This window comes from Manacus candei, unplaced genomic scaffold (genome assembly GCF_025592945.1).
Source record: "Manacus candei isolate 608988 ecotype Guabito, Panama unplaced genomic scaffold, ASM2559294v1 h1tg000113l, whole genome shotgun sequence".
NCBI classification, from domain to species: domain Eukaryota; kingdom Metazoa; phylum Chordata; class Aves; order Passeriformes; family Pipridae; genus Manacus; species Manacus candei.
The window spans coordinates 2,997,170-3,135,171 of NW_026138161.1; the positions used below are offsets into that span (position 1 = coordinate 2,997,170).

The 138,002-nt window shown below is 41.7% G+C and overlaps 1 protein-coding gene across 1 annotated transcript; it reads left to right on the top strand.

Moving 5' to 3' along the window:
• The first annotated feature begins 60,370 nt into the window (after nucleotides 1–60,370).
• NUDT14 (nudix hydrolase 14) lies at nucleotides 60,371–119,242 on the top strand. Its single transcript, XM_051769950.1, has 5 exons — nucleotides 60,371–60,537; nucleotides 87,347–87,390; nucleotides 101,581–101,645; nucleotides 106,488–106,725; nucleotides 118,863–119,242. The coding sequence occupies exons 1-5, from the start codon at nucleotides 60,457–60,459 to the stop codon at nucleotides 119,101–119,103; spliced, it is 669 nt and encodes a 222-aa protein (XP_051625910.1). The 5' UTR covers nucleotides 60,371–60,456; the 3' UTR covers nucleotides 119,104–119,242.
• Nucleotides 119,243–138,002: the final 18,760 nt, after the last annotated feature.

Consider the following 138,002-nt stretch of genomic DNA (forward strand, 5'->3'; position numbering starts at 1 on the left):
GGCAATGGGACCTGTAGGTGTGGAAGGACCCTCTCTAGGGATTCAAGCCCAAAGTATTGGTGCCTAATGTTGTGCACCCAACGCTGCAAACTGTAGCCAAAGTATTTTATATGGGCTGGGTAGGGGCTTGCTTCTCGTATTGCTTCCTGTGCTTTTGTGCATTGTTGCTTCTAAAGTTACTCAAAACATCTAAAGGAGGCTGAAGCAATTACATTGCAACTAAAATAAAGTCCTAATTTTTTAATCCATTTCCCCCTTCACCCACACAGAAAAAATCCACAATGAAATATAGTGCATGAGAAAATACGGAATATTCCACCCACCCTTCAGCAGAGCATGTATGAGCACAGCCCTATCACAGCCAGCACCAGGCTAGAGAGCTTTTCATTAATTTGGAATATATATGGGCAGAAACTTGATAAGCAAAGAGCGGTGTTCCCAGCACACCAGCCAAGCCCCATGAAAACTAAAAAAACAATAAATTTATTGAAAGCTTTTTTAAAATAGGAGGAAATTATTACTCATTTGAATTCTGTTCATGTTAAGGTCAATGGTCTTTTTTTTTCAGATTCTGATTGTTAATATTAGATGAAAGGACATTTCCTTTACATTGTATTTATGAACTCTAGTGGCACAAGGAGGATAACAGCCACATACATTGCACACCAGAAACATTTCTGAATTTTGCATTGTTTAAGAATTAGCTCATTACTCATTTTCCTTTGACCTCTAAGTTAAAGCCAGGGTTATTTAAACACATTGGGTCTGATTCTGGTTCTAGAAGTTTAGTGTGTGGGGGGATATATGGTTTGCATTCAGTCACTGCAACTTAGACTATGGTTTGAAAAACGCTGGTCTGAGGGGATTCAGTTCTCTCACATTCTGTGTGATGTAGACAAAATTACCAAAGGTGTTAGGATGGGACCAGAGCTTCAGTTGAGTACGTTGAGTATGACAGAACAAGCCCTGTTTATGCCCCTAGGGTTGAGCGCCACAACATTCAGCTGAATGTGCCCAGTTTTGCATGCTAAAAGATACCTGCACTGCATAATATTGTGGGTGTTCAGAAGGAAATTTTTGATTGCTCAGGTAAGAGCTTTCACAGCACTGTACAAGCACAAAATTATGGTCTTAGATTTGCTGTGGCTTTCTGCTAACAGCAAACATAATTTGACAACTGAAGGTAGCCCAAGAGCCTTTTGTGTGGTCTGTATTATGGAACAATTATCCACAAAACAACACATTCCTGGTGACACTTCCATTGCCCAAAACATTGTCACCTTTCACTCTGCTGGCGTTAGTGTCATTTCATAAAATGACAGTAACACTAGTCAAAAGCTTTCTATTCATGTGGAAAAAAAATAAAAAGAAGCAAAACTCTCAGATTTGCCTGTGTCTAGGTACTGGGCATTGCTTGAAGTACAAAGTTGCACCAGGTGATTGCTAACAGGGACCAAATGGTTATAAACTGTGTCAAACCTTCACTCACCGGCAGAACCACTTCATATTTACCCTCGTGTCTGTGAGAACAGGGTTTGGCTGTGGCTATTCCCAAATGCTCCCTCCCTTTACATCAGCTGTCAATGCTGTGTATTTGTCAGGGAGAAGACTGAACTGCGTGCTCAGCTCCAACACTGCCTTCTCCACAACTTCCATCAAGCACCTGTGAGTGGCAGCTTCCTATGCGAGCTCGTGCCCATCTTTCCTTGGGAGTGCAACACACCCTGTCCTGCCTGGAGAAGGGAAGAGGGGTGACCAAGGCCTTGAGGGTAGTAGCCCCTTGCTGGTGCTTATCACTGCCCTCCACTCCACCCTCACGGCTGGTGCCGGATGCAGTCGCGCTATTTTCTCCAGAGATGGTTGTACCTCCTCCTCTGGCTGCTGAGACACTGCTCTCATTTTCCTGGTGAAAGTGGCACCAGAGTATGTCTTCATTCTCCTGAAGGTATGACAACCTGTGAGCAGCATGGCTGAAACTCCATAAAATTTTTAGTCCAAATCCTTTCCCCCCATCTTTTCCAGTTATTTTAATGGCAGGATAAATGTGGCCTTCTCTTGCCATGGAGGGCAGACTACAGCCTGGCAGCACGTCCTTGTGCACACACCTCCACTGCAACTTTTGCAGTTTTGAAGAAAATTGAGAGTGTTTTGACATTTGTGAGTGGTTTTAGAAGGTTCAGAACCATTCTCCATCATAACTGATATAAACACAGCAGCAGTTCAGTCTATATCCTCCTGCAGTACTTGCTAAAAGCTTCTAGAAAATGCATGAAATTAGCAAAGGCATTTTCTGGTTTGATTCAAAAAACTTTTGTGTTCTCATATTCAGAATTCAGCAATAAACTAACTCTGTGTTTAGGTATCATTGAGAAAAACTAAAATATGGAAAAAAAATTATCAGCATCCTAACAGAAAGAGACAGCCTTCTCCTTCCACCTTCTAATCCCCTCTGCTCACACATGATGTACAACAGCAAAGCTACAGAGAAGATTTTCAACAATTCTAGTTTGTGAAGAACTCCACTCAAATTTTAGTCTCAAGTAAAGTTTTAGAATCTTGTTCAGATTTCAGAGTTTTGGCCTTAAGAAAACACATGCTCCTAAATTATTAATAATGATCTGGATAGTCATGGTTCATTTCAAGTTATCAATAATATTGCCTTTTTGATGAACAGTCATAGATTTTATGTTAAAATTTGCAGAAAAGGCATTTGGGGGATGCTTTGCAGCCTTTTGAGACTGGGCAAAGAACACTATTTTTCCCATTAGCCTTCCAAACTCACATGTCTAAGGGCAGATTAAAGTGAAAGACATAGTGAGGGTGTCCCAAGGATGCCCCCCGCTCCAAAATAACAATAATACACAAATAGTTCAGCTATTGAATAGGTTTGGGTAATCCTTTGTACTTTTAGTATTTCACCATCTGCCATGTCTAAAAAGGAGTACATGTAGCCAGGAGCACTGTGAAAGACAGGCAGGCGAGGGATCATGACCCCTGCTTTTGACCTTGATGCTGAGAACTCACATCTCAAAAGAGATCTAGGACTGCAAACCTGTCACTAGGCCTGCCCTTTGGAGGCAGACAATTGGCAGGGCAGATTCGTCTCTGTAAAAATGAGAAACTGTTGTGGGGGGCTTAAGGGGAGGAGGGAACGAACACCAGAGAACAACAACTGCATTTCAAATAACCTCACTTATTCCTCTCGGCCCCCCTATCAGCATTTCCCTTCTCTCATTTCCATACCGAAGGCAGATATAAAGCTGTGAAAGATGTTCAAGATGTGGCATCCATTTGGAAACCTCCCAGGCAGTTGTACTAACATGTTTTTAAAGACTGCCTGTAGGTCTTTCATCTGGATTAGCTGCACATTCTTCCCTTGGCTCCTTTTTTTGTAGGGAAGAGCTGCCTCACTTTTATCCGCTGCAGGACAAAGTTCCCCTTAAATCCCCACCTTAGAACTAGCTAATTTACACAATAGAAGAGACTTGCTTACCACCACTTTGCATCTGTATTTACACACGAAGGGCACCTGGAATCAAGTGAAGCTCCTTTTGGGGATTGACTTCCCTTTGCAAATCAGGAGTACATTCCAGAGCTTCACTCACTTTAAGTTCACACCAAATATGCGAGTTCAGCTGGCTTGTTCATGAGAGTAAGGCAAGCAAGAACTGGCCTTCTATATGACTTCACATATGAGCAAGGTCTGATTTTTCATATTTTTTTTTTTAAGTGCTAGAAGTAAGCAGAGGTAAGCAAAGGATGGACTGGTGGATACGCCGCACTGATCTTGTTGTCCTGGGCTTGTCTCACCTCTCTTTCATTAGGTTGGTTTTTTTATTATTGAAGAGGAAAATAACGTAGATGGAAAAAAATTCAGGAAGATATATGCCAGACACATAAAGCTGAGGTGTTCATGTTTTGCAAATTGTTTCTTCTGTCTGCTCGTTGATAATGGAGTTTTTGACACTGAGCCACAGAAAAACAGAAAAAATTGTTGCCTGCCTTGGCCAACCTAGTGAAAGAACTCATCTCCTCTTTCCAGTTTGTTTCCATTCCCCTCATTAATCCTTCTTTCCTGCCCAGCTTAACTCTCCCATCCTGTTATCTTCGCTTCGTGATGTTTCACCCAAGACAAGGCTGATGCCTACCATAACAAATTCCTCTGAGAGACCTGGCAAAAAGAGAACACGACAAGAATCTGCAGGCAGACAGAAACCTGAATGGCTTGCCTTAAGCTATATTGATATTTCTGCAGTGATATATAAAGAGACTGCAGTAAAAAGGTAGACCTTTGGCTCACTAGGGACAGTTATTTGTTTTTAGATGTGGCTACTAATTAGTCTTTCAAAGGAAGATGAAAAGTCCCTGTATTATACCAAGCTCCGGTGTGATGCTACACAGAGGAAATTTTTTATTGACCTAACAAATCAGCAAGACATATCATGCTTATTCTGATATTGTCTTAATCCAGATATCTACAAATACTATCAATCAACATCAAATAACTGAATCCTACTCAAAATCCAGGTCAACCAGTATGTGTATGAGACTATGTAATTGGGTCATTGGTCACGATATGTTGTCCTTTAAAAATTTTGGTTTCCCTTCATTTTGGAGAGGTTGAAATAAATGATCCACTTGTCTTTGACCCAGCAAAGGGAAATGAAATAAGAACAGCTGGATAGGTCAAGAAGGAGATGAGTCATGTTACAGTCAACTCATCAGGAAGGGCCAGACTGCAGGAATTAGGACAGCTGAGTGGGAGTAAAGCAACTGCAAGTGTATTAGACTCTTATCCAAATCTCTTAAAATGGCCTTTGGTTCTCACAAAGTCAGCAGAAAACTGGCAATATATTGTTGGAAATACTTGACAAAAGTGGAAAAGAAATTGCTTTTAAGAGAACGTTCAGTGGAAAACGTCAATCCTTTATTTGAAAATATGGGCTGCTGTCTTAAAACCTGGAGGGTTTTAGTAGATAAATTGTTGCAGCAAAATAGAAATTAATTTAGGTGAAATCAACAATCTGTCAGAAATGTCAAAAGATTTCTTACCCTGACTGGATGTAGATTTTTTGGATTTCTTCTTCCTAAAGTGTATTGTACAGTCCTAAATCAACACACTTAAATACTGGCAAGCATTACCAACACTACATATGCTTTCATTTTACTATTAATGGCATTAATGCTAGAAAGAGCAAACTGTGCTCTTTTACATGTATCTGATTGCTTCCACTTACAAATATGGATTTACTTTAATAGTATTCTTCTAGAACAGGACACACCCTTGAATGCTTCACACTTCCCCCCCCCCATAAATCATGGCTAAACTCTTTTCTCTGGCCAAAACCATCTCTGTGCAATGCTGTTCCTGATCACTTCCACTATTTCTGCTTTTTATCCACTCACTTGATACTATGGTGTCTGCAGATTATGAACATCCCTAGTGGTGTCAAACCAAAACAAAGCAATTGTGGATGAGTGAAAAAAAAGCTCTGAGTCCACAGGGCCACAGATAATACTCTAAATACAACTGTGCAGCAGGCCAGTGGAATAGCTGAAAACTCTTTTTAGGTCAGTGAAGTTTGGGTAAAATTGGAGGCAAGCAAAGGCAGGCAAACAGTCTTTGGATTAAGCACATGGGTTTTTTCTCTATGATTTTGCCTCAGGTTCATTTTGAAGTTTACATGATTTTTTTAATTATAGCTCCAGTGTTTGAGGTTTCATTGGGATTTGGGGGGTTTCTCTTATTTTTTTTTTCTTTTTTTTTTTTTTCCTTGGGTAAAAAGAATATTGGAATAGGATAAACGCTCAGGGAAACTGGGAGAAAATATTTCCTGAAACCAATAGAAACAAAGATGAAGATAAAAGTGCTGAGGGTAACTGTTTTTTCATGAGGAACAGGAAGGAATGCAACATCTCTGAGGGACCAAGGACTAGCAATTGTACTGCCCAGTACATGAACTCCCATTAGCTCACTGCTAAATAGATGCATGGTGGGATGTATTTGAGTATCACGCAACATCAAGAGAGCAATGAGTGCTTCAGAGATTGACTGTTGTGGAGTCTCCATCCTTGCAGAAACTCCAGACTCAGCTACATATGACCCTGAGCAACCTGATCTGACTTTGAAGTTGCATCTGACTTTGAAGTTGACTGTGCTGTGAGTGGGAGTTGGACCAGGTGACATTGAGAGGTCCCATCCACTCCAAGATATTCTCTGATTCTCTCTAAAGCTTCTTAAATTAGTTACCTGTGCAACTAGAGTGACATAAAGAAAGACAGAGAGAATGCTTTAGCACTGAAGTTAAAGGCATCAAAATGGGTAATATCTCTCTTTCCAAAGGTGAAGATGAGATGTGAGAGTTGCTAAAGTAATGATGATCCAACGATATAAACAAGACAGTTGTTTGGAAGGTAAGATAGTATCTTTTTATTAAGCCAACTGATAAGAGTGGAAAAACAGTGATAAGGTTTGGGGCATGTAAGCCTTTTTCAGGTCTGCTTTTTTCATGTCAGGTCATCTTCAGTTGATCTTGTAAATAATCATAATTACTGCAGTGCTCAACTATTGAGAGATAGTGACTCTATGCATATAATTACTCAAGAAAATGAAGAATGTGAGATTACGTTTTAAAATGTGTGTTAAGAAGACATACAGCCTGTGGCAAAAGGAGCATTGAGTTTGTTTTGAAATAAAATATAGTGTAAAGGGAAATTCTAGAAGTTGGATTTCAAAAGTAATTTTAATTTTCAGGGGTTTGTTTCATTTCCTTGGGATACTTCAGACTGCAAAACTACTGTTCAATTCACTGGAAATGGTGGTGTCTAATGAAGAGAAGCCCTCACCTGGGACAGCAGAGGACGTTTTAGGTCAGAACTAAAAAAGTCCTTTGCTAGCAGTGATGGCCTTCACAGAGCTTCCAAGAGCTGTGCTTACCTCATGTCAGCCCTATGAGTCACTCTTTTACACAAGCAATAAATGTATCCAGATTATATACTCTTAATGCAAGAAACCTTGTTTTGTTAGAGATGTCTTATTTCCTCACCTGTTCAACATGAAGACATCACAAGCCTGTGTGGCAGCTGTGTGTATCCCGCATTCAGAGAGCTGCCTGACTCGGTCAGGGCAGGTCTGTAGTTTAGGCAGATCCAAACCTCCCATATTTTTGCCCTTAGATTACCCTCTAGATTATTTGTTAAAAAGTCCCTGCTGTTCCCCTGGTTCATGACTGTCTCCAGCTCCCTGCAGCTCAGTGCCCCTCTTCTGCTCCCTCTCACTCTGTGTGGATTAATGAAGGATGATATTATCTTGGCAGGGGGCTGGGGACTCTCCTGGGACTTGTTTCCAAGTGTTGGTATTTTTAAAGAATACAAGGTTATATGAGGAGTGGGCTATACATGTCCAAAATAAGGTAGCAATTCTGAGAAAAGTCAAGATGTGCTGTTTGGAAAAGGCACAAAGGACCCACATCCAAAGACCACCAGCTCAATGGAAGGATGTGCAACAAGCTAATCTGATGAAGCACAGGGCCATGAGACTCTCAGAACCTGAAGCCTTTGATACATGAGCCCTGTAGCAAAGATTCCCTGGATGCCATGAAGGTGAATTGAGGTTAGCAGGGAGCAGATAAATACGGGAGGGCGCAGACTTCCATCCACCTGATGAGGGAGCGCAGTTTTCTTTCATCTGAGCGGGGCCCTGTGTTTGCTAAACATTTCAGATGCTGTGTTCTTGTTTTGGTTTGGTTTTCATTATTAAAAACGCAGCAAATGAAGCCCCCAGAAAAGAAGCGGGAGGGAGAGCTGCTCCCACATTCTCACCTCTGGGTGGATTGCTTGACCCTGCCCACAGTCCCACCTCGAGTGACTACCAACAACATAAATCCCTGTGGGACACGGGAAGGTTCTGGTTTTACGTACCAGCAGAGTGTGCCTCAGGAAAAGGTATGAAATCATTGCCAAGGAATTTCAGCATTTATATCCAGCTCCAAAGTAATCATCTTCTGTTTATTGCCTGGGTAAAACCCTTTATTTCTTGGGTGCTGCATATTTGAGTTTTTACCTATCACAGACAAAACAGACATTTTGTTCTTCTTGCAGCTGCATCCTGTATACTCAGAGGTGCCCCGTGCTTTCTCACATTTTCCCTCATTTTCTTTTTATTGGCATAATTTTCCTCATTGAAGAACCACAGTTACATTTTTTATGCACAGGAAACAATGACATATACCAGGGCTACCATGAACATCCTGTTATCTGTAAGAAATGCTCCCTATGCTTATTTTTGACAAAGACTATTTCAAAGTTTCCAGATCAAAATGGCTTGAAAACTCATTAGTTTAGATGAAGCTGTCCAGTCTTATCAGGCCTGATATTTCTCTGAGTATAAGCCTCTCAAATCCATCCTCAGTGAATTATGTCTGCACGGCATCAAGGGCCCTGTAGGGAGGGATGAAAGTTCCCCATAACTGGCAGCTCATGATTTAGGCAGGGACACCTGTACCAGGTGCCCTGTCTGGAAAGCAGAGGCCAGTCAGGCAGCATAAACCACTCCATTCCTGTGGACATTTATCACAAGTTTCATTGATGCACCAGGTTCAGCATGTTTTCTGCAAAACAACAGCTGATGGAGAACATCTTTTTGACACCTACACAGATTCCAAATCTTTACAAACATGGTATTTTCAGTATGAGATGACAAGCAGCATCTCAACTGACATGACTTGTGCCTAACTTGTGACTATCAGTCCTTGGATGCCAAGGCAAGAAGCACTCAGTCTAGGAAGATTGTCCATGTCCAAACCTATAAACACCCTCAGTCATGGCAATGGCAAATTAACTGAGTTGAGAACATTGCAGACAGGGACTCTATTCCTGGGAGCCACAGCAGACCTGAGCAGAGGTCAGGACTAAGCACAGTCGACTTGGAGAGGCTTACTTGACCAACAAACCCTGGTATTTTTTTATCACAAGAAAGTTTTGCCCCAGGTAGTGCTTTAAAAAATTCAGATCCATCTGTGTGGATGATCTGAACAGCCACGGTGTAGTCCATCCACACATGGGTTTGTGCACCCCACTGTCACGACTCAAGCTGTCCAAGAAGTTTGTTGATTAATTTCTGCATGTCAGCAACTGGCTGGGTGAAGGTGGGGATGCAATTTGCACAGACCACAGCACTCAGAGTGATCTGGGTCACCCTTTCAGCAGCGTGCTATGATGGGAGTACTGTCAGACACTTTGTCAATCACAAGTGTGCACCGTGTGAATGTTACAACCACCAAATGTGTTCTGGGTCCCTGTGACTAACCAGAGCTCTAAGATTTAAATAGGTATTGAATTTTGTAGTATGTCCCAGGGGTATGTGGGAAAGGCATCCTTGGTATGATTCCTTAGACCTTAGGTATGATTCCTTAGACCTTAGGGGGAACGGAGATCTGTGTAAGTATTAATCCCAGGTAATTATTTTATAGGATTTTTCTAGAAGAAGGTACAGAGGTTTCATAGTTGAGCACTCTAAGACTAAGCAGAGCTGAGTTAAATGACCAGTCTTCCACAGACCCAGACTCATGGGTCCTATACAGGGGCTGGGAACTGCCATCTCTTCCCTATTTATACCCCAGGAGACTGGCAGGAAGGACATGTCTGCCTGACCTCTGATTCTTCTGCTCCATCATCCACCTTCCCAGTCCACTGCTCACTGCCTGCAGCTGGAAATCCCAGGAGCTGTGGAAAAGCCTGCATACTTCATGGCTGTGCTCCTGGACATACTCCTGGTTTTAGAGGGCACAGCTGCAAAACACTGCTCTACCAAATTCATGAGGGTTGCAGTCTCACCCTCTGGCTGTGCCGTTTCCAAGGCACAAGGATAGGTTTGTTAACACTGCTCTAGCTACTATGATTTTAAAAAATCACACCTTTTGCCTTGTGCTGGGAAATCTGTGGGCGTTGGAGCAATATATATATATATATATATTTATATGCACACATATGTTTGTGTGTATGTGTGTGATAGAGATACTACATATCTATTATATATGTATCTGTATGGACTTACATATATGTGAACATGAATAGGTTAAGCCTTATCTGTAGAACAGGCTAATATGCCCCCTTTTTTCGAAAAACAAACATTTATTGCTGACTTGTCAGGCATATTCCTTTTTGTTGTTTTTTTAACTTGGCCAGTTCTTAGAGTACAATAGTACATTGGCCATCTGTGCAGAGGAGAAGAGGGGTTTAATGAATAGACAAAGCAGGGAATGATTGACTGATTGGGACTGTTTCCCAGTCTCATTCATACCAGCCATACAATGGAATCACTCCCCATTTACACCGCCAGAAGTGAAAGGAGAATCATGTCTGTTTTGAGTTCATTCCTCAGAAGCTCAGATCATCCTCCTGGGCGAAAGACATTAAAGCACGTGCTGCTGAAGCCAGGTTATCTAGTTTATTCAGAACATGCCCAAGCCTTTTATATGTGCTAGTAAAACTAGCTTCTCCTCTGCCCCTCTGATGGTGTCACGCAGCAGACGTGGCCTTTGTATAGGGCTAGGACAGTTTGTGTCCGGACAAACTTGTTTATGCAACCCAGAATGCCCCTTCCTTTTTTTGTCCCCATGTATAATGACAAAGTTCTAGGCATGTGGGCAGATCACTTACTTTCCCCTTTTGTCACAGTACAAATTTACAACAGCCTGTTTGCATACCGTGCGCTGGATTTTAATCAAGTTCACTGTAAGGAGAGATAATAAAAATGAGAACCATGATTACTTCACAGTTGATTTCATTTGAATAAAGAGCTGCTCAATGACAGATGGTTTCTAGAGCTGCTCTATATGTGAGCTGCCATGATGTTGAATAGTAAGGAGAACAAGAAAGTATGCTGCTGTGGTCTTTGGGTCCTTACTTTGTCTTATCTATATTCATGTTTTATTCAGAGAGGAAATTAGACTCCACACCATTTTTTATTCAGAAGAGAAGGTTGGAAAGGGATAATACACAGTATGCAAACCTGCCAGCTTCTCTCAGATCAGGTCCACATCCCTCTGCTCTGCCAATACAGCTTTAACAGTATTCTCCACCAGCAAAATGCCTTATTGTGAGTGTAGCTTATATCAGGGAAACTGCGCTTTTGGCAGTGTGACTTGTTTCACCTCCACCCTCAGCCCAGAGGCAAATGTGTTATCCCAGAAGAGCAGAGCAGGGGGGGGGGTTGCTTGTAAGACCTGTGTGAGGAAGGGATGTCCCTGTGCACTGCCGATGTGGCTACATCAGCAACTCTGCAGTGCAGACACGAGCTGTGAGTCTGCTTCCACTGGCTTTGCATTTGGTCACTTCTATAGGTTACTTTTGCCATGTCTAGTACAGTACTACACAAATGTTGAGGACTTTCTTCTCAGAGTTTTAGTCTGCGGCAGAAATGCCCCTCTGGCATATAATGAGGGAGAATATAACCTGTACAAAACAAAGATGCTTGGTGACGTATCCTTCTATGAATGAGTGGTCTTTCATCAGCAACTCATAGTAATTTTAATGTTTTTAAAGAGAATATTGCTTGTCCTCCCCCACCTTTTCAGATCTCTCCCTGATTGCTTACCTGATCCCATCTGCATTATCCTGATTGACTCTTCTGAGCTGCAACGGAAAATCATTGACTTGATGAATTAAAATGCTGGGCTTGTTTTGCATTTGGAACAAGTTTTCCAGAAAAGGTAAAAATCCACAATTTCTGAGCATCCAATAAATAGTTAGAAATGTCAAAATTTCTCAGGAGAAGGAATAGCTTTTATTAGACTACCTGTTGTTCTTGCAAGGGTTAGACAAGTTTTTAAGCACACCACCAAACTTCAGTTCAGAAAATACCAATCTTCAAAAATAGGTACAGTTTGAAAACAGTTGCTTTGAAATCAGTTAATACATCAGGAAAAGATATGGCTTGAGATGAAAGGTAGTTGGTGCCTGTGGCTTGTTGGTGTCAGAAGGGACTGCTACTAAAAGCGGAGTCCCGAAGGGCATTAGCCCATGTGATTCAGAGGGAGACAGGTAGTTTATCACCTCAGGAACACAGAGGTATTTGCTGAGAATAGTTACTGAGGGATTCGAACATGCCATAAAACCACTGTCTTTATTGCATCCACAGATTTTGCATCCAATAGTGATTAAAGCCAAGAGGTAAATATTTCAGCTCCTCGGGCCTCATTAACGGGAGTCTTTCCAGTGGCTTTAAAATGCTTTGAATTGTGCTCACATAGAGCACATTCATCTTGTAAGCTTTTGGACTAAACTTTTTTGGCTGTTGAATCATGGGTTCAGCTAGTGGCCACCTGTGACTCTTGAGATCACTGTGATTATTAGCTTAGGCAAATGCACTTGCCTTCCATTCCTCCTTCCTGTCTCCATTTATCCTACCAGGGTATTCACCTGTTGTGTACTGTCTAAATCCTTGATTAGGAGGTCTCCGGGTCAGGGCTTGTCTTTGTGTCCTTTGTTAGATCTCTTCAGTATTAATCCCTTTCACATTGGCAGTATATGAAAGGTGGATTCCTCACAAATTCTTATTAAGTACCCAATTATTAAGAGCAAGAGCGTGTTAAGAGCACAGAACAGAGACAATGCTCCATTCAGATGCTGCATGAAATCTTGATGCTGATACTCTTATTCATGTGAAGTCTGCCCAGGGCTGGGGAAGAATCTCATGATAGCACTAGGAAAGGATTATTAACAGAACTGATCATTATTTATTTATTTATTTGTAATTCAGTGTGTATATAATGAAATAAAAATTACAACTGTTTCGCTTGTTTTTCACTATGCACCATTTATATGGATTTTATTTTAGAAATTCAGACACAATTTTATCCTGAGAAAACAAGAAATATTGGCTTAAACATTAGCCCCTTGTCCTGAGCATAATCTGAGGCTTCATTCTGCTTTACACCTTCTCTCAAAGTATACCACAACGCAGAGACTTTTATGGTTACTCAGAGGAACAGGCATCCTCTCCTGGGATATCTCTGTGTTTCTAAGGGACTCATCAGTTCCTATGTGCTGAAGGATTAGCAAAGTCCAGACATCAGACCCAAAATTTGAGTAGGGCAGAATACCTAAGAGCATCTAGGTATGCTTGTACCTAAGTGATCTAGTGAGTTGCATCAACCTAGTAAATGGCATCCCTGCCCACGGCAGGGGGATTGGAACTAGATGATCTTTAGGGTGCCTTCCAATTCAAACCATTCCATGATTCCGTGATCAGGAGGAACCTTGTGGCAGACAGACACTGAATAAAAGTGGGTTGTATTAGTCTGAGAGACGAGCTGGGAGCAAGATGACTCTTTGGGGTCAGTGATGACAGGGAATTGGCAAGGGCCAGCTGACCACGAGGGCAAGTAAGATGAAGGAAAAGATTCTGGCACTACTGGTTGAAAGAAACTCCCGGATTTTACCTGAAATGCCAAATTGAATAAGATGCCAAGCTACAATATTTGCTTTCAGAATAGATGGCTACAAATTTCTGGAGGAAGCGTCACATCTGAGGTGGTTCCATACCAAGAGGTGCCAAGCTGTGAAACCTGGCTCTGCTTCCAGGCTCCTTCCCCTTGAAGGGCTCCGAGCTTCCTTCTTCCCTGGCTCCACGTCTCCACACACACAGACATCAGAAAGCACATGCAGTGCCTTGAGTTTCTGACTCTACCATAGCAGTGCCTTCAAAAAATATTCCCACGGTGCACCTCCGGCTGTGGATGTGAGGTGATGAAGGCAGGCCTCTGTGTGCTCCCAAAAGAGTTCCCAAAGATACTGGGTGCTCGTTTTGCCATTCATTGCCCTATAGAGCAGCCTTTAGGCTGCTCTGAATGGTAACAGGTGCTTTCTGGCCCCATTGTGCCGTCCCAGCTGTCAGGGATTTCTGGGGACCACTGAGTGAGATTGTGTAGGAGTTGCTTTAGTGGCTCTTTGCCATTCAGGAATTCTTTTGCGCCAAGGGAATCCTCCAACAGCTGTTTGGGCTGGCTTGGTGACAGCTTTGTGCTGCCGGAGCTGGGCAAAGCAGCCCCAGCTGGGCCAAGTATCTGGCTCCTTGCGTGTAACTTGCTTATTTAGGCCTGTCGCCCTGTTTTGTAGGTAATCTCTGCTACTGTTGGTGAATGCAGCAAGCTGCTGAAGTCGGTGGCCTTTGCCAAAGAGCAAAATACCAACTGATGTAATTGGAATGTGAGATCTGCAACGCTTGAAAATTCTGCCAGAAACTGGCTAAATGGAGATGGCATCTCATTAAAGGGAAGAATGGGGTCTCTGTGCATGTGTTCTGTCCTTAGACAGGGCAATGGATCTCCAGCAAGTTTCCTCTGCAAAAGACAAGCATTTGAAAGAAAAGGATGAGGAAGAGCTGGATCTGTAGGTGCAGTGCACAGATTCAGACCTACTGTATCCCAGGATGTGACATCCAGGTGCAGCAAATGAAGACCTGGCTGAAGACTCCACATCCCTTATAAACAAAGATATGCTTTGGCCATGCCACACTTTTGGTTGTGCATGTGACCTGAATGTCTGTCCTCATCCCTTTGTGCTATTGCCTATTCAGTGGCCACGAGGAACAAATCATAAGGCCAGTTAGAGACAGTGTCTCCATATCTACTGAGTCACGATTGGCAGTGCACGCCTCGAGCATCAGCTGTTTGATTATCCAGAGAGCATGTGGCTTCACTCAGCTGCTCCAAGCAAAAAAAGCCAAGAAGGACAACTGACTGATTGTCAAGAAGTGTGGACAATGAGGCAGGAGCGGGAATCCATGTGACTGGTTTCTGAGTATGGCCCTTCAGTACCCAGTCAAAACAGAATGGGCCTGAGCTAGCTGATGACCTGCATATGTAAAAATATTTGTCCCTATTCAAAAGAGAGTGGGACAACATACACTGTGAATGGAACAATGCATGCAAGCATTTGGAAATCTAAGATGTGCCTTGTAGCTAAATCATATGAAATGACATTATCTCCCCCAGTGCGTTGTTGGTGGGTAATCAGGTCCCAACAAAGCTGTGAGGAAAATGAAAATAGCACAAAACAAACTCCTTGCTAATGAGCAAGCCCATTATTTGTCTGCTGATAAATATGTAAATACTGAAGCAGATAAAGTAAGAAGTTTAAAAATAGATATTTTTCTGTTCATTTATCCATATTTTGTAGCCTAATGGATTAAAGTGCAAAGCTGACAGGCTGCTTTAAAGAGATGTTCCTTGTGGGACATTAAAAAGTCTTCATGCATGGCACGAGACAAAACAACCATATCACTGTCTTTGCTCCAAGTGAAAAATTAACTTTTTTGTCTGCTTTTTATATTCAGCACTATTAAAGGATATGCTTTATTTTGCTAAGTAGACAAAGGAAGGATACGCAATAGAGTTAGATATCACCTAGAAATTACAGTATTTGCCATTAATTGAAATACATCTCCCTCAGGACCATTCACTTCCTTCACCTATGTTACAAACACAGTTACAGAATTATTTGGCCTAGATTCATCCACAAAAATAATGCCTTGAAGGGACCTTCCCAAGGGAGGAACAGTGATGCCAGGCTGCCCAACTATTTCCTTCTGGACCTTAGGGAAGACACTGCCTGCAGACGGTGCACCTGCCAGGCTGGAGGGGCCAAGGCAGGGCCACCAAGCAGGTTTGTCCCAGGACAGCCTTCCAAAGCTTATCAAGAAAAGACTGGAGCCCCACCACATCTCCAGGCTGGGGAGTAGAGTGGGGCATGTGGTGCCCAGCCCTTGTGGATGGGTCTGAATTTCCGTGGATCCCCTAGGATTTGTAATTTCCCTGGAAAGCCCTTGGTTGTGAATGGCCCACGTGTCTTCTTTCTCCAGTCCCAGTTGAGAGACTTCACCACATCAGTTCCATGATGGATGGGAGGGCCCTGGGCTTGGATGATGGGCACGCTCCAGATGCTCCCTCGCCCGGGGCCTTTGGCATCCCCTTTTCCCGCTGCGGGGGAAGCCAGTGCCCACATCCGGGGAGCCAAGCTGGGGGGCAGTTTCCCACAGGAGGGGAGAGAGGCTGGGTTTGCAGCCAGGGCTTGCAGCCCAGAGCCAGCATGTGGAGGGGTTGGAGGGAGGGATGGACTCTCCCTGAGGTGATACCCTCCCTGCAAGGGACTCTCCAGGGTTTTTAAACGTAGGTTGCAGAAATCTTTTTGATTAGTAGATACATGTTGCTCTTCTTTGAAAGAAAACAATTGCCTTTTTTTTTTCCCTCTCCCTCCCTGGGCTTCTTTAAAATCTTCTTCTCCCATGAAGATTTCATCCGAAGATAAAAGATTCCTCATTTTATTAAAAAGAGCCCTTCTGGGTATGATCCAATGCACCAAATTCAAAATAAACCTGGAAAATATTGACAAAAATAATAATAATAAAAAAGAGCCTGTATGGTGTGAGCAAATTAAAATAGATCAATCCCACTGCCCCCACATGAGGAAATATGACAGCCCTGTGTGTGAAGGTTGGTGTGGATTTACCCTGCTCCAAAGTTAGAGCACAGCACAGATTAGAAAGAACAGCTCCACACTCCTCTGAGAGTCTGTGTCATCACAACCTGCTACCCCAGGAAGAGGGACAGCTATTTATTATCTTTTTGTGCGGTGCTTTTTGTCAGCTTGAGCGTGAGTAATGTCAGCTCACTGATATTTTTCATGCTTTAATAAAATACAACCAACACTTCAGGAACAGCATGCATTTACCTTTTTTTCCCTCAGTCTCAAGCACCTTAAAAATCAGCAGTACCAAATGTTAGGCAGTTACCACAACTGACTTACAGTCACCGGTGATGATGGACCAGATAGGAGAGAGAGAGAATACTGTTTTCTCAACACCACTTTTATCTCATGCTTGAAACCCCCATCAAAGAATTTCATACATATTTCTCTACATATTGCAACTTGTTGTAGGGGCTGGACTTGGATTGTCTTTTTAGTTAATTGCTACTTCATATTTTATTTAAAATACAGCAGTTCTAAGAAGTTCTACTAGGAGGTCATTCTCTCAGGTACTGCATAAATGTCAGCTATGTTTGCATTTACTCCTTTATTTCCTTTTTTTTTTTGTTGTTAGGATTTTCCTCCAGGCCATTCCTCCTTTAGGTTCAGAGTTCTTGAACCTGTGTTTCAGCTTCTCTACTTTCCAGCTCGGCATCCTACTATCATTAATGATGTAGTTCCAAAATCCACACATTCCTTGCAGCTAAGAATCATTCGGGTTTTCTATGAGTAGTTGCTCTACCTTTATCTTCATATGAAAACGTTGCCCTTCATGGGCAATAAATTTGCACCACTTTGATTCACAAATTCATCTCCCCTGTCCTTGTGGACTTAATTCTGTAACTGAATCCAGACACAGAAGCTACATGTACCCTGGTAAATTAAACATGGCCAGCAGTGTTCCCGGGCACTGCGGCCAGTTGGCATGGAAAAGGCAGTGTCTGTGCTAGGAAACTGCCTAGTTAAAACTGCTCACATGGTAACCACTTACTGGAAATAGTCCCTGGACTGGCCTAAGTTCTGTGCCTGAGAAGAGAGTTAGAATGGGCAAATGCCCAGAGAAGTTGTAGATGCCCCATCCCTGGAAGTGTTCGAGGCGAGGCTGGATGGGGCTTTGAGCAACCTGGTCTAGTGAAAGATGTCCCTCCCACAGCAAAGGGGTGGAAACAAGATGATCTTTATGGGCCCTTCCAACCCAAACCATTCTATGATTCTATAAGATTCGTGTCAGGGGTGGTCTAACAGTGTGCCAGTACAGGCACAGTTCAGCATCTGGGGATGCTGACACTCCTGAATTTCCTGGCATAGCCATCGCTGCCTGAGCCCCTTGCTACAGAGCCAGTGCTGTGGGAGCTGGATGCAGGGACCAGCCCACTACTTTATCTGGGTGAGCTGTAGTACCATGGTGCAAACCCCATCTGCTGTGCATGACAGCATGCCACTGGTGGCTCAATTGCATGTGAAAGTGGATTTGTCTTTTATTACTGTAAGATACACCGTGAAGCTTAAGCCATTGCAAAATGACACATATTATCTGGATGCATAGGTGGGTAAGATAGGTAGGTATGTAGATAAATAGATAGATAGATCAGGATTCTTCATCCTTGGCTCTCCTCCAATGTCTAATTAGAGGAAATGAGGTGGAAGGGACCTCAAAGGGATGTCAGTCCTCACTGCAGAGCATAGACATAAAAATCCTTACACAAGGCCACCCATGAGTCCAGGTGCCCCAGGACCCTCTCTCTGGCAGTGACCTGCAGCAGGTTTGTAGAGAGTCCAAAGCAGGGCATGATGCAATAATCCTCCTGTAGGCATAGCCTCCTCACAGCTTTTGGCAATCAACAACTTCCTCAACTTAGTAGACTCTAAAGGAATTTTTCATCATGAATGTTTCTGTTCCTTTCCTGAAACCAGTTATATTCTTGGCTTTCATAATACCCTGGCAAGGAGTTCCACCAACCCATTAGATGTGGTATGAAGCAGTATTTCTTCTTGTTTGACTTTGCTGCTTGATCATTTCTTTGCATGTGTCTCAGTTCTTCTATTGTAAGAACAGCTGTCTTTATTTACCTTTTCTGTGCCATTTGGGATGTAAAACATTTTTTTCTCAGATGTTGCCTTTCATCAACACTTTTTCCCTCATAAGGTAGATTCCATTCTACTTGTTCAGTCTTTCCATAGAAGTTATTCCTCCATAAATATCACACCGTATTCTGTCACAGTTACAGGTCTACTCTAGTTCTGCTATGTGCTTTTGAGATGGGGTGACCAGACCATTTGAATGTACTTGGATTGAAGTAATGGCTTAATAATGTTATCTTTTTTTTTTTTTTCCTGTACTGTCTTTCCAATAATTACTAACATCCCATTTGCCTTTTTGATCGCTACTGAGCACTCACTGGTGGTGTGATAGTTTCATAGTACTGTCCCCAGTGACCCCAGTTTTCCTTTCCTGGTTGGTAATTGGTATATTAGAAGCCCTCATTACCTATGTAATATTCAGACTGTTTTTCTCCAAAGTGCATTACTTTGCACTTTTCAACACTGAATTCCATTTTCTGCTTTATCATCTGGTCACTCAGTAATGCCAACCTCTTCTGCAACTCTTTGCTGCCAGCTGTAGTTTTGACAGGCAGGAAAACATCCAAAGCTGACTCTTTATGGCACCTTTGATTCCTCTTTTTTAAAAAAAAAAAGTCAATTCCCAGAGGAGCCCACCCATCTCTTTGCAGATTTTCTTCAACCTACACGCTATTGCTGCTGTCCAAACAGCAAAGTCTTGTCATGGACCTGCCATTCTGCTCCAATTGAGGTTGAACTAACGAGTTAAATCTCTTATGCAAGTTGTCGGGGATAGGCCTGGGCTTCTCCTACTCTACAAGCAACACACTGTGCTCCATTGGCCCCCTGCAGCAGTTTTCATCTCCACACATCAAAGTACTTGCAAAGATGGGGGAGTATCAATGTCTCCAGGTGACAGCCAGGGAAACTGATACCCCTTTTAGCAGTAACAGTATGCACTGTTCTAGAGTGGCCTGAATGCTATTTGTTGAATAAATTAGTTAATGAGTAACAGCAATAGTTGCTAATTAACATACCCAATGAATATTTATGCTGGCATCTTGCCAGTTGTACATCTTATACAATGTGTCTTTCACTCTCACTTTCCCCTTATTTATTTCATACCATGAGCTCCCATCGGAAACGACCTATCCTGGCTCTGCCTCCCCAGCATCTGTCACAAGGAAAGCTGACTTCTTCTTCCCACCCTGCAATGGCCAATCATAATCGAATGTAAACCTCAAAAACCATCCCCAGTCTCACTGTGTCCCTACTTCACAATGTAGCAGTCAATCAGTAGCTCCTCCACAGCACCCTTACGATTTACAGAGTCAAACTGTATGGGGGAAATAAGTATGGGGGAAATAAGACCCCAGCTTATGGGATGAGGCAGAATTGACAAGTAACCTGTGGGATTCAAGGTCACACCTGCACGTTTTTTGCCACTGCAAAAGACCAGCTTCAGAAGAGTTATGTCCTCAAAATGTAACTGTCCTGGGATATTTAAAGCTTCATAAAGAAAATCAATAGCTTAATTTCAACCTGGAATCCAATCTGCAGCCTGCCTAGCTCCAGGCTCATCGCTGTACCCCACAGCCTGAACTAACTCCAGTGCCTGGAATAGCCCCGAAGCGTGTGCATTACACTCAGCTCACTAATCAGGCATCTCAACTCTGTGGTACGATGAGGCAAGAACTGGTGTTTGTAATTCAAGAAATGAGGGAGTCTGTTGGTGTCATCTCTCCTTTTGAGATGTCCAACACGCCTTTGTTCCAGCAAAGAGCATCGTACAGGCACAAAACCTAAAGCCTGATGGCTTGTATCCAATACTACTCTCAGGGATGAGACTCTAAGCATTAGCCCTGTTTTGATCTTGCCCAGTTACTAAAAAGTTAAGGCTGACTTAAAACAGTAGAACAACTAGTGCTGATTGTGAAGAGTCACAGGAAATCCCACTTTACCAGTGACTGCAATCTCACATTAGCAAATGAAATAGGAAATAAAAATTTCATGATAACAAATGCAAACTCATGCTTACAGAGAAAAATGCTCACCCTAACAATGTCTACACAGTAATGGACATTACATTAGTTATTTCCACTCAGGAAAGACATCCTGCAATCAGTGTGGATAGTGCTGGTAAGTACATAACTCAGGGTCCAGCAGCACTCAGAAAGAAAAATGAACATCAGCATTAGGAAAGAAACAGAGAAAAGAAAAAGACACCTGTTCTCATCCCTGTGTTGCTGTGTACACTGATGGTGTGTGCTCCTGCAGGCAGGACTGCTAGCTATGCCTCAGAAAAACAGAGCAGGACCAGAAAGGTTCACAGAAGATCGACAGGGATGATCAAAGCTACGGAAAGCCTCCAAAATAAAGAAGCATCATATGGGCTGGGACTGCTCAGCTGAAAAAGAGACCACTGGGACAGCAGAGAGAGAGGTATGTGAAATCAGAAATGGCCTGGAGAATGTGATAAAAATGTGTCTCTCATAGTGTGAGAAGTGGGGAAACTTTATGTGATTAAGTGTCAGGTTTAAAGCAAACACACCCAATGCATAAGCACATCGTGACACCAGCAGGATGTCATGGAGGCCAAAAGTATAAATGAGTTCAAAAAGAAATTAGAAAATTCTTGAAAGAAAAGTCCATCAAAGGCTCCTAGACTGCAGAGATGAAGATACTGCCCTGGCTCAGGAAGTCCCTAAACTCTAGATTGCCAGAAGCTGGAAGGCTGAAGTGGAGGAAATATTGCTGTACTTGCCCTGCTCCTGTGCTCCTGTTGCTGAGCATCCGCTATGGGCTGGTCAGAGACAGGATATGGTCTAGGTGACCCCTCAGCCTGACTCAGCACTGCTGTTCCTGCAGCCTGGCTCCTCTCCAGCTGGGCTAATTCACATGATGGCTGCTCAGAGGCTGTATTTCTTCATGCCCTGCTGGCCTGTGCTATTCGGGTTATCCAGAAGACAGAATTGTCTCTGCCAGCGGGGACAGACCCTCACTGGGATCAGAGCAACGGGGCATAAATTTTTGGACACAATGATCAGAGCTGAGAAACTTGGTACTATGAGGTCAAGGGTCCTGGTGGAGCTGAAAAAGAAAAGCAGTGACAAGGACAAGAGCTAAAACAGGCCCTGGGCCTGCCATGACCAGACCGGCACTGGCTACGTCACTCTGGCAGGACCTCATTGAGGTGTAGGAAACTCATTTCTTTTGAGACAGTCCCAATCTCAAACCAGTGCCATACAGAGTGGGAATATGGACATGTAAGGGATTTTGAGTCCACGCCATGCCCAGCACTTAAACAGTTTCTGACAACTTCATGTTTTACCAGGGCGGAGCAGCTCTGGGTTTTGCGCTGGAGTTCCTCACTAAACAAAAGAGGGGGCAAGTGTTGCTCCAGGCTCCTATCAGGTTCTTCTCTGAGAATTCCCAGCCTTCCCATGGCAGATACACAGAGCTGCAGGAGGTTCAGATAAGGCCTCACTCCAAAATGAAATAAAAAAGAAAGAAAAAAAAAAAAAAAGAAAAACCAGAAAACCAAACCACTTGAGCACCCAGGCAATGAGCAGCACCTGAGCACCTCAAGGCACACAGTGCTTCCCAGCCAAGCCCACAGAGCTGCTCCACGTGCCGGAGATGATGCCTGCACTTCAGCATTTTGCAGTATCAGGGTGTAAAACAGTGCAGAAAAGCTCTCCTTTGCCTCGCTTTGCAAAGCTGCAGCGTTTGTGAACACCGTGCTGCAGATACGCAGTTCAGCTGCCTTGTAGCAGTGAGGCTCATTTTGAATTACTAAAAATCTCATCACACAAGCTTTGCCTGTGATAAGCCTAATCTTCCCTTCTCATCGTTATCGTGCTAGAAATCATGCTGGAGGCCTCTATAATCTGACTTTATTTTGCATTAACCATAATTGTGAGAACTTGCTTTCTGCATGCGTGTTTGGGCAGAGATTGTTTGCCAATGACTTTTTACAATTATTTTACTCCCAGAAGTATGCCAGAATTAATTTCTTTTCCTTGGTTTGGAAAGTAAAAAATGAATTATCACAGAGAAAAAAGAAAAGGAGAAGAAAAGAAAGTCCCTGTTGTACAGCATGACTCTGAAGTGTACAGTAATGGCCTTGGTGGCACAAGTTATGAAGTTAGAGATACTGAATAACCAGGCTTCACCAGTCAGCTTGGTCTGCACTGCTTCAGTGCACATTGCTGTGACAGTCCCAACACACCAGCTCTCAGTGGGGGACATATGCAATGACTTGCATTGTAGATGTATGGTCACCTTTGTTACTCTCTAATTAATACAGATACAATGTTGTGTTTGGACATTCTTTTCTTTTACTTCCACTTCCACCAAAATCCACGCTGACTGTTCACTCATAACATTTTCCTTTACAGCGTGTCAGGAGTTTTCCTTACCTCTAGGTACTGATCCTTTTGAACCAACACGAGACTTTATGGGGGGTGGGGGGTGGGCCACAGGCAGGGGTTGGGGTGGGAGCTGCAGAGGAAGCTCTGCACTGCACAGGGTGTGGAGCCTGAGCACAGGATAACAGCTCTCCAGAGTCAGTCAGGAGCTACAGGGCTCAAAGAGCAGAGCCAATATTTGCAGCTGCAAAGCAGACCTGATGCTGATCCCAACCCATTTAGATCCCAGTCTGATACGAGAAAAGAAATTTTCATAGTCTTTCCATTAAACACCTTATCAGTGATGTTAAGGCACCTGGAGTGACTGAGTGCTAAGGAGGAGACACTCATCATGAGACGTTTATAAAGAGGAACACCTAAGAACATGAAACAAAGATATTATTATGGCTAATGAAACAAAGGCATTTGATTAATTACTGACATTGCAGAAGTACATTTTTAAAAGTGATTACTATAACTAGAGATGTCGAACATGATAAGATGCACTAAACAACATACAGTAGGGCAGGAGAAGATTTATGGGATTCCCTGCACCTTGACTGCAAAAAAGTTCATCAAATCCCAGGAGTTCACAGGAAGAGACCTGAAGAGTTGTGAGTCTTCTCTGAGCCCCTGGAGAGCCACATTAACTAGCCAGGACAGTCAGTGATACAGATAACGTGGTGGGAGTCACCCAGGAGGGGGAGAAGGCAGCAAGGCTGCTGGGCTGATAGCCTTTTCCCAGTACAGGGTTACGGGGGTTTGGCCTTGACCAGAACGTCCAAGGAATTGTCTAGAGGGGGTCATGGGAGCAATCGTGGTGCTCAGGCTCTGATGTGCCACTTTTTTCTGGCAGCCCTCATGGAGCAGTTTGGAGGTGGCAGGACATTGGGCCACCGAGGGGTAAACCTGAGTTTTCCTGAAGGGCTTCACCATGGGAAGAATTCCAGCAGACATGAATCAAGCTGTCTGCTGGTGCTTTCCACCACCCTGGCCATGATAGTCCTATGGCCTCCCGCTCCTTTTACTTTGCATTCCAGCAGCTGGCCCTGGACAGTTTCCTTGGGGAATGCAATTATGCAGGAGCCTCATTCACTGCAGGGAAGGGAATGTATTCCACCTCCATTTGCTGCTGCAACCACAAGGAGATGGGGACAAAGTGGCCTAAGGAAGGGAAGCCCTCTGAAGATGGGCTCTTGTAGCCTCCTGCTTCTAGATCAGGATGTCTCCAAAAGCTGAGGACTGTTACGTGTAATATAGAAATAAGTATTGGGAAGTGGGTAATTTTTCATCACCACCTTATACATTACCACTCCTGGGTCAGATTAGTCACTGGTGGTTGGCAGAGCAGGCTGGAGACTATCAGCTATCTGCTGCCCTGCTATTATCCCCTTCCACAGACACCAGTCTCTGGCTGCTGTCAGAGAGCAGCAACATGTAGCCAAAACTCGGGTTACACATTGCATGTTAATTTGTAAGCTAATTTTGCTCTCTTGGCTCTGTTCGTGCTCTGGCTCTGAGTTCCTGCTCACAGTTAGAACTAGCCATGCATGTTTAGACAGTGACGGTAAGGAGGGAGAGCTCAGGACAGGCAGGCAGCCGAGCCTTCAGCATATCCACCTGCATTCAAGTTGAGGACATTACCTAGAAACACTGCTCCTCTCTGCATTCTGCATGGAAATACGGCTGTATTGATTACAGGGGGGCATATAAAGTGTTTATGAAACGGCAAAAAAATGGTGATCACAGAAAGAAAAACAAGTTACATAAAAATAAAGAATCAGATATAAGAAGGCAAGTTGCAACAGTGAACACTGGGGATTTGTCCAAGGGCCAAGAACTAACCCAGTGTTCGTAGGTGCTCTTGGACAACTGTAATGTAAAGGTTTGGAGCCAGATTCTCTGTCAGGATAAGTAAGTAGTGCAGTAAATTGCACTAATCTGATTTACAGCAACAGAGACTCTCTGCCATTAAAAGCACAGGTCCCTCCAGAAGAGCAAGGGGCGTCTTTGATGAGTTGCTGCATGACAGCAACTCCTTACACACTGGAGAAATATCTCAGTGATTTCACTGGCAGACACATGCCCGCAGGGGTGTTTCAAAAGGTGAAAAAAAAATAACAATATCCTTAAGCTACCTATAACAATTGCTAATTTCCAGCTACTTTCTTTTTTAATCATCGAGACTGGCGTATGTTGACACTCCCCTATCATTGCTATTAATCAGATTTGGCTATCTCTGTTTAACTACCACCTTCATATGCCCCGTGGCATTTTTTTGCATTTGTATGACAGCTCCATAACCTTAACTGTGCTGCCCTGCACTGACACCGAGTGTAATGCAACACCTTCAGACAAAGGTGCTAATAAAACCTGCTTGCAGATGCCCCGAACGCAGCGGTGTGGGAGGGAGATCACGCGTCCTGCCCTTGCCAGCAGAGGTCACTGCAGAATGGATGTGTGAGCACTCACCCGGAAACCATTTTAAGTCAAATATCCAAAAAGAGTTTCCCTCTTCTCGGATAACTCACAAACAGTAACTATTAAAAATAAATAAATATATATATATAAATAAATAAAGTAAAATTTAGACTTGAGGAGTTCTGAATCCAAACGGAGCCAAAGCCTCCAGGTAGCACAGCAGATCTCCTCAGAGCTCAAGTAACCAGACATGACATTCTTCTAACACTCACCTCTCCCACTAGGCCAGATCGCACTGGTTTTAGATGAGGGCACCCACCCACTATAACCAAAATGATAAATTTTCTGAAAATAGCAATGCATTTTAACATAATTGCTAGCAGATTGGCTACTGTTGATAGCAGATCTATTGTGTGAAAGAAAAAGGAGGCTATTTCTTTTACTTATTCTTGTTCTTTATCTCAGTTTCAGAGGCACTGATGTTGAATGCTGTAATCTCAGTGAGATTTAATTCTGATTACCTAGTATGGAAACATTTCTCCCATTCATCTCTCTGGGGTATATAAACAGACTGTGAATATGGACTGTATGGATTTCCCAGTGCACCAGGGTCACACAGGGGTTGTCAGAGTAAGGACTAGAGGGGCTTGGCATGGAAGATCAACTCTGCTGTACATTCAGTTTTGCCATGGGAGCTTTCATGATGGTCATCTGACCTGCTGTGTAACCTTGATATAAAATCCTCTCCCATGAGCTCTTCTCCATCATCAGATGTTGCAGAGGAGATTTCAGGAAGCCATTCACCTTTGATTTGGAGGAGAAACTGAGAATCCAACTTTACTCTAGTAAGTAGTGGTTAATTACCTTCAATTTTTTTTACTTGCCTTCTCTTCTGGATGTATCTAGCATCAACAACCAACCACTAGATTTTATTATGGGTTTATTTTCTGCTTGGAACATCTGTTGTATTTTCCCCATGCTCATACTTGTAGACCACAAACAAGTCACCCCTCAGCCTTCCTTCAAACAGACAAATTCCACCGACTTCTCAGTCTCCTACTATAAAGTTTTCCAGATCTCAGACTGCTCGTGTACCTTTCCCTGATGCCTTTCCAACCTGTCAACATCTTTTTTTTTGAAGTGTGGACTTGAAAACAGGACAGAGAGTTCCTGTGGTTGCCCTGTGCTGTTGTGCACAGAAATAAATCCAGGTCATGGCTCCCCTTGTGCGTGTTCAGGACATTCTGCACGGCAGGATCACATGAGGAGATGACATTCATCTGGTTACTTCCCATCACCCCTACATCCTTACAGATACCCTACAGCACATGGAATGGAGTCCTCTTCTTTTCCAAGGGATTTTTGACCCCCCAGCTCCATACACTGACGGTAATGAAAGGCCAGCCCTGAGCTCAGGGAAGAAAATGGCTCCCCCCTGATCCTTGGACCATTTGGCTTAAACCCCAGGTTTAAGTTAGAGCCTCAAGGGAGACTCCCCAGCTGCAGCAGCACAAAAAGGATGGAGCTGGGAGCAAGGGTGGAGCCTGCATTCCTCAATCTAAAAGGAGACTTTTAGTCTATTCCTCACCAGTTCTTTGAAACGTCTCTCAAGAGATGGTTAGAGAACAAAGCGAGGAATGAATAAAACACACATTATCAGTACTTTGCATGAGTCCTGCAGGGAAAGGTGGCAAGCTCCCTCTGTTTCTCCTCCCTTTCTTGTTCCTTCCTTGCCACAGTGACTCTCCCAGCCCCAGCTGGCTTGGCATCCTCCTTGCAATTCTTTGCAGATCTCCCCTTGGAGTCACCGGAGATCCTGACTCCCTTCTCAGATCTCTTTGCTGCTGCTAATTGGCATCCCAGCTAAAAATGCCTCAATTGGAATGACACAAGTGGCAGGAGAGGAGGAAAACACACAAGAATGGGGACAAAATGCTGCACAATGATAAATGAAAAGCCAAAGATGTTGGGGGTGGTGCACACCACTGATTCACTGGGGAGCAAAACAGAGCCCTATCACTCACTGCCACCAGGAAAACCTGGAAGGACTAAAGTTACGTCCTAGAACAATGATATTTTTAAAATTAGTATATTCTTTCTTTTCTGTCTCTAGAAGCATACTTCTGAAAACTACATTGTCCAGTGCTGGATTACACTCCATTTTTTTCCCATGGGATTTTAATCGAAATTGCTTCCTTCCCAACCATAGTGATTTACACACAGTTTCTCCAAGTGTTGCACCATTACTGCCATGCAATGGAAAACTGGGCCCTACGGCTTGGACACATTGGTCAGAGTCATTTGTACAGGCCAGAAAATCTTTTGAATGCATTCTTTTATTAGCTGTTAGGGGGTAGTGCCTTTTCCAAGCAAGTTATGCAGAAGATGAGCATTTGCCAGCCTGGAATATGTCAGCATAGCTCCATGAATGATGTAAAGCCAAATTTGAATAATGCCATTGGTGTTAATTTGCATCATTACTTAATATCATCCCAGAAAAGTTGGATAGGGATGGATTGTCAATTGTCTTTTGCTGTACATGAACTGGGTTCAAAACAAGAAGTGGTAGTTTTGCATGTAATAGATGGTAGATCTATGGAATTGTTTGCCAAAGGATATTGTGGGTGATACAAATTTATAAGGGTTCAGTCAGTGACTGGACAAGTTCACAGTATAGAAATGCACTGAGGTTACCAAACAGACAAACCACACCTTGCTCAGGGAGTCCCTGACCTGAGAACAGCTGGATGCTGGAAGGGGAATGTATCTGAGAGATTTGCTTGTTCCTTACTCTTCCCAAGACATCTGCTTATGATTACAGTACAAAACTAGATGCCAGGCTAGATGGACCTTGATGTGACCTGGTATGGCTGCTGTTCTGGTTTTATGTTTGTGGTACAGATAGTTGGGATAAGGATTCTGTGATTTTATAGAAACATAGAATGGTTTGGGTTGGCAAAGACCTTAAGGATCATCTAGTTCCAGCTCCTCTGCCATGGGCAGGGATACATTCCACTAGACCAGGCTGCTCAAACCCATTTCCTGAAGTGTTTAGTTAAGAGAAAAATGACCTAGATATTTGTATTTATTTCTACCATTACAGTATGCTTTGGGTTATGCATGGCTTTCAAGAAGCAGTGTTGCTTAATGGCAATATTACTTATATTTTCTGTGGATAAGTTGTGTCTTCTTTATTCACATTCTCACAAGAAAATCAAGACAGTAAAAAAAAAAAAAAAGGAAAATGAAAAACAAAGAAATCAAGTACACGTGTTATTTTGACCCAAAACAAGTCCATGACAGCTTAGTACACACAGACATTTCAACAGGCATGTTGGCTTTATAATCCCTTTTTTGGCGTCAGCATAAGTGATGAAAGGTAGCCATGTGTCCAGATAACTCCAAATGAGTGATTAGAAAACCTGGTCATTTTTCCCATGGCACAGGCCCCTACCTGCCTTTTTAAAGACAGCCTTCATCCCAGATGCCTGGTGAATGCCAGCTTGTTGCAGTGTCATATACCTGTGAACGTGCAGCCCAGCCCGGCAAGAAGCAAGTGCCAGGGAAGAGGATGAAAAGCAGACCCTAAAATACTCCAGATGGGCAGGCAGTCCCCAGGGAATAGCTCTCCTCTTGTTTCTATCAGCAAGCAGAGGGAAATATTTAAAAGAAACAGGCCTTGTTTGTATTAATATTTAGAGTGTTTTGCCCAAAATGTAGCTAAATAATGAATCTGAAGGTACTAAACACTGTTGTGTGAAGCTGGAGATCAGACCAAACAGAGGCAGAGAGGTGGCAGGAAGGCATCTTAGGCAGGTAGAGACTCTGCTTGGCCCTGTGTGCCATCAAGATCTTTCTGGAGGACTCCACAGAGATCAGATTGTGAGACCATGATGAACCTGACAGTGACCTCCAGAGGAAATGTTGGTGCCATATTAATGGCCACTGGAGAACTTCAATGAAGCACCTAAAGACTGCAGCTTAGCTGAGAAAATCCAGTGAGGGCTTGTCTATCCAGCAATCCAGAATCACCTTGGCTGAATTAACCAGTGAAAGCAGGAAAAGCATCGCTTCCCTGAAGGGATGGAGTTCATTTGGACTTCCCTAATGCTGGTCAACAGGGCAGTGAGGGAGGCACAGGCACTAAATGAATGCTCCTATATGGGATGTTTCAACTACAGGTGGAGAACTGAGCTCAAAAACTACTGCCAAGATGCTGCTGGGGGTGGGAAACAGTGAATCTCACTTAGCAGCCATAGATTAGATCTAGATGCAGACACAGATATTGTTGGTTTATTAATGCCCCTGTTCTCGAGCTGGGTGGCAAGTCCCCCGGGGGGCTGGAGTGCACAGGGTTGAATAGTTTATTTCTGCGAGGGAGAAAGCAAGTCTGAAGAAAATCCCCCGCACTGCTTCCCTCTGTGTTCCTGCTGGGATCAACCAGAGTTGCTCCTCCAGGACGCCAAGACCCACAGGCCACATCCGGCGTCCACGTGGATCCCCCGCCTCTGCATCGCCTGTCCTTCCCTGGCCAGGGACATGCCCAACTGCTCTCACCATGGCCTTGGCTTTGGCCTGGCTGTGCTCCCAACCCTGCACCAAACAATCCCTGCTCGCTCAAATTAGGATATTTTCCCCAGGGACTGCTGTCTGACTGTCAGTTTTTCCAAGTTGGGTCTATGCCAGCTTGTATTTCCTTTTTCTTTCCTGATATGCTAACTCCAGCTTTGTCTGTGGAAAGCTTTCTCTCACAGAAGTACTCGGTGAAGATCCTAGTTTTCCTAGGCTTCCAGGCTAGGGTTTGAGCTGGTAACCATTGCATCTGATGGAATTACTGGGTTTTTAAACCCATCTCTGCTGCTACCAGGGGCAGCTGACAGAGGGGTTGCAATATCAGGGTATATGCTAGCAATTTATAACAAATGAATAATGTATAAAAACTGACCAAAGATTGAGCTTCCACATCTGATGCACTGCCAAGAAAGGTTGTCCACACTGATTAGCAATTCTGACCTTCTCCATTCACTCCCACCTATTTTATTTCTGTTCACACAAGTATTTAAGTTCGTTCTTCTGGTGCAAGAGGTCAGTCCTGGCTCTTGCTCAGGAGCGTGGTGCTGCCACAGTGATCTGTGCCCAGGGTAGAGGCAGAGAGCTTGTCCTCACCACCTGGGCACCTCAGCCTTGTATGAAGAGCATGGACACCCATCTGCCTGTGCTGCTTTAGTCATTGGTGTTCAAATTCTCCGTCAGTTCCTGCATCATCTGGGTGCACTACCAGTGCAGAAAAGGTGTGAGGGTGGGTCAGAAGAAAGTTTTTTGGTATCTAGTGACTGGGTACCAGCTGAGGTCCTATCAGAGCCCAGGGGTCTTCTATCACAGCCAAAAGGTTGGGCAGGAGGTGCAACTGGGATTATCTGATGGGAAACTGAGGCCAGAGGTGGGTTTAGTGACCAATGAACAGATCAGTTCACCAGGGGCACATTACTGGAAGAGCATAAGTCATACAATAAGAAAGATCACCCAATGATGGGAGGAAGATATTCTGCCTGAGGATCACCAAAGGTTTGACTCATGAGTGTAGGTTGGAAGAAGGCTCTTAATTTTGTGATGAGAAATGCAGAGATTGAATTTAATGCTGGAGAACTCACCACTGGAGAGCTGGTGACTTTCCATAAACAACCCCTGTAGGCAGAGCCTGACACGGCTTCACAAAGAGCTGAATTTCATTCTAACAGACATATTTGTTTTGGAAAGGTGTCTGTAAAGTTGAATGTGGTGCAAGTATGCTGCTGGCGGTGAATTTTCTGGCGGAGTCCCTCTTGGCATGCAGCAAAGTTACCAGTCCAGCCCCGTCATTCACGCCGGGCCTGAATCACCGGCGTGTTGCTGCAGCTTTGTGCTGGTACCATTCCAGAAAAACGGGTGAGAGGCTCAGAGAGTTCCTGAGCCATGCCATGTCCTGCCTGTATGGCAAGGTCAGTGGCAAAGCTGCCTGCCAGAGGCTGGCTGTGTGCAGGAATGTCACTCCAGGCATGTCAGGATGCTCTTGGTGTCAGTTGCCATCTACCTGCCTGGGCCTTGTTTTCTCTCCTGGTCCTACACCAGGCTGGATGGGCAGGGAACAGCCAGGGAAAGGGATAAGTGGATACTGTGTCTCCTGCAAACAGTAAGATCTGTGTCCCAGATGGTGATGACAGGGAGACTACGGTGGAAATTGAGGAGAGGCACAGAACTCTGATGAGGTTTGCATGGGACCTGTGCTCAAGGTGAGTAGAGCCCTGCCTTACTGGAGGAAAGATGTGCTTAGAGATGTGCCTTGAACATACACAGAAAAAATCGTTTTGAAGCTAAGACGCTCAACAAAGGCTTGAAATAATGTGATTTAGTTCTCACCACTGTCACAATCTCATGTGTCACCAAACAATGTTATTTCTCTGTGTTTCAGTTCCTTCCCTCTGGAATGGGGAAATCTTCCTTCTTCTGTCCTTTGCTGCTCCTGGCTACTAGAACTGCAAGTTGTTTAGGCCAAGTGTAGTTTCCTACAAGGTGCACATACAGCACATATTCTATACATGCAGGAATAAAAATGAAAACTTAGGACTCCTCTAAAACTGACAGGTCCTGATAAGGGACGTGCTCACCCTGCAGGCTGTGTCTACCAAGTGGCTGCATATGTGGTCAGCACTTTGAGAGGCTTTAATCTGATGTTTCCTCGTGCTCTCAGTCTCTTTGACTCCATGTGCTGCCAGACACCCGTGGCTACAGCAAGTCTCCCTAATCACTGGCTGCTGGCAAATACACAATCAGTCACCAGCCACTTTTGAAGCGTGCCAGACACATAGTGGAATATGTGCTCTTCTCAACCCATCTGCACAACAGGCTACAGATGCCAGCTGCTTTTCTTGGAGTGACATGGACGAGAGAGAAAGAAGGGAAAAGGAGAAAACAGGGTAACTGAAAATCACATTCCCCATGCTTCTTTTAACCCATTTGCCCCTTGCTTACCTATTGCTGTCTTGCTGTTGCCCCAGTTTTTCTGTCTTTTTCATTTTTCCACCGACTAATTAGGCTATCATAGGGTTAGCGAGGGTTTAATCTCATGACAATAAAATATGAGACGTTCCTAAAGTGTCTCCATACTGGTCTTTCAAAATAGAGGACTTTGATTCAACATGTCCTCTACTTGATGGTTTAGATCACTTGAATAGACTGACAAGAGCAGCCCGTTCAGAGAATCCCTCGGTGCAACTCACTCATCCTTCTCAGAGAAAATCGACATTGCAGTTTTCTTTGGGAATATCCCCAATTTAAACAAGGTTAAGATAGAAAAGACCACTGGGGATAATAAGCTTAACCTTGTTCTCCCTTATACTTTCCTGACACTGCTCTGACTTCACTCATCATGGTGAGAGTACTCCTGGCTGACGCTGGCCAGCAGCAATTCAGATGGAATTTGGGTAGGCTGGGATGAAATTTAGCTGGTCTACAGCTGGTCCATGTGAAAATGCAAATCTACAAGTCCTGAGGCATGTTGGTATGGCAAACTGTTGGGAACAAGGTAAGTAGCCACTAGGTAAGTAGCTGATCACTATGTTGCAACACTATTCACTGGGTGATCATTTCTCTGGGATTCTTGTGTGGGATCATACATATTTTGTGCCAATATTTTAGGAAGAAAATATACTTAAAATTCTTATCCTGCCAGTGCAAATCTACATGCAAATCCTCTTCCAAAAATAAACTGGGGTATGATTTTGCACATGAAGGCACTTGAGCCTGGATGAATCACCTGAATGAATTCCAGTTCAATGGGATTAAACTAGTAATACAAAACAAAGTGCATTGGAATACTTGGAAAAAAAAGGAAAGAGACTCCCACTGTGTGCAACTTTTCCTTTTTGAAAACAAAATGAATGAAAGCAAGCATTCCATGTGCCTTCAGATGAAAGGTGCTTGATGAACACAAGTTATTCTGGGAGTTTGTGTTGTTTTAGAGCATAACTTTTTGTGAAATTCTCAATTCCATCAGCATCTTCCACATCAAGCTCCCCAGCTTATCTAGGAGCCCTGCAGACCCTTCCCCCATGTGTAATGAATAAATAAAGATTGTGAACAGCAGAAGCCACGTTTCTCCTGAGTAAAGTCTGTCTGCACAGACACACCATATGAATGAAACCATTTTCAATTCACAACTCTTATTAATTTGGTGACAGAGGGGGAGAACTCAAGACTGGTGGGTACAATGAGCTAATTGGATAAAAGGCATGTGAAAACACCATACCTATAACGTACCTTGTTAGCATATGCAAATTACATAATTATACAGGCTGATAGCAGTTAGGCACAGTAATACATAGTCCATGTGAACTGTCCACAAATACTTTTGAGATCAAGAAATGAAAGTAAATTCTTTAAACATCCTAATTGGTTGCCAAAAGGAAATTCATTCCAGCTAGAACTTAATTCAGTGTAAAGTAACGTAACTCATTTGATCTCAATGAAGATCAAAAAAACACAACCATATCCAGACAATCTTGGATTAGAATGCATTGTTTGTATATGTTTACTACATAAAGTTATTATGCGAAAAAAATCCAAACGAGATGAAAGGTCTGTGAAATCATTCATTACTATTTCTCATGTTATTAGTGAGTTGAACGCTGTCCTGTTCGTGCAAGGAGACAACAGGTCTTCCTAAAATCTGGGTTTGCATGCAGGATTTCTACAAGCCAAATGGATAGTCAGATGTTTCTCATTCCCTCAATTGCACTCAGTGATTTTGCACTTCAAATCCAGGCCAGCCTCTCACCTTTCAAACTATTAAGGTACCTCAGAGACATTTTCCAGGGAATTATTCAGGTAGACAACATTTTTTCTACTTGATTTGCTATGAAATGACAAGCACTGTTAAACCAAAGGTTAATCATTGATTAAGTTTAATGACACTAAAAGAAACAGGTCATGTGAGAAAGCAATTGCACTTTCATTTTTGCTGTCACAGGTCATTTATAGCTTTTGATTCAAATTCCACCCCACGCAAAGAGTTGCTAACAACATCCTACTTCAAATTCTAATGTACTACAACTGCAGAGCAAGCATGTGAGCTGGCAGTAATCAGGTCATTTGTAAAGCATACACAGATTCTTTCATTCATCGTGGCCATTAAACTGTTTGAAAAGATTATTTTATTGTTCCGCATTAAGAGGCAGTGCTTTTGACAACTTGTTTTACAGAGAAGTGCCCCATTTTATTTGCATGCAAGACTTCTGCCATTTTCGTGCACCTTATACTCATTATCACCTGCAGTTTCTCCCAGTTTGGTACGGACTCAGAACAAAAACCACCAACAAAAAAGGAAACGAGCTTGAAAATAGATAATTTTTTTTTCTCTGTGACCAATAGCTCTTGTGCCCAAAAGTATATGAGGAGCTGAAAAGTCAGTTGTAAGACTCTACAATTCTTTCAAGGGTGGCTACATCAGCAAGGAGCTGCTCAGAGCAGTAACAGAGATTGCTTCTGATCTCATCCTCCTTTGTACCCTCTCATATCCATTTGGTCCCACGACATGACTCTTCCTTTACTCCAGCACCAAGCAGATCGGAATCAAATCTTCCACCTGCTGAGGGAGAGTTAATGGGCATTGTTAATCCAATATGCATCTATGCTTTGGCCTACTAGCCAAAATAATTAGCCCTCTAACAAAGAAAGAACCTTTTAAAAACTTAGACATGGGCAGGAAATAAGCAATAGAAGTAGACCATGAGGCTTACAAGGCTATATAAAGCCTCTATAAGCTTTCTTTTCTTCCTTTTCATCCATGTATAATATAAAAAAGAAGGGCCTACTGCTTTAAGCTTTTGGGCACTCACATCAGGACCCACATATTTCATGCAAAAATGTCAAAGAATTTTCAAAACTGACTTTGTCTGAAAGAAAAAACAATATAAAGTCAGTGCTATTGGCTTGACTTAAAAAGGCAGAGTTTCTGTTACCAAGAGCACTTACAGGCAAAGGAGACCCATGTTTCAAAAAAAACTAATGGTAGGGGAAAAGAGAAGAGATTGTCTTTATTTGTAGATTTCTACATGAATTCAGGGGTGAGTCTGGCTCTTGGGAACCAGACTGTTGCCAGATGCAAAGCTGCAGAGAACAGTTTGTCTCTGAAGCGTAGCACTGAAGAATCTTCATGCAACGGGCAAACCACTCCAGGTGTGATTTGATGAAAATGGGCTGTTGTTATAGACCAGCTCCAGAGTATCACCAGAGCACATATAAAAAATTGGCTTTAAAATGGTAGTAGAACCGATGCAACAAAAGGAATGCCTTGAAGTGTTAAAATATTTCTCTTTTGAAAGAATGCAGCGAGCATTGTTCAGATCTATAAAACATGAGAAGACTGCTCATTCTGCAATATCTACATGCTTTTTTTCACTTTAAATCCAATTCAGGAATGGTCATAAAAAGTCAGCATTAGAAATTCTCATTTTCAGCAGAGTTGGACCGTTGCCATCTCAGGCTTCTTGAAGAGTCAGTCGACGTCCACATCTATTTTCACCCTTTCAACCCAATTCTACATTGTTACTGCTGAGTGGCGGAGCTGCCTTTGAAAACATACAAAGCAGGTGATTTTCAATTGTGTAAAGCCGTGTTTGACTTCAGGCGTTTGAGTTCATGGGAATAGCCTTTCAAAGTGCCTGGTCCAAAGCATAGCGGAGTCAACGGAAAATCTCCAGGTGACTTCACTGGGCCTTGGATCTGGTCCAAACTGTGGAGCCTCGAAGTCTGGAAGTCTCAGCTGGGCTTGAAGTCAGATTGTTCAAAAACAGAATAAGAATTTTGCAAGGTCAACCTCCTCACGTGCTGTGCCCTATTTTGCAATGACGTGAGAGTCTCCTCCAGGGCTGCAGGTATTCGGCACCTTGCAAAATGACCTCCCATCTTAGGATAAACCTTCTCACAAAAGGCACTGCAGTAGATATCCAGTGGATTCATTACATTGTCTCAATCTGTCTCTGTCAAAATTCGTCCAGCTGTGCAATCCAGTCATTGTTAGCCACAAGTTGTGGTTGCAGCTCATCTGCTGAACTTAAAAAGCCACATGGAAATTCACTTCTAGGAGACTATTCCCTCCAGGGGTTGGCTAGGAAAAATAAATAAATAAACCCCCCCAAAAATACGAAAATTTAAATTAGAAGTGTGATCTGATCTCCAAAACAATTCTTTATCCATAAAGTTCCCACCCAAGGAACCAGTTACATGCATGTTTCAAGGAACTATATTGTTTAAAGAAACCGTAAATGTCACACAGTTAAAAGAGAGATGCAGCTAGATTTAGTTAAACAATTGACTAATAACTCAGTCAACATTATTCTTACCCTAGCTAGTAGTTATCAGCTTAGACAGCTGTTACAGTCTTTCACTGCAATACTTAAAAGGCAAACCACCAAATTCAATACCATATTGTTTGCGTAGTAGTGTTTGTTTAAAGGTAAATCACTCATAAAAGTGTAATTTCCTGCTGATACATAATGGTGGATAGCGGCAGGAAGCCGGGCCGAGCAGACAGACCCCGAGATATGCACCGCTAAACCACCAGCAGTAGCTACCCCAGCTCTAAAATGATTGTGTTTTTGCACCCAGTAACACCTAAATTAGCACCAGCATATTAGGCCTTCTTGCAGACGCCTCTTGTCTCTTTGTGCAACAGCACAAGATAAGAAAAACTGCTACAACCGACACAATGAAGTCATTTTTCTCCAAATAAAGATTCCTTTCCTGCTGGGGAGACCCTGCTGGGCAAAATTCCCTCCCCAGTCTGTTTCTCTTACTGATTTGTTACAGAATCATGCTCATATTTTGGGATTCCTTCTGCCTGCTTTAGGCTGACACACTACCTCATAGGATTTCATCATTTTTGGAACAGCTAATTGGAGCTCCCAAATTCACAGCGTTTTGTTCTCTGGTTTCTGAGTGTCAGTGGCACAGAGAACAACTGCTGTTGGCTCTGGGAGACCTGCTCTAGATTTATGTCATTATAACCAAAACCCTAATTAACTTGCCAGCATGTACTAACTCCTCACCCAATGGCCCCTCAACCTGTGTAGGGCCTGGGAGCACAGGGAGATGCTCCCGGGGATTAAGCCTGAGACATGGACAGGGATAAAACCTGCCCCAAGAGGAATCACCTGTTGTTTCCATCTTGATCTTTGGAGCTTCACCTGCCTAAATGTCAGGTTGCTGAGTCCAAGCCAAATCACTACACAATTAAACTATAATCAATGAGAAGAGAGGCAGAAGGCAATTCATGCTGTGCACTCTGTGCACCTTTCCCGGGCAGAATGAATCAGCACCCATCTCTCAGATAGTCCCTGGTGCCCAGGGCTGGTGGATATGTATTTTACTTTCCTGCATTTCTCTAAAGAGATTTCCTAGGATGCCATCACTATGCCTTGATGGCCTGATGCCAGAGCACTCCCCATGTGCCATGAGAATGCACTGGATAAAATCTCACAGCCTGTAGCTCAAGCCCACGCAGAGTGGGGAGGAAAGGACTCTCACTGCATCTCTCGCCCTTTCTCTGCCAAAGCCTAATTGCTCAGCCAGATTAGGAGAGGAAGAACAACTTGTGTCCTCTGCTCTCTCTTACCCGTCTGTACCTGAAAAGCTGGACCCAGACAGACCTGGATCTAAGCCACAGCGTTCAGAGGAAGTTTTGACAGAGTGAGGATGTTGAGCCTCATTTGGTAGGAAGGGCAGTTCATGTGGAATTTGAACTGGGAGTCTCTCATTCCTTTGGTCAGGACAGACTTTTGATATGTGTATACACAGATATTTTTACAGAATTCCATTTAGCAGTCCATAGAAAGGAAATAAAAGTCCTACACAGATTACAGAAAAGTGAATTACTATGCTAAATTTAAATTCATAAAACATTAATAGAAGGCTAAATTGGAAATCAGTTCCATCTTCCTCCATCTGCCAAGCTCTACTTTCTCAGCAGCAAAGCATGTAGCTCAGGGAAATTCTCCCATCTCCCTCCATAAGGGTTTGATGTAATCAGCTTTTTCCTGTCACATACAAAAAAAATTACCTTTAATTAGCTCAGTTTACATCTATGCTACCCAGACTTGGAAACTTGTTTTGGGATATGAGGAACCAGTTGTCTTCTCAAGTGTCTTATGAATCATCATGAGCAATAAATACATCAAAGTCCTGTAGTTCAGGAGTATTGTCTAGCATAACTGAGGCCAGTGCTTATCCATGGAGATGGAACTCCATTGCACATGCCATTCCCTTTGCACAGTCCCTCATCCAGTCCAGTTCTGCCATCCCTGCCCCTGGGCTATCTTAGCACTGAGAGGAACAAGAGAAAAAAGCTACCTTGCCTTCCTATGTCAGCAAATGTATCCCAAATGATGACCTAGATAGAAGAATTGCTTGTCTAAAAATGCTTTATCTTTGGCCTAGTTTTGGTTGGTTTGGAGGTCTGTTTGTTTGGGTTTTTTTGGGTGGGGGTTTTCTTGTTTGTTTTTTGTTCCTTGAACACAAATGCATTTAAGAACAAAAGTTTCCAGTGCAGTGTGAGCTGCTCACATTCCCTGAAGTTCAAGTCGTTAGAAATGAAGGGGAATTCATTTCCTGATAAGTTGAATAAAATCCTTTTGCACGTTGCATAGTTCACAACTAAATATAGTACTTGTCAATGCTTTCTTCACCCAGAGGAAGAGAAGATTGTCTATTGGTTTCCTCTTCATTAAGCAGTTGCTAAAATAAAATGTCTTTGTTTAATTGAATGCCTCTGCAGACCTAGTCAGGTGCAACTCCTATTTCTTCAAACAAAAAGATAACAAAGGAAACATGGAACTGCCACATAACCTTGTCATTTGCTTTGAGGGGAGGAAGAGTTACATGCCAGTCATACACTTCCCTCAGTGCTTCAAGGACAGAAGGAACAGCTGTCAGTCTGGGGGCAGCAGGATGAAGGAGGATCACACACTATATAAAAGCAGAACAGGATTTGGAGAGAAATTGTAATCAGCAGGGGAATGGTTTGGAAAAGGCTATGAGGGGCACGGTTTTGTCATGGCAATTCTCTCTGCTAGATCATCAGGTTTCTGCTGTGGTAGTTGGTTCCTCACTCAAAAAAATATCTTGAAGCCAAGAGAGAGTTTATAACGACCCTGGTGTTTGTGAGGATGCCATAATCTGGCATCACTTGTGCAAAAAGTACCATTTTGGTATAAGGATTGAGCTACTGACCTGAGTCACAGATTGGGTAAATGTCTGTCCTTTAAAAAATAAATATTGTTCCCTATTATTGCTTGCATTGCAACCAGGAGTGAGAACAAGACCTCTTCCTGCTTACAGAGGCAGATGCTGTCCCTTGCATTTGAAATCAGTGAGAGCTATGTAGTATACCAAATATAACAGAAATGGAAAGGATTAGATTGTCAGAAATCATGCAAGAGGTTAGTGGCTGTGCCTGAATGCTGATTTTAGGATGCTAATGATAGCAGCTAGGAATATGGGGAAATAATTAAGGAAATCTCCCAGGTGTTCATTCCATAGTTGATGATAAAATTTAGGGTTTCTGAATAACACTCTGTGTTATTCATAATAACAGAATTCAGAATAACACACTCTGTCAATAACATACACAGAGCCATGTTTTGCAGTCTGTACTCCAAAAAAGCATAGGAATCTCAGACTTTTATTTTCTTAATTGATCGTGAATTTGTTCTCCTTTCTGTTACAGCAGGGTCAACTTTGTGGGAAACCACTGAGTTATTCCAGACTGGAATTTGTCAGAGAGCAGATAAACAGCAGGTCACCTGCCACGCAGTTGCAGCAAGCCTGCCTGCATTGCTGCTGTGAGACACGTTTGCCAGCCTGTAAACTACTTTCACATGAGCCTGAATGTATCCCCTCATCCCTTTCTCCCCATCTTAAGTGGTACAGCACAGGCAAAGCCCCACAGGGATCTCTGGCTCTGGCAGCCCATGCACTCACAGCTCCCCAGGCCTGAATGCCTTCTCCAGCAATAGAAGCATCAATCTGGACAATGATTGCAATTCATGGATTTGTCGTCTCACAGATTTTGAGGTCAGAGAGGCTGTCATGATGTCGTGATCTGATAGTCTGACCTTTGGATTAACCCAAGGTGGAGAAACTCATGAAGAAGCTCCTGCTCAACCCTGTGGTGTCAATTTGAGGTTGCTGGTGGTTTAAAAACCATGCCTTGCTCCAGTCTCCTGATGATGGAGAACCACCACATCCCTGGTCAGGTATTGCTGTGGTTTGCTACACTCGGTGAGTCACTTCCACACAAATCCTCTTAAGCCTCACAGGCCTCCTATACGGATGCAAATCTGGAAACCAAGACATTTTGTAGATTCTGTTCCAGTACAATACAAATAAAAATCTCCTGTTGGGTCTATTAGTCAGCCTAAAGCATCCACTAGAAATCACAATATATGGATCTTCTCTATAAAGTGCCACCTACTTTCTACCTCCATCACAAATTTATAAGTTGGTGTATTAGCCAACACAGACATTGTTGTTTAAGACACTTTGGTCTTAGAGAGAAGGTCTAACTTTGCCAAGAGGCTCCTAAGGACATGGAAACTGAATTTCTTTTCCTATTTGAAAACATCTCTCACTGAAACACTCTTTGAGGGAAATCACAAATGCAGGAAACAGCAGCTACAGTGCTGCATGTTTGTCTGTATAGAAGGAATGTGATGATATCATTTTGGAATGTGCTTTCTTTCTCAAGTTTTTGTTTTGGTGGTAGGAATGTCACTTTCTTAAAAAGTAAAGCACATTCTTGGCCGTTGTCTCCCTCCCCCTCCTTCCAAATTTTGCCTACAAATCAATATTCCCATCTCCTGCCATGTGTTTTTCCCAACCTGTCAGATACCGTTCTTATGTTACTAGTACAACCATCTGATGTCAGGCATCCCAACAGGCAATTATAAATAGTCATTTACTATTAGCTTAGAAGGTTTATTTCTATAGATATAAGCTTCAAGATGTTCTTTGCTATTTTAACATGAAAGCGTTGTTTATTTGCATTTGGCATAAAGGAATTGACCACTTAAAATTTGTCCTTTTCCACCACGCTGTAGTAAAACCACAAGACAAACCCTAATCCTCTGAAATGAACTGCAAACACCTCATTCTATCAATTTTCAGAGGAACTCAAGGGCATATGATGCCCTGCTCTCCACAAGTCTGACTGGGTACCTCTTTTTTACAGCTCTGCCTGAGAGTGCTCATTTCCCTGTGGACATACCCTTAGAGCCAGAGTCAGTGCCGATGAAGCTGGCCAAACATGGAGATCTCCTTTGCTACTCTTTTCTGTGGAACTGTCACTTCTTCCCCCATTTATACCTAATCCATGTGCTATGCACCACTACTCCATCCCCTATTTCCCTCATGCTTTTACACTTCTACTTCCAGTTGTTGTTAAGAATGACTTAAGGATAAGCGAGACCCTAAACCAGTTCCTCAATGCCCCAAAGGGACTGAGATGCTGGAGAACACACCTGCACTTCCAAGAGGCCAACTCTGCCTCATCATGCCAGGTTGTTGTCTCTGGGAGCACCTTCCATCCCATGGAAGAAAGAAAATTTAAAATTATCCAGGAAACAAACCTTCAGACAGAAGAATCTGAGAGCTTAACACTATTTTTGTCTTCTGAATTTGTCTCTCCCTGGGGATCTCTGAGTGCTTTGCAGATGATCAGGAAAGGAATTCTCCTTCCTGCAAAGAACATGGGAGAAACTCTCCATGGTTGGAAGGTTCCCTTGTCCACATGGGCATGATGAGCATAGCTTTCCCAAAAGACTACTCTGGTGCCTGAGGAGTTTGTCCTGCAGCAGTCTGGGACCTCTTCAAATGGCAAGTGGATCCTTGCTGGTTGGAAGGACAAAATGAGCTTCTTGTCCACTCCAGCAGGCGACACTGTGTTTAAACTTTGATATTGAGAAGGGCAATGCACATTGAAACAGTAAGTTTCAAGAATCTTACTGATCCTTAAAAACAACACGTTTTCAGCAATGAACATCTGGTAAAGAATACCGTGGAAGAAGAGCAGGGCACGGCCAACATGAGAGGCAATTCAAATGCTAAAATGCTAAACCCTGCGTAAATTAAGCTGACTCCTGAAAGATGTCTTGGAATCTCCTTGTCCTAGTATATCTCATGTCCCAGAGATGACACCGGTGTGTTTTCTGGGTCTTTATTCTCAGAGAACAGCAGCATTAACATCAGTCAAACTGCAATTTCTGACCAGGATCATAACGTTGATAGTAATGAAGCAGCACTAGTGAAACCCAATTCACTGATCTAATGTTCTGTCTGATCTCCAGGGTCATTTGTAATGAATTCTACTGTGGTTTTTTATCATAGAAGTCCTCTTACTGAAGAATGTTTGACAAAATGCTAAGGGTCTGTAATTGGCCAGAGAATCAAAATTATCTATACAATCAAGGCCACTGCAAGATCAAATATTGACTTTGCATTAGCAAAGCCATCACTACAACAGAATTAAGAAACCTGGCTGGGCAGATGTAATCATGCAAGCATCAGCCAATACATTTTTTTAAGTCTCTATACTGGCTACAAAATGCTTATGCAAAACCAGAGGCTTCCTACTGACTTAAATCAGGATTGTGTGTGGGTGTAAGGGTGTGCCTTCGCTGGAGCAATTTACATGTCAGGGGCCAGAAATCCAACTCAACAAGTCTCTGTATTCTTTAACAATTAGATAAAGCAGTAATAAGTTCATAATTGCAATTCCACAAGGTAATTTCATGTGCCTGGGAGATGACAATATGCGTGCAATTAAAAGAAGAAAGCTTTTCATCCCTGCAAACTGTATTACTGAATTCTACAGCCTTTTCTATTTGCAGCACTCGGGAGTCACCTTGCTCAGTGTGGAGGTAGCAGGAGGGGAAGAGGGAATCCTCAAGGCTGTAAATGCACTGAGTTCAATAGACAATATGGAAACAGATCTCTCCTGTGCTACCTCTTCTTAGCAATTTTCAGCTTTTTGGTTGCACGCAAGAGGAAACGTCCTGGGATAAGGTTCTTAGATCTAGTATAACAAATAGAGTATGAAATATCCCTTTTACTCCGGCCATATTTGAAATAACAAAGCAGCTCAATTTCTGAATTATTATATTTAAACTGTCTTTCAAATTTCCTTTTTCCCCCGACAGCTTTAAATCTCTCTGTGGGTGGAGGTCTAATGTCAGCACACGCAATTCTATACTTTAATCATTTTTTAACTACAAGATCAAAGCAAGTAGGTTTTTATTACTCCAGCGTCCCATACTTCATAATTTAACTATTGAATGTCGAGCAATGGCTCTTTTCAATGAATGGCATTTAAATGAATCTTTCCAGCTACACTCCCCTGTGTATTACAGAATACGTATTAAAGGAAAAAAAAAAAGAATATTTTATTAATCATATGAAAATCAGTAGTAGTACAGATGAAACATAACAAACTTGTTTCTACATTTACTCTGGGGCTGTGCAAGCAGTATGCTGCCTAAGAAGAAACCCTGCGGTGGACAACATTAACGTCTTCATCTTATTTTAATTTCTAACACTTTTCTTCACTTTCCCTGCTCCCGCACAGGAACCCAGAGAAATTAATACCTGGCCTGTGGCCAGACTGTCTGGGTGAGCAGTCCACTGGGATATTATTCCTCTGGCCATGGCAGCGCAGAGCCATCGCACCAGAAGAATGCAGGAATCTTTTATCCCCCTGGTGTCATTCTCTCCCTGACTGTGCCTAAATCCTGTCTACAGTCTCTCTCCACTGCCCTGTTTATGGGAATTCCTCCCATCCATTTGCTAGTGTCTTACTCTCAAGGTTGGGTATCATGGGAATAAAGTTTTCCAAACTGGCTGCAGACTTGCTCATTCTTTTGCTGACATCATCGACTTTGTGTTTGGGACAATAACTTCAAAAAACATGATCACTCCTTTATACTTCTGGAGAAAAGGTACCACTTACAGTTATACATGGCTTATTAACGTTCTTCCTACTGTTCACAGGGAAGTGACATACTCTTGTTTAGTCCAGAGGAGTCTTAACAGCGTCTTACTGTGATTACAGCATAAGCCCTGCACATGAATCTTTCTGCACATGAATCACTTTGGGCACCTGGGCAGTCCCACTGACCCTCACCATTCAGCTACTCTGCGTGGACACGGATTTACCAGGCAGCATTTCCAACAGAGCCGAGCACACACAGTGCTTGCACTTTGCTTTCCTCCCAAATACTTCTCTGTCACAAGCCATTCCAATTAAGAAGGCATGCAATAATACCCCTAATTACATTTTACTTTGATGAGAGATCTAGGCATTTTTTAAAAATGCCTGTTGTATAGGGTTAGGAGAATCTTCATTTCAATTCTTTGCATATTTTGGCACGAGCTGTGTCTCCGCCCTTCGTCGGGCTCCAGGCCCTGCAGGGCACGTGCATCTCTTCTCCTACTGCAGCCCAGGCCCTGGGTGCCAGACATTAGCAGAGCAACATGGGGCTAGTTTTTGCTGATTTACCCCAGTGCTAAATCTGTGAGCTCTGATAACTCCAACACAAGAAGACAAAAAGACTCTGAGCAGCCCAGGGGTCTGGATGGAGGGGGTCCTGCTGTAAAAATGCTCCCTCGGAGCCGTCAGGTACAAGCAAGCGCCTAGAATGAGATTTATATTTTGTTGATTACAACGGTAATAAGCCACAAACACAAATTCAAAGAGTAAGAGTGAACCAAACCCATGTTCTCTTTGAGTGAGATAGAATCTCTACCTTTTACACGCCTATCTATTGATGTGTTCCTGGATAAAATGTGTGATTTTAATTAACTGAAAGTACCTGCCTTTTATATTGGACTTGGTGCTAAAAACAAAGAAAAACAGACAGCAAAAATGCCATGTTGGCTGACTGCATATTTCTTTTGTGCTGAGAAATTGGGACGTGCACTGCTTCCCTCTCAATCAATACACATTAGTGTGTAATTGGGGACTATAAAAATATCTGCATCACTTTGCTAATTCTCTTGCCAATTAGGCCATAAGCATTTATGTGTTAAGCTTCTCTGCTGCAGGTTCCACAGATAAATTTCTTTCTATTAGTGAAGCAGTTAAGGGGAATGTAATTATCCCTAAAACAGGGAAGAAAAGAAAAAATCTAAAAACAAATGTGTTAATACAGAACCAAAGGACAAAGAAATTAAATTCTTACTGTAATTGTAAAATACTATGCTAGTACAAAATATTTGTCTCTATTATTTAGACTATGTCAAAAGCATCTCCATTTAACACATGTTTGTAAGTATGGAGGTATATAGATTTGTCTTTTTATAACTCAAGAGTGCTGCGTTTTTGTTGGATCTCAGAATTACTTGGTCAGTTCAGTTCAGATCCCTTGATCATACTAAAGATGAATTTTAGATCAAGAATTTATATTTACAGTGAAACAAATGTCTGAGCAAATGGGTATTTCATTAGAGCCAGCTTTTAATCTCTATCCAGGCCCAAATCTCAAACATTCCTTCCTGGATATCCTCTCTCTGCCCAAGGGTTTTGCCATCACACTCTCTCTTTCAACACCACCCTGTTGTTTGGCTAGCAAGACACGTTGTTTCTCTATCTCAACCAAGGATTTTGCCAAGTCCTGTTGCTTCCACTTCTGTAGCATATTTAGAATTCCTCCAGCCCTCTCTATCTTGAAATTCTTGGCCCTGCACAACTGTTTTATTTTGGCTGCTAGAAGCCCACACTAACCTAACCAGATTTTAGCTGGCAACACAAATCTTTTTAACCATGTCTGTTTTTCTCTGGGCACATCCTTGTTTACTGAGTCTGGTGGTGGTGGAACCAATACAGCAATACTCAGCACATAAAGACACCAAGGAAAATCCATGCTGAGTCTTTAAAACAAATAGAAGTGCCACAAAACAGAGTTGAGGACATGGCTTAGCCTAAGACTCAGGTTTTCTTTGTAGGCTTTTTTTTTTTTTCTGAAGATACCTGTGTCTGTCTACTTAATACAGCTTCTTTTTACTGTTTCCAAAATGCAAGCATACGATGCACAGTTTTAATTTTTCCTGCCCAGTTTGCACGCAGGTGAATGCCCACAAGCAACTCTCTCTGGGTAATGGCAAACATGATGTAGAGACTTTGATTCTCCCATTAAATCTGACTGAACTGGGCTATTACAGCTAATAATGTCTGTTAATATATTTGTAGACTTCTGGTTAATGTACATGGGTAGATAAATGTAGATGTTGGTATTGGTGATAGCAGTGATAAAAATATAACAGTACAAACACAGTCTTCTGCTGCAAATCACTTTTTCCTTTATTACCTTCCCCAAGTAAAATTCAGCTTTGATTCTAGTAGCAAGCCTTTAAGGAAGGCTCAGACAACACTTATCCCAAACCTTTTTTATCAGTGTTATCCTCCTTCTCTGGTAGGTTAAATAGAGCACTAACTTCAAGAGTTCTCCTATATACAAGGTGCACAAGATTGTTTTCGTTGAAGAGTTGCTTCAGTGGTTTACTAAAAGACAGAGTTCATTTTTTTCTTTTCTTTTTTTTTTTATTTTTTTAGGGCTTTTTATAAAACCCATTTTTACTGCACTTGGAAAATGTGACTATACAATGGGAAAGGGCAGGTCCTCCTTTTTTTTTTTCTTGTCTGAACACAATGGCAGGATAAGGGAGGCACCGCTCATTACAAGGAATACACTTTAATCAAGTTGCCCAGCACCAAGTGTTTGTCTTCCACCACTCTAGATGCCAATGTTTGTTTTCTCTCTGGGACAAGAAACAGAAAACATTTTTTCATTTTAATAAAAATCTTTCAGAATGAAGCAAACAGATGACCTAATTTGGAGGATCCACTTTACTTGGTAAAGATGATTGGAGGTCTCCCATACAGCACTGCTGGAGGAGATTTAACACTTTCCTGCTCAGTTTGCTAGCTGGGAACTGTGAGATTGATTGCAATGCTGTTTGATTCGACTCTTCCTGCTTCAGTAACATTGCCATTACTATCACATAAAGCTCAGCTTGAGTGGGAACTACAAAATATGCTGCTGTGACTAAAGCTGCAGTTGGAAAGGTGGAAATCTGGCTTTATTAAACACATGTGGGCGCCTGTTAAAATTACTTCTGCAGCTAAACCCAGGATTCACAGCAGTCTCATTCTCTGGTACAACAGCATCCAGCTTTAAAAAAAACCAGCTGTTTCCAGATTCAAGGATACCAAAGCAAGTCTTCTGATATGTTTCTTTATCCTACAGGAATGGGTGTCTAAGTATACAAAGACAAGAAATCATAATCATAAGAAAGACTCATCTTTCACCTTAATAATTCATTTCAAGCCTCCAAGTTTGCACAGAAAAGCTCAAAATCCTTAAAGACTCATAGTGCAGGGAAACTGAAATGCTTATTTATTGTGAAATCTCATTAAATCAAGGCCAATTTCCAGGACTTGGAGCTCGAGTGCTACATTTTTTGTGCTGTTGGCTGACAGGAGACACTAACAACACTCAAGGGCTTCAAACATCTTGTCCTGTCTGGATGTAGCATCTGGTGACAGCAGAGACTGACTGACTGTATTCCCTGTGACCAGGCAGAAAGAACAGCCTGAAGGCTCCTGTTCTGTTCTAGGATTCATCTCTTTCAAAGCCAGATCTCTCATCCTTGTCTCCCAGCAGCACGGAACTCCCCAAATCAAGGGAGGTGAGGGTAAAACGAAGGGTGGAGAGGTAGAAACATGAAACCTAAGTCCTCTTTCCCCTACATCACCTTGAATACCAAGGGAGCAGCCCTGTTGTCATCGAGCTGCAGGCACAAAAGCTGCCTGAAGTTTGTCTTCCCGAGACTCCCTGCTGGGAACACAGGAGGGACACCAGGGAAGAGGAGACAGGAGATAGTGGACGACTGGAACCAATGTGTTTTCTGCCATGCACTTCTCCCCAGATAAACCCCCACTTGCCTTGCATCACACAGTACATAACAGCTGAGACTTGGTAGAATCTATCAACTTGTCTATGAACTTCCAAAAAATACCAAGTTAACTATCAGCCACCATGAGATGGTTTACCTTGGAAGTTGTACTCCAATGGTGAATGAATTTCTCTTTTAAAGCTGCCTTTCTGTAGCTTCCTACTGCTAACTCTGCCTGTTGCAATGCCATATGGCATCTCCCTGCAAGGGTGAATCAAGCAAAAATGAGGGACAAAATGATTTTTTGTGAGCACATTCTGGGACCTGCTCTTCTGCCTGCCTGCACTAGAACATACAGCAGGTATTACTGACAGCCCAGGCTACCTGTGCAATGCAGCTAATGTGCAAAAATCAATGGTTTGTTGTAAGGATCTCATAACAATATCTGGCAAAACATACACTGGACACTGGACACCTTGAGGAGTGCATTGAGTGATGACAAGCATGGCATTCAATCTTTGTCTCGGATCCATCTGTGAATGGATCAGTCCTCATTTTCATAAAATCACTGTTTATTGTACTGGCCCACTAATTGCTACTATTAAATCAAATGGTACCATGTATGGTCTTGTAGACTATCAACAACCTAGAGCTGTGAGGCACCTACCTAGGTGTGCTGGAAGGTGCTGCATGCAAATATCTACACTCATCAGATGGGCATTTCTTTGATTATTACTGTTTTACCTTTGCCATCTCTTAGGGCAGTTCCCCTCCATGGCATCCATGGATACCAGCTGCCTACCTGTTTTAGCCAGCAGCTGCTATCAGCTCTGTGCTATTCATTTGGCAGAGCTCTCACTCTTTAGCAGGTTGTTATGGTTATGGGCATTTTTCTGTGTTGGAAGGACCAGGAATGAATGTGCTTTCATGTGCTTTTGGCCCACATCGCCTCCGTGGCACATGGAATATCCAGCTCCCTGAAACCACATCCCCTGTTCATTGCTGACATTGGGGAATCATCTGGATTCAAGAGCACAAGATGTGATTTACTATGTATTTTTCCTCCTAAACACTGTAAACCACCTTGGGATTTATTTTACCATTTATTTTGCTATGACCAGGAGGATGTTGGATTAATATTTCCTCTACCAAAAGTAGCAACACTGTCAGCAGAGAGTTTGTCCCATAAACTGGATTGGAGTTGGACAAGCAGGACTCCTGGTGACATGAACAATGGATTGTTCTGGAGAATTATGTGCAGAAATCCTGCTATATCTCATCTACAGAGAAGTGTCAGAGATCCCAAGCTGGGGCTAAGGAGTAACCACTGGCACCCAGGACAGACTCCTGAAGACTTCACTACACATAAAGCAGGCACCAGGCTTATCCACTCCAACATAAGGGTTTCAGACATGTCAAAACAGTTCAAATCAAACATCTTGCCATTCATTAATCATGTTCTTTGCTCTCTCTTTTTTTTTTCTTTTTTGTAAAAAAATGTGCATAAAACAAGGGCAGAAGTATAAATTTATTGTCTATAGACTGGAAATCTTTTTTTTCCGGTCAGCTCTGCTCCTGAGTCAGCTATCATGTGCCAAAGGAAGTTGTCTATACAAAAGAAAGGGAGCACAAATCAACAGGAGAGAAAATTGGGTTTATCTTGAGCCACTGACAAAAACAAAGCTTTCAATGATGTGAAATGAGACAGAGCTCACTGCAGACTTGCATATTCTGTATCAATGATATCTAAGTTGCATGACTGCTTTGCAGCTCTTTTTCCTTCAATCCAAATAATATCAGACTTCAGATTTCTTCTCAGCCTATCTGTCTGCTTGCAAGACACTACTGCATTGATTTCCATCTGGTGCATGTTTTAAAAGTTTTCCTCACAACCCTAAGGATTAACTGCCCTTTTTTTTTACAGAACTTCGGATTCTGAAGCATGCTGAAGAAAACAATCACAGCAAAGAAGCACCAAATCTCTTGCAAACTCTCCCCTCATCACTGGGCATTCAAAGACGCACCAGCAGCTGTTAATGTAACGTTATGGATGATTAGCAGGACTTCCTGTATCTAATGAACATAGCTCTTTCAGAGAGGAGACACAGTGCAATGCTGTCCCAGGAAAATAAAAACGATGTAACGTTTAGTCAGGAATGCATTTACTACATGGCCCGGAATGGTGAATTGATCTCATGGTTCTGTAACAAAGATCTCATCTGTAGTCCCCATGCACTGCCGGCACTGGCACGGCTTCAGAACGAGCCCGACGATCCCGCTCCCAAAAGGAACTGATTAGGAGGGATGTTCCAGGAGCTATTTGATACAGGCAGCACAGTTCAAAATGCCATTTATAGAGTAAAAAAAAAAAACAAACCAAAAAACAGCATACAGCAATCTTAAGTATTTTCATGTCTAGGAATGTCAACGGCATCCTCTGACAGTAAAAATGCAGGCTTTTTAAGCACTCCCATAACCACGGTGTTCCTGGACTTGAAGGAAGTAGAGCTGATGGACAGATGTTTTGGTGTGAGCATGGCACAGAAGAGAAAAAGGTTCTGTTTGTTTTCCACTTCTTTCCTCTTGATTTTAACTGGAATTATAAATGTAGATCCATTTAAAATCCCGCTGCTCACATCTCCATGTCTTGTTGCACACAAGGGTATCCAGGGATATGTGAAACAAAATGTAGAGTTGTCAGAGGACCTAATGGTGATGGGAACAAGGATAACGTAAGTAACACAGGCAACTTGTATGAAAGGCTTTCAGCATCTTTTGCCGAATACCCAACTCATGGCAACAGCGCAAAAGTAAGGGAGTGAAAATGTACTTGGGAGTTTAGCTTCGTCAATACTATAAAATAAACTCAAGTTAAAATGGGTGTTGCCCAACCCAGTTGTCAAACATCGCTGCTGCAATACAAAGACAAATGTTTATTGGCTTAACTTTGAAACTGCAGTAAATGCTCTTCTATTCAATTAGATAAACAAATACAGGACTGAGTATATAATAGGGTCCTTTCAAGTAAATTATGCTTCCTAACACGTGTAAAAGAAAAATTACTTTAATGTTTATATTTCTGGAAAATAAAAAGCCATCAAGGCTCTCCTTCTGTTATATTCCAAATATAAAAAATAAAGAATGTTTAAATGATGTCCATTTTATGACAGTGTCAGCAAAGAAAAGCAAAGAAGTATAGTCAGGCTGACAATCCAGCTTTTCTTCTCACTATTAGGAGAGAGAGGGAGAAAAAAATTTACCATTCCGTTCTCATTTACAGTAGCACAAATCCCCAGGAACTGCACAGACTTCGGTTAGTTATTTTGGATTTATGGCACACTGAAAGAGATTAGAATTTAGACAAACATGAATGAAGAACAGAACATCCACGTTCACTCTGAACGCATTTCCCTTTCCTATGTACACAGAACAGCAATGCTGTCCTTAGCAGTGACAGATTATGTGCTGTTGGTTTACCTGCTTGCCTAGAAATATTTATACAGGTACCAAGTGGGAAGCCTCAGTGAAGGAAGTGCTTAGTTACCCTCTCCAGCAAATACATCCCAATCTATGTCCAGGGAAAATTGCCTTCTCTACAGCATCAGGGCACTAGGCAAGGGCTAACATGCATACACACAGCATTATGCACCCAGTGATGAGAACCACCTGTTTGTGAGTCTGTTCTATTGTCTCTGCCAAAAATTGGCTCTAAGTCAGGACAATCTCTCATGCAGATACGTTAGCATGCATGGATTTCAAATCTTTAAAACACCAAGCAGAAAACTGTAGTAGTTATTATAGAACACTATGGTTAAAACAGTATATAATTCCTGACCTTGATGGAGGAGGGTATTTTGTTCATACAGTCTGCTTAGCTATGAGAATCTAGGATTTAGTCTAGGCAGAAAGGCAATGCACTAAGTAGCTCCCTATCAATTTGAAAGCAACGATATGCCCTGCACAGCACAAACCAACTTCATACACCTAACACCCCATGCCTTGTCCGCCTTGCTCAGCTGGGGTACAACATCCTCACACAAGAGCAGGTGGCCAAACAAACAGTGTCTTTCCTTTGGTTTTGATTCCCGTCAACATTAAACACATCCACCTCTTCCACTCTGCAGGCTTTCTAATGAAGTGGCTGCAGGCAAGGAAGAGGAATTAAGAGAGGGAGCACTGCAAAAATAAAGTGAGAATAGGTTGCTCCAGGAGATCGACAGAGATTAAGGTTGGATATCCCTGGGCTCGGTTTTACTGTGAGCATACTAATGCCCACGTCTGCAATTGAAATGCTCTGGAAACCTTCACTGCAGCCTCCAAGAACACAGCACAAAATAATAAATCCAGAAAGACGGTTCACAAATAGGAAAGAAGAGGAAGGGTTGATTTTTGTGGTTATTATTTTTTTCTGAACTATAACCAAAGAACTGAAAATGTCTAAATATGTAGAACGTTTATTAAAAAAAATTGTCAAGGTTTCAAAGTCAAGCACTCACAAGTTAGGAAAATGTCAATGGTAACAGTTTTGAGAGTCCAGTATAAAATGCCTAGGATTTTGTTTTTCAGAACTTTGATTTTTATGGAGATTAAATCTCTTGGAGACCCAATCTTTTAAAGACCCAAACACTAACATTCCAGTGAGCTCTCAACAACAGATCAGCTCAACTTCTTGCAGGTTACTTGCTCAATCGCCTCAACTCAATCAGTCCAACCCTTATATTGCTTCCTGACTTCAAGTCACTGATAATGAAATCCTGCTGCTCTGTATCTCCAGCCCATATCCCTCACTGCCATCGCCAAATCATTGTCCGTGCTGTCCTTCAATCACATGCTTTTTGATGAAAATTTACAACCCCCTGAAGTAACTTGTGGAGCACTAACCCTGTCCTTCCTCTGAGCTCTCCTCCAATTCAGTTCTAACAAATCTCACTAAAGCATTTAGGCTATTTTGTTCTGTGATTTGATACCAATGATGAGCACAATAAAGTTCTGGATTCCTAAGTATTGGTACAACAGAAATAAATACAAAAATAATATAGTATGCCTAATGAAGAGGAAGCAGGAAAATGGCCAGTTGTGTCTCTTTACCTTTCTATCACATAAATCACACATACATATATTTATATTTAAATATATCAAAATAGAAGCCAGATACCTGCTCCCTACATCTGGTGGAATAAAACCCCTCTGACTACACTTTTCCTTTGGAATGTCTCAATTTACCAAACAGAAAGATTTCATCCAGACAAGTATTCAATTAAATTCCTTTGGAAAACAGGCAAGCTTCCACTGGAGCTACGCCAGCCCCAGCTTCTGAGCAGCCCAGCTGGTACTCTCCTGAGGACCAGGGTTTCCAGTTCCCACAGCTTCAACAAAACTGCCTGAAGATTAAGGACACTTGGACTTATAATGCCTACAGTCCAGGGCAGGCTACCAGGCACAGCACAGTGTCGTGGTCACTGGGGAGCTCAGAGATACCAGGGTCATGGCTAGAGCCATGGCCAACATTCAAGTATCCCACAGCTCGGGCTCCAGTCCCTTTTACAAGCAATTTCAAACTATTGGAACATCAAGGCTCCCTGAGATATCAAAATACTTTTCTCCTTCCAGCTCTATTGCATACATATGTGGCAAACAAAAGAAGATTCTTCTTGATCTTTTCCTCTCCTTCAGCTGTTCCTTGTTACTGTATGTTCATCTTGTTTGTTCTTTTGTATGAATTAGTTTGCTGCTTTTTTTTTGGTGAAAGACACCATTTTTCTACCTGTATTTGAACAGTTTCCAGCATAATGAGATCCAGATATTAGTTGTGCGTGGTTTTGTAATGCAAGCAACACAGTGTTATCATTTTCTTTTTTCCCTCATTAGAGAGAAGTTAATTGAAAAATCAAAGCCTTCCCTCTAATCATTTTCACTCTGCTAGCTGTAGGCAACATTTGTTGGATAGGAATTAAAATAATATAAAAGTATCTAAATTTTGCATGCATATTGTTTCTTATTTTTTTTCACAGGCTGTGTGCTTGTTCTTCCCCCAGCTGAAAAGCTAGAAATGAGAATTGACTTCCCAAGTTCTCACCCACCTCCCTCTATTTTATACCATATTGCAACTTGTCATATTACATTGTGAATATCTTAAGGACTATTTGACATATTAGTTGCATATTTATGTTGAAGAGCTTTTTCCCTCCAGTATTTTTAGATAGATCAATTTTACATGTCATGATACACATATCTATATTTATACTGAATATGTTTAATTTTTTTTTCTTACCATATTTAGTTCAAGGCTTTTAATGATGATATGCACTAAAAAAAGAGCTTTTTATCAGACCTTTATTTCACGAGGCAGATGGATACATGTCAGTTCTTCTGAGAAATCACACTACTCTACTAGACACAGGTGAGTTTCCTACTACAGTCAGGAGACAGTACTTAACTTCACAAAGTAAAGACCAAGATGGTTGCTCTCATTAAGAGAGACACACTTTGTGTTTCTCAAAACAAGGAGGAGCTAATGAAAACATCTAAGGCAAACAAACTGAAATATTTCTTTAACTCACTGTGGTGCACATCAGTGATAGATACCACGCCTGTCTTGCTCCTGCTGTCAGTCCTTACAAACCCAGTTCTGCAAATCCATACATGAATAATTGCTCCAGCTTCTTCAGATTGAGGCTATTCATGGGATTAAAGCAGCTCTGGACCAACTGATGGTGAACAAAATTGCTGCAACATAATGTTATGTACTGCAGTGCAGACCTCTAACTTTATATTTGGTAATTGAAATGTAAATAATTTATTAAAAAAAAAAAGGCGTCGCTCAGAAAAGTTACTACTAAAATCAAACCAAATTTCTCTAGGGCTCTATTTACAATGCCAAAAGAATTGCATAAGCATGATTCCTGACTTTCATGAATGTAACCAGGGTGGTTATGCCCCAGAACTGAATAATAATTAAAAGTTAGATATTGGCAGCTTCAGGCTTGCTTTTCCACAGGAGCCCAAGGGGTAAACCTTAGAAGGCAAACTTCACAACAGCCACTTCATTATGGAAAGAACAAGCATCTGATACCAAGAAAGGCACTCAAAACTAACATCTCTGTGGCAATGGAAGGATGACCCACATGAAGAGGATAAGATTTCATGCTGTCAACTGTAAGGATTTCCAACATGAGTTTACAAAATATGCTGAATTTTGGACACTTCCACCCACCTTTCTCTCTAAGCATGTGCAGCAAAGGTGTCCAACCTTCCTGACACCTTATGTGATCTTAACAAAAACTGCACATGGGAGCTGAGGAGGAAGTTCTGGAAGCAGCTTCCAGGCAGAGGAAAATGGCTTTGCTGGCATCCCAAGTCATCTGCAGCTGGATGGGCTGAACTGGGCACACAGCCGGATCCTGGGTCAGCCAGTGCCCCTTGGCTTCAGCAGCCTCTGCTGCCCAGAGCTGGGCATTCATGTTATCTGTCACCCCAACAGCAAAGCCTTTCTACCAAATATGTGGCATCACCTTGGCACAGGACCTGTGCTTAACAGCTCACAAACGACAGGTTTGTCATTGTTTCATTTCCTGCCCTTTTTTGTTTCTGCAGCCATGAGAGTTAGAAATTGTCTTTTAAAAATGAAAGCTGAGAATTGCAAGTCAGTGTGCCTCTAGTTCCTGAGGCTTCCATATTTGTAGTATCTTAGTAACTACTGTTACTACTACCGTAACAACTCACAACTGTCAAAAGACATAAGAAAGTAATGATCCTCTGCAATATCTCGAGGAGTCCTCTGGAGATAAGAAACGCTCAGGACTTGATGATTTTTTGTTCATGAGCCATGGCATGTCAAAGAGCAAAGTGATCCTGGCAAGGATTGATGGAGATTAAAAGCACATGCAGATGCTCACACACACAGAAATCGCTATGGAAAACGTGCTGCCTAACTGTGCATGAATGAACCCAACAGCTCAGGCACCTCACTACGCTCCAGCAGGAAGAGGGAAGTACTGCAAGGGACATTCCTGGTTTTCCACTCGCAGTAAACCTGCATGCAGGTGGAGGTGGGAGGGTGTGCTTGGCTCCCGGAGCCACCGCGAGCAGAAGGGCAGTAGCACCAGGCTCTGGACGGGAACGTTCCCGGTTGTGTCCCAAAGCAAACAGCAATAAAACAAACTGCTAATGAGGATGCAACCCGACCCTCTGCAGAGTGTATGCCCAAGGACTGTGTGACTGGAAGGGGAAGGGAAGGACTGTGTCGGCAGAAACTTCAAGCTCAAGGGGATTTTTTTAAAAGTGCAATGCAAAAAAAAAAAATAAAAAAATTTGGGTACTTTGCTGGTAATAAAAGTTACTCACGAAGTAACACAGGGCAAACACTGCTTTGGAGAGAAGTCTGTTAAACAAAGAACCTTACCTTGCAGAAAGAACTCCTTTTTAAAGCTAATGTTAACATTTCATTTCTTGTAAGAAATCCCTGTGAATCTTCCCTTGAGACTCTTCAGCTCCAGACAGGACACTTCTCCTTTTTCTCTCTCTGCCTGCTGACATACTCTGCTGATCTTCCTTTCCAGGAAAGGAACAAAGTTCTACTAAGCTTTTTGCTTTCTTTATTAGGTTGTTTATTACACAAACCATTCTCAGAGCCTTCAGAGCCTGTGTGGGTGAAACATCTAGATTTTAGTATTTTACAACAGGAGACGAGCAGCTCCAGGAAATAAAGAACTCATGAGGAAATAACTCACGGCAGCATTCACATCCTTACATCTGTTATTTTAAAATGCAAGAAAACAACATACAGCACAGAAGCCACTGTTAAGGGGGAAAAAGGAATGCACTTAATGTAATGAAATGCAACCTGTCATTCTGACACATTCCTGGTTTCTGGGAGTCAAATTAACAGTGTCACTTAGCAAGGAAGATGTGATGGCATGAGGCAGTTGGTTTGTGGAAGGATATCAGCAGTAGCTATTTCAATTAGGAGTGCAATGGTAAACCTGGATAGCACTCTGCAAAGAAGCTGTGACAGCCAAGAATAACCCAGGATATAAGAAGTTTGGGAACTGATAATTTAGGGACAGTATCATAGAAATGTAAATGATACTTAATGGAGTGGTGCTAATCAAATCCAAGAGATTTTGCAGGCAGTTAAACGTGAGCTTAAACTTAAGTATCATAATCTTCTCATTGAAGGTAATAGACATGAACAGAGTCATTGGACACTCTGGAATTATGGATGCCTGTTTTCCCAAGTTTCTGGAGGAACACCACTAGTACTGCTGCTTTAAAAAGGAGCAGACACACAGGGATGTGAAGTAACACCCAACAGAGAAGCTGAGGCAGCGCTCGGACTGAGCAAACATGCCTGGTCTCTCCATTTCCTTTGGAATCAAGTTACTCCAGAAAAAGTGGTGTGTGCATGGTGGGCACATCCCCTGGTGGGACTTTATGTGGAAACAGAGCTCTCCCAACCCCTGAGCTGAGCTGCTGAGCAGCATCTCTGCATTGTATCATCTCATAATTATTGCTGTGAAGCCAGTGCACTTAGAGCTAGGCTGGAATCACTATTCCAGTCAGCAGAGGCAAGCCACGAAAGCAGTGAAAGGGAACAGGAAAGCAGGAGTGCATTTCACCCATCCAGAAGTTTTTCCCCCTTCGCTAGTATCCATCTGAATAAGTGGGAACTTAAGGGAATTTCCTTCTTGGGATTGTTCTTGGACTAGCAAATGTTAAGGCACTTGCTGCACAGGTTAGCTAGGCCTTAATGAAGAACAGTAATGAAATTCAGGTCCAGGTGGTGAATGGTAGTCCCACTATGCAGGATATATTTTTCCTATTTATTTTCTCACTCAGATTTCACCTGTAAAATGGGAACACTAAGTCAGCTCCTCAGTCTCAGCCTGTTAAACCCTCAGTTCAGCTGGCATACTCACAAAGAAGATTTTCCAACAAAAAAATCGACAACACCAGAGCACCCCAAAATGTGTTTTCCCATGACAATGCACTCGACTGTTCCAGGTACATTAACAAGATCAGGTCTGTGACACATCACAACCCCAAAAGCTTCCCACCTAAGGCTAGGAATGGAATAAGCAATCCATCACACAGTATGACACGTTCCTCAAAACACACACACACTCAGAACCTGAAAGTGGTGTCAGAATGTTTATTGAAGAGGGCAATCTGAGTGGCTGAACCGACCTGGGTAGCCGGTAACTTTTAACATAAGCAAACAGAGATACTGTAAACCTGCTGTGCATGGAAACTGTGTTTATACTTAAATTGGACTTAGAAGACTGAAATAACTTACTAGAAAAATATAGCTTAAGTTCTCAGGAGCTCTGAATGACCTCAAGATAGTTCTGAAAAAAGCAGAAATATATGGACATATACAGTGATGCAAACAGAGTTATACAAATATTTTCAAAGTCAGCTAATAAAATACATTTCCTTGCCTACTTTTTATGATAGCTTTGCAAACATACTTTTAAAACCACAGTTTTCAGCCCCACCAAACATTTTTTGCCACTTGCGTTATCAGAACTGATGGTAAGCATTCTGCAATGTAAGTGCTGCCTCATTTACTTCTTAGTGAGTTTTGTAATTGCTGGGTCTGTTCTTTTTAGCCAGACTGCTGCGATTCTTACTACCACAGGACAAGACAATAAACCTTCTTAGTGATGACGTGGAAGTACATTAGAAGACAAAAAAAGAAACATATGCAAGAAATTTCAGATTAGTCTCAGTGCAGTCGATACATTGACAAAATAATTTGATTTATACAGCAACCAAAATAGCTGTACACAGGAACATCTGCACGGAAAGTGACCACAAATCAGAGAGATAATGACCACTACAAATAGTGAGCTCTGTTGTTCGTGAACCTAGAAAATCATTATTAGAAGCACTGAAACAACAAGGATAATCTAACCTGATGTTGCATAACAATGATCAAACTCCTATGAAAATCAGAAGACTGCTAAATCTAATAGTGATTTATTTAAGACAAAAATGAAGTAAAGGGAGAGAGGGTAATTATTTTGTAACTTGGTTGAAAAAAAGACAAAAGAATTTAACTGAGCTGCATTTATTCTTCTACCACGCGTTGGGTGTGTGGCCACGACTGGAAGCTGACCCTGAAAGGGAAAGTTGGGAGAAGCACCGAGTGATGCACTGCAGGCTACCAATGAATCTGTACTCACCCCTGCATTTTCCACACCACTCATACAACCCCCATTCTGACATGAAAGCACCACGCAGGCCAGCATAAGTGACTGTGCTTTTAACAGCAAGGTGCTCATCCTGCAAAGCCTCATGTATAATCAGGATCGGGATAACTTGTGGCAAAAAAGGTAGCACACAGGTGGCATCCAGGCTTTGGAGGCTGGTTTCAGTTCAGTTCAGTGCAGGAACACCCCATCAATTTTGGTGTAATATGTGGAAATAACTGACCCCTAGAGTATGTGCCAACCTTCTGAGCAAACATCATCACCAATCGGTGTTTCTGGAGAACAGTGCAAGTACCTGAAGGCAGGTTGCAGCGCGGTGGTGGCCGGTCCCTTCTGCCGTGCCTGCAGTGAAAGGACGAGAGGAGATGGGCTTAGGCTGACACAGGGGACATTCGGATTAGATATCAGAAAAAAAATTTTCATTGTTCGGGTGGTCAGGCACTGGGATAGGTTGCCCAGGGAGGTGATGGGCTCACCATCCCTGGAGGTGTTTAAGAGGCGTCTGGACCTGGCGCTGGGCGATGTGGTTTGGTGCTTTAGGGGTTACAGTGGCAGGGCTCGGTTGACGCTTGGACTTGATCCTAAAGGTGTCTTCCAACCTTGACGATTCTACGGCTCTGTGAATAAAGGCGACAGGGCCCCTGTGTCCCCGTTTTGGGGGTGAAACGCGGCACTCCCTGACCCCGGCTCTGCCAAAGGGCAGGACAGCGCCGCACCCGAGCCCCGTCAGCGCCCCGGGGCCGCTCCCGGCCCTGCCCGGCCCGGCCGCCGGCGGCTGCGCGCGCCTCCCCCCTTCCTCCCCTTCCTCCTCTTCCTCCTCCCCTTCTCCCCCTCCTCCCCCGGCAGGGATGGAGGCCATCGAGGAGCTGGCGCTCCAGCCCTGCACCTCCTCTCTGTACCTGCGGCCTTTCCGCCTCTCTTACCGGCAGGTGAGTGGCGCCGCCGGCTCCCCCCGCCCCCTCCCGCCGGTGCCCTTCACCCCCCGCCTGCGCCATTTTGGGGCGGTGGCGGTGTCGGTGTCGCCTCATGGCGCCGCCCGCCCCGCTCCTCCCGCGGCGCCCCTGGGGCGGCTGCGCTGCCCCCGGCACCCCCTCGGCCCGCCCTGAGGTGGGGCTGGAGGTGGGCAGCCCGGTAGAGCGTGGGGTCACTGCTGTGCGGTGCCCCCTGTGCCCACTGCTCACCTGGGGCTGGCTCTGTCGTCTTCACCCCGTGCTGGTTTTGTGGTTCACCTCACTCTTTGGGCCTTGCCTTGGTGCGGATAGTTCACATCCTGAGCCCGTTGCTGGCCAGCTCGTTGCTGACATCCACAAATGTTTAAGGGTCTGGAGCATCTCTCATAAGGAGAGACTAGGGGAGCTGGAACTGTTCGGCCTAGAGAAGACCGAGAGGGGATCTCATTCATTCATATAAATATCTCAGAGACAGGTGCTGAAATGATGCTACCAGACTCTTGTTGGTGGTGCCTAGCAACAGCACAAGGAGCAATGGCCATAAACTAAAAGCCAAAAAGTTCCATCTCAGCATGAGGAAGAACTTTACGTTGAGGGTGACAGAGCAGTGGAACAGCCTGCCCAGGGAGGTCATGGAGTCTCCCTCTCTGGAGACATTCCAAACCCACCTGGATGTGTTCCTGTGTTTCTGCCTTGGACTGGGTGGTCTCCAGAGGTCCTTTCCAGTGCTAACAATTCTGTGATTCTGTGAATTACTCCACTGCTCTACCAGCCCAGCCGCAGCACCTGCAGTTGGGAAGCAGGAGAGGAACTCCTGTCCTTTATCATGTTTATATCAGCGTGAGTCACACAGGATCACAGAGAACTGGTACCTCCAACAGCGCCGGAAATGCAAGGTGTGAAAGGAAGGTTGCTTCTTGGAGTGCAAAGCGCTACATGTTTCTTGGACGCTTTCCTCGGACCTGCACAAAACCAGTTGTTTCTCTGGCTGACTGGTCCAGGATGAGCTTTTACCCAGGCAGAGGGGTGGAAGGGGAAATGCATAAAAATTTGGACAGCCCTAGAAATACATGCTGCAAAACACATCTCTTATTCTTTCTTTGCTTAGTTTCTGGACACCTCAGTTGGAAAGGCAGAACAGGAATGTATATGGAGGAAGTGTGTTTAAGTCCAACAGTGAGATACGGTACAGAAAAGGAAAAGCAAGGGTTCAAATAGATTGCACCAAAGCAGATGACCTGATTTTTTACCTTTTAAAAATACTTTTTGTATATTATTTTCATAAAGAAAGTTCTCCTTAGTCGGAATAACTAAAGTAATTTGTGAACAGCTGAGAGCTTTACACAGAATTAATTATTTCTTTTTAGGTATCAGAAGTAAACCTAAGAACATTCTTTCATGGTCTGAATTTTTGCTATCTTAGTTTACAAGTGACAGGCTTTACTGCTTAATTTCATTTTCGTTTCTGAGTCATACTCGATTTACATGAAAAATGCTATTTAATTAAAATGTACAAAACAGAATTACAAAATTGCATTTAATTGAATAGATGTACCTTAAACGTGATGAGTATTGTAAAGAAGGAATAAGGATTTGTTCGGTCATGTGCTTTGACAGAGACCAGCATTGCCACCAAATGAAGTAGACTTGCCCTTCTTGCTGCTTCCTCTCCTTGCACAAGTGTTTGTGCAGCAACAGAGTGAGCTGGACCAGGATCAAACCTAATCTGGCCAAAAAAAAGGAAGTTAGTTTTAACCTAAACAAGATCAGTGATTCAGTTCATTATGCTGGCAGAGGGGAGGTGGTAATGTAGTGGTTAGGGATGAGTGTTTGGGGCCTGTTGAGGGCAGAGATTGTTTCTTTTGGCCGCAGCACTGTCTTAAAATGAACTTGACAATGTAGTTTCCATGGCATCTGTACAGAGTCTGGCTTGTGTCCAGCCTACTGAGAGCATAAGCTCAATGTGAGCACGACTGACTGCACCTGACCTGAGAGACAGGCCCTGTGTTTATTAAAAACTCATTTTGCATTTAAAAACTGACTTGCTAACCAGCGGAAATACAAAATATTTTCAATTATTTAACTAATTGTTTCAAAAGGATTTAGGTCTGCTGAAAACCCCATTAAACAGTCAAGTGTCTAATATCTAAGAGAGTTAGATGCCTGATCCGCTCTTTTAAAAATTCCACCACTCTTCTAAAACTGACAGTTATTTCCAAAATCTAGCCCTTGATCTTAATGGTTTTATGGTGAGTAGGGCTTCTCCTTGTCCAACATTTTTTAATTCACTAGCTGGAAAAAGAAAAGAAACTTTCCTTCTTCCCACTTTCTAATTGGTGCTGTATCTTATAGTAACATTAGTTTCGCCCTTCCATGAATTCCCTGAACTTGCTCACTGATCTTAACCCAAATCTAATAAAAAAAGTCTTTCTAAATAACTAAATGCAGAAAACATAAATAATTTGTTTATTATTGCAAAACATTTGTTACACTGCGAAAACTGAACTAGTTTGGACACATTATGCAATATGGGGCATCATTGGAAGGTTTGGAGTGGTCTTACAGGTACTTTTTGTGAAGTTGTAACATGTCCCCCACATCCCTACATGCACTGTACTCCAGGGGAGATTCCTTGATGCATTTTTTTGTGTTCATGTCATATTAATGAAGGATAATCTGGACCTTGAAGACTGAGAATTTGAAATCTATTTTCAAACAGGTATGCTCCTAAAATAAGCATTGATATTTTAACATAAATCCTATGTCCGAGGACGAACATATAGTAAGAGGGTTTTTTATGCATTTGGTTTTTCATAACTACTGCTTTTCTGTACGAATAGGAAATTGAAAGAATTTTTTGATACAACATATGATTAAGTATTCATGAATGCTTAAGTTACAGCATAGATTTATAGGCATTTCATGTCAAAACTATGCTACTTATGTGGAGATAATTTGAATCCCATTGCTAGAGCTAAGACAGTTAAGTCTTCAGCAGTTAGACATAAATTTAGATAAATTTAGATAGATGATTTATATCACAGTTTATCCTGCTAATCTGATTTTATCCATTCAACCTGCACCCCACTGAGTTGTAAACCACTGTTCTAGCAGGTTTACAAACCACTCGAAATCTGCAAGACATCAGAAAGGGATTCATTTGGGGGCTGAAATCTAAACAAAATGCTCAGTAAATATTGTAAACCAACACAGGTTACACATCTGAAGAAGATGATCACAGAAGAAGGGAGGAGCCACAGACTCCAATGGTCATCTGCCTGTGCTCAGAGGCACTTTACACATTTACAATTGCAGGCCCAAGGATTGGATTAGTGTTTTGGCCAGCTGAGTGTTTTCCTTGGGCACATGATTGTTCAAACACACACAGGAACAGGGTTGTATATACACAGAATCAAGTCAGGCAGTTACTATCACGTAACAGAAAACTCCAGCAGTGTCCTTGTAGGTTTGTGCTTGAGCCCAAAGTTCCCCTCTGTTGTAGCAGATTCTGGCTACATAGCAGTAGTGAGGATTGTTGTAAGTCATGACAGTTCCTGAAGTTACAGCAATTTCTGCCCACAGTGGATCAGCCTGTCCCATAGAGGGTCATGAGATTTTTTCATATGAGATTTTTTCATATTGAGATTTTTTCATATGAGATTTTTTTCATATTTTTTCATTGTCCTCTTTCTCTGCCCACTGGTATTTTAAATGAAAGTGATGAGCTCTGAATTTTTCCTATGGAGCATAAAAGTGGATGTACACCCTTCTGAAGGAATTCTAGGTTTTGAACCATACAGATGGAGGCACTGTGCAGCTTGGTGTTGGGGCATCCAAGCTATGGGGAATAGCCTTGTTGGACACATCAGGGTACTAGTCACTTACTGAAATTATTTGTTCTGCTTTTGTATAGTGTAAAGCTAGAAATGGAAGTGCAGCCAAGGAGCTGTGGAATTCAACAAACTGTTGTCAGATTTGGTTAGGGCCAATGTAGAGGGCCCTATGTTCTTCAAACTGTGTTCTTCAAAATAGGCATATGACAGTACCTCAAAAGGGAATTCACTTTCTAGTTGGGATTTTCAGCTGTCAGCCCTGCTCCAGGTGAGGCCCTTGGTCAAATAAGCCATGTTCTTTAAGGTGAGGTAGCCTGGGGTTGAGACATGGATGAGGTACCTCAGCCTGAGGAATATCTTCTTTGTTCTGTCAGGAAGAACCCTATGTATGTATTTTTGTTCTACTTGGTACTGAGAGAATTCATTTTTCCTCCATACAGGGCAGCATCTGGCTAGCTTTAATGTGTACTTGCCTCCAAAGTGCAAGTTGATTTGTTATCTAAATTGGCTTTTTTTTTTTTTTTAAACATACATCGCCTTCTGAAGAATTGGCTTTTTTACCAGGAACTCCATGGTAAATTTCTTTTCACTTTTTCCTATTGAAGTTTTTTGCTTTTCATAAATAATTTATTCAAGAGACCAGAGGGATGGCTAATGAGAGATTAGCTCAATGCCCAAGGGCTAGGGCATTTCCCTGGGATGTGGTAGAGTCAGCCTGCAAGATCTCACTTCAATTAATATTGCTTCCCACATCACAGGAGAGTGTGCTCACTGCTGGGAAACACAGTTGTGTGTAAATCTTCAGCTCTCTTTTGTATATGCTGGCCAGGCACTGGCCTGTATATTAGAAAAAAAACAAAAACCAAGTTTAAGAATTCTGCAGAGACTCCAAGTCATAAAGTAGACCCACAGTTAAGGAGAGCTGTTAGGATTTTGGGTGGCATTAAGTATCCAAATGGGAAATTGGATTCAATGTATTCTTCTTAATCTGCACCTGAGCAGGGATTTCAGTTGTTCTGCATGTTGTATTTGGACCCTTGCAGGGGGTTTTGACAGAGCTATGGTGGATCTTGTAGTAATTTAAGAAGTTACTGCATGCAGTTTTTCCCCATGCTAGTGATTCTTACCCCTTGAGAATCAGCAGAGAATAGGTTTGCTCCAGCTCTTGCTCTGCTGTTCCAGTTCAAACCCACCTCCATCAGCCCTCTAAGCCAAACCACTGAGCTTTACACAGAACGAAGTGAATTGCCTTTGTGTATTCTTTTTGGTGACCTCTGTGCTAGGGACAGTACCCTTCAAAGGGGAGGCAGAGCATGAGCTGGGGGGAAGCATCTCTCTGGGGGAATAATACCTTGAGCTGCTACAGAAACTTTTGTGCAGAGCTCACATATCAAAGCCTTTGTGGATCTCACCCAGACTCCTATACCTTTGTTTCTGAGGGTGGTTCTGGCAAGGGAGCTCTTGCCGCTGTTTCCTTGCGTTGTATAAACATATCTGTGCATTCTGCCCAGTAACTTTTAGAAATTTGCCACCAGACTAGAATCAATTGTCAGTGATTCTCCCAGTGTGTATGTATGTGAGTGAGTTTGTGTTTTGAACCTGTGGAATGGTGGCTGGGCATGTGTTTCAGTGATGTGGGATAACCCTCAAAAACTCCGTGCATATTGACTGAACCATGCAGTCAGTAGTGGTAAATTGGAACTATTTGCTCTTTTCTGAGCTTCACATTCCTTCCACACTTCAGAGTAGGCCAATGCCTGAGCATCACATTACCTCTGTTGATTTAAGGTTTAGAATAATTCATTTTGAAGTTACACATGAAAAATGCTCCCTTTAAGTTCATACTAATGCACAATGTTTTCATTCACTGTTAAGGGAATTAAATTATTATATCTTTGAGTTTTCTCAGTCATTCTAAAGTAATATTCAAGGCTGCTGTAGATTTTAACTTATCATGACCTTTGTAATGGGTGCAAAATGTACTTCATGATCAGGGTTCAAACCATCAGTGAAGAAGGAATTTCCTATTTCAAATCAGAAATCTGCTACTGCTTTCTTTTATGACCATGAGCAACCACTGTTTCTGTGCCTTACAATTCAGCTGTCTTGGAGATGTCATGAAGATGAAAATATGTGTAGAGGGAAGTGAGGCCGATATCACTGATGTCATGAAAACTTTGAAGATGAATAAAGCAAAGCAGGGCAGTGCTACAATAATATTAACATATTATTTTGCATTCAGATTTTTTTATATAAGTTAATAGCAACATGAATGTACCCAGCTGCCTGAAATATTCTCTGGAACTTCCGTCTGCTTTTTTATAAACATAAAACATTCTTTTCTATTTTGACAGTTAAAAATTATGCTGTTTAGGGAGTAAACAGATTTTTGAGTTACCTGTTCAAACAAGTAAGTCTTCTGTTGAATCTTCAAAAGGTTCCAGTAGTAGGAAATATGTTACCAAGTAATACATTTATTTGCAGTTCATTTTTTTCGAAGCAGTAGTGCACTGAAAGGAGATGCCATTTTTTGCTGCAAAGTTTGTCTCATTTCCTTCAGCTTGTCAAGTCTGATATGTCAGTATATAGTATTAATCTTAAATGGAAACATACTGCTGCTAGCTCAGGGACTCCCTGAGCTGCAAATTGCAGGAATCTGAGAGTGTTTTAACAATATATTCTTCCTTGGGCATCTTGTCAGAGGTAGGATCCTGGATAAGACTAATTTTTGATCTGACTGATCTGATTGCTGCTGTGTTAACTGGGAATTACAGTTGAAGTGCAGCATAATTCTTTTATATGGGTGAAAGGAAAGAAACATGAAGTTTTTGAAAAGACAGCATTAGGGAGTTAAATACAGAGGGAACATAATTTCCTTTGAGAGAAATGGTGTTCTCTGCAATTAGAGCACAGATTTAAGAAAAGGAATTAAGGAATCTAGGCGTATCTGCTTCTGGCTCTGCCATATGCTTTGAATCCAACTCTGGAAAATTGCACAAGTTATTTTTGTATGAGACATCTATGAATTACTAAAGGGGGAAATGAGAAACATTAGTTAATGAGAGTAGTAGGTAAAAAGAACACTGGTACTTGTTTTTGTTTCAGTGAATATTATGTTGTGTTAGTCTTAATTTCTTTATCCAGCGTGCTTTGACAAGTGAATGTAAGCTTCTTTGAAGTAAGTGCATGAAAAGTAGTTGGCAGTGACAAAACTTCATATTTTTAGGTCAATCATATTATAATTTAACACACGTGACAGCAAATGCCACTGATTGGAAAGAATAAGGCTTTATTGAGCATCTTTTGTAGCATCCTTGCAGAGGGGTGAAATGTGTCTGCACTTGCATAAACGAACAGTAAGATCTCATTTAGTGCCATCAGTAGCGAGACTACTTGAGTTACTGCACAAGTATGAAATTAAGACCAAGTGTCAGGGGGAGGTACATCAGCTGTAGTTAGTTTAAACCAGTACTTCTCGAGTTCTGATGTGTAGCTCACTAGTGAACCATTGGAATACTTGTAGATATCCATGTGAGCCAACTAAGGAAAGCAGATCAATTATCAGCAGATTTTAATGTGCTACCAATGTCTGCAGCTTCGCTGTAAGATGTTTCCAGGTCTGCAGATGAAGAGGTTGAAAACCATCGGCTCTGACAATACCTCTCCAGTAGCCTCAACTGCAAGGGCTTGTCTACACAGGACTTTCCTGATTAACTCCATGTCTCATTCTACAACAAAGAGTCTGGTTCTGTTTACGTTAAACCATTTTCAAAGTACGATTGCACTTTGAATTCGTACCCTACCTTAATCCATGTTAACTTTCCAGTGCGTGCCCTAAGGGAGCAGTAAACTAAACTGGATGACTGTGTCCACACTGGGGTTTAATGGAGTTTAAGTAGCAGAATTGAAGTTCATCAAGGTACTTATTTCAGATTCATTTTCTTGATGTCCTGGTATAGGCAAGCCCTAAGAATAAAAGTGGTTTCGTTCTAAGCAAATGAACCATGTTATAAAATCCACCACTGAGGTTTTATTATGCTTTTGTGTGCGAAATGCAACTACTGTAGGGTATAAAGTGGGCTCTTTTGTCCTGTTTGGTGCCATATTTTTTGCAGTAATTGCAGTTAGATCTAAGAAATAAAATAGTGTTCAGGTTCTTCAACAACTAAGCGCTTTATTTGTTTTTCAGTTTGGATCAAAATGCATGTGTTTGCTTAAATAGCAGAAACTTCTTTTTCCTTACAAAAAATCTGTCATCTGAATCACAGTCTCAGCTATGACATTATGTGTATTTGATGTGTTTTAAAGCACATGAACACTGTAAAATTTTAAGTGTTTATAGCAAATCTGAATATTATGGAAATTAGACATTTTCTGTAAATGGCGGTATTCTTTAAAATGCCTGAGTTTCGTGGGATGAAACTATCCTGTTGTATTCCTGAAGATATAAGTGTGTTCTAAATAAAACTTTTCCCTCAACTACTGCCATATTTAAAATACATTTGTATTTTCATGTGTAACTCATAAAAGGTCAGCCCCTGTGCTTTGAAAACTCTGCCCAAGTTTATACTGCATAAATAAGCATATTTTACACAGCAGGCATGTAATGTTATCTTCCCCTCTGACTTGCACTCAGATTAATTATTCCTCATAATTTTTAACTAAAGCAAGTTAAAGGACTTTGCTTTTTGGTCCTGTCCTTCAGACATTGATCAAAATCTTCTTAATAGAGTAACACTAAAGTTTGCCAAAGTTTAAACAAAGTGAAGCTCAGTTTTTCTTAGTGGTTGGCTCATGTCACACTAAAGCCCTGATCACTGATCAAAACAGCATTAATTATTTGTTTCACATTGCGGTTGCTGTGTCAAAATCCTTTAAATACCTCTTGGAGCAGAGAGGGAATCTTACGGCCTGTGACAGAGCAGCTGGTCTGGACATGGGCTGATGCCCCAGTTGACAGGTTGTTGGATTAGAAAGAATATCAAAGGCAGTGAGTAAGATTAGGGATAAGTGAACATCTGACAGCAGTTTGCAGCAGGGGAGAACAGATGATAAACAATGGGAGCGGGGTGCGTGGGGGGGGCGAGAGGTGAGAAGGCCATGGGAAAAGTGTGGCGGCAATCACTAAAGCTCCAGGTTGCTGAGCCTCATGAATAGAACAGGAAATGGGATTTGCTGGGACAGATGTGCTGAGCAGTGATGAATACATTATAGGGAAATGAGGCTAAACTCCTGAAGGTGAGAGATGTTCTTTCTCTGCAAGTAGAAAATATGGGAAAATAAAAGTTTACCCCCCCTGGAGAAGTAAGCATTAATAATTGAAAAATAATCTAGAAAAAAGATGGTGATTTTAATAAATTATTATTCCACAGTAGCATTCACGATGAACTCTAGGTCATGTGCAGTCTTACAGTGCTATTGCATAGGTAGGATTGAAACTATTTATTTTAGTCATAAGATTGCACAAATGCTGGGATAGTTTGAATGATGGAACAACCTGGGATGAAGGCTCTGACTGGATAATGCTTAGACACATATTCTGTATCTGGCATGTATTATATAGCACTCACATAACATATGTTTGATCCTGCCACCCTTAAGAGACTTGCACTGAGTGATCTTGTGAGGTCCTTCCAGCCTTAACATTTTTTTCAATTCTGTAAAGTGATTGAAAATCATGCATAACTCTTCCTGTTCCTTAGGGTATTGTTTCTGTACTTCGTAGACTTCCTTAGTTTATATTCTTGAGGGATCCTTTTCCAGTATTTATGATACATTTACCTCAGAAAGGCAACAGAAAGATTTTGTATGTTTACTGATAGGACTGTATGTCAGTTCTCTGACTAAGAATTTCTTCTGTGTTTTTTTTTTACATTTTTTTAAAAGAAAAACTCCTTAAAAAACTTCTTGCACTAACATTTTAATAGTGTACTACTTTAGCTGAAGGGGGGAGGTGCAGAAAGGATGATTGTTGGTGTTGTTCTGAGAAGGTATCAATAAGATTTGTTCACAAAACATATAGAAATTTCTTCCACAATGTATTCTCCCAGTTTGAGTTACAAACACGAGCTTGCTAAAAGAATGTAGACACACAAACTGTGAGAGTCACCAACTGGAAAACATAAAGCTCAACAGTGTAAGGACAAGAGGTGACCATCTGTCCTCCCTGACCTCAAATCCCTCATATGTGCTGCCTCTGTCCTCCAGAGAAGGGGACATGTAGCTGGCCTCCTTTAGTCCCTGTGTGCTCCTAGCCATGTGTACTGTAACTGTAGCTCTGGTTTTTAAAAGTACAAGGGATTGTAACCAGAATTTGGGATTAATATGTCCTATGGCCCCTGCTTCATGGAATTAGCTGTTCATGTTCCAGAAATCCTCTGTGTGGTGTTTTGACCACAGCGACATCACTTGAATACAGCAGCTGTAGAGCTCAGGAGTTTCTGGAAGTTCCCCGGAATTACTGATCTACAAATTTTGTCCTTCAGCTGGCTGTAATCAAAGAAACAAATTGGTGGTGAGCACAGCAAACCTAGATTAAAAAATATACTTTACTGATTCTGATCAGCATAAGTACTGCCCTAATAGTTCTGTTTTCCATAAAACTTTGATTTCTGCATTGGCATTAGACTGTAACCGAAGAATTTACCATTTGTTACAGCAGTTCCCATTTTAAAAAAGTGGTTGAAAATTATTTGCAGTTGGCTTGAATAGTTCTTTGTATCTCAATATTGAAACTGCTGCAGGGTCACTGTCATCATAAAATTTCAGAAATACTGCAGTAACATATGGAACTGTACATAAATCACTAATCAGTTAATCACCAATTAATTCAGTTTATTGAATGCCAGTTGTACATGACTTTCAAGTAACAGGTACATTTCTGTGTAGTAGTGCTCTCTTTAGAGTGGGTGACAAGTTAGATGATGTTCACAAGTTCCCACAAATTACTTGAATCTTTCTGTGTATTATTTTTTTCCCAATAGGAAGATGAGATGACCACCTCTATGGGAATCGGATTTCAGTTGAGTCTATCAAAATTGAGAGGTAAAAGTGAAATTAAGAAAATAACAGAACCTGGAGCTAGTTGCATCTGTCACTTTGAACTGATTTTGGGGGGGATGGGGAGAAAGGAGAGGATGAAAAGCCCTGAGGATCTTTGTGAGGAGGGTCTGTGAGAAAGTCTTAGGAGAAAAATCTAAAGATTGTTCCTAAGCTTTGGCTTCTGTTAGCCCCCTGCTGCTGTTCTTCATCAAGTTGTTTTAATGGCTTTCAAAGCAAGTGAGTGGAAAATGGTTTCTCTGGAACTTTAAGGAGCATGAACTGAAAACTGTCATTGCTTTATAAGTGAAACACATCAAAGATTGATGGAAGAATTGCTTGTTAAACACATTGTAGATTTAATTAAAAAAAATAGGACATATCATAAAAGAGACATCATATCATCATAACTACCTAAAGGTGAAAGTTTAATGGCTTGTCATCTGCTCAGGAACCTGTGTTAAGTATCTCTTTCATAGCTTTTTTGACCCTCTCTATGTCTGCAAGATTTTTTTTTTTTCTGAGAATTTTTTTTTTCCCCAAAGTACAGAGGGAAAAGTACCCAAACATAAAAATGTACCTGGTGGTTACTGTGCTTTTTCATTTTCTTTCTGTGTTTAGGGATGCCTTCTTCTGGTAGTTTTAATTATCTAGTGCTTCAAATTCTTATCTATTTCTGAAATAACTGGTTTTCTTTGTGTTGCAGTGCATAATATTTGTTCTGTGTGTTCAGTGTGTGCAAAGTGCATTTGTGTGTCATCTAGTAATTGTGTGTTTCTTCTGGAACCTGGTCCTCTCACTTTCCAGTCCTCTTCTCACCGTCTTTTCCCTCCACAATCCTCCCAGACAGTAAATAAATAGTATGTTCTTGAGAACTGTGTAGTAATTATTAAAAAAAAAAAAGTGTGCCTAGAAAACAGTGTTTCCACTGAAACTCTGAGCTTCATTTTGTTAAGCTAAATGCTTGTTCTGATGTCATGCTGCATGTGATCAAGGTGCACATTTTGGAAGCAAATGCAAACAGTTGTTTTAAAAGGCTAGAAGAATTCCTCAGCAAGCTGATAAAGCACACAGTTCTAGTTTTAATTCGCAAGTTTTTTTCTGGAGTTAAACAGCTGCATTTATGCATGATTCTGACTCTAGATCTGATTCTTAATGTAAAAAATTGTTTTTCCCAAGAGCATAATATGTGATGACTGCAATTACTGGATTTTGTACATGTGATAGGCTTAAAAATCGTATTTATTATCAAAAATCATGGCATTATTTGGGTGATTCATAAGATTTTCGTGATGTATGAGACCAGTTAAATAGGGAGTAAGAATATTGACTATGCAATCAACTACATAGGAATTGATAATTTAGTGTTATTGTTTTAAGGATTCTTTTCAATTACATTTGTCATTTTAGGTGATGTTTTAATTGGCTGTAATGGTTGTTTGTGAATTCAGAATGGAGGTAGCATTTTGATTTGCTGCATAAGGAGGTTCAAGACTATAAATGGGCCTGGCCAGACATTAAGATCCTTAGCATGTATTTTTATAACCTCCTCAAACTCCAGCCTTGCTGAATAAATTGACAGTTTTGCTCCTTTTGTTAATGAGGTCAGGTCTTCCCTTGCATTGTTTCTACTCAGTCCTAGTTTAGGCAAATTCTAAAGTAATCTAACTTTTTCCTTTTTTTTTTTTTTTTTTTTTTTTAACTTAATAAGGAAGGTGATTGGAGTAGCAGCAGTGCAATGCTTTTTGACCAGAAATTATATGTTCTGACAAACTGAGCTGGAAGTCAAGATATGGAAAAAATAGGGGAAAACAGTGAATTTGTATATTGACTGTAACACAGTAAATAATTAAAGAAAGTATTTAGGATATGAGCCTACAGAGCTCTTGTATATATTCTTACCCAGAACTGCTGAAATAAACTATTACGGTTGACTTTGTTCAGTTTCATTTTGGCTTTAAGACCCGCCTTTGTTATCATTTGGCTACTTAAAATTGTTGAGCTTTTGAACCAGCAGGCTTAGAAGAAAAATTTGCCATCAAATCTTTCGGCAAATCTGTCTTAGAATTTCATGTGTATGTCTGCACTTAGCACTTTGCTTTCAGCATTGTAGTGTTTCTGACACTTGAAAATATTGGACTTGGGCAATTTCTGGCTTACTTTGTGTGCAAGGCTTGTGTTGCTCTTCAGTGACATTTCCGTAGCACTGCAGTTCGCACAGTGTAAAATTTGATCTGTAACTCATCTGACTTGCACTGCTCATATAAGTTAAAAAATAATGTGAGATAATTTCATGTAGTGATAAGACTACAAGGGAGAATGGCCTTAAACTGGAAGAAGATAGATTTAGATTAGATATTAGGAGGAAGCTCTTTACTGTGAGGCTGGCAAGGCAGTGGCACAGGTTGCCCAGAGAAGTTGTGGGTGGATGCCCCATCCCTGGAAGTGTTCAAGCCTAGGTTGGATGGTGCTTTGAGCAACCTGGTCTAGTGCAAGGTGTCCCATGGCAGAGGGTTTGGAACTCAATGATCTTGAAGGTCCCTTCCAGCCCAAATCATTCTGTGATTACTGGCCTTCTATTCAGTGGAACCAGGCACTAATCATTAGTACAGAAATTACTACTGTAATACTTTATGCGATAGTTCCGCCAAACTTGAAACCTCAATGTCTCCCTGATTGTTTCCGTAAACCATCCTTTTTTCTTGTCAAGGAGAGATGGTTGACCTGTCAGTCTGAAGAACCTTGTTTCTTTTTGTCTCATTACTTTCTCTTTGATCTGTCTAGGAGTTAAAACGTCTTGGCAGAACTCTCACAAGGCTCATGGGAACGTACGAGCCTCCCTAGAGCATTATGGTACACTCCATAGAGAAAGATTAATTTGTAAAAGTAATAATATAAATGTCAAGATTTAAGTGTAAGAATTATGTTGGGGGGTGGGAGAGTAGAGATTTAATCACACCCAGGGGCTGAAAAAAGTTAGTCAGGGAAACTATTTCACTAAACGGAAAAACTGTTGAAATATTTGCTTTTGAAGTGTTTCTCAAAAAAACTAGATGAATGCCAGTTGGCATTGTGTCTTCCCTCCCCTCTGTCTGTACATTCCCCTAGGATAGAGCAGTGTCATGCCTTCCAGTCCTGCATTAAGTGAGATGACAAACCACACCTAACAGTTGTGCCTTGGGGAGATGATGAAAGGGAAAAGAAACAACTTTCAGCTGTGCTATGTTTTGTATACTTTTTTGTCAGAAAAGTGTGGCTTGCTCTTGCAAGGGAAGGTGTGTAATTGTCTGTAACACTTGTGCATGTTAAATTTTCGTTCTCAGACCAGCCCTGCTGACCCTGTGGAGTGAACTTGTGACCTTCATTCTTTGTCTAAGATTTTGGTCTCTTCTGTACATGCTGGGTTCATGCCATTGCATGCTCGGGATAAAGTCTTAAACTGTCTTGGTATTCTGTTGAAGGAGCCAACAGCAATGGCCAATAAGTAGTTTAAACATGCTCACAGTATTCAGTACTGCTGAGGAGACATGCTCAAAATCCTGGGACCTTGTCTATGAACATCCTTGTAGGAAGCAGTAACCTGGAGTTCCTGTGAGCCATGGTGTGTAGGAGGTGTCCTTCCCTGCTCTTCCCTCACAGCAGTGCTGCACCTGCCTTTGTTCCCAAGTTGGATGAAACTTGGGGTCACCCAAGTGCTGCCTACTAACCTTGGTCAGTCTTGTTAATGCTGTTCTTTGTTGGCATGTACCAGCCTGGTGTGCTGGTTATTGAGCCAGTTATTGAGCTCTGTTGTTCCTGCATTGGTTTTAATTCTGCATCAGAAATATTTTGTCCTTTGTAAGTTATATATAAATGAACAGATTTATTAACTATTTTATAATCATACTTACGTGACCCACACTACTGCTTTTAGGGTACATTTGGAAAACCAAGTAACTTTGGAGTTATGCATGATGGATTGCTTTCTGTGTTTTTGTTTTTGTTTTTTTTTTTTAATTAATCCAATTTTAATGATACAACAGTCAATGCACAGGCTTTTTCTTATCAATATTCTGCTTTAGGTGATGTGGTCGGTAGTTTTTGTTTCTGAAATTAGAACAATGTTCATCAACTGCATAGTTTTTTAATGCAGATTTATTATCTCTCTAAAAATGGAGTGGTCCAGTATTGTGGTAGAAGAGGGATAATTTTTTTTCCCTGCTGGCTCTTTGTCAGCCAGAGAAGATTTTAATCAGATCCTATATAAGTTGCAGTGGATTGTTAGAATGACTAAAGAGCTAATGAGAAATATTAGACAATTGATGGTGGTGATTAGCTTTTGGCTGAAATACCAGTGGCAACTTAAACTGTGGTTTTATGGTGTTGTCAGTGTTGTTTTCCTGAATGGCATAGCAAAATTAGCGATGAAAGGACAGTTTCTTTCCTTCCTCTTTGGGATGAGGGTCATGACCTAGGGTAGCAAAGAAGAAGAAATTATGCTCGTAGGCGTAGTGGTTGCCTTGGTACTGATGATTTTAAGATTCATTTACTTCTTCTACTTACTATAGTTGTGTTTGCTTCTCTCCCTGCTGTGCCTGCAGACATGAGGTGAGAGCCCTAAATCCCAGCAAAGTCAGTGGGGTGAAAGTCTCTCCGAGTCAGAGATCCTACATGAGGTGGCAGTCCCAGATGCCTGGGAGGTGCTGTACCTGTCAGAGGAATCACAAGTTGTGGGAATGTGATGTGGACCAAAGGAGTGTTTGCCCAGTGTGTAGCATTTGGAGAGTCCTCTTCCTAAGGGGCTGAAAGGTTATTCTGACTAATGAGTGAACAGGATCTGTACAGGAAGGAGCTCAAGAATATTGAGTGAGAATTCTCATCAGCTGTGGGGTCTCGGACTTGTAGTGGGTACTTTATATTGAATTTCACTCTGTCTTGAAACAGCTACTACAGACAGACATGATTGATTTAGGTATGTTATGATGAGTGCAGAATTATTTCCCTTGCCTGTCATTAAATATCACTAGTCTGAAATTTCAGTCAGGCCCTTTATCTTGGTAACTTTGTGGTCAAAAGAATCAGCAGTTATCTACGTCTTGGCAAAATTTAGCAGTTTGGAAAATGTTGTCTTCAGTAACTTAGGAGTTTAAGTGCTGTTTTCTGAAGGAATTTTCAGGAATCAGTCTCACTGAATTTCACTAAAGCCCCATCAGGTAGAAATAGTTTTGTAATCTTAATCAAATATTGCAGTTTAAATCCCACCACAGAATATGACATTATTCAGTAAAGGTGTGTAGATGCTGTTTGGGGGTTCTGGTGTCTGGCTGAAATTACCGTGGTCCAGAGAAAAGTCTAAATTCTTCCACCTTTCCAGTGAGGGCCTTAAAAGTGGAGGTTTTTGAATGCTAAAAAATGCTTTCTTAAATCTTATCTTTCATGAGTTGTTCATGAATTATTATAAACTGAAGTAGGGGTATGAACCCATGTCTGTATTTTCCAGATTCATTTATTACTGAACTACAAAGGCCATGCTGTTTGTTTGTTTGTTTCTAACATTTCATAAATGAACATGCAACAATTTATACAGTTGGGGAAAACTCCAGAAAAAGAAATGAAGCAGGGAACACCCAGGAGCTCTCAGCAGCCTCTGGTTGAGGTGGTTACCTGGCTTTTATTCTCTGAGCTGGAGCCTCCTGGATCTGTGTTTCTCAGCCTCTTATTATAGTTATTGCATATCATGGGAGATTTTTTCCTTTAACCTTACTAGAAAAATATCCATAAAAGATTAGAGAAATGGCCTTTGCTGTGAAGGTTTTCAGCAAATATAGATAGAAGTGGTTGTGTGAGATCTGCAATACTTTGAAAGTACAGCACTTATTTACAGTAAAGTATTTTACTGTATTTTACTGTCACATCAGCTGAATGCACAGTTTTTGGAAATTATATTATCTCTGTTAAAACATCTTTCGTTATTAGGAATATATTCCTTAACTATGTCCAGTCAAAGTTTCAGGGTTTATATTTTACTGTAATGTTGTGGGAAAAGTAGTGTTAGTAATTTTGTAACTATGGAAAGCGTGTGTTCTTTTTATCCCTGCAAAATAAGCAAGTATGTCACAGACTTCCAAGGGAAGACAGTGTAGTGAAAATGGCAAAATACATGCAGCAAAATTCAATAACATGACAAGAATTTAGGTAAAAGAGTAGTTGAATACTAGCTTTAAATTTTGTCATTTGTATACAATGACACTGGAATCTGAAAACTCCACCCGTTAGCAATTGGTTCCTTTGTGTAGAATTGAATTCAACTCAGTATTAGGAAGTCCCCATCTGTATCTCAACTTATAACCTTAAATTATATGCTGGCTTGGCAGTAAAATGATGTGAGAAAAGTCATAAATTTGACCTTTGTGCATATCATGTTTCTTAACACACGCACTGTGTCCTTACTCTTTGCAGTATAGATTTCAGTGTGCTGCTGCAGATTTGCATTGGAATACAGTGTCTTTGATCTGTATATGCAATTCTTGTTGATAATGGTGGATATCAAAAACAGAAAAACAAGGTTAGAAAGGAGATTTGACTTAATTTAGTGTACTTATATGTGCTTAATTCTCGTGTTTTCTAAATTTCATTCAAAGGTAAGTGATCTCACTGATAGCTGAATGCCAAGCTAAACTGCAACAACTCCATTGTTGAAAAGTACACACAAAAAACAAACTGTGACCTTAAAAGTAAACTTCCAGAGGATTATAGGAGAAAGTTTACTTACACATCAAGTATCTCAGTTGTAATTGTTCTGGCAGTTGATGTACATAAAATGAACAAAGTGGCTTGGCCCAGTACTGCATTAACAGTTGAATAAATTAATGCATTCTCCATTGTTTATCTTACCTCCCAAAGTGTGAAAAAATTGCACCTTTGAACAGTAAACTCTCTTGCTATAACCATCTGTTTGCAGTTTCATTACAAACTCCTACCAGAATAACCCTCACTTTGAAGAGAAAATTGATATGGGTTGTAAAAATTACAGTCTATGACCTTAGGTTTTATGTCTCCTGAGGTATCCCTGGTGTGGTCTCCACTGGAATACGTTATGGTTTCTTCAAGAAGTGCCTTTATGTCTTCCAGCTAATTTCAGATAAGAAGCCCAGGCATCAAAGAGTTGGCTGTCACACAGAGCTGAGCACTCCTGCCTCTTGTTCAAGGCCCAAAATGAGCATTGTGAGACCGCAGCAACTTTGTCCTGCCCTGCCCAGAACTGCTGTGTCAGCTGGGGCTGGCATGCCCTTCTTCAGTGTGCAGGATGAGTTGTCCCCATGAGCTCTGCTAGCTCAGTCTTACCTCTGGAATTGTTATTATTGCCAATTAAAGCCAATTAGCAGAAGTAGTATTTGTGCTTCAGGTAAAATGTTCACTTTTAATGTTGTTAAAAAGTCATCCGTTTGTGTATTTTTGCGTGCATTAAACCCAGTCCTTTCTCACTGAAATATTTGAATAGGGAAGTTAAAAACTGCAAAATGCCATTATTTGTAATCATGATGCTTTTAAAATAAACACTCTGGATAGTTTAGTAATGAAATCTTGCAAGCTTTGTTTAAAAAGCAAACACTCCCCCCCCTTCCTCTTGAGCTTAAACAGTGGCTTGTTTAAAAAAACAGTAAAATTCCATAACACTTAAACTCTTTTGAAGTAGTTTTTCAACATCAGCAAGTAATTCTGCAAATTGCTTTTGAAGATGAGGCTTCATTTACTCCAGCGTGTGCAGTCTGATGGAGTGGATTAGTGGGTGTGGAGTGAAATTGTAATTTAGGCTTTTTTGTGTGCATGTGTCTCTCTGTAGAACACTCCCTATTAGATACATCTCTGTCCTCTTGGAGTAGCTGTGGATAGACCAAGGCTGCTCTGTTTAACAGTCACTGGTAAAACCTTGCAATATATATAATGACATTACTTTCATGCTACTAAATACCATTTTTTAATTCAGTTTTTTTTTGTTTTGTTTTTTCTTTTTTTGTTTTGTTTTTTAATTAGGTCAGTTCCCAGAACCAGCTTCCTGTGTAGTTACACAAATGTCAGTGATGGGGTAGAGCAGAGATGTGCAGCTGGGGCAGCAAAAGGAGCAGCCTTGGTTTCCGTTGACTTGCACTGTTTTGGGACTGCACCCCAGGACTGAGTGGGTTCAAGGCCAACACTTCGCATTTGAATTAGGAGTTATGTCATATGATAGCCCAACATGAGACAGTACTGGTATATACATTCAAAAGGAAAAAAAAAAAGCCACTCAAGTAATGCAAATTAAAATGATTTTATTGATTTTATTGGGTTTTTTAACTGTGTTGCATGGTTTCATGCCAGCTGAAAGTGCTTCCTTTCATTTTGAAAGATATGTAGTACTTTCTATGAAATCTGTAATTATATAAAAAGAAGACAGCTTTCTTCCTGCTTGCCACAAATCAAACCTTTAAAGTAGACAAAAAAATTATGATATTTCAAACAGATTTCAGATGAAAAATAGTCTGTTCAGGACAGAGCTTTCCCTTGAGATGAAAAAATTGAATATTAATTGTTGTATTTTTGACTGTTCATTTGCACTCTTTTTTTTTTGTGGATGAAGGTCTTTCGGTACAGCATGGCAGTTCTCTGGCTTCTATAAACAAAAAACCACCCCACTAATTCATTAATCCAGAAAAAAAAAATATTCAACAGGAAGCAATGGAACTTTAAAGTGTATGGAACAGGTATTTTATTTTACTCTTATCTGGAAAGTTTTAGAAGTCCAAACTTGTTTTAGCTGTCTTTCTGTTTGATTTCTGTTCTTCATACAGGTTTCACAGCATCATGATGACTACTAATACTTTATTTCTTTTAAAAAAATCCCAAACTCTGGATTTTTGGGGGTCAAAGCCGATGGTTTATTTATTTATTTATTCACATAGTTTTTTGTATATGGCATGTGCTGAAAATACTGTGAAAAATGTTGAGGCAGTGCAAGGTAATTTGGTGAGTAATTGTCTGATAGGGAAGTGAAAAGCATAAAGTCCTGATTTTGTCCTGGAAGTGCAGCTTCTGTGGGCACTGGAAACATTATGTATTGATTCTGTGTAACAGAGAGTTATGGCATTAATAATTCAGCTGGCAAGAAATGGTTTATATTGGATTGTAAATCCTCATATGTTTCTACTGAAAACCGCTACAGATGTGACATCAGGTTTCATTAAGCTGAAAAAAGAAATGTAACAAGGAAATCTCAACTGATAGCAGCATTTCTGTAGTGAATGGAGAAAGGAAGGGGAAGGTTCATTTACAGAGGGGTGAGGGCTTGGCTTTTTTGGGTTTATCATAGGGGAAGTCCACTCTGTTTAGCCCATGAACTGTGACTTGAGAAGCAGCAGCTGATACACATCTTTCCCATTGTAGAACCACATATTTTATAAACCAAAAAGGACTGAATTACTGAGTTGCTTTTATTGCAAATTTATCTCTTGGCAGCTTTTACTGATTATAAAAAAGGGGAATATGGGTGAAAAGCATTAAGCTAAGACCACTTAAGGAAATAAAGGTGGTAGAAGGCAGCAGGAGCTGGCTGCATTGGCGCAGATTTTTGTCTGTCTCCAAGAGTCAGTTACTTGATTCCCCAGGCACACTGATCATCTGGATTAACCTGATGAAAACCCATCTAATAAAGTGACAAGTTTTGTGTTCTCTCACCATGCAGTTCTGGGCAGCAGGTAAACACCTCAGCAGGAGAACAGGTGGGGAGTTTCCAGATAGAGGCGTTGCTGTGCACGTTGATCCTAAACTGTGCAGATACACTTGTTGAAGATTGGTTGAATGTGAAAATAAGTGCAATAGAAAATCAAGTTTTACACAGATTTTTCAAGAAAAACATAACCCTCCTACCTTTAAAATTTTTTTCTGAGAACAGAAAAAAAGCAAAACCTCGTTATTCCTCTAGGGAATTTTACTGCCTTATTCCATGTAAATCATTAAACGGACTGCACACTTGCTTGGCTCTGCTGACTCTGGTTTAAGACCGTTATTTACCAATTAATTCTCTTATCTGTTTTTCTGTACCTATAGTCTAATTATTTTATTACATGAATAATGCTCATTATCCTTTTGCATTAAGGACATTAACTGCTTTTGTGTCTTAGGACTGTGGAAACAGAGTAAATGGAGCAATAAGGACAGAGTTATTTTTATGTTGTAATTGCTTCAACTTCTCAAATTGGATTTTTTCACAAATATGGAACATTTACTTCTTGGGTAACTGCTTTAAACCCAGTCCAACTGGTATAGACTAGGGGATCATGACTGTTGTTTGCCATTTTAACCCTCATAACTTCTGCACGTAGCTTATCTATACCATAACGTATTTGTCATTTTTCTTAACTGCCTCTGTTTGTTTACACCAACTTTTGTCTGGGCTCTAACTGAATTGTAAGATCATTGAACAGGAACTGTTCCCACTACATATGTTTAGTGCCTTTCACAATGGGTAGCCAAACGTCATGTTGTCTGTCCTGTAATGTAAACAGTCAGGAGTTAATCATTGTCACGGGCAGATATTTTTCTTTCTTTTTTAGTGGCATATGTGAAGTTAATTTGCTTCTTTTGGACATGTCTCCTGCATTTTAAGTGATCTGCCTGCGTGGCCTGTCACCATTCTCCTAAAAAATATTTCATACAACGTATGAAGCCTTTTTGCTGAGGTGATTTTGGTGTAACTTTACAGTTCCTGGCCACTTAGACGTTGTCTGTCCAAGCAGATGTTTTCTGTGGATAAACATGGGAGATGACATAAGGCAGTGCCTTTAATTTGGTCACTTTCAAAATTGTTAAATAGTTCAATAAGACAAATAAGACAGGAGAAGCTTTAGGTAGATTTTGAGTAAAGATTGTTTCTGCTTCAATTATGCATTGTCTGTCCAGAGCTCATTGCAAGAAGTCATTAAATCAGTGCCAACCCAACATAAATTTTGGTTTTTTTGAATGGTCTGAACTCCCAACAGGGTAACAACAGGAAATCTGTGACTGTAAATCTGCATGCGGAGGATTTATTTTATGCACCCTCCTGTAGTGTTGTCAAACTACCATGACGTAGAGTTAAAGGAAACATTTAGAGAGGTTTTGTGAGTGTTCTTTCACCTGTTACACTAACACATTTCCAGTTTACTCTCCCAGGAGAGCTGTGCACCTCAGCCAGACTGAGGGGGGTTGGTTTGTTTGAGCTGGGGGTGTTTTTGAGGGCTCAGGATGGTATCAGTGTAACGCTGAGTATTGGTACCTGTGGAGACACATCACCCCATGTGTGAGCTGGTTCAAGAGCTTCTCGGGTGGCAGACTGTGCATGGGCCCTGCCCTCAGGGAAAAGGAGGAGGAAGGCATTCAAGCTGCCCCAAAATGAAGAGTAGAAATTTGCAGTAACTTGTGTCAGACCATGTCCAGGGTCTGTCAAATGTGGAGCACACCCAGTATCAGCATACAGTCAGTGCCAGGGGATGTTCCTTCCTACATCATTAGCACAGCATGTCCTTTTTCTCTTCTTTATGGACCAGCCTGGATTAAATCTTAGACGAGTTTCTCTAGCAAGCAAAAGTTATCCTTTGCACAGGCATCCTGGCAGCAATTTGACCTTGTTGTTCAGACATTATATTGCCTCAGGCGGTAGAGGAAAGCAAAGGACAGTGATATCCCTGGCACAGTGATTCTTCAGGCATTTTAGCCAGAGACAGGCAGAGTGTAGGTGGGAAAAAGAATGGTGTTTTGATAGGCTGCAGACAAGTCTGACTTATCCATAACAGACGGTGTGAAGAGGCTCCTGCTTGTAATTACGGCACTGAGCAGATGCAGGAAGAGTCTTAGGAAAATGATTTAAAGGATGGAAGCAGGACAGAGAATATGAAGATCAAGTGTGAGTGACATAAACAGCTCTGTGCAGGTAGGAGTCACATCTGCTGAACTTGCATCCACTGTCAACACTTGTATAGCAGAGAGCTCTTTGCAGTGCATGGTTGTCCTGGAATCACTTGATCCAAAAGGGGTCGATTCTCCTTGTGCAGATTGTCAAGCTTGGGAGTGTGCTGCTGCAATTCTGACTAAGTTATCAATGCCATTGCCATGTCAGTCTTACAGAAAACATGAGCAGGACTTGTGACACACATTCAAGCAGTATAGAAATGGCTACTTCTGCTTCCTTTTTGGGGTCAGTGGAGGACTGTTTTATTTGGATGCATTTGGGGGGACTGTCTTTTGCCAGTCTTCAGATGCCTTTTGTCAAAGTCTTGGAAGAGTGTTCTGGGGAAGCATTGCTCTATGCTTTCCCTGTTCTTAAATTTTAGAGCCAGTATGCCAGACAGGATGGACATCTCATCTGACCTGATATGGCTTTCTTATGCAATTAGTACTTCTGTAAGTGATCTGTCTTCTGTGTAACCTGAAACTAAGTTGTCTCACATGCTGCCTCTCCTGGAATACAGCTTTATTAATTTACACATACTATATGCACTAGTTCAGCATTGCAACATCACAGAACCTGATCACTGAGCACAGAAGTGGAGTGTGATTACTTTGTGATTAAAGATTTACCAAATCGATTATGTGTTATACAAAGTTGTTGCAGTACCAGAACTGCTATTCTGAACAGATAAAAGCAAGTATAAAATAATTTTGATGTATTTGTCTTTATAAAACATCACAGGGCACGTTTCCTGTTTGAAGAATAATTTTTCTCAAATGTAATTATTTACTCCTTTCTCCTTTCTGTCATCAGTGTTTAGATCTCCCAGCAATCAGTTATACTTATTTCTCTCACTGCATTGAAAGACACTGTGATTGTTCCCTTTAGACATTGGAGAATGGACTACTTTGTAATAATGCAATTATATATGTTTATTAAGATGAAGAGCATTACAAGTTTGAGACAGCTTTTCTCTTTCACAAGGATACTTCTGTTTTTCAGAAGTGATGTTGACCATTGATACTTTAATCTTCCAACTGTCTGTAACTGCAATAATAGCAGAGCCTTGTCAAAGGCCAGTATATATGGAATGGAACAGTTTAACAAGTAATCATAGATACTTGGTTTTTAAAAGCATGAATCTTGATCAGTCCAGCAGTTAGTACTTTTGTCTTAAAGATAAGATAGAGATACTACATAGAGCTTGACATAGTTGGTTAGAAACTGGCTGGAATTAATGTTCTGTGAAGTATGTAAAGCACCATAAGAACCATTGGTAACTGTTTACATGCTATTAATAATTAGCAACCTTCCTACTAGTCTGTTAGGAAAGAACCATGCTTTGGGTACAATAGAAACTCAACTCCGTACGGTTGGGTTCAAATTACATTTGACTTGGACAATAGGACATGAATGGGGCTCATTTGAGTTTCTGCCACTGTAAACAAAGAGATGTTGGAATGTTTCATTTGTTTATTGATTTATTTATTTGGACAGGTGCAGGTTGATCATATGAAGTTTTTTTATTCAGATATAGGCAGAAAATAGCTCAGTCCAGTAAGAATGTATAATGCTAACCAACATCTTGACTGGATAGACTCAAAATAATTTAGCTTGTGGCTGGTTTTGAATTTGGGTCTTAAACTAATCAAATCATGTTCTAGAGAAAGCTTGTTACGTGGGCTTAGAAAATAGAAAATACGGATTTTATTTTCTCATTAGTTTCCTTTTAGATACTAAGTTCTTTCTTTTACTTTCTGCTAAAAATTACGTGCATGTCTGTGAGGTAGATTCTGTTAATGGTAATGGAGCTCATCCTTGAGAACAGGTCATTCAAATCTGATGGATCCCATCTGGATGAGGATGAATCTCCAGGGTGTAATTTTCCTCAGCTATTTGACTCTCGTAAGTGCTCCAAAGCAATCAGGGTCTATAATTTGCAAAATGATGGCAGGAGCAAAGAGCTAGGAAAATTGTTGCTGGGATCGTGTGTTTGAAAGTAGTACCACAGGACTAACAGCCTAAATTAATGCAATGAGGGACTTGATTCAGGCTTTTTTTTGTCTTCTCCATCAGCTGGGCACCCACATTTCTCCCAAGTGGACACTACAAAGGTAGAATGGATGACGGTAGCACATTTTGGGCAGGGTAAGGTTGAAACTGGAGAAGCAATATGAAGTTACATGCAGAAGACATTATTCTTGGTCCACAGCTCTCCAACTCAAGTTAAATGGAAAATTGCCCAGCAATCTGCAAAGAAGAGAAAATCCTGCCATACAGTTAGAAGTAAACCTACAGAAGGATTGAGCTGACCTTACACATTTAATACCTTAAATTGTCTTACCATACAACACAGCCTATGCTATTACGTTCCAGTGTTGCAACTATGTGTTGTGTCATAGTCCTATCAAAGTTGTTCCTCCACCTCTACCCAGGTGGAAAGGATTGGATAAGCACTCAGCTTTAATATTTCAGTTCACACTGAAAATTTGCTGTCTTTATTTCTCTTTCAACATTATATTGCATTTAAACCATGAGAGGGCTTCTCCCGTAATGGAGACGTTTGGTTGCTGTCAGTGCTCACAGAAGGTATGTGCAGGCACCAGTGGAAGCGAAGACTAGAGTTTCTCTTGAGGTGAACAACTGTTTATAATTAGAGTTGTGGGAATGAAGAAAAACCCAGCTAGCAAGCAAACAGTCACTCTTCCAAAAAGCTTGGTAAACTCATAAAGCTCAGGAGCTTAATCTCTGAACCAGAGTGCTTGTTATCTAATCCCCACCAGCTGTTGTGTACTTGGTAGCCATGACATCTGTAATAGAGCTGAAGGGCCTGTCTATATTGGTTGGCACCTTTACCACCAACTGAATTTGATTCTTCTTTCACTGCTCAACATTTACCTGCTTTAAATCATTAACCAGTTGCTCAGGGTTTGATCATCCGTTTAACCATACTTTATAATAGAAACCTAGTGCTGCTTTTCACATTAAGCATATTTTGGGTATGTAGGTTTTCAGCAGGTCTAGTTTTTGCGTTGCTAATAAGAAAAAGGTATCAACCACAAGAATTTCCTCTGGTTGCATTCTGATTCCTCATATAAACTTAAAACTGACCTGGGAGTGAAATCTCTTGACTTGTATTTCAGCTGAAATACATCACACTTCTAATAAGCAGGGTGAGGAATTATATACATGTCTCCAGCTGGTGTGTATGAATTGCTATAGGTGACTGTAGAAGCTATAAATGTAAGCAAGTGTATACCTGTTCATTATAACTGTCGAATAATACCTGTTTTCAGGGATGAGTTTCAGCTGTGCTGTAGTGGATATCGTTCTTTTTAAGCCCATCTTGGGAAAATAATCCATTTTATGTCTCCTAGTTCTTGGGTGAGTGCTGTGACTTCAAACCTGCTGTTAGACAGTGCTCTCAGCACCACCAGCAGTGCAGAGGAACAGCTGCTGTGTAGAATGGAGTATGTTAGGTGTGGACAAAACTGCTATTTTAGGCCTTGTAAGGGGTGAGAGTGAAGGATGTCTTGTTCCTGGATCCCAAAGGAGTTTGGTTAGGAGGTAAATGCTGAGCTGTCCACACCAGACCATTTCTGGACATGGAAAAACATAGATCTATGGGTTATTTTACAGTTTAAAACGTGGCTGTTTATAGCTTCCTGACACCTTGAATGATTAGCTTAGACATCTGAAGTTGATGCTGTGGCCAAAATTGGGCCTGAAGACTACAATAATCTTGCATTAGCTGTCATCATGATATTGTGGATCTGAGATTTTGAACTGTCCTGAGACAGTTCTCAGCACCTGTAATACTTACTGTCAAAACAAAGAAGGATGGTCTCATAAATAAAACCAGCTATACTAAGTTTTTAAAGAAATGCCTGTTCAATTTTATTAAATTCCATTATAGTAATTTTTTCACTTGGAATTAATTTGACTGATGGATTTTTAAATTTTTTTCTCTCCCCAGAATGGTACGAAGAAGTTCTGGGATTTTATGAGAACACATGACAGGTAACGATGGAATCACGTTATTTCCCATTGTCTTTATGTTGTATTTCGTGCTGTAGTCTCTTCCATTGATCAGCTGTTGATGTTTTTTCCCCTCCAAATTTCTCTTCAATTCTCACTTCTTTTGTTATACTTGCAGGTAATCCTTCACTGTTTTAGACGGAATTAGCAGAAGTTTTAAAATCTCATGGTTTATGTTTTCAGTAAGTTTTGTCTGCGCCTGACTATTTAAATATTAGAGTTTTAGCACATGATGTACTGTACATTTTAGTGATTACAGAGAAGATACAAATGAAAGTTTGGATTGTATGAAATTTTCTTTTTTGAGTGGGAATATATCACCTGAAGGAAGGACTTTCTTCTGTCTTTCTAATTGTATTTCTTCTGCTGGGGAAGAAAAGCAACTAACTCCTGACTTCAAAGATCAGTTCATACAAGATTATAACAAATAAGGTATATATGAAACAGACCTAGTCTCAGAGTTATTAAAAACTAAAGTATTTATGTGTCTTTTAGAAAAAGACATATAAATAGTTTAGTTAATCTGCTCATGGAAGATAAAAATAAAAAACATAGGTAACAAAATTTTCCTAGAAAAAGCTTTCCTAAATTTATTAAACGTAAAAAGTGGTGCAAAACACTAATGGCAAAAAACCACTTGTGACATAACCAGAACCATGTCAAGAGATGTGTTTTTCTTGTGCATGAAGTAAGTAAAATCAGTGGCATTTTTGGACGTTGTGCTCTGTTGGAACCCTCTAAATCCTTACATGAGTCTCTTTGTGTGTAGGTGCCTGTGAGGGACATAAAATGCTAACAACACTTTTTATCAATATAGAGATTATGAAAGTAAAATTTCCAGAAAGACTGGGAAAGTATTAGCTAGACTAAAAATGCCTGTACTGCTTGAAACTAGGACAGAGTAGGGAGTGATATTTCATTACTGAACTTCACACTTGCTTTTGGAATTTTTCTGGAAGACAGTTCTGTCTTTGCACTTTGTCTGTCCATATGGGCATGTGCCTGAATTTATGATCACAGATACAAAGGCTGAAATGATAATTGATTGCTGGAAATCTAATATATGCCCATTGTAGCAAATGAATCCAGCCTCAAGTCACAGTGTTGGGAACATGACTTAAGGATGAATTTGTATTACTATTTTTGTTTAAACTTTAGTTTATCACTGTGTGATAACGTGTGAATATATGCAACTAACGGAGTGGGGTAAGTATTAAAGGATCAGTTTTCCATGAACTTCTTGGGAACAGTATTTCTGAAGGACTTTTGTGGGCATTTTTAAAATAGTTGAGAACATAACTTTATAAAAAGGCTACGGCCACATGTCATGCCAGTCATCTCTGGTCACATAACATTTGTTAGCTTCAGATGCACAACAGCTGCCACCCGAACTTATTAGTGACTACTGTTGAACTGCAGAATGTCTAACACTCTTTCATGAGGAAATTCATTGCAGCTTCTGACACCAGAGGTAATAATGTGAACTTTCTGTGTAGGAAATCCGTGGTTTCACATAAATTCTACTTGTGACTGGGAAGCCAATTATTATGAGATACATTAGTCGGGTTCAAAATCCCTTATAATGCATTAAAGCCCTACATTTTGCTGTATCTTAGTAGGGCAGCTGTGGTGCTTGTTATATGGAAAAGTCACATTAACTAGTTGCTGAGGATTATAGAGGACTTCATACTTAGAGAGCTCTTAAGTGTTCTTTACCCTTGATGAAGAATAAATCTTGAAGAAGAGGAGAGCTTTCCAGGACACATGTCCTGTTGGTCAGGATTTCCTAGCGCTTATGTCTGCTTGAGGAAGATTGTAGATGTTTTCCATAGATAAAATCCCTTTTTCTTAATATTTTTTCAGAAGTATTCAGAAGTTGTGCTACCTCTGAAAGTGCTGTAATACTGTTAAATGCTCAAAGAAAAACAGCCTTTTTTAATAAAGCTGTTTACCTAAATTGAACATATGCATTGGAATGTCAGATCTGTAAAGTACACATATGTATATATTATACATTTGCATACAATTGATATGTAGAATGGATTTATTGATGCTGAAGAAAAAACCTACAACTGTGCTAATAATATAAAACCAGATATTGTGTCTAACTCATGTCTTTGTCTGTCATCCTCTTTCAGCAGCACAAGTAAATGTGCTTAAGGCTGACTTCCTTGCTGTGTGACAGTGAACCCAGTGTGTGCTGGGTTCCTTTGGGACCCCAGTGTTCTTTCTCATTTCAAATTAGGTCAAGATAAGCCAATATTCAATAGATTTGTATCAGAAGATAGACTTGATACAGGAAAATATTTACCACGAGAGATTAAGTTATTGTCGTATAAATGTATCCTTTCCAACTGTTCAGATGAACAGCTGATTAAATTATATAAAGACAAAAACATGAGGACTGCAATAGTCACTTCATTTGCCTAAAGTGTGAGTCACCTTTTAAAATGTGACTATATATTGCAGTACAGCGAGATCATTTAACTGTATGCAGGCTGGAGTACCACAAGCACGAGCTAAAATAGAAGAGTTGTTATTAGGTATTACAGGGGGAGGCTTTTTTCTTTTTTTTTTTTTTCTTTTTATTTATTGCAGATCTGGGCATAAGTCTACAGTGTGTGGTTCCCAAGCTTTTGTAAGACCAACACCATTCAGAACTAGAGTATCAGTCCTGGAGTCACCTCTGTAATTTATGTTGAACAAGTAATTGCTTATTCTTAATTCCTCCATGCCACTTAGAAAAAAGTCTTCTGCAGTTTATTACTGGTCACACAATAAACTGTTGCCAAGGCAAACTTTCAAAACCTGTGCTGTCAGAAGTCGACTGAGTCCATAGACAAAAGAAGCAGCATTTCTTACCATATTTAGGTTTAAATTGTAACAGAAGGAAGACCTAGGACACAAGGACATACCCATGGACAGTAGCTTAGTCCTGGAATGTTTTGCCCAGAGAGACTGAGGAACCCCCATCCTTGGAGAAATTCAAGCCTTGATTGGACAAGGCTCTGAGAAATCAGACCTAACTTAGAATTTAGCCTGATTTTGAGCAGGAGATTGGATCAGATGGTCTCCAAAAGTCTCTTCCCACCTGAAGGTTTCTACGATTTAAGTAGATTAATTACTTAATGAATGTTACAGTTCCCATCTGACAACTGTCAAAAATTTGCAAACTTGTCAAGAAATCTGTCAACTTCTAAGCCATTTTTTCTTTTGGAAAATAAGGAGTTTACTGCTGTCCTGTGGAGTTACATTTTAGTTAATCTTTCTTTGAAACATGCAGATGAACATCACCAGAGCTCATTATAAGGTTTTATTACATCGTTAGAAGCAGCAGTGAAGTTTGCTAAAAATGAACGAAGAAAAATAAAAATCTTTGATTACCTCTTTTCCAGTGTAATTATTGAACAAGTTTATTGAGGCGGTGCTTGTAAGCATTACATAATTCTGGCCTGTGGTGTTAGGCAGTGACACACAGCAAAAGATGCTTTCTGCAGTTATTTAACACACTGCACAATTAAGTGTAATTTTTCCTTTAATACTCAGCTGATGTGTTCGCTGATTATTAAACATATCCTTATGAAAATCAAGCAGAGTGCAAACAATGAAAATTTAGATGCAAGGTGTATTTCAAGATTCTTTTTAGACCTGGGTCTGTCAGAACTGGTTATCAGTTGGTGGGGGTGTGATTTGCGGGGTGAGGAGTTGGTAATTTTTTTTAAGGACTCTGCTTTTAAAAATAAAAATCTTGATCAGGAGAACATTTGTGGTGATTTTCTGTTAGAAATAGAAACATACCAAATATTACAGAGTAACCATCGATACCTGTAACAAAAAATTATTTTCTAAAACCAGACTCAGGTTACAGTTATATTCTCCCTCATCCTAATTTTGCTATATTTAGTACAGTAAGAGCCTGAAATGTAATACTTAAGTTTTACATTCATCTACTTTATAAAGCAATAGACCAAGTTCGTTTCAGGTTTCAACAGCTCCCCTTAAACAGATTCAAGGCTTTTAAAAGACATAATTTGGGAACAGATGAAGGTCAGTGTACAGTCATGTGCTCCCTTCTGTGCTTTGAGTAATAACTCTTGAGAACAGGGACACAAGTGTACCTTTGCTAGTTGACAACTACAAGGACAGTTTTCCAGTTGCACTAGGAATGGATATAAAGTAAAATTATTGCTACTTCTCCATTTAGAAGTATGAAAAATTCACTGTAAAGTTCATTACATTTACAAGAAACAAGTTCTGGGAGACTGGGTTGTGTGCAAGATTATTATGTGAGTTCCTCTCAACTCTGAAAATATCATGTGACAAGGAAAAGGCATTTGGACTAAAAAACTTAAAACTCTCCACGTGCATCGAACCCTATTTATGCTGGATTTTACCTTCAAAAATGTGTCACAGTGGCTCAGTAATAGTTCCTGACTTAAAAATTCTTAATGGAAAAAACTGAAAGCCTTTTCTTATCTCTCTAAAGAGAGAACAGAAATAACATTCCTGCCTTATAAGATTGGCTTCTTTTAAGTAAAGAAATTAATTAATTTCATATTTTAAACAAACTAATTCCTAATTTAGTTTGTTCTCTCAGAAAAAAAGGCTTAATACTATATCAGTTGCAAAGACAACTGCAAAGTGTAGTTTTCCATCAGGAGGGAGTTTGCAGGGAGAAGGAAACCGAGGCAATCAGCACCTCTGCGTGTTTTGTCCTGTGAGTACCAGCCCTGGGGGGCAAACAGAAAGTGGTTCTCAAGGCAAATTAAAAATGAACATAACTCAGAATGAGAGGATGAATTTATTCATCCGTTCCCTCTGTGCTCTGGAGTTACCTGGCCGAGGTCTGGCTGCTGCTGAGGTCGGGGAGTGTGGCTGTACAGGGGAAGTGTGGAATGTGGCCACCCAACAGCTGCACCAGGAGCCTCCTGCATCCCAGCCCTGGCCATGGGAGCTGGCCAGGGGACGGGTCACCAGAGCTGGGAGAGTGACCTGGAGGAGCCAGGGTTGCTATTCTGGCTCGGTGGCTGTAGCAGGCAGCTATGGAGACAGGATGGAAGTCATGTGCCCTGACCACATTATAGGAGTGGATTAAATTCCTTCTCCTATTTCATATGCCAGATCATTTGGGCTTTATGGAAACTTAATCCTCTATGTATTTTTCTGGTTTATGTCCTAGTGTATTATAAGACACCATGAAATTTAACTCAGATGCTTCCTTTGTGCAAGAATTATCACAGCAGCTTTAAAATGGGTAAAGTACTGCTTTATAACATCTTTATAGGTAAAAAAAAAGTCTTTCTTGGGTGGCATGTGCCTTTTACATGCACTGATGTGCTGTTGTGCTGTAAACCTTGTCTGTCTTTGTGATGTCTCCTCCAGGGTGTCAAAGATGTGGAATTTTCTTGATTATCTTCAAAGATAGTGCAGAAGATAATGCACTGTTTAAAATCAACTGGATGTAGTTCAACGAGCAAAAAAAAACCATGAAAAGTTTAGGGAAATAATAGCTGGGAGAAGGTAATGAGGGCTGGGCATGTTCGTGCAAAGGATAAGACAACTGAGGAGAAAAATTACTTCTTATCACAAAAATGTAAAGGAATGTTATAGAGCAGGCTGGAATAATTTAATTTCATCAGTGATCAATGACAGAACAAAAAATGTGGATCATGTGGAAAGTATTTTTTAAATTAAACACTAAGAAGATGTTTTTACCAATAAACAGTAAGACAGTCTGGGAAGGCATGTTTGGTAATTGCTGTCCTTGAAAACGCTCAGGTCTAGGCTTGATATCAGTCTATCAAGGATGCTATCAAGACAATGATAATTTTCCTGGTATTAGCAGGAAAAAATGTAGTAGCCTATTAATTTCCTTCAACCCAAGTAATTACACACTATTTGTTTGCATACGATATTTGCAAATAAAATGCACTTAATGCTGTATTTTTTGTTGTTCATTTTTGGTTTTTTTTAAAGCAAAGACTTGACAGATCCTCTGCCTGTATGCCAGGAATTCTGTAGGCATATTTACTGTCTTTTAAAATGTCTTATTATGTTGTTACCTTAGGATCCAATCTAAATAGAAGCATAGCAATGAGGCAAACATAACTGTATTCGATGCTGTAAAGTTATAAGAGAGAAAAACAAAATTGAAAGCCAAATTTTCAGATTCTCATTTCTCCTTTTAAAGTATTTGATAAGAAAGTATCATGCAGCATATAAACTCTTCTCTGCTGTGCCACTGAAACAGGGTAGAAGGTCAGTAGCATCTCTGTTGAGGGCACTGCTTCATTGAGAAATTAAATGTTTGCCTAATTTTAAGGCTGGAATCCATGGAAATTCTTATAACTAGGCAGGTATACAAGAGTTTTGACTGATTAGCCATAAATTTCTAAATATATGTTTCTAGTATCCAGATTACAAGCATCTTGGGTTTTTACAGTTTTAGGGATTTAATCTATTAGCGTTTGCAGTAATACACAAAAGAAATGGATGTGTTTATTCTCTTAGAGTCACTGGAATCAAGGAGAGTCTTCCCTCTGCTTTGAGGTGATTTTGAAATAAACCAGTTCTTTCTGAAGAGTGCCAAAAGTTTTTGCATGGCCTAGAGACAGTAGCGTGGTCGTGACCTGCATTTGGATTGGTAAAAATAATCTTAGGAAAGCTAGGAAATGTTCTGTAATTGGAGTGCCTGTAGGTTTAGAATTTCAGCTGAAAATATCTCTTGGAAAAGGGGAAACTATTGAAACCATTATTCTAGAAATGGGAAAATGGGGGAAAATGTGAACAACTACCAGTTTCTCAGTCTGTGTTTCTCACTGATGGTACTGAAACTGTGCAGTTTTACCTGGCCAGAGGTTGTGTTGGTCACCTCATATTTGGGTTTTGATACATGAGAAATGAAGTTGCTGGCTTCCCTTACCTTAGTTAGGGCAGAACACTTGACCTTTTTATTTTGCAAACTATCCTTAAACCTGGTATTGTTTTAAAACTTTAATTTTTGCCATTTCAGAATGGAGTCAAACTCAGGCCTTTTAGATGGATTATTTATTGGTCTCACTATGTGATAGCATTTATAAATGGCGGTTTCACAAATAATTAGGAATTGGAACAAAAGCCCATCAGGCTCTGACATCTGTTGCACATAATGCCCACAAAGCTTTATTTAATCAAATAAGTTAGCATAAAACCTGAATTTATTTATTAAAATATTTTGTTGAAAGAAACCCATTGAGATGCAATGTGTCATTTCCAAGGGTATCCTGGGATACTGGCCAAGATATGACACTTAAGGAATGTTATTGAGAGCAACGTGCTTTGATGTCTCATTTATTTTGCAGTTGAATTTGCTTTCTCCTTTTTCCTTTGTTATATGAAAACAGGGTGCTGGGAGGATTGTTTATTCTAAAGAAGTTGTCCTGATCATATTCTCTGGTTGGGTACAAATTGCTACTTAAAAAAGTAGATCTAAATTATGTTTTAAAAGTGCACATATATGGGTTTGTTACCACTTCTTAATTCACTCTTGTACTGGTCTGATGATCATATGCTTCCTGCTTTATGGTGTCATGAACAACTTCCTGCTGCAGTTCAGTTTACTGAAACCAATCTTCCTTCTGATTTTTTCCAGTGTAACATTTATTTTCTTAAGCATACCTGGCTCACCACTTTATTCTAGTTTTACTTAGTATTAAATATTTACGTTGTATCTGAGAAAGCATTCAAGCTTCATCAGAATACAGAAGTCTTCTAGATGTCTCTAATTATCTTTTGCCAAATCCACTTTATCTGTGATTAGTATGAAAGGGTGAATGTTTTTGTCAGAAGCTTATAGCTTTGCTTTTGTAATAGGCTGCATTTTAAGCAGCCAATTGGATTGGTGTTGGCCTTTGAAAAATGCAAAACTCTTTGAAGGAAGACTTAAATGAACCAGTAAAGATTGTGCAAGCACACACATTTAATCTCAGGACTATCTACATTATAGTTAAAGCTCTGGGATACTAAAGGAATTGCACTGGAGAGTAATCAAAGGGTACAGCTTCATTACATGTCAGTTCTGAAAGTGAAGGGACTGTTTTCTCTGGCTTAAGGTACTGGGTGCTGTGCTGATAAAAGGAAGAAGACAGCGCTTTAGAGACCACATTAGAAGTTTCCAGGGACATGTCCAGCTGTGAAATGGATGGTTAATTTGAATATAGAAGTGACACAGGGGCTAAATGCAATTCTTTCTTGTGGACATCAAAAATAATTTTGAAATAAGATGAAGTAGGCTCTCCTGAAGGGTGACTCCTCCCAAAGAATTACTTTGGAATGTTGGCTCTCAAACAAGTTTTGGGTTTTTTTTGATTATCACTTTAAAATTGAAAGCACAGTCATTTTAGATTTGAACAAGAAAAGGATGTGTGTTCACTAAGGTACTTTAATCCTTATCTGGGGTGTTTTTAAAAAGACTAGATGGAATTGTAGTCTTGACATGGAAAAGAGTATGAAAAATCATTTTGTCAACACTCTATGGACAAAGAAAGCCAAATTCATAGAAGTTGAAGAAGAAAAATTTATACTTTAAAGCTAAAAACAATTAGGAGACATCTAAATTATTTATTTACTTTCTTACTTTCATTCTAGTATGATTTTTAAGTCTTGACAATTTCTCCTTTATGAACCATATAGGCAAAAATATTGTATGTCTGCTCTCCAGCTGAAATGAGTACATCTCTAAATATTTCTGTGGTTGCATAGTACATTTGATTATTTTCTTCTGATTGTATCAAAGGGATTTTTAAAACCAAATATCTGCTGAGAGTCAAAGGAACTGATTAAATCACTTTCTTGCTTTATTCCTTTTTTGTGCCATTTTTGTGTCTCTTTTATTTGGAATCTGCCATTCTTTTGTCATTGTTTTCTTTGAGAATGGTAACTGAACTATTACAGGCTCTGACAGCATTGCATGGGTTTGGGTAGTTTGGTTTGGCTTGTTTGTTGTGTTTTTTTAAAAATCATATATCATTAGTTCCTAAAGTCTCCCCTATAAAGCTGAGATTATTGTTTGTAAGCAGCACTTAACAGTATTACAGGCTTTAAACTACTTTTGAGATACTTTTTAACCTTTAAAAGTAGGTTAAAGTGGCTGAGGTTAATAGCTGAGAAGTCTTTGCTTTCATTGTTAATGTCAGATCACAATTTGTGTGTGACACACACATACCCATGATTCAAGAAAGATTGGTTTCTTTGCCTGTGTTACCTCAACAATTATTTAAGTGTATTAGTATTTTAATTGTTAGTACAAGTTTGTCATTAAAAATCATCACCTCCAGCCTTGAGAGTCTTACTTCATCAACACAAGAGTCTTGTCCTTGTCTTTGCTATTACTATACTGTGGGGCGTTTGTAAATTATTTTTTAGTTTTACAAATTCACTTTTTTAAAGTCTGCATTAGGACCACATTTAAGAATAACAAAAGGCTGAGTGAATCTTCATTTATTAAAGGATTTTGAAAGTTTGTCTCATGAAAAGCAATTAGTAAGTGTCAGCATTTGCCTGTGGATTAACTGTAGCTCAGGTTAACAACTGACAAATCATGCAGACAGATTACCAAATTGATGACTACAAGGTGAAGTTACATGTCTACCTGAAAAAAAACTCCAGCAACAAAGAGCAAAAAAACCCCTCAGACAAAAAAACCCCAAAAAAACCAAAACACAAAAAGAGACCCCAAACAAACCCCCTTATTCCCCACTCCCAGAACCTTCCTTCAAGTGTGTTCATGAAGCTGTGGCAAAGTTTACTTGCTGATCTTAATTGCTAGGATGTATTTCTAAATAATTGACTTTGCATGTGTCCATATGTGTGTGTGCACATTTTAACAGGATGTCAGTTTTCATCTGTCCCCTGCCTCGTAACTGCCGCGGTCAAATGTTTTACGTCGCTCCATGAAACACCACCTTCCTTTCTCAGGTTTGAGAGTGTGAAGTTGTAGTAGTATTTCTGTGTAAATATCTGCTGGGCTGGAATGTCATAAAGCATCAGTTACCATAAATTCAATAAATACAGAGCTGTGCTACGTTGGGGGAAGGAACAAATGTGGAAATAATGTTCTGTGGCACACAATGGAGTCATTTTCTAAACTCTTCCAAGAGGTGTTTTCAACTGTAAAGGTTGTATTCAGGTGGATATCTTGTCCTTCAGTAAGAGTCTTTAGAGGAGGAGGAGGAATTAAACTTCTGGACTCCTGGGTTGCAGATGTCCATGGGTCAGTTGTATGTAATTTCTGCACTTCGATTTAGACATTTTAGGGAAGACAAATATCCATTAGAGAATGATAATATTTCTCTATTTCAGTAAGATTTTTCTTTGAAATTTCAATGGTTAAATTTAAATAGCATTTAAATTTAAATGCTATGTGAGAGCCTTGGCTGAATTACTGGAATCCCTCTCAGAACACATTGTGTTAGGTAACAAGACCAGACACACTTTAACTGTGAACTTGAGTACAATAAAAGCTCAAGTACAGGTTGGTTGCTCTTAGTAGGGATATCTTGCTGACATTTCAGATACATCTCTTTCTTAAAATATTTTAAGGCTACCCTAATTGTTCGAATATTTATAGAAAGAACAGCATCCTATGTTATTACACAGTATGCTGTTTACCTGCATGCCTCCTTTGGGAAAAACTGTGCTGTAATTGGAGTAGTGATTTATTGTATGTATAAAGTGATCAGGAATTACTGCAAGGGAAGCTGAGGAGGGGTTTGGCTGAAGGCTGAGCAGGCCTGTGGTCTCCACCAGCCCTGGAAGACTCTGCACAAACCCATGTCATCTCTTACTATGTTCTTTCTCTGTTTGTGGTCCCTAATGCAGGCACTGACAGATGTGGTGTGGGGAAGCCAACTCTCCGTCACTGGTCAGGGTGCTCCGTGTCTTACAGAAGCAAATTACAGCTCCAGAATGAAACCTAGAGCACATTTTTAAGGGATTCCTTCTCAGCTACCTCTTGCCTGCAGAGGTGTCAAGGCCCTGGCAGTGGCAGGTACCCAGTGTGACACTGGCATGCAGCAATTGTGCTGGGTGTGCTCCCTGAGTGCAGCTGCAGGTCTGTGGCTCATGGCATTCCCTTTGCATTAATGGCCTCCCCTTTCACACCAGCGATTTCCCTGAATGTCAGCTGCTGGGGGAAGAGTCAGCAAAGATGCACACCTGTGGAGTATGGTAAAAATTAGTAATCTGCCACACAAAATGAAAAGCTTAGCAGGTCTAAGCTGATAAAGTGTTTCCTTAGTGCAGAGGTGTCATAGCTTGTTTTAAGGAATGGCGGAAAGTTTAGGATTCATCGTGATCCTTTTATATCTGGGTATTCTTTTCCTTTGTAAAATCTAACAAAAAAGTGGTCTTGTGCTCCTGTTTGAGACAGAGGCACGTGAAGCCTGTTGCTACATTAGGACCTTTGATATCCATTTTAGATTAAATCCTCGTCTAGGATTCCTGCCTTTTTTTAGGAAATGTGGCTGGGCTTTTATTTCTTTCTTTTCTAGCACTTCTGTGTGTTTTTTCTCTAACATACGGCTTGGGCTTTGTTTCTGTTCTGTATCTTTTATATGTGGAGATGCTAACAAGTCCTTGTGAATGTTTTAATTTTTTATTTTATATGTTTACTCTTCACTTTAAAGCTTATAGATACATATCTAATACCCTAAATTAGGTTTGGTTGTAATAGTTTAAAGGGAATTGCCTTGAAACATCAAATACTTTTGTAGTGCCCTGTGGTATGATAGGACTGAAAGATGTATTTGGACCTACTAATGGATTTGTAGCAGTTCTTTTCTGTACCTGTATCATCTGTAAAAATAGTAATCTGAAACTAATTTTGTAGTAAATTCTTGGTATGATGGTTTCAAACTCTAGAAGATAAATACTTCCTTTTTCTTACAGACCAGACCAAACAGCTGAACACACATGTTTGGGTCATTGCAGCAATAAGGAAACCCATTGAAAGCAGTGGCTCAGAGGATCCTCCACTTAGATCTGTTGAAATGTCTTGCTCTAACTTTGTGTAATACTCAAAAAACTGTCCTAAGGGCAGCCTGAAATGGGTTTTCAGAAGTTACAGACCTGGTGACCTGTGGAAATATTTCATGTCATTTTGTTTCTTGTGGACTAAGAAACACCAAACAACATTCCCAGTGTCACGCTCCTCCTCAGAAGGTGCAATTCTTAACTTTTTCCTCTATGGCTCTCCAACTGTGACAGGAAATACTAGAACTTGTGTGTTGTGGTTTGTTAAAAAATGTAAATTTCTGTTCAAAATTGGTTGTCAGTCTCTCAGAAAATTAGAAGTAATTAAATAGAAAGTTCTACAGATTTGTGCCATTTCTGTACCCTCTCATCTCAAGATGGTGTGAGAAGCAGACAATTGAAATAACTTGCTGCTATTCCTTTCCAGCTAATTTGATCTTGTTCCTTAATTCTGACAGATTGTTTTTAATTTTCCCATCTGTTCCATAAAAATCTCAAGTGATTGACTCCTAGGAAAAAATAATGTCTAATAGCTGAGCCATTTTTAATGAGTTGGTATGAGTTATTTAATGAGACATGACGAAGAAGACAAGCCAAGAAGATTGAGCCTGAGGTGGTGGATGTAAAGAAAGGTAAAGGGCAGCCATATGTTTCAGGAAGCTTTCACTCTTCATCCACAGCTTTAGGCTGCTGCTGTCTCCAGTTTCAGGCAGTGCACATCCTTAGGCTCATGGACAAAACAACAGAGGTTCACTAGCAGTAATTCCTTTTCCCCTTTTATGTAGTGCAGTGTCTGCCCTCAGATAGTACCTATTGGGAAAGGAACAGTCAAGTAAAGAAAAAGAAAATACCAAAGAATAAAAGAATAATATTTAAGTAATCTTAAAAATATGACGGTCTGTGGTTTAACTTCATTTCTTCTGGCAATCTACAGTTTAACTCCCAGATATTCTAGTCTAGGCCAGAAAGAACCCCTGTGCCAGTAAACAGAGCGAATGTTCTCCTCTAGCCTCTCTGAAGGCTAGAACATTTGCTTTAAAATTCCCTGCACATGGCATCTCCTGGGGCAGGAAGGCATCAATATGCAGTACAGGTCTTTGAGAATAGCGACCATGAATATAAAAGTTAACATCTGGACTTGTCCCTTCTGTTTTGGTTTGTATATATTATTATAATAAACATTAACATTATTTTTAATAATCATCAAATAGCAGTTTCTCTGGCAGCTGGTGACTTCATTATTAAATCAAATAGTGAAAATAAATATAAAGGTCTTTTACAAGGAAAGTTGAAAGTTTGACTCAACCCTGCAAATATGCCATTGTTAGAATAAGCCATTATAGAATTAATAGAATAATGAATTAACTTTCCAGTTGCATAGAGTGAGGCATAACAAATGAGAGAATGATACCATGGTAATGAACAAAATATACACTGGTTTTTGCAGGTGGCAGTGGGCTACCAACTAAGGAGAGAGACTTTTGTCTGCATTTTCTTAAACGAGTAAAATATGAGAGTGTGCAGAGAATATCAGTACTCCGCATTTTTAGAGCATCTCTAAATACTCAACCCGTCGGGTTTCCCCATGGCAGGTATTTCAAGCAACCAAAGAACCATTAATGTGGTAGCACTTGAAACTACTTCTAGTTTAAATCTGTTCAGAATTGAACTTGGATGGTGTCTGGTTTAAGGCCTTAGCTCAGTAAGCAGCTACAGAGACATGCTCTGTGCTTGTGCAGAAGTCTCTGGTCTGAATGACACTACACTCTGCCTAAGATTTTGACTATCCTAATTTGGGATTGATATAAGAGTAGAAAATGCTTTTAATTTTGAGGATTTTTTTCTATGTAATACCAATGTTCTTAGACTGAAAGTTTTGGGGTTTTTTTTCCTGTTGGGAAGAAGGAATTGATTGGTGCTTATTTTGCATGGCAGAAGACAAAAGAGACTTAATTTTTGGTAAATTCTCATGGGCTTTGGGAACATGATCCATTATCTATCCCTCTAGACAGATTTTGGACAAGCATCTTGCTGCATTGCACCTTTAGTAATAAATCTATGTATTTATGTAGTTAAAATTAAATTCACAAGATGTAAGTTTAATAGTTCTGCATTAATCCTTCATAAAGCATTGATCTTTTGGTTTTTTGTCTTCCTCCTCAGTGTGTCAATCCTGATCTTTAATACTTCCCGGCAGTGCTTTGTTTTGGTGAAGCAGTTCCGCCCAGGTAATCCTCTTTTTTAGATTTACTTTTGCTCTGTAGTGAAGCAAGCTTTTAAGGGTTTAGCAGTTAAAAGTTGGTGCATCTGTGGTGATAAAATCTTTGTTCTATATTCTGTTTCTTTCTATGATAGCCCGTCCTTTTCAGTTGGTCACAATTTCTAACCAGGGAAATTTCCATTACAGATGAAACAAGTGATCAGGGTAGCCTTACATTCTGCTTTTGGGCTGGTTATTGAACTCTTTTGGATGAAATAACAAACAGCTCTACAATGACGATGCAAGAAATTGCTTTAATTTGAAGTTCCTTCTTGACCTATCTAGTATTTAGTAGGCAGCTTCTGAGCAGAAGCTGGTGTGTTGGTTTTTTTTTTTAAATTTTGTCTTAAATATTCCTTTTTTTTACTGTCTTACTGTGCAGTGTATACTTGGGAATTTAAAATGAGAGAAATTCAGGACTGTATGATTTTTCATCAGTATGTGCACAGCTTCATTTTACTAGTTGTTATTATGAATTTAAGTTAATGTATTTTTTTTTCTGAGTCTTTATATCAGTTATTTGAATTCAAAGTAATATTTACTTTCTGGAATTTAAAGGAAATGCATATTCTCTGCATGTTAATTAAAAGAAATCACAAGATATTTCACTGACTGTTGCTAAGAGACTGTTTCAAGACTGTTCATGGTAGACTTTATAGGAAACTTTCGAGGGTAGTGTCACACTGCCCTTTCTTACTGCCAGCGATGGACACCCTCTCCAGTGCTGTGCAGCACTGTTGCACTGGCAGTGCATGTGTCTCAGGAAGTGTTAATTGACTGTTAGAAAGTGTTTATTTGTTTGTCAGTAATCCAATGTCTTTTATTTGACAGCCAAATAAAATGGCTCCTGTAGCTGTTGCTCTCTTCGAGGCAACCTTAGGCAGAAACCTTCGTGCATGTGCATATATATATATATATATATACATATACATGTGTACTAAGCAGCTAAACTTCAGCAGAGAAAATTCATTACATTATCTGTATAGAAGTGTCAAATCAGCCTCAAAAAACTGGACTATTCCTGGAGCTAAACCATTCCAGAGGCTGGAGCTGCTCAGAAACCTGCCCTTAGGGACAGTGGCCAGTCAGATGCCCTATAGCAGTTCAGTGATCACAGCCATGCCCTGACATTACTCACATCCCTGTAATTATCATTATATTTCCATTCCATGGTTATTGTCTGCCTTGGTGCCTGTTCCACAAAGCAAAACCAAAGGCTGGGGCTCTTCTCATTTCTGGATCCTACCAGGGTCCCACCAGGAAGGCAACAGCTCCTTGCTTGTGAGCGAACAGCTGCCGCTCGCTCACCAGGCACGTCCCCTGCACGTGTGCTGGGTGACATGTGCTGGCCTTTCCTCGGGCTGTGGTGTTGTGGTCGAGTTTTCCCACTGATGTCTGTGCTGCTTGTAAAGGCAGTCATCCCTCCTTGCCTGTACATTCCACCCCATTCCCTTATGCAGTGACACCACAGGTCCTGTATGGCTGCAAACAGAAAGTTTTGAGGACTAGGCAGCTCACCTGACTGGCCTGAAGGAGTTCATTCATGCTGACTTGAGGGATGGCAGGAGCACACAGTGAGGCAGGACAATATTTTTCAGTGTGCTCTGGGCTTAGATCATCTTGAATGATCATGAAATCACACATTTAGGTGGAGCAGAGAGAAGAAAGTTACATGCATATCACAATAGTTTCCATATCAGTTCCTTACTTGTGACTGATTGGCAAAGGTCTTGGGCAATGCTTATTTGGGTAGTCAATTGAGCACACACTTTCCAGTATAATAAAATTATATGTTCCAGGGAAGGGCGGGGGTAGCACCTATGAACACGCACCCTGTTTTTTTTCACTGTAAGTATAATGCCCTTTCAGTGGGTTGTGATGTTTGGTTTTCTATTGACTTAAAAGAAACAGTATCAAAGATTTGAATAATAAGCCATGTTCCACTTCAGGAGGTGCAAACCACCAGTGCTATCAAAGAGAATTCAGAAATTTAGAGAGGAGCTAGCATACATTCCTCAGTCAGCCAAACTCCACTAACTCCTCAGTCTGTACTGTTCTTCCTCTTCCATAGCAAACAAGTCCTTGTATAAGTCACCTGACAAGGCTGCTTTGAATAACAGTTGTGATCTTGTTTGCTGAGTTTGGTTGAGACATCTGTCCTTTGTCCCAGCCTGCAGAAAGGAAGGCAAGTGTATCAGTTCTACTAAAGTTCCCACTCTGAGACTTTTTACAACTGAGTAGCTCCAGGGTGATTAGTCAATATGTTTAACAAGGGCCAGACAGTTGTTTGAGTTGTAGAATCACGGAGTCAGTAGGGTTGGAAAAGACCTCCAAGATCATCAAGTCTAACCTTTGACTGAACACCACCTTGTCAACTAAACCATAGCACTAAATAATGTAATGAAGTAATTCTACCTGATGTCCCACTTGAACCTCTCCTGGCACAGCTTGGGAGTTCATGCTGCTGCTGCTCATGGCACGGGTCCATCTGACTGTGGAGGAGACTGCCTGCTGATGACAAAGGGGCAGTTTCTACCAGAGAAGCACAAGCCATTGGAAGACGAGAGCAATCTGGCACAGGACTGGTGGATGGGTGACTGTGCTGGGAGCTGAGCTCTTTATTCTGATTTCTGCTCTCCAAACTCTTTATCACCCAGTGCATCACTTGTGCAGTCCATTTTACACCTTCAGGAGAGGTATGGGAAACTCTCTGTTCCCAAGCAGGCAGATTGGTTTTCTAGGCTTTGCTTATCTATGAGAGACAAACTGAGTTTGAATCTTTGTGAGCCAAGTGATATTAAATTCATAATCAGACTCCTTGGTGAATGCTCTAATATTTGGACTCTCACAGAAGTGGCTGGTATTGCTTCTTTTCTTCCTTATCTGCAGAGAAAAGCTGTTACTGGGCTTTAAGTGTCACCATATCTCAGGACTTTGCTCTGAAGAGGACTGCTGGATTAGGTCCTTCTGGGAATGTAGGTTTTGATCTACGTGGAGCCCAGTTGTGCTGAGGGAGAAGGGGAATGGCAGGTGCCTGATGGAATGACAGGATGGGTTTCAGGGGTACAACAGACTTATAATAGAGGGTTAGTCAGTCACAGTTTCATATTTCTGTACCCTACAGTCTTACCTGCATCCTGTTTTGATGCCCAGGGCTTTTAATGGGATGCATGTGTTGTTCCTTTTTTTTATTTTCTTGTATGGATACATCAATACTAAAATAGAAATAAAACTTTGAGAGGATTTGGCTCATCTCAGAGAAATCTTAAATGTGGTTGTCATTTATGGTAATTGTCATAGCTTTTAGAAATTTTTGGAGTAATGACAATAGACACCCTTCAGGGATCTGTCCCTTAGAGCTGGAAGGGAATATTTTTTTCTTTTCTGTCTTCACGCTGCATTTTAAAAAGAAAACTGAGCTCTAGTCATGTCTTTCAAGTGGAAATGGAGGCTCCTGTCCTTACCTGTTTGATTGAAAGGCCTTGTTGTCCCTAAGACAAGCAGCTTTCAAAATTCTAACTTCTGGAGAAAGATTAGGTTTTGGGCAATGGACTGATCCAGACATCTCCCTTTCAAGTGCTGATCTTGGTATTCTTCATTTCTGAGGTGTCAAAATGAGCATTGCAGAAGGAGCCTAGGCACTGATTTCTGGAGTGTAGACTCTGCCTCAGAGACCAGGGTCTTAAGAAGTTACTGTGGTACTTTACTGTTAAGCAACTTCACTTCTCTATAGACCTTGTTTTAAGAAATAACAAGCCAAATCCAGTACCTGGAAGGACAAAGAGCTGTCAATTAAACTTGAGTTCTTATATACCAGTTCTGTGAGATTTAGAATGGGAAATAAAAGGTAAACTCATTTGAAAACGATGTTACGCGTATGTGAAATATGCATGTAAAATATTTTAATGGAATAAAAATAGTCTCAGACTTTAAAATAATTTTATTCAGGGTGGTTTGTAACAGCCTCGTGGTAACTTTTCATGAAAAGCAAGGGGATAGACTTAAGAAGATTTCAAAGAAGAAACGAGTGGGTTTATACCTGTAAGTTAAAGTTACAGTGATCTTGAATTGTCAGTGTTAACATCCAACCCTGCAGTTCTCACTCAGACAAAATTTCTGTTGACATCAGTGAGAGTTTTGCTTAAATAAGAACTAAAATCTGGCATTTGCACTTTCCTTAGGAGTCCATTACAGTGACAGCTGTTTGTAGATAAATTCAAGAAGTCTTTTTTAGACTCCACACAGGAATCTGTGCAAGGAACTATATGTTCAAAAGAGAATTTTTTTTTTTTCAAACAAACATAAATGCTTTTCATATCCTTTCTAAATAACAGCTGAGTTGACAGGCTGAAAGACTTATCATTGTGCACATGGTACTTAATGTGCAACCCAACTTTTCTGTGAAATAACTGCATAGTTTAAATTAAATCCTGATATCCACATTGCCCAACAAATGGAAGCTGTATGGCACTTCTGGCACTTGAATTTCTTGGATGAACTAGCTTCCTTTTTCAATTTTTATTTATTTTAAGGTGTTCATGAATCCGTTCCAGATGATGTAAGCACAGATACAGCTTAAAGAAGAATTTTACAAACATGGCAAGAGAACCTTTGTTCTTTAAAATTCCAGTTTCAGTGTGTCATTATTTTAATAGATAACACAGCTGAATTCCTTGTTACTCTCAAGTGCTCTTATGGTTATAAATTTCCAGGCAAAATTTGTGTACCACCCTTTTTTCTATTTAATATGAATAAACTAATATACCCCCCTTGTTTCTTTTTCTTTTGTGTTTTGGGGTTTCTTTTAAAGCTGTTTATATGTGCGAAGTAGAAAGGCATCGTCCTCAAGTCTTTCAGAATCAGGACAAGGAGAAGTTCTCTTGCCTGGAGGATCCTTTACCTGCTGCGGTTGGAGTGACCTATGAACTCTGTGCTGGCATTGTGGACAAACCAGACCTTTCTTTAGAAGAAATTGCATGTGAGGAAGTCCTGGAAGAGTGTGGCTATCACGTTTCCACTGCAGACCTGAGGAGAATCACTTCTTACAGGTAAACAGCAGTAAAAAGTTAGAACCCTCTGCATTTCGTTGTTTCACAGATTGCTGCAGTGTCCTGAATGTTCCCTCTTCCCTTATTTAAGCAGTGTGTTGGAGGAACGTGGATGTCTGAAAGTACATAAAAGGTGTAATTTTCAGCAAGTGAGAGGAGTATTCACAGAGACTTAAGGAATTATAAACTCATAATTATGGGATTGAATTCACAGGAAGAATCATACTATTGTGACTTATTCCAAAGACTGTTAGAACTGGGAAAAGTTGCATTTGGCTCTTCAAATCAGTTTGTTACAGCACTAGAAAACAATCCTTCTTTACTATATCTGGTGTTTTCCATCTTTGATTCTTATTATTCTGATTAACAGTAGAAACTGCCCAAGATGCTCTCTGATTAACCTTTCACATGACTTTGCAGAAGAATGAGAACTGTGCCATTAGATCTCTTCATAATATTTGGTTTGTAATTAAACCTTCTTTTAATTGGACAGTAATTACTGTTATATATGAAGATTTTGCTGATTTGACTGTGAAAATTTTACATTATATTTTTGCAGGGTTTCAAATAGTTATTGAAATAGGTTTTAAACACATTTTAAAACATTTATTAGGAGTAAGAGGAAATTTTAATATGTAAGTGGAAAAATACAAAATGTGAGTTGGGGGGGCAAAACCCCTCAAGAGAAACTTTGCACACGGCTTTAATCCTATTATATCTCATTCCCAGCTTTTAGTATTGTTATCCAAAATGTATGTATGTTTGTATTTTACAGAGAAAGCAGCAGGATTTTTACTTTCTTTATTTTGCTTGACATCTCCATTGAACTAGGCCCTGTCATTGGTTTTTAATTTGGGAATTGAATACAAATCCACAGCTGTCAATCCTGGCAAATGTTATTTCCTGCTGGATTAACAAGCAGTGCTTCTGTTGAGGGGAGGGGGTGAATCACAGGAGCTGTCTTTTACAACTCATTGAAACCAGATTAAGGGTTTGTTCTACTGAAAGAAAAAGTGTCTTCTAGATTTATGAGCAAAAGCTGTCTATAGAATTTCATAGCTTGGGTGACACTGACAGGCTGTAGTATGCAGATATATACATATGTATATGTATGTATATATGTGTATACAAATGCAAAACAGGAAAAGCAGAATATCATTTCTGTAGCTGTAGGAGGTTGTCTCTTGAGTTTATAAGTTTGACTCAATATTAATGATTTATATGTATCTAAAACTCTGTGTGTTTTGGTGTTGATAAATGTCTTTGTATGTTACAGGTGGTTGTTCTTTCAGTTGCCTTTTTTTTTTAATTGCCCTGACTTGTGAAGAGTGTATACAATTGGAGTTTTCTTTGTTGAGACCCATGCAAGGGGCTCTTAATCCTCCATTGTCTCTGTGGACACAGCTTTCTGCCCATGGAGATCCATGCTGAAGTCAGAAGGGCCTGTAGAGTATTTACTTTTTTAGATTAATGTGAAAGGTTGAAGCCGCAAAGATCGTATTTTACCATTTCTTTTGTCTGACTTCCCATGCTCTGTATTAGAATTTTATTCTAAATGTCTTCCTCTTAGGAGTGTCCTGTTCTTCTGCTTCAGTCAAGGATTGGAGAATTTTTCTGATCCTTGATGCAAAGACAGGAAGTAATTGGTTCTCTTATGGTCTGCTAAGGACATTTTTTCTGTAATGGCTGTGTTACATATAAGAATTCCTGGGCCATTTCCAAGTGTAGCAGGTTTTTCCAAATGGTTTATGCTGCTGTTTCATGCTGTGACTGTCAATACAAAGCACTGGCATAAAGCATTACAGTAATGCATATGCATGCCATTAGAATTACAGTGCATCATGTCCTTCTGCTCTTATCTGCCATTCCAGCCATCCGTGTAATAGTTGCTCTGCCTTATTTATTGATCCAGTGCATTGGGTCAGAGAAAAGCCTTAAAAAGCAGAATTGGAAGGAATTTTGGGGGGCTCTCATCTAGACTGCTTCTCTTCCAAAACTCAGGCTCAGTTGTGACAAATGTGCATCTGTGCTTCCTCTAAAAATCTAATCATTCCATGGCCTCTCTTGGAGACTTTCGGCATTCTGTCTGAAGTGTCTTATCTGTCTGTACTATGACAAATTCTTTCCTCATGTCTTGCCTAAATTTTCCTTTCTTTGCTTAAAGTGCAAGACTTACTACCCTGTTTCCAGTGGACATTAAGTACTTCTGCACCTTTCACCTATTTGTTAGAACGTATCTCTTCTTTATTTTATTTTTGCCTGTGCAAAGCTGTCTTAGTCGATTTAAGCTTTCTGTCTAGATCATGTTTTCTAGATATCTGATCATTCCTTCTGCTGTCCTCTGCCTTCTCTCCATCTGATCCACGTATTTCTTAAGAACTTAGTGCCCAAAGTGGAGCACAGTACTTTAGTGGGGGCTTTCCTGGATAGAGTGGAAGCATTATCTCCCTGCTCTTACAGCTAATTTTCTTTATACACTGCGGTATGTTGTTCGCCTTTTTTGCAGAGGCATTACATTGTTGACATATTCATCATCCACAATGCCTCCCCTCTCTCAAAACTAAGAGTTGTACTCAATAATCAGTGTGGGTCCCTTCCAGCTCAGAATATTCTGTGATTCTCTGGTACTGCATTGTCATTCATCTCCTGTCCATAGTTGTGCCATTCCTTGTTGCTGCCTGAACACACAGCCCTGAACTTGCCTTTGCTGAATTGCTTACAGTTTTTTTCAGACCATTTCTCCAAGTTGTTGGGACAATTTTGAATTCTAATATTCATCTCTAGCTTCTTCTACATAATCTGTCTCAGCTTTGCTATCTCAAGTTTCTGTTTCAAAGGTAAAATATTGAATTATGTTGAATAAAGGATGGTCCTCAGTGGAATTCTGTTTAGTTTTATTTCCAATCTGACAGTGATATCCATTCTATGAGTACCATTTTCCTACTAGCTTTGCACATATTTCACAGTTTCTTCAATTTCTAAGTGTATCATTATCTCCTAACTTCTTAATGAACCTGTCACATTAGACAGGGTTCAAAGCCCCAGTAAACTGAAGTTGTGTTGTTTGTGTTGCTGCCCCATCAACAGGACCTGTTGCCCAGTCGTAGCTGATGTTTGACTGCAGTTGATCCATTCCTGATAAATCTCTTAACTGTTGGTCCTTTCCTGACACAAATAAAACGGCATTAAAATATTTAGATAACTGTGATTAATAATTACTGAGTGAAGTCTATTAAATTTTTGTAGATAAAAACTCCTAATTGTGTGCACAGTGAAAAGGCTTCGTACAAACAAGAGTTTCTGTGTCATCACAGCGTTTGGTCTGAAAGCAAGGAGCTGTCTGCTGTTCCTGATGACAGCCCCTTCTGCAATCATGGTTATGAGAAGGAAGTTGCCTGCCTAGAATAAAAGCAGGAGTTGATCTAGACCTGACAGAAGGACATGGAAAGCAGAAGACACATCAAATATAAAGGGAGAAATGGTTTTGGCTGGGGAAGTCAATACAGTTCTGTGGCTGATGAACTAAGAAGGGGAGGGCACAGACAATACATAGGGAGAACTTAGACTATGGGTAAAAATGGAATAGAAAATCCTCGAGTGGAAAAAGAGGAAGAAAAGATGAAGGAACAATATAGAGAAAAACCATGGGCTGAGAACTAAATGGACCTGGGGAAAGTACTTTGTGTTGGAGAAGAATTCTCTGTAAGGAAATTAGGAAAGTACTTGGACTGTATTCAACAGAACTTTGCCCTGTTCTCAAGCAGTGGGAGCAGTACAGATTGGAGTCATCTGAAGGTAGCAGGGGTTTTCCTCATGTATTATCAGGGCCTGTAGCAGTGGTTTTGGGGAAATTTTTTTTTAATGTTTCTCAGCTAACAGGAAAAGTTTGGCCACAATACTGGCACAGGTAATTCGTACACACATGCAAGTGACCCACTGGACCCCATTATTAAGCCCTGTCAAAGCCCCTATGACATAATGCTCATCAGATGGAAGTCAGGCACTGAATTAGATCTCAGACTTAAGTACCTTGAATGATCCACGGCGTAGCTGTGGAATCAATGAGGAATCAGGAAAGAAGCCAGGAGTTGGGGAATTGATGCCAGTTGAGTAAGAGTCTTTGGAACAAGTTGTTCCAGCAGCAGGAGGACAGTATGGTGTGGGTGAATGAAGGAGGCTGGATTGGGGGAGGTAACAAGAAAGACAAACATATTAAGAGGGACTTGACTGGAGGAGGACAGAGGAATCACACTTTGAAAATCAGAAATATCTGCTCCTATTATAGAAAGATGCCAGACAGAAGATGAATTTAAATACAGGGGGTTCATGTTGCTGTGTAGACAGAGGCAGGGATGATTCTGAAAAAAACCTGTATTGTTTTCAGCCTGTTTGGTGAGTTTCCTCTTTCATCACCGCTACACGAATTGCTACTTTTGTGCTTGGTATTCAGTAAGTAACCTTATTTTGATATTTCACAAAGTTTGTTTTCTATGCTGGCAGCAGCTAATCCACTTTTGGAGGCTTCCTGAAAGTTCCAGTGGCTACTGGTGTCCTGAGTTCTTGTCAACTGTAGGTATTGCATCAGTCAAAAATAGCATAGATGGCAGTGGTGAGTGGTGTAAAAAAACCACTTAGCTCAATAATAAAATGATGCTAATTCTGTGGTATTGTAATTATAAACTGAGGCTTCATGAAAGTTGAAGGTTGCCAGTTAAACTGTCCATTTTTAAAAGCTCTGAAAGAAATCTGTGAACTTCCCTCAAGGTTTTGGGTTTTTTTCCCAAGAGCAAAATTTTGTAAGTGAATTACTTACTTTGGACTTACTCATATATCATATATAACAAATTTTCTATCTGTCATGGGATCCCAGCAGCTTTCATATTAAATCCACGTGAAATTCAACTGTGGGTTAGTTTCTTAGGTTGAAGTACTTCCAACTATCTTCTTTGAGACTTGTTTCCTTAAAAGACAGGGGCAGGGAAATATGTTGGGGTTTTTGTTGTTATTAAAGATGTTATTACTGCCATTGCAGAGTATTTTCTTTTAGTTGTTGAAAATGTTGGTTTTCTTGAAGAGTAGTTATAAAATGGACATAAATAGCACCTCAGATCATCAGGATGAAGTTGAACCAGAGCTTCTTGTTCAACTTCCTTTTCCCTTCATTCTTTATGTTCTCCCAGAGGTTGTAAAAAACTCTTGGCTATGAACCGGATACAACAGGAGCTGTAGGTTATCAGCCTTGCTGCAAAGAAATCAGATGGATTAGTTTAAAGGCCTAACTATATTAACATAGTGACTTACTTTAATCTTCCTACATTTGATTTTTTTCCAAAAGTGTACAACAAAGAAGAGCATTCAGAGAGTTAATATTGGATGTTCCAATTACTGTGCCATGGCTATTACCCTCTGTGCAATGAGGTAAAAATGGTTTGTATTCACAGGTTTTTATGTAGAAGGAATAATAGCCCTGAAAATGTTGGAGTGCATTATAATTAGAAAGATCACCTGCTAGTACACCTGTTGGGTGATGGCATAATGTAATATAATTTTATGTTAATTACCTCTATGCTTTTTTCCTTGCACCTGCTGTTTATAATGTCAGAACTGTACAAAGGTCCTAAGAAGTGACAATAGGAGCTGCATGTCTCTGATCATCAGTTTACATATTGCATGCCTAAATGGATCTTGATTTCAGCATGAATAACAGAGATTTGTGTCACATTTATTTGTAAACATGAATTATGTATTCACTATATACCCAAATTTTGCATTCAGATGGCTTAAATCTTGTAAAAGTATATATTGCATTCAGGAGTCTGCACTTTAACTATGTCAGATTAAAACACAAAAGAATTTATTTCTCGGCTGATAGGAGTGTTGATTGTTTATAGAATTTGTATTTGTTAAATATTAAGAAATTATGAGACATTTAGCTTTTAATTGCTGTCTGTCAGAAGTCTGAGTTAAGCTAATAAGTCTTCACAAGGATAAGTCAATCATTTGTTCCCCACGTTGCAGCAGAGTAGTAGAGTATAAAATATTGTTTCTTTTCTCATACACGCTTCTTCCTTCAAATTAAAAATGTAATATTTATGAATGTGTTAATTACGAATGCAAGAGGTGGTTGGCATAGGTGTGAGCATCCAGACATGAAAAAAAGGCAGAGCTAATCTGAAATACTTGCTTTGAATTTTGACCCTGCTGACAAACGTGCATGTGTGTGCACACACTCAGTTTGAAGAAGAAACTCACTGTTACTGAGTGTTGACAAACACATGACATGGACTCGGTCTGACTTGGGGCTTTTAGGCACTGCTGAGCCTTTATTTTATAAGCAATAAGAAACTGTTACCCACTTGGGATAAAAAATGTGTGTACTGTATCTTTATGCTTATGAACTCAGATATGATAAGTGAAAAGCCCCATTTTATGAGCTCAGTTTAATGTGCTGTGTATTTCCTCATGCATTTGATAAAAGGGAAGAGCTAAACAAAGGCTTTGTGGTAGCTGCTACTGCCGTGTTTCAAAAACAGATTGGAGTGACAATCTGTCTCTTGTGTTTTCCCTGGTCTAAGAAGGAAGTAGACAGAAATACTCTAATTCCAGCCTCGTGCTGCCAGCTAGTCCCACCCCTGGGCAGGAGGTGAGGAGAAGCACTTCACAGCCATCCTGCAGAAACTCCTTCTCTGGTGTGGTGTTGCCTTCAAGTGTGTTGCCCAGGGTTTTGAAAGCCATCTCATGATTTAATCTCAGTGTTTGAGTGTTTTATTTAAAATGAAACACGGGAAGGCAGCATACAATCTTGTTTTGATGTGTTAAACTTGTATTTAAGTTACCGTTGTGATGAAAACCATACCACTTTGGTATCCTTACTTTGACATGCTTACATTCCTAGACTTGCTGTTGTCAAAGGTAATGAAGGTTTCAAACTGTCTGAAGGAGTGCTGAAAGTGCTAATAGACTTTGGGGTTTAAAAAATCTCTCTGTTGAAGTTACAGGGCTTGTGAGCTTAAGCCCTAATGATTTGACAAAGATATTTGTCGGCCATGTAGCTGTTAATTGGAACTATAAACTTCTCAGAGGAAACTGATCCTCACGATAAAGAGAGGAGGGAAACAGAGCTGTATTTTGTATAGACCATTTGCATTTGTCCCACAGTGGTAAATTGGAGCCAAGCACTGTACAGACACATCAAAATACATCTGGAACAATCAGCTAGGTCAAGCCAGGCTTAGTAGGTCTGGGTCTGTATGAGCCACGACGTGCCGGGTTTGGACAGTGCAGTGCTAAACTTCAGACTGACATTGAAGCCCAAACTCTCACCACGGGCTGGTGCTGTGAGTTCAGACCCTGCTCACCCTCCCCCAAGCCAAGCCTGTCTTGTCCTGGGAAGGCACCTTTATTGGGAAGGTGGTTTTCCCAGGGTGAAACTCATCCCTTGCGGTTCGGGTGTGCTGACCCCTGTGATTTCCACAGATGCAGAGCTAATGAATACAGCTGTAATCTGTTAATAGGTGACTCATTTCAGACCACGGCAAAAGCATTTTATTTGTAGTGTGAAATACTGGGGTAAGGAAAAGCATATGGCACAGACTTGTGACAGGGAAGATGGTAGCAGAAAAAGGAATATAGCCATGATTAAAGGCACAACAAAATTCCTTAAACATCATATTCAAAAAGTGCAAGTAGTTGTACAAAAGCATAGGAAGTTCATAGTGGCAGATAAACCTGAAAGCACAGCACAAACATCATAGTGCCTGTAGCCTATTTACCAGTCAGACCCACCTTCTCCCTCTCTGCTCTCTTCCACCTCTGCCCCAGTATCCAAAATCACCTGAAATGTATGATGTTTTCCAAGGGTGTGTGTTAAAATACTTTATTGCTCCAACCAGAAGAGCTTCAAAACAACAAACCTAACTTTTGATTTCTGTAAAAAAAACAAAGGTACTAATACAGATGAAATGTGAATAGCATTGATTTTTGGGCAATTTTCTAAGGACAAGCAGGGTACATTAAGAGTCTGGAAATGTCGTCAAAGACAGCAGTAAGGAATAGTGGAGAACATTTAATTTAGTAAAGGGCATTCCATGTGGATCTATGCAAAAATGATCAACTGGCAGTGTAAGACAGAGCATCCATAGAAAGAAATACCAAGTAAAAAGCGGTAAGAAACATGCCTCCTTTATGGATTCAAGTATTTTTCTGCATCTTTCAACTTCTTTCTGAAACCATTGAAATGGACTTTTAGAATCACAGAATCATGGAATACGCTGGATTGGAAGGGACCCACAAGAATCATTGAGTCCAGCTCCTGGCCCTGCACAGGACATCCCAAGAGTCACACCATGTGCCTGAGAGTGTTCTCCAAACACTTCTTGAACTCTGTCAGGCTTGGTGCTGTGACCACTGCCCTGGGGAGCCTGTTCCAGTGCCCAACCACCCTTGGGGTGAATAATCTTTTTCTGATATCCAACCTCTGTCTCCCCTGATTCAGTTTCATGCTGTTTCCTTGGGTCTTGTCACTGGTCGCCAAAGAGAAGGAATCAGTGTCTGCTCCTCCACTTCCCCTCATGAGGATGTGGAAGACCCCAATGAGGCCTCTCCTCAGTCTCCTCTTCTCCAGACCAAACAAACCAAGTGACCTCAGCTGCTCCTCACATGGCTTCCCCTCCAGACCCTTCACCATCTTCGTTGCCCTCCTTTGGACACTCTTTAATAGCTTTGTGTCTTTTTTATATTGTGGTGCCCAAACCTGCACACAATATTCAAGGTGAGGCTGCACCAGTGCAGAGCAGAGCAGAGCAGGACAATCCCTTCCCCTGACCAGCTGGTGATGCTTTTCCTGATGCCCCCAGGACATGGTTGGCCCTCCTGGCTGCCAGGGCACTGCTGACTCACAATCAGGTTGTCATTGACCAGGACCCCCCACATCCCTTTCCTCAGGGTTTCTCTCCAGCCTCTCATTCCCCAGTCTGTGCACACAGCCAGGGTTGCCCCATCCCAGGTGCAGAATCCAGCACTTGCCCTTGTTAAGCTTCATACAGTTGGTGATAGCCCATCCCTCTGATTTGTTGAGGTCTCTCTGCCCTCAAGGGAGTCATCAACTCCTCTCAGTTTAGTGTCATCAAATTAGGAGGAGCTGTCCACTCCCTTGAGGGAGTTTAGTTAGACAATAAATAAAAGCAGTGAATATGTTTATAAATAATGTCATGCAACAATTTGCAAAGTCACCATCTAAATGGTGAAGGGATTCTAAGTAGTCTTAGAGATGTTAGATTTGCTGGTTTTAGGAGGAAAGAGTAGGATAGAATGACATGAGTATAAATACCAGCATTGATTTTATTTATAGCTCATTTGGAAATTTTTATTAGTTTTTAATTAATACCTTATGGCAGAGTTGCACCAGAGGAAGATAAGTTAGATAATCAAGTAAAAACAAAATGGTCATGTGGCTATGTCATCCTTTGAATGTATATTGTTAAAATTCTCCTGTTGATTTCTGTTGCAAATTATGTGAAACATATATACATGAAGAAATGCCGTAACTTTGGACATCATAACAAAGGAAAGATATTGATGTCCAGGGCTTTCATTTTTTAAAGTATATTCAGGGTAGTAGCCACTCTTGATGTATTTAGTTCATAAGAAGAGAAACACTGATTTAATACAAGTATCATGTGAATAAATACAATGAAATAACAGCATATGGAAATCACTCCGTGCTATTTGAGCTGTGGTGGCAAGAACCTGAATCTTACAGTGTAGCACCTTGGGAAGCAGTTTCCATTTACTTTAAAGAAAAAATGTATAGAAGGTGAACTCCTGTGATTTCCACAGCTGCAGCTATTTCATAAGTAAATGGTCACAGGTGGTATGGAAGGAGATTATGCTGTAAATAATCAAGCCAGAACATTCTCAAAGATGTTTTTGTATATAACCTTTATTTAATATCAAGTGGACATAGAAGCACTCAGTTTAGGATCATTTTCATTCTCCAGATGGGGCACCCTAGATGAAGCTCAGACTTGACACTCATCAGAAATAACAGAACATTAAATATATTATGCTCAGTCCTGTGTGTTTTATGGTACCTGTGGAGACCACCAAGCTGCATTCTTTGTCTTGAAAATTTTACAGTATATATTAACATGTGGTTTTTATTCTTACTATCAAGTATCAAAAAACAATCTCTGAACTCCAGGTTTCCTGTGTTTATTTAATTACTACAAATGCAATTCTTGTAGAAAAAAAAAGAATAATGAGTAATCACTGTATATAGAGAAAAACAGATCTGGATCTCTAGTTGATTACAAAAATAAAAAGCCTCTCTACCTTCTCACACAAGAAAAGAAGAAGGAAAAGAGGCAACAAAAAATGAACAAATTCATCACAAATTCCATCACAAATACGTTCTCTCAGGGAGACTTCTTCCAGTGGTCATAGCTGTGATAGTGAGGAGCAGGCAGCACATGGGTCAGTGGTCAGCCCTGGATGGATCTTTTGTTGGCAAACCATCTCTGACGGTTGTCAGAACAGTGCACAAATACCAAGGACAGTGGCTGCAGGAGAGAGGTCCTTAGGGAGAGTAAATATGGAATCAGACTGACTGAGGAAGGAGATCATGTGGTTTGGTGAAGCGGCAGAGACATCTCACCCACTGCTGTATCCTAGGAGGTCACATTTCATTGTTTAAAACTTGTATCAAAAATCCCACCACTGGCTTTGGAATAAAATGATGAGCCCAGAATGAAAGAAGTCCCATAGCAGCCTTCAGAATTCCTGGAAGTGCCGAGGATGGTTAAGTTTCACTTCTCAAATGTTCAGGAATGATCCTGAAGGGCTAAAACCTCTTGTCCAATGTTACAGAATGTATCAGAAGTAATTTTAGGAAATAAATTCACTGGTATGCTCCCTACTCAGTATTAAAAAAAACCAAAATGAGTGTATATCGATGCAATAAACCAGCTTCAATAGTCACTATTAATCCTCCAAACAAAATAATTGCCAGTGTTCTTAGAAAATTGAGAGACAAATGATTAATTCCTGCTGTGGGGTGTGATGTGTGCTGGATTAACTGAAAGATTTAGTTGACTAATGGTTGGGTAAGTCTGGATATATGCTCTTAAGATCATAACACTGCTACAGATCATAGAATCCTCTGTATGTGTAATAATATGGAAGCTAATTTTTCAGCTTGTCCTAACACCTCATTCATAGTTTCAGTGAACTTTGGATCCAGATTTAATGTGAAAAGTCACTGGTAATCATGTGAAATGAAGAAGTTGTGATTATAATGTGAATATTTTCTTGGAAGGACTAAATGAGTGGATTATGTTCTTATCCCTTATTTAATAATACCTAAATTAAATAGTCCTAAGGAAATGGAGGATTAACAAGTAAGAAGTATAATACACAGAAAGCAGTCTAGCTGAAGAAAGACTACATAATCTAAAATATCCTCAACTAAATCCACTGAAGCAAATTTAGCAGGGAGACTGAATTACTTGGGATATGTGCGTGCTTACAGTGGTCCATTTGGGTCAAGGCTAAAGTTCAGAAAGGATAGAGTCTCAGTCTGCCTTTCTGCCCTTGTACCTATGCAGTCCATGAGCGGAGGACTCCAGCTGTGAATGGACATAATCTTCTTAAGAGTAAAAAATCTAAATATTTGTGTAAAAACAGGCAAACAAATGTAGCACGATAGCACACAGATACTCCGGGGGAGCTTCGTCCTGTTGTTTGTGCATCTCTGTGAGTCATCCTGCAGTTCTGCTCTCCCTGAGGTCAGCTGAAAAAACTTCTCTTGACTTCAGTATATGTAGAACAACAGTTCACCAATACAAAATTGGGGTTTTTTTTATTTTCTCCCAAACTCACATTTTTCCAAAGTTGTAGAATACATTTGAAGACGGATCCATTTCATACCCAACTGTATTCAGAAGTGCTGGAATTTCTGCATGAAAGCTGCAATCAATTCCTGTCTTAACAGAATTGCAACTAGAGGTTCTAATTGACATTAGCAGAGAGTAAGGACATGCATTTTGATGTTGTTTAGTGACACATGTTAAGGACCCAGGTTTCCATCCTTGCTGCCTTCTTTTTATCTAAAACAGAGTTTCCTCTCCTCTTTTTTCCAGGTCTGGTGTTGGTCTGACGGGTTCTAGGCAGACACTGTTTTATGTAGAAGTAACAGACCAGATGAGAACCAGTGGAGGAGGTGGCCAGCCCGAGGAAGGAGAGCTGATTGAAGTTGTGGAAATACCTTTGGAAGAATCCATGAAGTTTGCTTATGATGAGACTTTCCCGAAGACGATGGGTGTCATCTTCAGCTTCACGTGGTTCCAAAACAACATAGCACCCAAACTACCAAAAAAGTAAAGCACTGTGATCTTGAGAAAAGCTTTCCTGCTGGTTCTGTGGATACAGAAAGCTGCAAATCTTCCTGCCTCCATCAACCCAACTTCTCACAGAGCAAATATTTCTTGAAATAAATTTGGAAGTAAAATCTGAATTAAAATCCTGACCCAATCTCCATTATTAGCAAAACACTTACTGGCATCGGTGGGGCCAGGATTTGCCTTTGAGAGGCAAATGCTGATTCTCGTGCAAAGGTTAAGTAAATGTGTCCAGTTCTCCTTTTTCACAGCACTGTTCTGAAGAGCTGCTCAGGCCCTCGTTGTGGCTGTCACTGTGGTCTGTACATACTGGCAGCTGTGTATTCACTGCAGTTTTTGATATTTTTTGGAGGGAAGCAGCAAACCTGAATAGTGACAGATACCCTAACTGCGTTCCTGAGTCCTGCACAGCTTTCAGGGAGCAGCTTTCTCTGCGGAGTGTAGCTCCTGTGCAGAGGAGGCGTTTGCATTTCTGAACATGCAAACCTTTATCATAAGCAAACACGTCTGTAAATCCTTCTGCTGTCATGTCATTTTGACAATAGAGCAGCTGTAAGATTATGTGCTTCTGTTTGTTCCCACTACAATGCTGATCAGCAGTGATGGTGATAGAGGGGTGAAGAATGGGGGCTTCTGCTGGAACACATGCTCCTTTGTTTGCTTTATGGGTAATACTTGATTAATTAGATCAAACTTTGTCCTCTAGACCAGGACTAGAGAGGCCAAATTCTTTTAATTTGACTCAGATGTGAGTACTACAAGTGATTTCTCTGAGGTCTCAGTTTCCTTATCACCCAAATTGGAAGAATGGAACTTACCCCTCAGATAACACTTCTTGGAATCTAATGATTGGAAGTGCTTTATTGTGATTTTATCATGATTTGTGCAGTTTACATGGAAGCCTGTGCAACCTGCACAGACGTACTGAGCAACACAATTTGATTTAATGAAGTGGCCTAATTAGAATGTATATTAGGTCTTCTATCAGCATAGTTTAGATGTGAACTATTTGTCATGTGAAACTGTTATGAGCATGAATGAAAGAGAATTGAGTCTGTCAATTTAATTATGCACTGGTTTATGTTATTCACTGATTTAATCAACATGCCTACATTGTATGTGCCTCCAGGAGTACTGAGGTGCTAAGTGTGTTTAGAAGATGAGGACTGCAAATGTGCAAACTTGAACTTAGCACCTGGAATAAATGCAGCACATCAGGTGCCTGATGGTGTCCAGTGGCTGATTTTAAATCACTGCATGTCTAAATAGGTGTATAAATAAATAATGTGGGTTTTTTAAAGAAAGCTTTTAGAACTGCTACTTGCTGGTTCTTCTGCTGACTGGGAGGAAAGGTCCTTGGAAAGCCACTGAAGAAGGAGCAGCCTTTGTCTGTGAAGTCAGACACTTTTTGTGGAAGTTCAGGCACAGCTATGTTGAGCTGGACTGGGTCTGTGGTGAGTCAAGGGCTGAGTTATTGTGAGAGGCAAATAAATTCTGTCTGTCTGATGTATTTACGTTGGAAGGTGTTTTAAGGTGGGGTCTCCACTGCTCTGTCTAGTACAGTATGTCCTGATTGCTGCTGAGCCCTATACTAACTGCTACAGTCTATAGAATAAATAATGCCCGTGTCTGTGATGGGCATTCAGAGTGTGACTCATCAGACTAAATACACAGTTCATGGATTACCCTCTCTGGAAGTGCCTTCAAATCCCAACACCTGCATTCGGTTTGGGGTCGTCAGAGCACCCTGGGGAGGCAGGTCAGCCACTGCTGGGTCTCTTGTGCCACCACACAACATGCACATCCTGGGCTGCCAGGGACAGCACATGGACAAACCCAGCGAGGAGGGTGGGCAAAGGTCCTAAAATCTCTGTGAGCATCACACAGTTGGTGCCAGCCAGTCATGCCGTGGCTGCACATCTTTGAGCTGGGCCGTTTGAAACACACACATTTTGCCCCCTCCAAGGCACTGTGGCTGTCCCTGTTATGTACTGAACTTCAAGGGCAGTGCCAGACTTGCCAAAATCTGTCCCAGACTCCTGTTGCTGGTCAGCAGAAGGCTGTCCCCCATCACTTGGCTGGGTGGAGGGCTTGCAAGCTGTGCATGCCCAAGAGGTGTTGCTTTACAGCCCGGAACTGGGGCCGTGCAGGGCGATGCCACCTCCAGAGCAGCAGCAGAGGCTTCCCAGGTGGGAGAGTGGGAGGTCACAGTGTGGGAAGAGAGGGGCACATGATGCAGCAGCCTGGAGGGGTGTGTGGGCAGGGAATCTGCAGCCCTTGTGAGGGCACAGGGATGGCACTCTGCTTGCTCTGAGGCGACCTCACCCATACGAGCTACAGCCTTGGGAGTGCCTTTATGCAATGGATACTTGTGGATAATGGTGATGGAGGGCAGTTGCATGAGCTGAGTAGTCCCTCAGCACTTCTCCAAAAGACTAGACAAGAAGTATTGGCCCCACCCCGCAGTCTGCTCCTCCCCAGGGGTCTGCTGGGCACACACCTATAAAACCGTGGGGGACTGTGGTGTCTCTGAAGCCTTTACACCCCAAGGGATGCTACACCCCATCCCTGTGCTCTGCCTGGCTGTCCACACAGTATGCAATTCTCAAATAGAAACGAAAGTCACATGATTACTTTCATTTTCTTCCCCAATTTGGGAATTTTCCACAGAAACAGCAGTGATGCAATATAGTGAAAGCTGTACACAAAACAATGGAGTATCTGGTGTTTGTATTTGCAATATTAAATATAAACGTATCTTCAACCTTTACTTTTTCCATGTTAATTTTGGTGGGGATTTTTGTCAGTAATTAGGAAGGTTTGAGAATGTGGGAGAAAGGGCTTGAACTTTTTTTTTTTCCCAAAACAGTAGATGATTCATATTTATAAAAATAAACCCAGAACAATTCAGATGTCACTTCTCTCATCAGGGCTCATTTCAAAGATCATAATTAGAGCAAATCCAATATACATCGGCCAAGCCTGGGCAGGAAAAAAGTTCTTCTAATGGAATCTTGAAATTGCATCTGCATTTTAGATTCATCCTTCGGACGTGCCACCACACATACATCCATGGAGAGTGAACAGTTCAGCATCAAGCAAGGTCCCCATTTGTTGCTAATGAATACTGGCTCCAGCCTGCAGAACTCTGATCTGATCTCATCCCACCATCCCCAGGAGATCAGTGTCTTTCACTGAGTACAGCCGAGTGGCCTGCATTTATGATACAGATCTGAGCATCTCTGTCACCTCTGTGATGTGACTTGGAGATGTAAAAATAATCTAATGAACCCCAAGTTATGACTAAGGCTTCTAATGCATTAAGCATGAAATGATGAAACCTTGAATGCAGTGTCACTGTCGGGCTCACTATTAGGTGGCAGAAGAGACGTCCCCAGCACCTTGCAAGCACATGGGCCTCGTTTGTTACTGCTCTTTACGACCCTATTTGTAAAGCTACTCCCGGGTCTCATGGTTATTAAGCACTCAACAGTGATGTGATTAAAACGGCTTCTCTAAAAGCCTGACACTGTAAGTAAACGACCTGAAATACACCGTGAGGTTGGTGGGGGCAGACACAGGGATGGGGCGCGGGGTCCCGGCTGCCCTCCTCCCCTGGGATGCTCCCTGTGCTGCTGGAAGTGCTGCCCTCGCAGGCGGCCGCTTGCCTTTTCCCGCTCCCTCATTACCATCCCTCCCCGCCGACCATAAAAGCCACGTTCCCGACTCCCCACAGGGCTGCGGCCGGGGCCAGGCCAAGGGCAACCGAGATAATTGCTCCTGAAATACACGTGCCGACCGAGCAGGGCGACCCGCCGGACAAATAGGATTTTTGCTAAATTAGGACAATTGCCGAGCGCGCTCCATCCCCTCTCCGGGGCTCTATACATAGACGGAAGGCACGCCCAGTTGTGCAATCTGTTGCAGCGGCACACCTGGCGCTGTCTGCAAGTCTATTCACAACCGCCAGCAGGTGCGAGGTGGCCTTTGTGGCCATAAAAGTCCGGCTGGGCGGCCCCCGCTGCGCGCCCTGTGCCGCGGCCGCCCCGCGCCGGGGCAGGGGAGGCTCTCGCAGATTAATGCGGTTGTTTGAAGCTGCTGGGAGCCACCGCCCGAAGGCTTGTAGAGGCTTCGGGGGGGATCAGAGTAAGGCCTGTGCACACAGAGATGGATTTGCAGCTCCCGTCTCGGTGCCAGCGCCGAGGTGGAGGTAACAGGCAGGGAAGTGCTGCTGCCTGAGCAGGGACATGGTACAGGAGCGACCTGAGCAGATGGAACGTGTCCCTGTCCATGTCAGGGGAGTTGTAAATAGATGATCTTTAAGGTCCCTTCCAACACAAACCATTCTATGATTCAGTGATACAGCAGGCCCCCGTTTCTGCAGCCCCAGGGGTACCCTGCCAGCAGGTACCAGTGATTTGCAATCGAGCCCCTGTTTGGGCTCAGCCTCTCCAAAAAAAAAGGATTTTACTTGCTCTGCTTTGGGATGCTACATCTCACACAGCACAGCACTGAGATGGAACTCCAAACCCGCCATCCCCAGTCAATGCTTGAATTTAATTTAAGGAAGGGCATGATGGACTTTGGAGCATGTTTTCACCAGGAGTTTTCACTCCCACTGCTTCACACAGGATTTTGCTTGATAGAAAAGAAAAAAAGGGATGCTCATACAAATCCTGCGCTGCTGCAAAGGTACTCCTCAATTAGCCTGGTCCTTCAGAGCCAGTCTCACTCTTTAATTGGGAAGGCATTTTTACAAGGACTTTAAATGCTCTCGAGATGAATCATGAGGGAAGAGAGGAAGAATTCATAACAGCTAAATGGCCCAGATTTGTGGTGCTTGGGGCTCTCTGGCCTCAGGACTGGCTTCAGTGCAGTTCTCATAATTGGAAATATGATCAGATACATATTAAACCCCAACAACCATGCACTGTATTGCTCTGCTGCTGAAGTGCTCAATATCCTGTGCTGGCTTTGGTCTCTAATAAAACATTCAAAATCAGTGGTGCTCTGAGAAACCCCTTTTAGACACTTGGTTATGATGAAAATGGGCTGGAAGTAGGCAATGGGGGGATGGCTGTCACCTGTCATTATTAATGGCTGCCCTCATGCCCCAGAATCGTTAACAGAAAGATCCCTGGGCTCCTCTTGTGCCCACCTGTGGGCCAGTTCTCAGGGTATTGGTGTGATGGGTAGAGCTTTCAATAGTGAGATAAATATGATTTGATAATTTTGCAAGAGCAAAATGTTGCTGTGCTGGCTACAAACATGCCTGTGGCAGCCGGGAGCCAGCCTGGGCTCGGCCACATCCAACTGGCTGGGCATGGACCAGGTGCTGTGTGAGCCCTGAGCAGTGTGTGTGTGTGTGGGGAGGGATCAAAGCCAGCTGTGTGGAAAGCCTGACCCCTCCAAACAATGCCATCCGAGGGCATGTCCACCCCACTGTAAGCCCAGCCTAGTTTTAACCCTGTTCCTTTGGACTTGTGGAGAGGTGCTTAGAAAAAAAAAAAAAAGAGCAATTCATCAATACCCCTGACAAATAAGCATAGGAGTACAACATCCCACCTGGCTCTAGGTGCAATGGAAACATTTCTGATGAGCCTTGACCCAGTGCCTTAGAGTGTCTGGCATAGAACTGGCCCCATACCCAGCCTTTTCCGAAGTCCTCAACAGGTGATGGTGGGCACAGATGGGTTCTGTGCCCTATGAATGGCACAACTCAGCCACCACCTCCAAAGCCTCCCTTGGAGCTGCAGGGCAGGGGCTGGGGCCATGAGAATTGCTGTGCCTCAGCCTGTTGGTCCCCTCCAGAGCTGCAGCTGCTCCAGCTGCTCCTGTGAGCCTGGGGATGGGGATGGGTTTGGGGACCAGAGTCACTAATGGGGCTTCCAGTGTGCCTGAGCCTCTGACTCCTGCCCATCATGTGGGTCCCTCCAGTGGCCCTGCCCTGGCTTCTGGGGAGGGGGTGTTTGGGTAACACTCGCTCGTGCAGCAATCGCTAAAATAACTGGACAAGGCACAGTCACGCACTTGAGAGTGCGAGAAACAATTTAAGAAATGTTCTTGGGACCAACGGCGGGCGCTGTGCAAACAGCTCCCCGGGCTTTGTGGAAGGGGCCCCGGCTGCCGGCCCACCTGGCCCCGCAGGAATGCACTCACACTGATAACCCACTCCACTCCTCCTGTAACCTCCTTCGTTTGGCCCTTCAGGCTCCCCCCGCTCCCACTCTGGGCTTTTGGGGTCCTCCTTTTGCAATTAAATCAGGAAAACAAACCCAGAGGTGTTGCAAGCCCATGTCATGCTATCATTAGTGCTTCTTTTCTATTCACTGTGAAAGCGAGGGGCTTTGTAAGGACTTCAGCACTCCCCATGGGTCTCCCTAGAGACAGAACTTGGGGTTTGCTGCTCCACAGATCCCCAGCTTCAGCAGACTTTCAACAGAAGCTCGCTGGCCTGGCTGGGTTTGTACTGCAGCCCAAGTGCTGCTGACCCTGGTGCAGCAGGGATGTGAAGGCTTGAGTTACAGCAATCCATCAGCTGCTAATCCACTCTGCCAGCCCCTACACTCTGTCCTGCTATCAATCATGTACAGAGCACCAGGGCAGGTTTGCAGCCCAGTTGTTCCTGCTATGGCAGGTTAGCAGGGTGTCAGCAGCACAGGGGAGCCCCAGGCCTGGTGGGGACTAAATGCAGCCACCAGAGCTGGGACCTTCCAGAGGTGACAGAAGAGGGAGGGGGACATCAACAACACGTCATCTTCATCTTTGAGATTGGCATCAGGATCTGTCCCATCTCTTCCTATTGTGGTCAGGATTACTGGGAGACAAGCATCAGGGCAACACAGCTGAAATCACACTCAAGGTTTTTGCTTAGTCATGGAAGTGCTTCAGAAAACCCCATTTGCTGGAGTGAGCAACCTCTGCCTCCAATACTTTTGTCTGATATTTATGAAATATCTGTAAAGAGCAGGGAGGGGTGTTTGCAACAGGCTCCCAGGACAAAAAAAGGAACAGGGCTAGACTGGTGCAGGGTGAGTATGAAAGTTGCACAGACTCATACTGGCCCCCCAAAGCAGCCTTGACCCTTTGCATCCCCAAACAGCTGATTTTGGAAGGGTGGAGACTGTCCCAGCTGCAGCAGCAGCCATCATACTGAGCAGCTTTTGGGCTGCCCGGAGCCAGAGCAATGTGCAGGAGACGGCCAAGGCAGGTACCAGCTTTGTACCCAATGTTCTCATCTGCTGCATCTTCCTGGTCATGCTGCCAGCTTCGTTTTTCCAAATGGCTTTCTTTTACCTCTAATGTCTTTGTTCAGGGTATTTTTTTACTTCTATTTTTTTCTTTCTCTTAATGCTCTTCCATGCAATCTGATCCCAGCCTCTCAGATGAGCACAGGCAAAATCACACCAATACATCACAATAATCAGATCTGATTCCAGGAGCTCTCCCGGAGCCAAGGCACTGAGTGAAGGCCAACAGGCTTATTGATCCCAGCAGAGCGACAGCTCTCTCTAGCACAGGATTTAGCTCCTAGATGGACTCTAATATGTAGATTTGTCTTTTCTCACTGGCAAAAGCATTGTGTAAATATTCTGCCATTAGTGGTATAGGTCTGTTCCTAGGTTTGATAAACTGGGAAATGAAAAGATTGAAGTGGAGGTCTTGCCTTCTAAAGCCGCATGACTGATCCTAATGCCCTGTCCTTTTTCTATCAGTCAAGGCTGATTGGCAAAGCTTTTTAATTCAAGTCTCTAAGCAGGATGATCAGCATTTACTTAGCTAGTGTTGATTTCCACTTGACCAGGCTGCTCTGGAGTAAGGTATCATCTTAGAGTGCAAACCTTCTTACAGGGGATAAAGAAAGTGATTCCACCTCGATCCTCCTCATTACTTCCTCAGTCCTAACAATCGTCCCAGGCGGCTCTTGGATTGGGTCAGGGGGTTCCACAGGAGCTGGGCAGGCACCCAGTGAGGAGCTTGGCTCTGAGGGAAGGGGGGCAGAGCACAGGGCATCACATGTGGCCCCAGCCCAGCTGCACTGTTTGGCTCGTGGCTGCTCAGCCCTGTGCCCCCCCATCCCCAGCCCTGGTTCCCAGGCACTGTGCATGTCCTGGGATCGAGTCCCAGCGCTGCTGCAATATAAAACAAACCTGGCACTGGGAGCGTGCAGCCTGTGGCATATCCCCCCCCCTGGCTATTTTTAGCTTCTTTTCCAGAGAAACAAGGCTTATGGAGCCTGCCTCCAAGTGCAGGGACTCCAGTTAGTGCCCACCCCGACAACTCCACCTCTTGGATGGGTTAGTTGCTGCAGGATTGGTTTAATAATGCTATTGGAGAGGGCAAGCCCACAGATTTGCAACACGAGCATCCCACAGAGCCAGACCAGGAGCTCTTCTTCTTGCAGGGTGATACATTTCTCCCAGCATTTCCTCTGCCATCTGCACCTGAGCACCCACCCTGGGCTGCAAGCAAGGAGAGACAGGAGATGGAAACATGAAATGCAACCAGGTTAACATTAAGCAAAATGACTCATTTTTATGTAGTGAATTTGTTTGCTCACAAAGCTTGTTGTTCTGTAAGGTCCTGTTCCTGGACAAGATGAGAGAGGGTCTTGTGGGTCAGAACTGAGCGTGGTTTGTCATTGCAGCCCTGGTGCTCCCACGGCTGGTTTTGCCTCACTGGCTTCATAAAGCTCATCCAGAATGTGCATACAGCAGTGTAGAATTAACCCTGAGCATTTAATCTTGATACAAAAAGGAGGAACTTTTTTTTCTTCAGGTACTATATTTGGATCTTTTATGTGGAATAAGAATTTGTTGGTTTTTTTTTTTCAAGAAAAGTAGAGATTGCTGGAAGCAGGTGTGTCTGGGAGGGGAGTCTGGAGCCAGGCAAGACCACTCTAAATGTTTCAGGGGGCTCAGGACCTGCCTCCAGCCGAGATTGCCACAGCATGAGGAAGCCTTCAGTGCTTGGGAAGAGTCCAGGAGGCTGTCAGGGCAGTAGTCTGGTGCTTCATGCAAGGTGCCTGACCACTACAGCCATCCTCCAGCTGCAAATATCCATCCTATTCATTGTTCAAAACAAAAGCTAAGCACTTATCTACAGGACAACAATCAAAGGCAGCTTGGGCCATTTTGCAGCCCCTCTCCTTTTTCCAGCAAAGCAGCACAAGCTCTGCCGTGTAACACCAGGCTGAGCCATAGGGATGAGATAGGGGAGTTAACAGGAGCCATCTGTGCAGGTTAGGAATGATTTCCTTCCCTTTAACCAGTATTGGGCCAGCTGGGTCACTCTGAGGCACAAGGAAGGGTACCTGCCCCTTTGTGCCGCCCGGAGATCATAGATCCCATGATACAGCTCCACAGTATTCCAGGTCATTAAACTGATGCGGTGCTCAGCCCGCCCAGCAGCCATTTGTGTACAGATCACAGATGCTGTAGATCAAATAAATTCCTCTAAAATTTCTGTAATTTTCAGCATTTGTGTACATAAGTTCAACAAGTGACAAACAGTCAGCAAAGAAAACAAGATTTCAGGAACTGTGTTGCAGCGGGAAGGCTAGGATCGAGTTTTCCTCTCTGCTCGTTTCTTTGATCCATCCATGTACACTCTGCCATGGGATCAAGCACTGACTTATTGGATGTGCCTCCAAAGAGGATGTGTCCTCTTTTCCACATGACACCATTCAGCTGTTGCTGTTTAGTGTATTCACACACTCACAACAAAGATTTTGTATCTCAGCTTGTAACAGTCTTAGCTTACATTTAAAGCTTACCATTTAAAGAAATGTAAATGCCTAACAATAACAATATTAGACAACTCTTCTAAGCCTGTGTGTATGCTGATATTCCTGTTAGGCTACAAAACATAGTATTAAGCACAGAAAGACTATTGCGCTAATACCCCTTATAAAACCAGCCTGAGTTTGAGTACCCAGAAAGCTGCTTATCTGTTCCTCTGGACTAAGAAGACTCAATGCCTTTCAATTATTAAGAGGGCTGAATTATGTCTTGGTCTAAACTTGGAAGTCAGACAAGCCACAGACCTCTTCAAGACCTCTGAAAGAAGTAAAGTCCTTTAAACTAAAGCTTTTCAGAAAGAGCATTTGACTTCAGGAGGGATCCCTCATTTGTTTGCTTGGTTGTTTTTTTGTGTGTTTTCAACCAAGCTTATTTTCAAGTGCTTTGCATCAAACACCCTTTATGGGCTTGGGCTTTCCAGAGCTTCAAGAAAAGTCCCAGCCCAAAGCACTGTGCAATCCCAGGCAATAACAGATGGATGTGCAGGGAGGAACTCAGCTCACAAGGCCTGACATCCTCCCAACATCAAGCCACCAAACAGCCTTTTACAAGGGACACTGTTTTCACCTGAAAACCTGGAGACTGGGAGGCTCATTATGCTTAATTAGCCCACCCTAATGCAGCCTTGTACTCTTAGAGGTCTCTGCATCAAAGGCAATCATTTCACTGTCGAGCTGCAAAAGCTTAGTAAATCAAATATGTGCATGTGGAACACCAGCCCTGGGTAACAGCCAAGGTCCTGAAGGTTAAGGGACGATAGGGAAAGACAGCAGACCTCAAGGATACTGGATATATTTTCTATTTGCAGATTGATGTGTCTATCCTGGCATGTGGTTTTTGTTATGCATACAGCATGAACGCTGTATTTGACACTTTAAATCGAGGAACAAAGGACTATAACAGTAGAGGGGGCTAAATTGAATAGAATTAATTTGTTTATCCTGCAAATCAACATCTGCTCAGACCTATTTCTTTCAACTCTGAAGTTGTCATAACGGAGTATTTTGCCTTCTGCTCTGTCTAATCATAGATGCACGAGCCAAGAACTCTTAGTTTTGTTCACAGCCATCAGCAGGAGCTCTGCTGCCACACAGTTAAACCAAGGCTCTTTCTTAGGAAGGTGTTTTCCCCAGTAAGCTGTGTGTTGGTACCCATCTAAGGGGATGTTTTTACACTGAATTAATTGAAAACCTGCTTTTCGGCACCGATGAAAATCATTACAAAAGAAGACACAGAATCCCAAAGGATCAGGTCTGCTCAAACAGGGATGGGAGGAAAGCTCTTGGACACACACAGCTGTCATTGTCACCCTACAGTGCTCAAGAGGACATGGACTTGTGCCACAGTACAAAGCACCCCCCACTACTGAGGGCCCCAGAAAGGATCATTACTCCACAAATATCGACCATGAAAACCTTTCCACCATCCTCACATCTTCATAGAATCCTAAAATGATATGTGTCAGAAAGGACCTTTGAGATCAGCTAGTTCCAACCCCCCTGCCATGGGCAAGGATGCCTTCCAATAGACAAGGTTGCTCCAAATTCTATCCAACCTGGCCTTGAACATTTCCAGGAATGGGACATCCACCTACAACTTCTCTGGGCAACCTGTTCCAGAGCCTTTCCACCCTCCCAGTGTCACAGTGAAGAATATTTCAGGGTGGCTCCTGCAGGATGGATGTGCCCAGGCTGGGGCAACCATGGGGCCTGTGGCTCCCCCGAGCCCAGCACAGACATGGCCATGGGTTCAGTGGCATCAGCCTGAGGAGCCTGAGCCTGGTGCAGGCTTGTCCCTACAGCTTCAACTGCAGCAAGTATGACCTTAGCAACCATGGTCATGTTTGTGATCATCTCAAACCACCATCATCTGCCACACCGTAAAGAAGTCCAGGTGTCCCACACTGTAATGACAAAGGAATGTGGTTTAATCCTTTAAGGTTTCATCAATTTTCTGGGAAATATGAGGCATCTCTACTTCAAGAAGTCTCTGAAAGCAGAGGGTAATTTTTAGCTGCTTGCTGACAGAAATTACATGGTTTTATTTGCCATCTCGGGGCCAAATCAGGGTGGATGTAAATAAATATACCTCTGTTGTTGCCAGAGAAGAGTCTCTGTTGACTTACACTGCACAGGAAGATAGAATGACTTTTCTTTGCCTTGATTGTTTTGGCACAGCTCTGAAAGCAGCGTGTCCAGCTTACTAGAAACTGTCAACACCAAAATCCAGATCTGCTGCTGAGGAAAAGGAGCGCTCACAGGGTTTCCAGGACTTCTGACCACAGAGCCTACCAGAAAAAGGACATAGGGATGGATATGTGCAGAGGAACGACTCTTCCCTCTCTCCAGAGCCATACCTGTCTCTGAGCTCCCCGCAGCACCTTTTTGCAGTCAGGAAAAGTGTCTCCAGCATCTGTCAGTGGCTGCTCCCCATAAGGTCCTGCCCTGAGGCTCCTTGAGATGTTGTCTGCCTGCCTACTGCTGCTGCTGCTTATCAGCAGCCCTGGCTTGAGGCTACCCCAGCAGTGCTTGGCCATTATTTCTTCTGTAGAGTTGCAGAGTTGGGTAAAACAAGAAGCTTTTCCCAGCATTTGATATTCGCAGCTGTGGGTTGCAAACTAATTAGCTCCCCTATCTAAAGTCATCTTCAGCACGGTGACTGGGGCTTCTTTAAGGAAGGCTCATTTAAAAAGAGCATCATTGCCAGCATTGGGCCTCACACACTTAGAGTTTTTTAAAAGAGGCTTGAGGAGATGAGGAGTTTTTGCCCTTAAGTCACAGTCTTCAGATTTGAGTGCTTTTCTCCCCTTTAGAAATATGGCCTGGAAAACACAGCTGCTGAGTGCAATCCTTGTTCAGGGGTCTGTATTGGTGTGCATATAGGAAGAGTCAGGATGGATGTTTAACGTCTCTCCATGTACCTGCAGCACCTTCCTTACCTGCTCTCTCTGGACCCTCCAGCAGAGTGGTTGCTTCAAATATCTCATCCTTATATATGACATATCTCACCCTTATATATGACATTTTGGACCAGAACTTATGGCAAAAGTTTGATATTGACATTTAAATATAAAGACAATATTAAAATAATTTAAAAAAATAAAGCAAGCTCCCCTGAACACCAACCCACCCACTCACAGCAGGTAGCTCAGTTGCAACCTCATCCTCCAGGACCCCTGGAAAGGCACAAGACCCCGACTGAGAGTAAAGGCAGGCATGGTCCAGATGTTCCCTGTAAAATGCAGAATCAACAGCTGGAGGGCAGTTAGTTTTGTAGTTAACTACAGAGATTCTTCCTGGTAAATGGGCACAAAAGACCCAGGACAAAGGGACATGGAAAACATCCTTGTTCCTCCAGACACTGGTAAACACATTTCTCTGACTGGTGCCTGGCTGGTCTGTTCAGTTGGATTTTAGGTTGTACTGAACAATGAAAAAAGGTGGGAAGCTAAGCAGGAATGTACCTGGCAAAACCCTGGTCTATGCAAGTAAATCCACAAGTTTTTGTAGGGTCGGGATTTGACACTCTGCCAGCTGGCCTATATCTGTAATGCTGTGTAAGGAGGGTGGCAGTGGCTGGATGTAGCTGCTGTGCCCCAGATATCTGCAGGACCTCCACTGCAAGTGGCACAGGCTTTCTTCAAGATGAAAGGCTTGGAAAACTAAGTATCGTCTCCCAGAGAGATACTCCCAGAGAGCAGGAATTTGGAGCACTTGAACAGTCCCCAAAGAATCTTTTCCAGATCTGACTCTGATCCTGGTACATGCTGAGACAGGACTATGCGAATTCACAACCAGTGCTGTAGACATGATTTAAGACCCTATAATATGTATCTCACTATCACATCACAGTGCTTTGAATTGAGGAGCTCCATGTATTGTATTTTCATGCATATAGCCTGCATCTCAGATAACTCACACCGCTGTAAAAGACCTGTCCTTTCAAACAAGGACTTGGCTAATCTGCATCCTCAGATAACCCAAGGGTCACCTCAGAGTATCAGTTATGTGTATGGAACCACAGGTATAGGGGGGCAAGCAGCTATCCCCTCCTTCCTCTAAGCCTCCACCATCCCTTCCTGCTCCCACCTCCTTCCCTCAAAACAACGACTTTTCTGCAGTCCTTGTCTCCTTCCTCGTGTGCAGCAGATGTGAGACAGAACAACAGAGCCAAGGCTGAGCTGTTCACAGGTACTTTCTGGTCCAGTTTTGTTTCTACAAACTGGTGCTGAGCAAGGACCACTCCAGGGGCTCCAGGGGACAGTCAGTGTGGTGGCGCCAGCAACTGATGAGAGGAGGGTGGAAAGATGGGAAAAGTCACAAGGTTGGCCCTAAAACTGCAGTGAAAAACAAAACAACTAGTTCTTTCTCCATTGCCTATGTTGCCCTCTCAGAGGGAGCTCCATCCAGGTGATCTTCCTGCGTCTTTTTTTCTTATTCCCACTTGGAACACTGGCAGTAAAACCTCCCTGATGCAAATTTCCACTCCAGCCTGCAGAAGCTTGGCAGAGAAACGGAGCATTTACAGGGATGCTTGCTGCAGCCAAGAGCCTAAATTTAGACTTTTAATGCCACCGCCAGCACCCAAGAGGTGACCTGGTTTTCAGAAGTGGGGGGAAATTTCAAAGCCTGGCCCGTGTATGGCTCGATGCTCCATGGAAGCAGCTGAGCCTGCAGCTGCTCTGGTTCAGCTGCTTAAACCCTGGTCTGCACCAGTTGGGCAGGTCTGCAGCTTGTAAGGACTCCATGCAGGGAAAACCCAACTGCCCTCTCTTTAGGGGACCTACATGCAGAGGTGTGTCATCTGTGGCATATCCATTCACCCACCTTGCATCCTCCAAACCCTTTTCACTCACAAAAATGTCTGAATGTCTGTTCAAGTTCTGCTGTTGAACAAGGTTGCACACATGTTTATTGGGCTGATGAGGTAACAGCATCATGCATTTACAAACATCAGCTCACAGGCACAGAAATTGGCCAGGCTATGGGGTTTATTTAAAACCATACATTGTGTTTCAGGATTTCCAAATGAGCCAAAGGAATAGCTCCCTGGCCATCAGCAGTGCTGCTGCTTGGTGTACCCAAGGCCAGCCAGCTTGGCAAGACAGTGACACATAAAACCTCTTTTATAACAAAACCTGTGAGTGTATCAACCCCCTTGCACATGCTGCACCTTGGGGCCTGTGTTTGTTTTTGACCAAGGTCATCAAATGAATTATATCCTCATTGCAGGGTTTGTTAGAGAGGTCTTTGAAAGCAGATGGGATTGTGAAACACTCTTTTACTACACCTAATGCATTGCAAATAGCAGTGAAAAAGTGACAGCAGGCTGGAATGCTGAGAAAATTGCTTTGATAAACTAAAGTGTTTAAAATAAACTTTAATGTTATTGATTTTAACCCATATTGGAAAGCTGAGGCGAGAAACATTCTTTCTAGTATAAATGAGTTCAGCTTCAAGTCTCTGTAAAGTTGAAAAGAAAAATAAAAAGCAAAACCACAATACAGGGAGCAAGAATTAATTTGTGAAAAATTAGAGATGTGTGGGCCACAGCAGAAGTAAATAAACACAGGCTGGGCATCCCTTAACACTTGTTCTGGTTTTATTATTTTGTTTCACAGAGGAATATGAGCATCCTAGCTAATGCTGTGTGCCCCAGCTTGAGAAGGTGCTGGATGAGGGATACGGATCTGATATCCTTTGGGCAGGGAGAGTTCATGTAAAGCCTGTGCCAGGCAGCACTGAAGGGCCATTGCCTGTCCTGGGGCTGAGCCAGGACCTTTCCAGACAATGTGTTTTAGAAGACATCTCATTTGGTTCCTATTACAAAGCCACCTCTGTGACTTTGGTAGCTCCTGTAATTGCCACGGGGAGGTGGCAGTTCAGTCTCTGAATCTGGGCTGGGACAAGCACGTTCAGCACCAGGCAAAGGCAGTGGGGAAGGGGGGGATGCTGTGATCACATCAAACTGTCCATTCAAGCTGTGAGATGAGAAATCAGCACTTTCTGGAGCAAGGCCTGCAGGCAGTTGCTAAGTCTCTGGCCTTCATCTCGTCCCACCTCATCCCCATCCCACTGGAGGAGTGGGAGTTGATTTTGTACCATGACAGACCTGGAGGAGCAACAGTGACAATCTCAGTCCACGAGGTGGGGGTGGGATTGGGCTGTTCAGGGGCGTTCCTGGACTCGAGGACACCTGAGCAGCAGTTCCGAGCCTCGTCAGGACTCAGCAGCTCTTGGCAGACAAAAAAGGGGAGGAGAGGGCGGTGCAGGGAGCATCCGAGGGAGATTTAAACAGCACCAGGGAGCACGGGCGACCTGGGGAGCGGTGAACAGGAGCGTGGCAGGGCAGGGCAGGGCAGGGCAAAGCAAAGCAAAGCAGTTGTTCCCCGGCAGCTTGCAGGGCAATTCGTGCAGGTGGGCTGAGCAAGAAGGGCTCCTTTCTGACCATCCAGGAGCAGCCAACAGAGGTGGCAAAGAGACTCAGTAGCTGGTAAGAAAGAGCATGAAGAGATCCCTTCAGCCCCAGTCTTACCAGCGTACTGGTGTGAGTGTGGCTGCCCCATGGATACACGGCTGGTGGCTGTGCCTTACTGGCAAGGACCAGTGTGTCTGGTGGGTCAGGCCCACTGCACACCAGTCCTGCCAAACCGACTGGAGGGGCAGCCCGACCCTGGGCACTGGGATACCCCCTGTGCTGCCTCACTGTGTCCTCTGGATCATCCCTCCTGCCCCAGAGGCCGGCGCTGATGGAAGCTGCCAGGTCTTCTCTGGGCATGGCTGTTTCTTATGTAAGCAGCTGGTTACTTGCCTTCAGAGGTGAGAGCAGAACCTATTATTCTCTCCCAGGAGTTTTTCTGCTTCTTGACCTTCCTTTTATCCCATCCCCCCTTTCTGGCTGTGCAAGTTCCATTTCTGCTCAGGGATTGTGTTGTGTCCATCCATCTCCATTTGATGGTGGTCCAAACTGAAGACACAGCTTTTAAACAGCCAAAGAAACTCTATCAACAGCACAGGAAAGCTGGGAAATTCTGCCTCCTGCCCAGGCCATGTCACAGAGCTGATCTGGGACTGGGGTCTTTGAACTGACCTTGGATTTGGGGCTTTAATGCCCCGTCCTACCCATTATCCCAATCTCCTTGCAGGGGCCCTGAACTGAATAGAGGGTCAGATTCAAAAAGGCAGCTTGCTTGCTTGCTTCTTTTTCCTGGAAATCTCCCAGCCAGCTGCTGCTGTGGCCTTGTCTTGTTTGGCTCACGAGGTCTGATAGGATCAGAGCCTGAGATAGTACAACCGCAGGCCAGAATTACTGGTGTCATCTGCTCCTCACTTGTAGGAACAAGCTCCCAAGGACCTGATGGTAGCAGGTCTGTGGGGTCCCTCTTTGGGGTCCTCCTGCCCACACCCTTCTCTGCAGGGAGGATGTTGCTGACACACCTTCTAGGTCCATCCTTTCAAAAGAGCACAAAATAACCCTGCATTTATCTCCAGGCTTTGATAGATACTGTAATGTAAAGCAGCTGCTTAGCCCCTGAGGGTTCTGTTCTCTCCTTTTGGCTCAGATCAGGATATGGAAGCAAGATAAAAGCAAAATCTCCTGATGAAACATCTCTTCTGGACTGAGGGACTGGGGACCCATGATTAGGAGTGCAGAACACCCAGCCCAGCCCCATCTTGCCTTGGGCATCACAGTGGTGTCATCCCCTGTTGTGACTTGATCTGTCTCTGCCAAAGCCCCACTCTACTTTCCTGCAGCAGCTGAGGGTTTGATTCTTTGCTTTTTTGCTCATACCAACACAACCCCACTGGGTATTAAATCCTACCTCAGGTCTGAGTTTTTAAAAATATGTATCAGTATGGACCATTTCTGAGAGTCTGTTTGCATCAGCAAAGCCCCTGGTGTTGGACTACAGGGGTATTTGAGGGGTAAATAATAACAATAATACTAAATCTCCAGTGAACCTGTTTAGGATAATGACTATTCTGTGGTGGTCACTGCAGGCAGGGTCCCATAGGACAACATCCCCCCATCCCAGCATGTGCTGGTGGGCAGTGGGACTACCTACATTTGGAACCAAAGTGCCAAATGTGGGCCAAAAATGGCAGAACGTGGCATAAAAACAAGGGTGTGATTTGGCCCTGGAGATGTATTTTTAGACTTTCTATTTCAGACTACTCATCTCCAGCATAACATCTGTTGGATCATTTTATAGCTGTGATTGTTTACTGGTGACCGGCTGACACTGACACTGCAGGGATTTGATAATAGTAGTTTTTCTGTGTAGCTGTGGATACACGTTACTGGAAGGCAGCAGGGATGGGTAAAACAGCTGTGTTTAAACTCCACAGCAAAGGGAATAAATTTTTTTAATCAATCTTGCTACTTGTGGGATTGTCTTGTCTGTAAAAGACAAAGGAAGTGATCTCTAGGCTTATGTTTGCTGTTCAGAGATTACCTTGAATTTGACCCTTCTGCTCAATTTACTCTGTCAAAGCTGCTGAAATTGTCATATCCAAAAGCCACAGAGTCAATTAAGCCCGACTTTGCAGTTGCAACTCTGTCCAGGGACTCCATGGTTTCTGCACTGTCAGTTCCTGTGAAAGCCTTATCTGTAGGGCTCATCAGACAAAGGAGAGTGAGGAGTTTTTAAATGATAAAACTGTGGTTTATTGCACCAAAAAAGGAGGGAGAGAGAGGCAGAGAGGCAGAGAGGACGGGCAGTTTACACGACAAGAGAATCAATCCGGGCAGAATTTCCAGCAGGGCACATTTAGAGGTGGTGTGTAATGGAGATTACATTGATTTTCCTCCATTTACTGTAAGGTAACTGCGAGTGAAACTGTAACAGGAAACTTAGAAATGCTCTTCACAGAAGCTATATTTAGGCAGACACACTGACATGATACCACTGAATAAAATAAACATGCAGGAGACAACCAGTCCTGAGAGACTTTCAGCTCCATCCGCCTGACATGAGCAAGGGGAATGCATTATTCCCAAGCCATCTATGCGACCTTTACTGTAGGATCCTATAGAAGCCAGCAGGCTACTGGGCAACAAGCTGGGTAAACTGAGAGGCATC

Coding starts and splice junctions, on each gene's coding strand:
- NUDT14 (XM_051769950.1), top strand. CDS start 60,457: ATGGAGGCCATCGAGGAGCTGGCGCTCCAGCCCTGCACCTCCTCTCTG. Junction 60,538..87,346: donor TCCGCCTCTCTTACCGGCAG/GTGAGTGGCGCC, acceptor TTCTCTCCCCAG/AATGGTACGAAGAAGTTCTG. Junction 87,391..101,580: donor TTTATGAGAACACATGACAG/GTAACGATGGAA, acceptor CTTCCTCCTCAG/TGTGTCAATCCTGATCTTTA.